The sequence below is a fragment of the Passer domesticus genome, chromosome 10 (assembly GCF_036417665.1).
Source record: "Passer domesticus isolate bPasDom1 chromosome 10, bPasDom1.hap1, whole genome shotgun sequence".
NCBI lineage: Eukaryota > Metazoa > Chordata > Aves > Passeriformes > Passeridae > Passer > Passer domesticus.
Genome location: NC_087483.1, coordinates 25,532,663 through 25,676,841, shown reverse-complemented (window position 1 = coordinate 25,676,841; position 144,179 = coordinate 25,532,663). Strand labels below are relative to the sequence as shown.

The 144,179-nt window shown below is 37.9% G+C and overlaps 2 protein-coding genes across 22 annotated transcripts in view; both read right to left on the bottom strand.

The window, feature by feature from the left end:
• Positions 1-44,968, bottom strand: part of GRB14 (growth factor receptor bound protein 14) — a 59,274-nt gene extending 14,306 nt beyond the window's left edge. For 3 of the 9 annotated variants that reach the window (XR_010369319.1, XM_064434673.1, XM_064434676.1), the window contains exons 1-5: positions 44,117-44,388; positions 42,356-42,488; positions 10,815-10,989; positions 6,291-6,412; positions 4,076-4,150 (exon numbers count right to left, since the gene is read on the bottom strand). Coding sequence is in view for 8 of the 9 variants with exons in the window: in XM_064434673.1 (XP_064290743.1) it covers positions 4,076-4,150; positions 6,291-6,412; positions 10,815-10,989; positions 42,356-42,488; positions 44,117-44,247 (636 nt within the window). In the remaining variant the exon portion in view is untranslated. Of the gene's footprint in view, positions 1-4,075; positions 4,151-6,290; positions 6,413-10,814; positions 10,990-11,710; positions 11,842-28,636; positions 28,889-42,355; positions 42,489-43,476; positions 43,696-44,116; positions 44,389-44,876 lie in introns of those variants that run through there. The other 6 variants (XM_064434675.1, XM_064434674.1, XM_064434678.1 and 3 more) reach the window with 6 other exon arrangements.
• Positions 44,969-61,139: 16,171 nt separating this feature from the next.
• On the bottom strand, positions 61,140-139,923 carry COBLL1 (cordon-bleu WH2 repeat protein like 1). Of its 13 annotated transcripts, none has more exons than XM_064434670.1 (14): positions 139,786-139,923; positions 96,749-96,928; positions 91,843-92,044; positions 90,736-90,964; positions 89,053-89,091; positions 88,073-88,167; positions 87,710-87,949; positions 79,162-79,306; positions 78,130-78,198; positions 72,707-72,965; positions 70,136-70,221; positions 67,175-68,793; positions 66,367-66,549; positions 61,140-63,682 (listed from the first exon to the last, which is right to left on the bottom strand). In XM_064434670.1, exons 2-14 carry the CDS (start codon positions 96,838-96,840, stop codon positions 63,596-63,598), a joined length of 3,345 nt encoding a protein of 1,114 aa, XP_064290740.1. In that variant the 5' UTR covers positions 96,841-96,928; positions 139,786-139,923; the 3' UTR covers positions 61,140-63,595. The 13 variants fall into 13 exon arrangements, with proteins under 13 accessions (XP_064290740.1, XP_064290732.1, XP_064290729.1 ...); XM_064434662.1 differs by lacking the exon at positions 139,786-139,923 and adding an exon at positions 139,421-139,568 and having other exon boundaries at positions 67,175-68,766; XM_064434659.1 differs by lacking the exon at positions 139,786-139,923 and adding an exon at positions 139,421-139,567.
• Between the last annotated feature and the right edge of the window lie 4,256 nt (positions 139,924-144,179).

Here is a 144,179-nt window from a genome sequence, read left to right as displayed (position 1 = left end):
AAATTCTGTCAAGGCTTACATAGAGGTATGGCACAAAGGGTTTTCTGGTCGATATCTGCAGTTTTCATTGCTGAATTTTCCTCCTACACACTTCTATTTCCAGAAAATCTTATTTGAGGAGTGAAACAACAGATTACAAGAGATGGACTGGCCAGTACTGGACTCCAGCAGAATGAAAAAGTGACCGTTATTTTGGAAGCACACCAAGTTCTCTGGCCACTAAATAATACAGTCCAACCAAGATATACAAGGTTTATTTGACTGTTATTGTTTTCCTGCCTTGCAGTGAGATGCTGCAGCCCAACCTGAGCTGGTGTGAATGCAGTAACACAAGCAGGGCTCCACTGGCCAGGGCAGCGCCCAGCCCACCACCAGCACTGCATTATGAGCAGCTTCACTGCTATTCACCTGAAAGCTCAATTGCATTAAGCTCAGGTGCATCTAGCTGCACGTGCTGCTGGCACACAGCTGTGTGCAAATGCAGTTAAAGCTATTTTAGCCACACCGAAGCAGACGGGTAGGTCTTGATACATGTTCTGGCTGTTCATCTTCCCTTTTGCCATGTACTAACAGGTTCACTGGTGGGAAATATGCAGGCTGAACTGAAAAAGTATAAAATCCATAAACAAAGTCAAATTAAAGCCTTAAGAAAATCTAAACAAGCCAATGTATGCAAAAACAAAAGAGCATCTTTTTAGGCTTTAATGTCTCTGCTGAAACTAAAAGGAGTGGTTGGCTTCCTGCCTGCACAAGTGTCTTCCCCAGGATTTCTGCCATAAGAGCTTCAAACCAGAAATGCTGTCATGAAAAACACTTCTCTTACTCAGCAGACCAAAGTGGAAGAGCAATACAATGCTAAGCTTCAACAGTCAGTGTTGTACCCATGCTATCAATTAAAATAAAGTAGCAGTAATGCTAGGAAAAAGGCAATCTTAAATCCATCTTTTCCTTTCTAAGGAAAGACAGCTGAGGACTATGTGAGAAAATAGAACATGAACAAGCTGTAGTCAAAACCATTAACTGTCAGAAGGATGAGCAGTAAAAATATTTCAGAGTGAGAACTGAATGTCTGTAATAAATGCCAAAAATGAATTATAGTAGGAAAGAAAATTTCCTTGGGTTGCTTTTTGTTTCAACTTGTTTTTTTGGGTTTTTTTTTTTTGCTGCTCTTTGTTTTGTTGGGTTTTTTTTAATGGAGGTACATACAAGTTTGTTAAAGGAAGGAATGGATCCCTGTTTATGCAGATAAAAATAAGAAAAATCCTTAGTACTGGAAGAAGAAGGGAGAGCTAAATGATAGTACACTGCAGACAGGGACTACTGGTCTGGTCACACAATATGCAGAAATAAACTTGCACCCTCTTCCCCACACAGTGAAATATACACCCTGATAAGTGGAGTGGTGTCAAATGCCACCATGTCCTTCAGACACTGATACAGACAGCACTAAGGAGTTGAAACATATGCAGTGTTTCAGGGAGTTAAAGAAGCCATCATTACACTAGACTTTGTGAACCATGTTGAATTTGATGACTGATTTCTTCAAAGATGTGATGACAGCTAGCCATGATCTAGACCAATACTACTGGAAATGAGCTGGATTTTTACCCTGAACCTGCTGAAAAATTTCAGAAGCACCAAGTAATTCCAGTGAAGAATTAATTCAGAATCTCACTATTGTCCCCTATAGACTTCAGTCCACCTGAAAAGTTTAGACTGGGAGGCCAACAAAACCTAGAGTGGAAGACAGAGTAAGGCAGTGGGGAGATTAAAACAACACTCAGGAGATTGGCAAGAGACTGAAATGCAATGCAGGCAGTCATATGAGAAACTGGTGAGGGAAAGAGGGACTTGCTATGGCAGGGAGATTAAAGAAATGAAAGCCTGGCTCTTAATAATGATCTTAAAATTGTCATACTATGTTCATTTTTGACATATTTTAAAACATCCAATTTGCAAAAATAGCCTAAAGCAAGTTCCAAATGACCCAGACTGCCTACCACTACACATGCACATGCAGCATTGTGTCTCAGAGCTGCTGGACCCTGATCAGTACAGTGACACACCTCCTCTGTAGGCTAATTCATGGCAGCAATTAAACCTCTCTCTCTGCTATACATTGACACTCAGTATATCCCACACAGTACGTTTACTTAACACATGCTAAATGGATAGGAGACTCATGAACATCTCTTTTGGTTTTGTGGCTCTGTTCTACCACAATGAATTTTTTGAATCTGCTCTGATTCAAAATCATCAGCCAAAATACTCAGTCTTCCACTGTCAATGAGAGTTAAGAAAAACAGACCTTGAAAACATTTTACTTGCTTACAGCTCAATCCACAAAAGGATGTCAAAGTATCAGAAGTGATTTTTTAATCACTTGTAAGCATTGAATTGTCAAACTAATGTCTCTTTTGATACTTAACCAAGCACATCACAAATAATAATGCAGCCCATTAACTTGTCTTAATGAAAGTTTCCACGGAGATAGTGACTCACTGTAAACAATTTACCCAACAGTTTCTGCTGAAATGTGCACAATGGCTGCACAATCCACCAAGGTATTCTCTACTTTGTGCCTATTAAGTTTCATTTGATGAAATACAATTAAGCATACAATACAACACAAAATAGCAACAGAGGAGAGTTTACAGCATGTTTTTCAAGCTACCAAAATGGCAAGTAACTAGATATGTACTTAGCATGATTCTTAATCTTACCTAGCACCTTTGAACATATTCTAAATCTCACAATATGGGCTTAAAGAAATTCTGCACAAGAATATATGGCAAACAGTTCTCTTATAAAAGTCTTCATTATTTTTTGAACTACTAAATTACATTTGTAAAATTTAACATAAATATAAATATTTATATATATATAAATATTAAAAGTTCTATCAACATAAAAATATAAAGTTCTATTAACATAGGGAACAGAATTTTCTAAATTAAATGTTTATGCTAGACTGCAAAATCTGTATTATGTAGGTGGCAAAAGGGAAACAATTTTCATTAGATTTGCAGCACTTCTGAAATCACAAAAATTTTATTCAGGTTTGTAAAAATTACTTACAGAATCTAGTGTGTGTCAAATCTAATTCACACAATTTTTTACTATATTTGGGATAATCTTAACATCTTGATTAAAATACACTTTTATAAGGATATAATTATTTAATATGAAAGAGTGCTTTGAGAATTAGTTACTTAAAATGGTTTTCATTTACTGGTGGATGCTAAGGTAGACCTTATCATATAGAATTTTTTTCAACTGTAATTTCTGTGTTTCTTTTGTTTCTGCCCTAAATATCCTGTGTTATGTTGCCTTTCCAATCATTCTTTATCCCCAAAACTCATGCACAGGGTTGCTGTCTTAAGACCAGTGGAAGTTCTTCTTCTATTATTTAATTTTTCTAATGACAAGCAAACAAGAGTGATGTGTATGCTTCCACCTTTATTACTCATTTTTCCCCTCTTTGAAAGTAAGACGATGATCCCTGATACGGTCATTTTGTATCTTCATTTCATTATTCCCACTGTAAATCAGAATCTTGTATCTGCTTAAAAGCTGACTAACACTGAGTGACCTACCATAATTTTTTCTGAAGGCTACAGTAGCCTTCAAGCTAACAAATCATACTAGTCAGTCTAAATTTTCTACTTGTTAAGTTTAACCATTTAACTCTTTTTTATATCCATTTGTGTCACACCACCAGTATTTTGGTATCCTACCATAGCCTGCTGCTAAGTTTGTTCAGCACTCCTCCACCTATTTAAGGGAAAAGGGTCTTTCACCTGAAATACCCAGTAAAGGTATTTAATGTTTTCACTGTATTTCCTTTGTTTTGGTGCTTCTTCACTCTTAAAGGATGTCCAAGTGTGGACATATAATACCTGCTAGGAAGGGTCACATTGTTTCTTATCTCTTGAGGAAAAAAGTTATTAACCATGTCTTGAGTTATTCAAAACCTAGCAACAGATCCAACAGCAATAAGGAAATATGCTCACACAGCACAGATAATGGGAAATTATGAGCTGTGCTGGTTCATATTCATTCAAGGATTACATACCTGTAATATCCCAGAGTGGCTTAGAGCTGCATTGGTCTCACTTGGAAAGGATATCATATGATCTGGAAAAAAGCTCTGTAACAACAAGAACTTGTATCAAAGTTCTGTAGAAATAGTAGAATACAAAACTTTCTCATTTGTATGTGCAATTTAAGCTCTCAGTGCAGTGCAAGACACTGAAGATTCCCTGATCCAATAATTTAAGCTTACCTTAATATCATCCCAAAATTTGGCACATGCTATATATTATTTGCTGAAAAACACAGAATTTTGAGAAAACATCAATAGTCTCTGGAGCAGGGTTTCAGACACCAGTGCAAATCACATTGCAATATTTGGCCCTTAGTGTTGTTTTTCTAGCAGTAATTTCTATTGCTGTTGACACACAAGATTTGCCTGGGGAGTCAATATGCTACAAAGTAAGGAGGCTATATACCAACATGCTGAAAAGTGTACTGTTTTCTATTGTTTTCATTATATAAAAACCCAGTAAAATATTTTGGAATATCTTCCACTAACACAGAAAGGTTGTCTCAGGGTTTTTTTTAATCTCCTATTATTATACAAATTAACAAAAAAATCTGACTACATAAACATGACGGGGTTAAAAGTCTACAACTAAAATGCCAGTTTCATTATCAAGGAAAGCTCAAGGGATAATTTATGGGACAGACCTACAGCTGGGGTGTTCAATACAGTCATGCAGATATGAACCAGACAAGGGTTAACCATCACAAATAATGTTTCCTCAAGGCCTGGAAAAACTTGAAGTTAATATTCCCTTGGCCACCCAACATCCAGCAATTTCCATTTTTAATGAAATTGAACTTCTGGTAGGGTTAATTCATATTAACTCATTATGATAAAGCATTCTTGCTACAGCTAGGACCAGAACACCCAGGAGAACTCTGCTTAGCTATAGCTGCTGAAGCTGGTGTAGCTGCAGGTCCGCCACGCTCCACAGCCGGCTCCACTCACTGGTTATACACAAACTTAATTTTTGGAGGCAACAGACAGAAACTGATGCATACAAAGTCCCCCCTGAATATGAGGAAGAACTGCTTTACTATGTGGGTGATCACATACTGGAACAGATTGCCAAGAAAGGTTGTGGAATCTCTCTCACTGGAGATATTCAAGAACCCTCTGGATGCAATCCTGTGCCATGTGCTCTGGGATGACACTGCTTGAGCAGGGAGGTTGACCCATTCTGTGATTCTGTGAAAGCCTCTACACTAACTGCAGACCATCTCAAGCTGAAAAATTTTTCACTGATGTAGTGATATCTCTACATGTGGGACAAATCTATCATGATTTGGCCAGAGACACACAGGTCAATCAAACAAAAAAATTCCCAAAACTCTTATATTTCTTGTTATCTTTATATTTACCTTTTTATCTTTTTCATAGATAGATAATATGAGTTCCCTTTCACTTTTTATCTTTTAAGCCCTCATGCAGTTCTGCTATTTCTCCCTTTTATGTCTGAAAGAAGCTGGTTTTATAAGAGACAGCATTAGGAGTTGTCCAAATATACCATGGAGCAACCAGATGGTAAGTTCCTTCCGCAGAGCCAGGACTGCTTCCATGGCCTTTGCCATCAGCCAAGGTCTGAATCAGCAGCATTAACCTTTGGCAACATCCCTGAGTTACAAGATATCTCTGCTCTCTTTCCACTCCTTATGTATGCTAACTTTGGCTTCACTTTCACTTACCCCTAATAGGTTATGGCTGCTCATGGCCTTTTGTGTCAGTTGTCATTTAGCTACAGCTGGGAGAAGCTGCAATTTGGCAGTGCTGGGCCAGAACATTCAATTTTCACTTCACAATAAAATCATCTTTCCTACAGGTGCCCCTCCTCACACTGCTTCATTTTATATTATGTTGTCACTTGATGAAAAGTTCACTGAGTTGCAAAAATTTAATTTTGTTTTATGTCCGTGGCAAATTTCAATATAATTAAACCCAATTGCTGCTCCCAGCACCCCCAAACATAAAAAATGAACATGGATGTTTTACAATTGTAAGAAAGGGACCAGCCAATGATCACATGCACTAAAATACATTGCTGTATTTCACATATTCCCTCCTGATTATTCCTTTTGACTCCTGTTACACTAAAAAATTTCAACACTGACTATCTGTGTGCACCAAAAAAGACTGTTTTTTAGAAACAGTAACTGCACCACTTCACAGATATAATGTTAGGACTTACCAGTGGATTTTTAAAAAACTCATACTTTGCATAATTTTTTCTAAAATACAGTTTGGTTTCCTCTTCCATTACCCAATTTGACTGAACTTCCATCACTAATTCATGGTCTTCTATAGCTCTTCCTATAAGAAAACAAATAAATAAAAAATTAAAGAAAATGCAAAAGCAAAAATAAAGCTCATGACTATCAGAAGACAAAGAACTCTCATGATCTACAGATAAAGCAGAGCAAAGTTAAACTTCCATTTAATTTAACTCGCTCTTCATTGAATTTAACCGATTCTTCAGTCCAAAAAGACAGATTAAGGATGCTATATGAAAATCTCATTTTGTAACCAGATTAAATGAAGCAAATAAAACCATAAAGAAATTCAGAAAACAAAAAATACCCAAAAACAGTGAAAGGAAAGTAAGCATTTTGAAATCTTGTACAGGTTGTTCTATTCCAAAACACATTCTTCAGATGCAAGGGCAAAGAACTGAAGCTCTGAGTTAAAACCAGCATTTTTTTCCTTCAGTTTTATAGAGAGAAAGTGCTCCTCTGAGATGACATTTAAAACTCTTAAATGCTTGGCATTGTGACATTTAAGAAAACACCATTTCCTCAAGACTTACTTCTTGGTAGAAAAATATGACATTGTTCATCACCCCAAAGGATGGGTAAAGGTGCTGATATTTCTTTATTTTTAAGGTGTCACAGAAAAAAAGTATTTTATAACTGAGTAAACTTACTTTTTTGAAGGAACTGAAACACTGAGTGCCCTCCAAAAAAACAGCTCTGTAATCAAACCCTAAACGGTGACATGAAAAAGCTGCCTTTTAGTTTAGGTAGATCATTTTTGTCTTCCAACTAGACTGGAGACTTTCTACCTCCCTTTCTATCATCTCTTTATTACTGCTATCTCTAACATGAGGAGCACCTGCTACAGTCCACAACAGCCTCCTTAACTATGGAAAGTATTCAATGCACATGAAGCATTTAATATTGGAGTACATGATAGAACACATTTCAAAAAAACCTCTTCTCCAGCCACCCAGCGGGGAAAAAATTTCAACTAAATAAAAGACATTGCTCAGCATTATTGCGGAGCAATAAAGGTAGTGCTTTATAAGCCTTCCCAGCCTTCACAGACTACGTGAAAGAATGCAGAGTGAAATCAAAATGTGTCTGAAAGATACTGATGTGCCTGGCCAAGGCATTGCCCTCTCCTCAAAAGAGAAGCCCTGGAATGTGTGTTCAGCTGCAGAAGCAAACAGAAAACTGTTTACAGCCAGCAGAAAAATTTCTCAGTATACAAGGAAGAATTTCTGGATGAAGATAGTACTCGCCTTACAAATGAGAGCAGTTATGGATAACTGTTCTGTTTTCAGAGCCTGCCCTGCTCAGGGGAATTGCAGTGGCAGTATGGGACTCCCAGCACCAAGGTACTCAGTGGTAGGGATGGCATGGCATCATCCAAAGTTAGGCACACTTCAGCTGCTTTCAATGATCTTAGACATTGTGAAAACCATTCAAGTTAAAACAACACACACCAGTTAAAGACGCAGTTCTGAAATATATTGATTTATAGAGCTGCAAGAATTGCTGAACTTTGGATATTTGAAATAGAACCCTTGCCATGCAAAACTTGGGAAGTGGGGAGGAAAGCTGAGCTTCCTGGCTGCCGAGGCAGAAGCAGTGAGGACACAACCATCCTTAGTGCTCAACAATAGAGCTCTGCACCCAAGGGCATATATGTTTGTGAAAACTGAAATGCAGAGACCGTGGGTTTATGCTTTGCTTTAGGTGGGAGTTTTGTTGGGATTTTTTCCTTTTTAAACCTTCTCAGCAGATACCTCCACACAGCAATGAAGGCACAATCCAGCGATGTAATTAATGTCTGTCTTGATTAAAAGTAGAACACTGTGCTCAGCTCACTAAGATTCATGCAATTACATCTAATTCAGGACTATTCAGACAGCTGTTAGATTTTAAAGAAAATGTTCACTAATTGGTGGATGAATTATTAATCCATGTAATCCTGGAGTTTACATAGACACACACATTTGCTTACAGCACTTCTTTCAATACCAATTCATCTAACTTATAAGATAAAAAGACTTTCCAAATTTACATGAATAAAACATACAACAGTAACAAACAGAAAACAATCCCAAACTAACTCATCGTTTGGAAAGTATTTGTTCAAACTACTCTTCCAGTTCTTAAGAATATACTTAAAGCAAATCAAGATGAATATGTTAACTCTTTCTAACAAAACCCCATCTAAACCAGCATTGTTAAAATAACTCCATTATCATTCAGTACTCTAAAAATACATAGGGGATATCTCAAATTGTTCCTTTCCTTGGCCAATTATGTTGAATTGCCAACCTCATCATCTAGGAAATTATTTTACTTTTAAAATTAAGTATTCACCTTTTTCTAGAACTACACTGCAAGCAGCTGGAGCTGCTTGTAAGACTGCATGGTGAATGAAGGTCTTCATCAACTTTGAGAATATCAGAATATTAGGAAAATCGATTTCACTAATTATCTGATATTGAAATCTTCCAGGAAATCCTCCAGATTGAAGAAAACTCCTTGTCAAAAACTGTACTGTGCAAATACAGAAAGCTGGAGACACAGTGCCACTATTGTTCTGGCATGGTTGCTCAAAGGCATCTTCTTCAATAGTTACTACACTACTTGAACACCAGCTACACTGCAAAATACAGAAAACACTTCTGCTGTTTATATAGTAATGTTTTCTAAAGCCATTTTGCTACCTCTTCTTCTATACCAGTCATTTTCAACCTCAACCCAGATTTAACTCTGACCTTCCGCTGAGCTGGAAGCATTTTACAGCTGATACATTCAGTGCAAAAGGTTACAAATATCTTTGAAATTTCACAAAGCAAGAAAATAAATTTGAAAAATGTTTGTGTCTGCCTTCATAGGATAAAGGACTATAAAAGGGCGGAAATAGTTTTAGCTTTTGTAGTTCATCCTTAAAATACAGCTGATAAACATAATTGAGTCAGAGATGCACAGTCAAGTTTATTTTCAATAAAGGCACAGGGCTGGATCCCCTAGATACATCCAGAGGAAGAAAGGGACTCTAACAAGAGCTTTTAGCCATATTTCAATATCTGGGAGGGAGGGATTGGCCAGGGAGAATGTTTGTGGGGGTGTTTGGTTTTTGTTCATGGTGTTTACATTTTTTTTTTTAAATCAACAGCACTGGAGTTACCAGGTACCAGTACAGTCTCTTTTGAGAATTAAGAACTCCATGGAGTTTTCTATGTATTTTAGAATGCAGGAAGGCGTCCAGAACATCCTCTTTTTCCAGCCACACTTTGCACGAGCAGATGGAACTGCCCTTGAAGTTGCAGAAGTACTACCTTTTTTAGCTCTAGTACAGTGCCAAAGTTCAAGAATAACATGAAAATTTTGAGTGATGTGAAATTATAACCATATTTCTTTGGCATTTGTCTTCTAGTACATTTTTTCTAACATAATTTCTTATCAAAAGCATACACAGCACAGTACTGAAACACTGTGCTGTAAAAGCAAGTATGATTGTCTAGCTTGAGATTCAGTTAATATTACATTCCAGCAGTGGGCTTCTAAATCCTCTCTTGCTAAGGAAAATCTTTCCTGTATTCTGCATTTTTTACATCTCTGCAAACATCCCCTTTCTCCCTACAATTAATATGGCCTTATGTTTTTTATAGTGCAAAAGTACACCTATACACTACAAAAAGGAACACAGATCAGACGTTATATTTTGAAACCACAGATTACACATTTTGAACTGTACAATAGAAAAAGAGAAGTTTTACTACACTAGAGGAACACTGACAATGTGAAAGACTTTCAGAACACCTTGTTACCAGCAACTTAAAATACTACACATGGCATTGCTTCAATACAGTTCACTGGTCCTACATGGAAGTTTGGAAGAATGGTTTTGTTTTCCTTTTAAAGTAGCACTGTCCCAGAGTTCACCATAAATCTAGCCAAACTGAATGTAGTGAAGGAAAATACTGACAGCCCACTCTGATATTATTTCTGAAAATTGAGTCCTATAGTAAAGATAAAATAGCACTGTGTAACCTCTTTCAGTCCCTTATGTCAGATATTTCACTCAGGTGTGCTAGGAACAAACAGGATTTTATTTCCAGTGAAAATAACCCAAGTCTTTCTAGAGATAAGCAGCAAACACAACCCATAAGAGAGAAAGAACTGCTAGATAAAAACATGGTAGAGCAAGGAAGAATTTGCAGTGAGAACTTTAACTGTTATGTCTTCCAAACTGTTCTTACAGATGCAGATGAAGCAGTGTGAAGCAAATGTACCATGAAAAAAATCTAGTTTATACCTATGCTTTCAAAAATAATCAGAAGCAACAACCCTAAAAATTCAGAAGAAACTTCCCATCATTTTGCTTCCAAGCCTTTCTATTAGAATTGTACTTCCATGTGAAAATGAAAACCAAACACCTTATTTAACATCATATCATTATACATGATTAGTCTTACCTAAACCTGTGTGGGTAAGTTGTTCAAAGAGAGTCCAGCTGTGGTCATCAACATAGTGGTTCTTCAATATCAAGAGCTGACACACATCCCTGGCTGTTATATCACTTGGTACTTCCAAAGCTCTGCTAGTATCATCTTCACTATACACTTTGATTACCTGCAATAAATAAAAACTCTAAAATATCCATAACTTTAATCTTTGCTTCAGTTACTCCATATATGTTGCTCTCTCAGCTTCATGACTGAGACAAGAACCCACACACACATAGTGCAACATGAAAAATAGCCATTCCTCTCTAGCACAATGGCATAATTAGGAACAGAGCAGCCAAGAAAATCATATTTCACTACTAAATTTGGCCACTGGATATCCCTTGCCACAGGAGACTGGCCAGATTGGTACATTAGCTTCAAAAAAAACATTAATGGACAGATAAATAAATGCAGCAAAACTGTACATTCTTAAGTAAGCTGAAAAAGAAACCACACAGCATAAACAGTGAAACTCAAGAATTCTATGACTGCAGAACTGTAGAAAGATTTGATAAAGGAGTTAGTTCAGAGAATGGCAATCAGACTCAAGATGCTCACAGTTCTGTAGACAATAAAACAGGAGATGTTATATACTGGCTTCAAATTTTGACAAGTAAGAACTGGAATTCTTGCACACACATCCTCAGTTTAAAGGGTGCCCAAGATGCTTTTAACTGATAAAATACTCCCCTCAGTTTATTGAATTTATCCATATTCATGAGAAAGCAAGACAAAACTCTCCTGAAATTTATGCACAAAACCTAAATACCATTGTAAATCCCTCATTAAACAGCAAGATACAAGTTCTCACTTTAAAGACAAACAAGCCTGTTACTGTCAGTCATTCTTAACAGCTGCCTTACCGAATACACGCTCATTTCAAGCATCTAATAAACAAGCAGCAATGTATTGTGCTCCAGCTTGTAAAGGCAGCTCCTCCTCTGGTTTGTGCTGAAGTTGGTAGGAAAGTGAGCAGGAAACTCCAACTGTATCTCCTGCCACCTGCATCTTCCCACCAAGAGAAAAAATCCAAAAATAATTAAAAAAAAAAAAACAGGTTCTTTCACTCATGTTTTCCAAACGTCAGATCAAGGAAAAAGGACTCCATTTGTAAACCACACTGAGATTTTTAAAGCATACTGATGGCCTTACTCCTCCACAAAAAGCTATTTTTTCAGTGGAACTAAACAGATACAGAAGTTTGGTTCCAAACTTTGGCCCTGCACATCAAATGAGTACGAAGCCTATAATAATTTGCTTTAATATTGCACCTAATCAGTGTTGGCAGGTCAAGAGTTGCACACAATACTCAGCCACCCTTGCCACAATACCAATCCTCAGAATATAGCAAACATTAAATTCATGCTCCTAAAGTGCTGAAAAACCTCTCCCTACTCATGAATCAAGGACCTCAAAGCTGAGACTTTCAAGGGAAATAGGAGCCCTTAAGAGAAAGAAGTTCCAATGTTTCCAAAGGCCTAAGCTGCATCCCAGTATTTCCACTTAATCCAAAAGGGAGAAAGACCACATTGCTACTGAATTTAATACTGCCAAAGCAGGCATGGGGGATGGCTGTGGTTGGTTTTGTAAGATGTCTATGCTTTGGCAGTGTTCCCACTGTTAAGCAAGAGAAACCAGCAGCAATGCAGCCTGCTTGCAGCAGAGACTGGCTCCACACACACCAAGTCCTACTCCAGTCACACAGAAATTATGTTCGGCCATTCACAATAAACCAGCATGAATTATTTAAATTCCTGCAATATTTACAATGATTCAAAGATGAAATCAAAAGATGTGTCTGGCATGGTGCACTGTGAACGGGATGGAGGGCTGTAGGGGTGACTAGAGGAAACAGTGTCCCATCACCTTAATAGAGGTCCTACTCTGGGCAGCACTGAAGGTCACAGACAGCTTCATTAGTCTGTCCAGCAAGTCTATGTCAGGCTGAACCTAAAGGATTTTACAGGCTGAAATGCCAGAAAGGAGAGAGACAGTAGAGAAGGTGAAAGCAAAGGTAAGAATTGAGGTAACTTTCCAAGCACTGACAATTGTTCTAAGTCCCTTCCAGCTGGAATATTCTATTCTGTTTCCTAATATTCTCGCATAAAGCCAGGGTGGGAATCCATGTGAGCATGCTGGCTAGGGACTCTGTGGCACAGAGCAGCAACTGCAGTTTTCCCCAGGCACTCATCAAGTTCAGTGATATGCTTATTTTACAGCAAGAGCACGTACAGCCCATGCTGAGGCTCTTGACGGATATTTTAACAGAAATTCTTTTTAAAAGGGTTAAGAGTCGCAGTGCAGATGACTTCACTCTTATTGCTAGAGAAACGGAAAAAGAGTTTTTAAAATGCTGGAGACAGCAACACAAGGCATGATAATGAGCTGCCTGTGGCCATTCAGCTCAGGGAGTGGGAAGCCTTGGAGGTGGCCTTGGACTACTGGAGCTCAGCTAAAGCAAAACAAAGCAACACAACAAAAAAAAAAAACCCAATGAGAAAAAAACCCAGTTTATATTCTCTGTGAGTATTCTCACTCAGTTTTCTCAGTATAGGGAAATAAATCCTGCTCAAGTCTAGGAGAACACACCACCCCAGCTCACAGCTATGATGGGGTACCTTATCAAACACAAATGCTGTGACCTTTTTCTCTTCCTTGCAAGGGATTCAGATGCAGCAGGAGACAAGAGTCACCTAATAAGACTCTCATCAACTTCTGTCACACATTTTGCTTAACGAATTGGTGTAAATCTCATCACTTAGAGTGATCTTTGAGGGTTTTTTTAATTAGAAGTTGCTCAGTATGTACTTGGTGCTGTGTTTGAAGCAAAATCTCCTGTAAGATTGCTGGGAATGTACTTACTCCAAGGGGAGTAGATCAGATGAAAAAGGATAAATTCAAAATCCCGTTTTTCCTTGGAAATATGTTGCGATACTTCTCTTCCTAGAAGTACAGGATGCTTTGAGAATTAGAGGGTGGCAGAGCTATGCTAAAGATGCAACTAGGCTGACTTCCTATAGAAATGAGTAAGCTTGAATGATCACTTCACTTTTATTAGCGGCTCTCACCGTGTATTTGACTGGCCAGTCATCTCCACTTTCTTCCATTTTCTTTTCCCCTGAAAAATCTGTCTGAGAAGTAGCACACAAGAAAAGAGCTGCTAATGGAGAACAAGCTCTCATTACAGTTTTCATTATCCTACACTCTCAAACTTTGCTCCAAAGCAAGCTGTTTCACTTCCCTTGACTATACCTATTAGTAGGCAGAAAAACTTGTCTCAGCAGCACTGAAATCTTCTTTCCGGTCTAGTTTATAAATACAAGGAGATGTTAGTTCTTCCCAAGGCCAGAAAAAGAAACACCTCAATAGCTTCTATTTAAGTCACTGGAAGTAAGAAATAAGCAGCTCCAAGATTTTCCTATAAGAGGAAAACACCAAGCTCAGCATGACAAGCATTAATCATTTTCATTGCTTATGGGAGCAGGCAAGGAGTTACAGCATTCCTACATGTTCTCTTTCAGATTTAAAAATACTAAAAATCAGCCAAGATCCCAGAATTATGTGCAATGCATCTTTATCCCTCCAAAAATTATTTTTTAAGAAATGTTGCTTCAAAATTAAATATATTATTTTTCATATTTCACTAATCAAATGAACTCAGAATGTAAAATAAATGTTGAAAAATACAATCAAATATTTAACAAAGAAAAATAGAAAGAATACCCTAGTTTTTACACTAAAAAGTCACCAGAAGAAGCAAAAAACCAGCAATTGTATAAAATAATAAGTAAAAGAGCACATAAGGTAAGCAGTGTGGGAGGAGGGAGGAGCAAGAGAAGCAAAGCTGGACTCTACTCCCCCGAGTCTTCTTCCCCACTCAACCGTCATCTCCACTACAATAATTAAATAATGTGTTCATAGACTTTTAAGAGAGGGTGTCCAAGTCTGATTCTTCAGAATCTTCATGCCATCTGTTTCGGAAGTTCCAATCTGCAGAAACAGCACAAACATATGCCCTGCACTGAGGAATTTAAAATTTCAAACCAAAGTCCTAACGTGTGAAAAAAAGCCAGGTAGAACCCACAGAAAAAGAACCACTAGCACACAGATTCCATATTTAGGTGCCTACACCAATATGACCTGACATTTATATGATTCTTAATGCTTCTGTATAGCCACTGACACAGGGGGTAGTCAGCACCTTAAAAAAAAAAAAAAAAAAAAAAAAAGAACAGGCCACTTTTATTTATAAAGATAAAAGCCCCTAACTTCAGCTTATGATTTCTAGAATTATTTTCCCCTTCCCCCCAAATAAAACACTGCACATTTTTGTAATTACATTATAATTTCTGTCACACTTTTGTTAAATGCAGAATTATTGTATGCAAAACCAGGCTTTAAAAAATCTTACACTCCAGGGTGTCATACTTCTAAAATGCTGGCCTGATACTCTGCTAACCCCTCTCTATAGTTTAAAAATCAGGCTATTTGCCTGCAGCATTTGTTCTCCAAATCCCAACCCTTCTGCCTGCTAGACAAATTTTTTTCCTTATTCATACTGGCAAAGGGTAGAGGAATTTGGAGTGTATTTTAACTACAATGGAGGTGCTTGGAAGCTTCTAGCATTTTGAACTGGTTTATGACTTCTACCAACAGTCTGTCTTGGTTTAGTAAGAGTCAGCAAAATTCTGCATTCATAAAAATATTTAAGAGGTTAAGTCACAACTGTTGTTAGAAACAAATAGCATGTTAGTAAAGTTTACTGTCTTCTTTATCAGCTGTGAATGCAAGACTTTCCATTTAAATGTCCCAGTCTACAGTTAAAATGTCAGCTTCCAGTATTTCCTCCAAAGGGAAGATTTCCAGGCCAAAAAGATTCCTGCAGTTTCCATAAATCTACATCTGTCATTAAAACAAGGTGCATGCAATGTCTAATTGTACATGTCTTCTCATTTGGAACACAGCATAGCTGCAAGAGGCAGAAGGAACACAGCTCCTATATTCTGTCTTGCAATGAAACCGAAGTGCAAAGAAGGAAGAGCAAATTCTAGGAAAATTGGTCTACCTCTCCTTCCACAACCTAGAAACACCTCATACTTTTTCCATAATCTAACCTTTTTTAAAATGAGATGTCAAAGAGCAAAAATAATGTTAATTTCCAGCCTTTATTCCAATGTAAGATGACAGACAGGGTCCGTTTCTCTAACAATTAATACATTTCTTGCCTCAAAACCTAAAAAAATTTTTAGACCTAAATATTCTTCTAGAAAGTATTAAAAAACTTGTTAAATTTCATGTTAAAAGTATGCATATTTTATCAATTAAAACAATTGCTACTTATTTTCTGTAATCAGCTTCTGTGGCACTATGGCAACTGTCCATATAATGCAGCTCACAGAGCCACTCCCCTCCTTCAGACTCCTGGTACAAACTCCATGCCCTACCTAATCCAACCACCCATGACCATTCCAGGAATTATAAAACTACATGAAATACAGAAACTGAATAGCAATGCAAAGAAGTAATAAACCATACTTTATATTACCCACAGGCAAAAAGGTCCAATTCTTACTTTCAAAAGACATACTTGCCACCTGACTTTGGGCAAGTCAGCATTACCCCCTCATTTTTGCTATTAACAATATGGGGAAGAGGAAGTGAAATCTGTTTCTGTACAGCAAGGTAAAAGACTGAACTCATTAAGATTGGTAAAGCACTTATATCTCCTCACTTGACTACTGCTTTAGATGGGTAAATATGTTGTATTACAAAAAGGGAGGTTAAATTATGCAGATCTCCAAATTGTAATAGGCTATGTGTAAAAATATACCAGCGAAGTTCTTTCAAACAAAGGTTATGACAATCACATCATGATACTGGAAAAAATGGCAGAATGAGGACAATATGACATGCAATCATGGCAAAGACAACGTCAGTAAAACTGAAGAGAAACAGAGTTTGAAAGACACAACAGGGAAGCTAAATACGAATATCATTACTTAATCCTGAATTTGATACACTCAATTTTACAATATTGGTCAACAGAAACGAAATGTAGTGATAGATAGTAATAAAATAGTTACAGAAGATTTCATTTCCATGCATAAAACTGAACAATAAGGCAAAGTCTAGAAAAAGCCACTGCCATGTGCTGGACAATTAACTCATAGTACAACTACTTTTAGAGCAGAAAGTGAGATTTTTGTAAACTATATGATAATTAGATGACACTTGACCCAAAAAATTACAATAGTTAAAGAACTACATAGCAACAGCAACACTGTGAAGTTCAACATCCTGTAAGTAGGACTGGCAGTAATAAATAGGTTAAAAGTGAAAGATTTATCACCATCAACAGCCATTACCACAAAGGACCAAATCAGGAGCAAGAAATCAAAGGGATCTACAGAAGTAAAACCCACAATAAACTCCTGAAAAATAATGCACATTATTTATAAGGAAAGGGAGGGGTGGATCAAATAATTTATTTAAATGGAGAGTCTCAAGTTAATCTACCTTACCAAAAATCTTTTTGAAACTATGGCGATTCCAACCAGTGAAAGGTATTTCAAATCAACTGTTAAGATGTGTGTAAATAACTGCAAAGTTGTGAGGAAATGTAAATATTATCAGCAAAAAATTCAAATAATACTCTTCCATAGAACATCAGAAATGAAAGAAAATTAGCAGACTTGCCAAATGATTAAGCTGTCGAAGGAGCACTTATACAAGACAAACACACCTCAGAGAAGCTACATCATTTATCTGCATTAATTATTCACAAAGGATATGGAACACGTTCCCAGATCTAGTCTTCATAGGTGAAATAAAATAGTCTGTCTAAAATGGAACTAAACTGGACATAAAAAGGAAAATAGTTAACAGGAGATTATACAGTCTAGCATTTAAATGGCAAACCTCAGCCTATCCTAGCACCAGTGGAAATGTAGGCTTAGGCTTCACCTATCACTTCATCTGCTGTGCACTGATTATAAAGTTCTGCTCAGACCTGAAAAAGTGGAAAAGCCCAAGGGCTACTGCAGCAGATTAACTCTGGGCATTGCTTTGCAAATTCGTGAGTCACCAGTGCCTATCACCAGGCAGCTAAGAAAGAATCTACTAACATAACCTAAATCTGTCTCTTCCCCAAGAAAACCTACTCTTAAATTTATGAAAACTTTTTTCCATCTTGTTCATAGCAATTCCTAGAGTGATTTAGAGTAATCATCATAATTCTGAAAAATCTCAGTGGGGTAACGCAGTTTATACTGTCTGGTATCAGTAACTTTTCCCAGGTCCTTCAAAAGAAGAGCTATCATGAAAATTAAACAGTTATGAAGAAAGAGACTACAGAATAAAGATAAACTTGGAATACACAGATCATTTTTAGAATAGCTGTCTATAGTCAAGTAATTTCAGGCTCTTACTCATATTAACCCTCTAAATCAGAATGGAAGCACCATGTCTTACTAGCCACAATATAAATAAGTCTTAGTTATTTTTCATTAAAATACTATTAATGCTAACTTTACACATTAACACCTGACACAAGGCTATTTGCAAAACTTCTTGGTGCAGGGAAAGGTAAATGGCTCCCTATTCCTGTCCTCTTAAGACTATCACTTAAAGGCAGCTAGTCCAACATAGGTCCCTTCTCAACTCCAGTGCACAGCATGCATGGCTTTTCAATTCATCTAAACCCAACCCATCCCTACGTGGATGATCAGGAAGGCAAGAGAGTTTTACACCTTCCTAGCCACTAAAAATAAATTAATAAATGGTTAAATTTCTGTGAAACTTGGGTAAAATTATTATACAAGGGAAAGTAATTTGAAAACTCAGCTGAGACCATGATGTAATCCAACCACTGAGTAAATGTACACAGGCTATTCTCCCTTAAGCCAAGCATCACCACTTCTTGGTGATGGAATCACAATGCTCCTTCACAGAGTTCGGTTCATACAGTCCTCCTAACACAGCTCAATTGTTTAGGCTCACGTGAACTTTTCTTCATGAAAAGTTAATTTAGTGTACCTGATCAGCTTATTAGTAAATTTATGGTATTACTATCTTCAGTCCTTTGTTTCCACACTGCCTGCAAAGTGCTAGCTTTAAATAGTTTTTATATATTTAATAGTAATATTCAGGTTTACATTTTACTACATACAAAAGCAATATTTAGAATACACTTACCACAGACAGATGGAAAACATCCAATTAGACTAACTGGACTTAAAAACAGGGATGGAACAATCATACTGGAGGATTCAAAGAATCTGACTTAAGAAGGCACTTTAATATTTCATTTTTTTAAAAAAAAAGTTTGTCAAACAGAAAATGAACAGAAAACAAGTCATGTCTGAAGACAGAGAAGAAAGAAATTTAAATACGAAGCCACTAAAATATACTTCTGTTTTTTGTATTCTGTGTACAACGAAGATGAGGGCAAAATGTTATCAGCCTCATGTTTGTATAGCTTGTCCCTATTTATGTCAAGGCACTAACATTATTTAAATGAGGCTTTCTGTATTTAATAGTGCAGTTTGTCCAACATATCCTTCGCTTGTCAGAGATAAATAGAATGCTGTGTTCCAGCACAAGAGAAAGCAAATCTGTTACTGCCGCGTTCTGGCTGCAGTCTATGTTTCTGAAGAGATACCAGCTATAAAAAGAAGTACCTATTGTTTCTACCAGGTTTTTCACACCATGTTGCTGGTTTCTCAGTAGAGCAGATCTCTTGCAAAGCTGAGAAAGACCAAGTCTCTGAATAACACTGTTAAGAGACCAATTAGCTTCCTATTTCCTTTGCAGCGGTCCTGAAATAGATTTTTTTAAATAAGAAAAAAAAAAAAAAAAAAAGGAGAACAGATTTTTTTCTTAAAACTCTCACTTTGGCCATTTTAAACAGAAGCTCCGGCTTGAACTGTAGCACAGCTTAAAAGAGATTAATGCCTTTATCATCAGCTATATCAGCTGTGTATTCCCCTGAAGGTCACTAGAGGAGAAAATCATGTAGACTCCAGGACAAAGCAAAGTTTAGATTTTTAGCTAAAGATACAGTTTGGAAAATGTCTCTGTATTTCTGAAATTGGTACAAGGAATGTCCAGAGCAAATATGACAGAGGCCATATAAGGCATCCTACTGTAATAAATGGTTGTTTTACAATGTTGAAATACTTTGCCATTTGGTGCATTTTATATGACAAAAAAACTTGCTTTGCTGGGTCAGACCAGTACTGTCATCTCTGGGTATCTGTTTCTAGTCATCAGTGGAATGTAAGAGCAAGGTTTAACTGTTGTAGGATAGGTATTCTTACAAAAAAAAAAATACTTCTCAGCAGTTCTGAACATTATTTTTATTCACATAGCATTGTTCCCTCTGGCCAAAGCATAAAATCCAAACAAAGAGTAAATCCTGCAGTAAATGTAGTAAGTCTACTCAAACCACATAAACATTCAACTATACACTTCTGTGTTATTACAGATTTGTCAGCGGGTTTTGTCAGCAAATCTAAACCCCTAAAGGAACAGAAAAAAAAAAAAAAAAAGAGGGGCATCTGGGCATGGAAACCAGCCCCTGTAACTGCTGGCAAAAGTGTAATAGTCACCACATGCAGTCGACTAAAACAAGGGAAGCAAGTGAAAAGGAAGATAGTAAGTGGGTGATGTAGTTAAAAGGGGGTAATAATTTCCGAAATTTAGTCTGTTTTGATAATGTTTACCTCTAATCATTTGTTCTAAAATGAAAATGGGATATGTAGACTGAGCAGTCTTCAGTCACACGGGAAAACAGAAGCCAGCAGCACATTTCCCATCTCCACGCTTGTTGTGATACCCTACATTCAGAGGTCTGCTGGGTTGTCTGGCTGCTGCTTTGCTTGCCCACACACAAGCCATGATCATACTACCATAAATACATGCATTTTATTTCTGTTATGATCATCCTACAAGTTTTGTCAAACAAGATACTCAAAAAGGCAGTGACAGACACCAATCCAACAAGTTACAATCAACAGGACCAAGGGAAAAATGACAACATTGAGGACTTGCATATGCAGCTGATGGGTATGATGAGCTATTGAAGCCTGGCTTTCGGGCCAGTACAAGACAAGCTGAGGGCTCCAATTGCTATTCAGTCTAGATATCATTTAATTGCTAACCTCTTGGAGAATAGGATTGACCTAGCTCAGAAAAGTAGTCCAAGTGGCCTAAAAAAAAAAGCACAACACTATGTTAGGGCAAAGGTTGTCAATAGAAATGATAAAATAGGCAACAAAAGTTTTGAAAAGACTGTGAAGAAATCAGAATGCACTAAAGAATAGTGGGGGTGAAAAAAGAGGATTTTAGTAGAAAATAAAAGAAAAACATTAGGTGTGTAAACTGAACACCTCCTCCCAGGTCTCAGTCCTTCACATGAACTTTAGTGGTGCCAAACAAAAAGGTATCGGCAAAAACACCAAATGCAAGAAATTGCAACTGCAGGGATGTGCAAAGCATGGGAAAGAAAGGAATCAAAGATGTCTCCCTAAGTCATCATTTTTGATGCCCAAGCATGAGTTTTGGTGAAGATATTGGTCAGCAGTCCAAGACAGCCATTTGGATCGGCCAGAAAAAGGAGGTGAAATATGAGAACTGTGATGAAATATGACATACATGCCAAGAGCCTAACAACTCTGGGTGACGAAGGTGGATGTGTATTCTCGGAAAGTGTAACTTCAAGTCCGACTCGCCTTGCTTTGTACTGTTCCCAAGGCACCCATTACAAACTGTACTGCAGCAGAGTAAATCTGTTCTTATATAACTACTTTAAACTGTGAAAAACTGGTTGCCTTGAAATAATGTAAACATAAATAAAGAGTGGAAAGCAACTGAGTATGGACAACCTCAAAACAGAAATTTTAGGAAGTCACTACCAATTTAAGAGACTTAGACAGACTGGAACTGGGCTAAACTTTCCAGTGTTACCACAGAATTGTATCGGTTGAGGCATTTTGATCTGTGGTGGGTTGACAATGTCTAGACACCTGGTGCCCACCAAAGCCACTCAGCTGGACAGAGGAGAGGAAAATATAACAAAAAGCTTGCAGGTCAAGATAAGGATGGGGAGAGATCACTCACCAATTACCATCACAGGCAAAACAGACTCAACTTGGGGAAACCAGTTTTATTATCAACCAAACCACAAAAAGCCAATGACAAATAAAACTAAATCTTATAACATATTTCCCTACCCCTCCGGACTTCCCAAGTTCAATTTCACTCTTAATTTTCTCTACCTCCTCCCTGCTGGTGGTGCAGCAGGACAAGGAACACAGACTGCAGTCAGTATATCACAAATTGTATCTGCTGGTCCTGCCTCCTCAGCGGGAGGACTCCTCACACTCTGCACTTGCTCCAGCATGGGCTCTTCTCACAGATCCTGCCAGAGCCTGTGCATTGTGGGCTTTCCACTCACCTGCTGTGGCTTGGGGGCCTCCAAGGGTCTGCAGGTGGGTCTCCACACCCCCATGGCCCCACATGGGGACAGCTGGCACCACCAGCTGTGAGGGAGTCTCTGCTCCAGCGCCTGGAGCACCTCCTTCCTCTCCTCCACTGACCATGGTGTCTGCAGGGCTTTTCCTCTCACATGTTCTCTCTCCTCTGCTGCAGTTGCACAACAACCTTTTTTGCATTTTGCATACATGATCCCAGAGGCACTACCACTGTTGATGATGGGGTCAGCCCAGGAGCCAGGTAGCATCGGACACAGAGGGAACTTTCCAGAAGCTTCTCGCAAAAGCCACCCATGTAAAGCTCCCTTCCCCCCGTTACCAAAACCTTGCCATGCAAACCAAATACATGATCAAACAGTCATAACTTCTTTAGGTCCTTAAGACACGTTGGCAGTTTTGTTGGGCTGGTCTTGCCTCTGTTCCTGACCATAGGAAGAAAAACAAGGAGTGAGGAAGAATGAATGGGGCATGGGAAGTACCTATAGCAACTGCATGAAAATGAGGAAGAAAGCACGTCTAAATATGAATAATTCCTTGGTTCAATGTGATGAGTTTTCTTTGCATTCAGTGATGTAGCTTCAGTTTACCAAAAGTAAAGAAAATTTTCTTATTTTTCAGGCACTTGCTTCTGCATGTTGAAAGTAACATGTAACAGACATATAAGGAAAGGGCAATTTGATCTTTTGCATAAGACTCACACCAATACCTTGTGTGCCGTTTGTTGAGTTTCTCCCTTCACATACAGCAATGCAGCATAATCAGTATGGGTTTACTTTAGCAAACATAGCTATTCAGCAGTAGCTCTTGATACACTTCAAGGCCAGATAACACAGTCTGAAGGTCAAGTTCTGACTTCTTGAAGCCTAATTTATTCAAGAGGAGACTAAAGTACTAGAGCTAGAAAATGGCCAAGCACTTTCTTCAATTGATGAAAAACTGGGTTTTTTTCCAAAGGATTTCTGCCCACAGAAGAGGATTATGATCAGAGTAGGGCACTAAACACTGCCAATTTCCTTGGTTACTGTATGAAGAATGTTAGATGTTCAAAGAAAGCAAGAAGAAACTGAAAAAAAACCATATCAAAGATCTGTTCAAGAACTGAAGACAGAGAGGAGACAAAGTGCAACGTTAATTGTACCACTAAACCTTGTCAAACTATACAAAGGACAAGTAATGGCCAAGTGCATTAAACTGCTGAGATTTTAAAAGATTTTTAAAAAGCTCAGTGCACTTAATGCTCACCCTCTCATAGGCACATACACATAGACATCTCTATCTACCCTTCACGGCAACTATGCACCATAGTGCTTTGCATTTTAAATTTCAAGACCACTGATGGTTTTGTATACAAAACACTCTAGAAAATCTGATTGCTTGTAGAGACCGGAATCCCAAAGGATAGAAAAAAACTCCCTTTCCCTGCCTGCACCTGAACCACAGGGACTGCTAAAGTTAGTCCCATTTTGATTTCATTTATACATGTGGGATCATTTTTGTACAAAATAAAAACAGAAGGAAGCTTTACTGGCATTATGCTAGTCAAAGCAGGAACTATATAACTGGTCAACCAATATATGATGACTACACCAGAATCTACTATTAGGCGCCAGCTTGAGTATAAGGAGTACATATTCAGTGCAAAAATTGGTCTAAAATTCTGTTCAAGAGGAGTTTCAGATCTAGATTTGGCCTACATCATAAAAAAGGGGATGAGTGCTGCAATACCCTCCCTGGAGGAGGATCTGTCAGTAGCTCCCTCCGAAACAGTTCCTAGCCACAGTTCTCCCGCAATGACAGAAAATGCTGGCCTGCCACCCTCCTTCTTCCCTATTATCCATCACTGAACCACTAGCCTCTCCTCATCTTCTGTCACAAGCAGGGACTTAGTATCTGCAAATACTGTACAACAGAAGACTGAATTTCAGGCAGTTCATGAATCCTTTCAGAGCTAACATGAAAGTTGCATGCTCCCTCAAACAAGGATCTGAGGTAGATACTTGCAAAGCAAGTTTCACATAAAGTTTATGTATTAGAGGAAAGCAGGAATTCCAGATGTTCCCAAACAAACTGCAGCTATCCTAACATGTTAGATTCACAAAGGTGGCAAGACCTTTCTGTAAGCCTACACGCTAGCTTGGCTTCTAGCAAGCTTAAACATAAACTTCTTTCAAAAAACACACTACCACTCTTCTGAATGCAGTTTGGGTCTCTTCCCATTCCCATATATATTCCTCCTTCTCAACCTTCCTTAACTCTTTTACTGGCTCAAAACCTTTATTCAATTCGTAACAAACTGCAGATAAAGAAGTAGCCTATGTCTAAGACATAATTCTGTACTGAATTTCCAGTCACACCCATCCTAATGATTTACCTGTGATTATCCCCCTTACCTTCTCTCAGAATTCTCAATAATTCATTAAAGAAAATATTCCATTTTAAATAAAGACTAAATTCAAAAATTTCACCTCAACTACCACAGATTTTCTGATCACTGCTCCTTAAACCTTTAAAAACCTTTAAAGGCCAATCAAGTCCATCTCCCATTCCCTCCATCTCTAAGAAACCTCTCAGTTGCCTTCAGAACTTTGCAGGATGCTGACCTTATATTACTGTATTATAGAAACATTTTATTACTACATTGTAGAATCAAAGAATCCTAGAAAGGCTTGGGTTGGAAGGGACTTTAAACATCATCTAGTTCCAGTCCTCCTGCCATGGGAACCTTCCACTAGACCAGATTGCTCAAAGCTCCAATCCAACCTGGTCTTGGATTATATTATTTATTATTGTATTTCTTTTATTTCTATTACTGTATGAAAGACAAAAAGGGCACTGGCATTGTTTTTGTATTTGTAAATTACTATTTTTCAAACTGTCCTTATGAAGAGATGTTTCATACATGAATGCTTGGTCTGTATCCAGTAATTTTATAAAAGGTATCCATTTAATGACACCATTATCATGTCACTTAAAGTGGCGTTATGTAAAATTCCTGGATTAGCACACTGGCCTTTCATCTCAGGGGTCCAAATGCAAAACTGAAAAATTACTTTCGTGCTCTTAGCCTTGCAGACAGACATTACAAATTCTCAGTACAATTTGGCTTAAGTGACCATTTTTCCTTGGGGGAGGGATAAGTGTTGATTAAAGCAGCATGTGATTTTGGGCCAGAAAAATAGATGGAAGAAAGATGCAAGAGCATCTTGAAATTTTCACGCCCAGTCTTAGATCTGAGCAATGTAAAATCACATCTTCTGTCATATTTCTTCCAGTTAAAAGACACTATACAATCTCTTCAAGAATTGCTGGAAATTATTCAGCTGCAATATGTATTGACTATGTACACAATGCTTTTGAACATCATCTGACCTAGCGTGTTATGAAGTTCACAGCTGTCGTGGAAAAAAACCTACAAGTCTCTGTTTACACACCTTGCATACAACATCAAGTGCCTAAGTCTTCTGCTTACCATGTAAGAAATCTAATAGACTTGTGTTTATATTGAAAAAATCTTTGATCTTGAATGCATTATAACCTTTCAAATCTAATTTTTAAAGTACCTTTAGAGGAGTATGAAGTTATTCATACAAAAGATAAAAACATTTACTCTGAGTTGGATTAAGTATATGTCTAGTCTATACATACTATATCAGTCTGGGTGTGATAGCCTTCAATATACATAATTCCCCATGTTCATTAAGCATGTAATTTTCCCATCTGTGTTACAAGACCCCTTGGAGCCTAAACAAGACTTGGTAGCTTTAGTTAAAAATATATTACTTAAGAATAAAACACATCAACTGTGGTAAGTACTTCACATCAGACTTTAACACAGAAAGTACAAAATAACTTCGGACTAAGTATATTAGACATTTTGAATGAAAATGAGAAAACCGAAGTGCTTAAGAAGTTGGCAGAACAGATTAGCACATTGACAATGCAAAATTTTACCTTTTGTGAGATGGAAAAAGAAAGACTTGCAATTTTTTCAGTATTGTGATTCAACTAGACTTCTTATACAATTATCTATTCCAGGAATTTAAGAAATAATTCTTTGTAATGACTGATACGCTAAAAGAGTATTTAATGAGCTAATACTTAAGTTTCACTTGACTAGGCAGTGTTAATGTAAAAATCCTACTTTTCCAGGTCCTTCAAGTGCAACAAAAAGTAGAAATTGCACCACTTTAAGTCAAAGGTTCTAATGCCCACGAGAAACACAAACAAATTTACACATACACATGTGTCAGTCACCCCTTACCAGCATGGCTCTTTCCTGCCTACCTTCCTGCCTTCCTTTCCTCCAGCATTCCAATTCTAGAAATTAAGGCATTGCTGCAGAAATAACAAAGCCCCTTCTGTAGAGGGAAAACATACTTTCAGAAGGAATTCTACATGCCTAGATACAACCATCACAAGCCTTAACAAGCCTATTAAATTTGGCACACAGTGAGACCTCAGTGAGGACACATGCCTTCAAGAATTTTTTGAAATAGCATGCAACCCAATAGCTACCTACCTAAGGCAACACCTTATGCTGCTTCCTCCTACTGCTTCCATTAATTTTATTTTGGGTTTACAAAGTGCATAGATAAAGAGAAGTAAAGCCAATAACTGTTGGCAGCTAATTTGATAACAGCATGAAAAAAAAAAGAGAGAGAATGTGCAGAAAATTATCTTACTGTGAATTTGTCAAATAACTCTTGTTATTTTCTCAGAGAATTATTATCTTTCAACATAAAAAAAATAAAAATCAATCCACTGAAATATACACTACAGTTAAAACTGAGTTTCCCAGCCTTCTGAATGCTAGATTGAGTGAAGTTACACCTCTCCCCTCCCACACAGCACCAAGTACTGCTGTGTGCATACCACAGGAGTCTAACACAACTACACACTGCAAGAACAAAGACCTTCCTCTCCTAACATACAATTAACAAAACCCAGACAAAAATAAAATAACTATGACAACTCAAGATCTGAGCTCTGAAGGGGTTCTAGAGAGTGGAAGAGGGGACTGGGAGGTAACCACAAGATTGAGAGGATAAGAGCTGAGAAGTGAAGGCACAATTTTTAAAGGGTTATGTTTGAGAAGTGTAACAGAGATAATGCAAATTGTTAGACGACACCGTGTTAACACTGTGCACATGTTGCACGTATCCAAATGTTGAAGTTTTTATACCAGAAAAATAGTATATTATCATGCTAGTTAAAACAGCAGCATAATCTAATCTGTACCAATCAATCCCAATTATGTTCACAGGCTGCCCTTCCAATTCAAACAATGAGATAAGATAAATTAACACCATATATATCACAAATCAATAAAAGTTATGTGTTTATATACTTCTTTAGACCCACAGGACTAATACCATAAATATATGCTGCATTCCACATAAACTGCTCATAAGAACCATTTAATACTGTAGCAATATTTCAGTGAACTTTCATTTTTCACAATGCCGATACATTAAAAAGCCACTGAGTAACAGAAGAGTCTATTAACAATGAGTTAAGCACATTATGCAGCAATGAGGTTTTGAAAAATATCTACACATTTACAAAATAAATCGAACTAATTAATAACTTACAGCTTGTTTGAAATAACTTCTCATAAGTTAACATATCTGGCTCAGCAGAGAGTCATATTTCTGTACTTCATTTCCGTGTGTATTTTTAACTTCACAGATAGCCCCAGCGCATTGAGTTACACCAGGCAATCCTAGTGCACACAGATGTAATCATTTTGCACTGCTTACACTTTTAATTGAGGCAACAAAAAAAGGCAAGCTACAGTGGCTATGGAAAAACACTGTACAGTGTCACCCTGGCTCCCAAAATACATCATGGGCCATCCACTATCAAGGCATTAGCCAGAACTGGTCAGGAAAAAGCACATTGTGTTTAAGGCTGATGCAAAACCTGTGGAAGCAGACTCCAGTAATTCTTTGTTAGGAACAGTATTGTAGCCTTCAAAAGAGGCATATTTTAAAGCAAACATGACACTTTAAAAACATTAATCTGTAAGAAAAATAATTTCCTGCACAAAGTACAAAATTATAGTTACAGAGAAAAGAGCATGACTAAAAAAAATCCCATTATGGACACATATATATTTATGAAAAAACATATTTCACATTAAAAACAATCAAAAATTTCTACATTTATCAGAAAAGAAACATTATTGCTACACTATAGAAATTTAAGAAAAGGTGAAAAAATAAATACAGCCACGTTTAAACATTGTTATCAACCCATACTAATGTCAGAATTAAAAGACTGATTTAAATGCCATACCCTTTTCTGCAGAGTTATTGGCATAACTGCAGGCAATGTTACTCTTCTGGAAGACAAATTCATGTCTGCTTTTCACAGAACTTGCCAACCTTCATCCAGGTGAATAACACAAAGCAGAACAAAGTAGTTAGCAATATTTCTTGAAACCTAATTCCTCATAACCTAAATATTGGAGAGTCAGCACAAAGACTAAGGCTCTAGTAAATGTCATTCCATTTATGTGAATTCAGTCCTACTCAAAGCCAATGACAGAACACACTGGGGTAGGACAAAATAGAAATCAACCAACCAAAGAGCTTGAAAACTTGTGTTCTGTCCTTGGAAATGCCCACACTATCTCTGGCTATAAAAATAAGCAGAACAACATGCATTTCTATCAGTCAGAGCTTTGTCTTTACTGTCAGAACAAAACCAAATCATTAAAGACTGCATTCTAACACCTCACACTGAGTGGTTACAGTCTTGGGGCTTTTTCTCTGGCTTTTTCCAGGGGAACAAAATATTCTTCAGTGCTTCTGATCTTTGAGTTTCAGAGAAGTAACTGAGCATAAGAATAGATTTAATAAATCCATGGAGTTTAATTATATGATTTTTAACTACCTTTATTCAAAGCAGAAGCAAAACATCTCTTTTACTTTAAGTAATGCAATTACTACCTTTCCAATGCAACCAAGGCCTGAAAAAGTGACACATAAAATGTTACAAGGAGTGACATTTAAGACATTTTATGAACCCAAGGTTTTGATCACTCCCATTCACATAATTATTTTATGTATCAAATATCTGCATTAAAAAAATCTGTTTTCATTAACGTGGTTTGACAAAGGAAATCTGTTTTTTTCTTTCCTTCTTTGTCAAAAAGGCAACATTTTGTATTGCTTAAATGATAAGGCAAGCTATAATTTTTTAAAGGTCTCATAATGCACTTAATAACAGATTTTTTTCCCTGCTTTTATGCAGCATGACTAAGCAATATTCCTGTTGTAAACCGAATTATTAAACAGATGTTAGAACTGTGATATTGAGTATTTCTTTTATAACTCTTGACCAAGCAGTTTTTATCAGAAACATTGCTTTTCACAGCTGAAGATTGCAGACAATTTAAAAGAATTATTTGTATTAACCATTCATAGCTTCTTGAAGAAGAACACATCAGATATGCAGGCTGCTTTATTTCATAGACAGTCACTGCAAGTATATTATTGATCATACACCTGATGTATAGGTCCTAAAAGTATTCAGGACTGACTTGGTAAATATTACAATAATCCATACTAAATTTCACTAGAACATATTTATAGGTTTGGGGTTTTTTCCCCCCAGTGGAAATAAGCACACTCTGTATTAATCCCAAAGTATCTAGAAAAGAATCTCATCTCCAAGACATAAGAAACTGTACAATGACAAAGTTAAAAATAAACAATTTTATTGCATGGGATTTTCTGATTTAAGAGTTTTCCAGGTGGCAAATACATAACAAGTCTCTGGCACCACTGAGACACTTCATAAAACATTAATTCAAAGCATCTCTTTTCATGTTAAATCACCTTTCTCAAATCCTAAAATCAGTAGTACTGAAGTAAGTTCTGTTGATGAACAAGAGGAGCAAACATCATAAATACAAAAAATACAGTTCCCTCCTAAAACTAAAACCTGCATTGCACTGGCATTTTACCAGCAGCTCTCAAATAGTAATAAAATACTGCCAAGGAACAGGAAGTAAAGATAAATATTTTCCTAAAATTTCAAAACCTGTTGTCCTTGATTGAGACACACAGGATGGAAAAAAACTGATAAGAAATTGATGCCAAGTCACAAAGAGAATTTCTTTAGAGACAGACATTTGATCCTCGTTGTTAGCGTTAAAACAAGAGCTCCTACTAAAACTATAAACCAATTAAAATACAGTATTATTATTAAACAACCCATTTTCTTGCCTCGTAATAAAGGTTCACTTTTAACTTTTACTCCTTTTATATTCAGTTTATAGCAGCAACAAATCCATAGCAACTAATCTTTTAGGTTTAAGGTACTTATTTCATTTTATTTTTCTCCAACTCCAGTCCAAAATCTTTATGATTGTTTTGATAAAATAAAAAAGTACTTCTGAGATGAAGTTTAAAGCATTAATTACGTAACATTTGGAATTAACATCCTTTTCTACTAGAGATAGATATGATAAATGTCAAGTGTTTGCAATTAGGTTTTTACCTTTCAGGCACACAGTTTTTATTTCCTGTGGGAGCATGTTTTCAAAATTCTATAATATAGCTCCAAAATTTTGCTGTAAGAGCCAGGAAAAGAACTTGTGGTACCAGAGCCCGATCCCACAGGCATTTTACTCAAGGAATATTAGACATGCACATAATTGCAGCACCAGGACAAAAAACTCCCTCTACTCTTTTTCCCTCGGATCTTATGAAAAACTGTTTGGGTAGTAGCAACTGTAGAACTTGCAGCATTGCATTAGTGACTTCACTGGGAAAGAAACAAAAATAGCCCAAGCCATTTTTCCTTACCCCTGGGTACTGAAGGTCCTTGGCTCTTGAAAGCATGTGCAGCTTTTTGCTCTATGAATAAAATTGACCCATTTGTCTGCAAGGTGAAGCAAAGGCTCATCTTCTTCAGTGAAATTATCTGTATTGTATCTTTTCCAACCAGATGAACAGACCAGACCCATTCAGAAAGTAACCGAGTGTGGCATTTGACTTGGTAATAAAAATCCAATATTCAAATAATGATTAGGTTTCAAAAAATATTGCAGTAATTTATGTATCCTAGTGAAAGTAAACATGGTTGCATCCAAGAGTACTAAAAATAACATTAAGAAATATTTTTTTTTTTAATTTCACAAACACATATTTAAGAAAATAAATGGAATAAAACACAACTTCTAAGTGCAAGCCTTGCAGAATCACTTCACCATGTAAAAGTCAAGAGGAGTTCTATTGATAAATGTGAGATACAGAAAGGCTTTGAAAGCCAAATATGCCTCCTGGGAAACATATATGACCACTTTATTTTTTTTCCTATAGATAAAAGATTTTACTTGTCCATGGCAGGTCTGCAAGGAATTTTGCTGGTGCTGGTAGACAGGAAGGAAATCAGATCCAGCTCACTTGCTGAAATGGCTATGTTTATGCAGCTTTTCACTCCTATTTTTGTCACTAAGCTACCAGATACAGTTGTGAAAACATTGTGCAGATACTTTTTAGATACTTCAAAATATAAACCACTTCTACTTCTTGCCACTTAAGAAAGCGTGACTAAATGGAGTGGGCAAGAATTGAAATGCCCTTAGTAAATCAGTAACTCCAATAAGGGTTTTGTAACAACATATGGAATAGAGATATCCTGCTAGAAGAGGAAGGTCAGTGATGTCCTTAAGGCACTGAATATGGAGTCACAAGAGCTGATCTATTCCTAGCTCGGCCAGATATAATGCAGGAATGTGAGCATTTATAGGTAGCAAGAGCAAATCAGACTCAGCTTTTGCTTCAGTAGATCAAAAAGAAAAATCCAGATAATATAAATCCAGTAAGGTTTATAAAAATTTTGGTGCTATTTTTTGTACTTGTCTTTGAGCTCAGGCAGTAGTTTATTACAGAAGACCAAGGCAAAACAGGTAAGTTATTCATGGTGCCATTTGCCCTTCCTTGTGAGAGCTCCTGTCTGCCTGGCACAGTCACTTTGTCTCTTTAGCAGAAGAGCCCTTTAATATGTGACCATAGAAACACACACTGGGTGTTTTTTGCACAGGTGCATTTACATACTCTTTACAAATAACTCCTTACTTTAAAACCACGCCAAAAAGAGAGGTTTCAAAGTGACTGAGGCGCTGTTTTTCTACTCATATAGTCCCTTACACAAAAAAAAACCCGAATAGGTCTTAGCCTTCCCACAGAGCATACAGTACACCCTTTTGGAGGGTGAATAAGGACTGGTGCAGATGCAGTTGCACTAAAACAGACTGTATTACCTGTAAAGCAACACAGACATTACAATGTACCCAGGAAATTCACAAAGTCAGAGCCACAAGAAACATAGCGAAGCTTTCCATCCTTGCCAATTTTCCTCACAAAATGGGGGGGGATCTTAAAGCATTGTTACACATGCTACTTGCAAAGCTTTTCAGCTGCCTATTTTTGTGATCAATAGGTTCAAGCCTGATAGAAAAGCACACTGATGAAGCTCTGTCAGCTGAGTTAAGAAACCCTTGTGTTGTATGGGCTTCCCTCTCACTACACAGCACTGAATTCTAGCAATTATGAGAATAAATTCTTACAAACTTCCAGCCTGTTTCTCAACAGATGATACCATTTCTGTGTCATTATCAAGAGCTTGCAGCTGTTCATAAACACCAAGTCTTAATGTAATCAGTAACAGGAGTTATCATAACATAACTAATATAAAAAGGCTATTTATAGCCCAAGAATGCAGTAATTGAAAAATCCCATTCTGATCACAGGACAATCTCATGTATATTGATTTCCTGTGGATATAATATCAAACAAAGCTAAAAGACAAACCTACCAGTATGCAGTACAAGCATATCAGAAACAGGCAGGAACACCTCATCAGTATCCTAACTAGAAGCACAGGCACTCAACTAAGATAATCGATATATATTCTCTCTTGAGACTTCAGTATTAAATATCATGTACACTACTGGGCTAAAATATTAGTTGATTAGCTGCAAATGAATGTTCTGTGACTTGAAACAGGAGAAAAGCAACTCCACATTGTTACTAGAGCAGAGGTCTAATTTTTTTTCCCTCTTAATTTCTCCTCCCACAACTGCCCTTCTTGAAAGATTTTTGCTGGCCTGATTAGCTTTTTTTTTTAAATATTCCCATCTGAGGTGACTCCCATCAGGACTATAACATGAGAGGCATGCTTAAAAACCCCAGCTTGAAATTCTCCCTTTCTGCTCAATCCCAAATAAAAAGCAGTCATGAAACTGTGAATGCCTTTAGAAGTAGCAGCTTTCAATATGCTGAAGACAAAGACAGAGAACATGGGCATTGGTCAACTGTTATCTCCCACTTATCACTGCCAAATTTCAGCACTAGCTAGAGAAACATGTGCCACCTTCTTCGTAGGAACAAGTAACTGCTAGAAAAGTTTGAAAACTCTGAGCCCTGAAATCCCCAGCTGGAAGCTGTATCAGTTACTGCCTCTGCACACACACAAAAAGAGATCAGCATGAATTGTCCATAAGAAGATGCCCTTCCACTGCCTGGCCATTGGTGTTCCTGCTATACAAGCAGCAGTAGACAGCTATTATCCTAAAAACACTCATCTGACTGATCTGCAGATGTTAAGACACAGATATAAGTTGTCCTATACTACACAGTATGGTAAGAAGGATGAGAGATCTCAGGGTTATTGACAATTTCTATACATTTTCTTATGCAAGGGAATCTGAAAGCAGAGAGTGAAGCATGATAACAGCAGGCACAATATCAAAAAAGTGAGGAGCTATTTTCCTGCCGTAACAGTGACATCTCCAATTCATCTAGTTTTCATTACAACTCTAGCTTGATCTCTTAATTACACCTGTCACAGACTAAAGATTACCACAGCAAAGAGTTAAAAAGGGCATGAAGCAAAAATCATGGGGGAACAACCATACTGTATCAACAGCTCTGGAATTATCATGTGAAAGAACAAGTAAGTCCTCAGTTATCTACTGTAAATAGATACAAGAAAATAGGAATGCATAAAGAGTATTAAATTATTTCATCAATCACAAATATTCAATACTATTCTACATGGAAGATCAAGTCAATTCCACCTAGTGAAAACTGACCGGGTTCAACAGTGGTGTTTATATGGAGGCATGGGGGTTTTTTAATATAAAACCTAAATTATACTTATTGTGTCAACATTTATGCACAGAAGTAGGATGGGAATATGCCTCTGCTTGTTTCTATAGTTCTCAAGCTCTTATTTGAAAAGATAATAACTCTCAGAACATCAGAAATGCAGTAATCCGAGGATATGCTAAAAACTGCACCAAAACTCCTAAGAAAAACTGATCTGAATTTGAGCTCCATTCTTCAGTTAATGCCCCAACACTAGAATAACAAAGTTTCATGATAATAAAATCATGAAAATTCAATCATCTTACACACTTTTTAGTAGTGTAAAATAAATGGTAAAGTACCTTGTATTTGCTTCTTCTGTTGCACACCTTTTCATTCAAAAGGGGTTGTAAACCTTCATTAAGAATCATCTAAGTTGTCAACTTTACTAAAGCTGTAGAATTTAAGTTATTTAACTATTAATCATTGACTACCCTAGTCTCATTCAATGCAACTATAAACTGTTTATGATATAAAAATAGCAGTAGCTGATATGACACAGGTGTTTAAAATACCTGGCAATGACACAACAAAAGCAGACCAGAAAAGAAAAGAAGTTTTATAAGACCAGAAAAGAGCATTGAGGAAAAACAAAATGGAGAGAAAAAAATATCCCACAAAAATACTGAAGGCTTCATCTAATTTTATGAATATTACTAAACACTATTCTGATTAATCTAGACTGTGTGTCCCAGGAAGTCAGAGGGGAACGTGTATCTGTTCTGATCAAAGGCAGTTCACACAATGGTCCGCAGAAGGAAGATGCCAATAGTGTTCTGCTGCTACAGCACTGACCTCTTGCATGCCCTCCTTAACACAGCATCACTTCCTGACAAGGCCATCACTGAGAAGAAACCTCAAAAAAGGTCTGTCAATAACAATTTCTTTAATCATGGATCTGTCTACGGAAGGTATGGAGAGCCTACAAAATGACCCAAACTTTCCAGCTCTCCAGTCTAACACTAAATAAAAGCACCCATCCCTGGGAGCAATTATAAATAAAAACTGTGTTAGTATCAATCACATCTCATTTCCTCCTGAAAATTATGAGGATTCAAGCTCCATTCATGAGAGTTCAATCTTTTAATGTCAAATTCAATAAAGCTGAATTATCAAAAGTGACTCAGCAGCATGAGAGAGTTCCCTGCAGTTTCACCTGGCTTTAACTGACAAGTCTCTTGTATATTCAAAGAAGTTGATAATGTTTGTATCATCATCTGCTCTAGACACAGAGATATCAGAGAGCCAAAATACCACACAGTCAATGCAGAATTGAAGAGAAAAATATTAAAGGTTCACTTCTTGGAAAAATTAAGGTTTCCAAATTTACAGAGGTTTTTCTAGACAAGTTATTAGATCTACTGCAACATCACAGAGGTTTCTTGTTCAAAATAGAACTTCCCAAATAGCACAGAAGAAGCAGTTTCTTGTGCTGAGAAAACTGGCCTAAAAGAAAAGAAAAGCAACTTTAGGTTTGACTTTTAGGCTGATGAATCCAAAACAATCAATATCCAAAGGATTGTTAAAACCATTCCAATCTGACAAACACTAGCAAAATGTCTACCAAAATCTTTGACAGTAGTGATGATTTCTTTATTTTATACAAGTAAAAACTGTAAAACTTAAAGCCTAACACCTTCCTGATGTTACAAATTAAGCAAAAAGCTTGCAGAGGCAGTATCTTAGTAACCACAAAAGTTAAGAGTGTCCTTGTTTTTTTGCCTATTAGAATGGGGGGGGAAATGCTATTTTTGTGAAGTTAGAATGTTTACATCATAATGTTTTCAGTCTTTGTTTGAGTTGTTTTTGGACAGTAACAAAGTGAAAGGAAACACTGATGTAAAGTTTGACATTTGACAAAGCAACTAATTTCAATGTAAAGAAGATAAAGTAAAATACAAAAAGAAACAAACAGGTGATTATTCTGAAGTTTCCCCAGGCTGATATATCAGACAGCTCGTAACAGGGCACCTCCAGTATAAACCAGGCAATATTCCTGATTGCTAAAACAAAAAACTGTTCAACCTTTTCTCCTGACTTTTACCTATGTAGACAAGTGACTTTCTCTCACAGTTAAGATGACTGGTCAAAGTACAAAGGTACCTGCATTAAAATAGCAAGTTTTAATAGGGCTCTAAATAATTCCAATCTACTGTAACATCAATAAATATTTCCTTGGTGGGCAGGTACAACCATATAAATGAAGAACAGAGCACAGGAACTGGAGCGGAACACCAAAAGAAACATCACAAAAAGGAATCCAAGTGAATCCTTTTTGCAATCCTTATATTAGAGACTTCATTGAGCTCTTTAAGTTGGTTCTGTACAAAATGTTTTTACTGTTTATCTGTAAACTGGTTGGAAGGACTTCTTCCTTTCCCTTCTGACTTTAAAATCCTAAGTCTTGTATGTGTAATTTAAGGGAAAGCCATGGGGAAAACTGATACATGTTTAGAGGCTGTAAAGAAGAAAAGATTTGAGAAATTATAAAGGAGGACATGTGCAATTGTCTCCAGCTTGGAAGGAACTCTGGTAAGAAATACACAGACTGGAGTTACAGAGTAAATTCAAGTAATGCCTCTTTCGGTTGGAAAAGATGTTGCAACCCTCGGAAATTGATTAGAAATTTATGAACCATTGCATTTCAAAATAACCCCCTTTTTGTTTTCGCACTGTTTGAAAGTCAAGAGTAAACAGATATTTCAGACAAAAAAATCTGTCATGAAAACACTTAAGTACCAAAGACTTAGCCCTGTATGTCTGCTAGTAGAATTTTATGCAGTTTTGGAGAATGAAGCTTCAAGCAGATACATTAGAAGACCCTGAATTATAGCTGTAAAAAAAAAAATGGTGCTCCAATTATAACAGTCAATGCTCAATATCATTCATTAACTTAGAACGGTACACATTTAAAATAAAAAATCTGCTTTTAAACATAAAGTTCCTGTTAGCTCTTCTTTGTCAAAGAGCTTTACATGAAAATCTTTATGAATACAAAAAGCAAAGTCAATTCCACTATAATCACATGTATTTGAGGTCTCCATACAACTGATTTCCTGGAAAGAACATTGTGGGAGTATATTTGGATTCTACAGGATAAAAATATCTACTTGTTTAGAACATCAAGAAAGACAAAAGAGGCAAGGTAAAATTTCAGATTTTCTTCACCTTGAGATTTACTTGAGTTTTATTTTTGCACTCCTAATTTAATTTAAAGAAACAAGGCACTAATTACCTTGAACTACTTTTGTCATGAAACACTTTTTGGCTTATCCTTGAGCAGGGCAAGAACTGACACTGCAGTGAAAATATTCAGGTTTTGTTTTCAGAAAGCAAAAAAAATTAAGCTTCCATAAAGCTACAGTAACCTCTTCTTAGTTCATTTGACCAAAGACAACAAGAACAGAATAAGATTTCTTGCAATTCATACTTTTTCCTACTAATATTTATTTTGATCATAATTAAAGACAGAAGTGCAGTGTTTTATATTTTCACCTCCTTGTAATTTCTTACAAAACACAAGCTCTGAGGCACAATTAAATTTTCTGTGTGAGGGCATGAAATCCACCTAAAAGCAGCAGATGCTTGATTCCTCAGAGGAAGGCAACATTTCCCACCATCCACCAAACTGACCATACTGTGGTGGACGTGAGGGGAAAGATGTTTTTTTGGCCTATTCAGATAAAAGTCTTTCACTCCAAAACATGAAATTCAGTTTATCTGAACACATTTCACAGAATCAGAGAATCACCCAGTTTGGAAGATACCTTTACAGTTATCCAGACCAACATCAACCCAAAGCACCACCACTGTAACCCCTAAACCATCACCCAGCACCAGATGCAGATGCCTCTAAAACAGGGATGGTGACTCCACTACCCCACCGAGCAACCTACTCTGATGGCTGACCGCCCTAACAGTAAAAAAATGTTTCAATTATCTAACGTGAATTTGTCCTGCCTCAGCTTAAGAACACTTCCATGTGCTCTGTCACTGCAGGCACCGTAGAAGAGACCAGCCCCCACCTCACTCCAGTCTCTTTCCAGGGAGCTATAGAGAGCAGGGAGAGGTCTCTCCTGAGACTCCTTACGGCTAACCAAAGCCAGCTCCCTCAGCCACTCCTCACAAGACACATTCTCTCGTTCGTTCATGAGCCTTGTTACCCTTCACTGGACACTCTCCAGGTCCTTTTTCCAAGTGAGGAGCCCAGAAATGGACAGAGCACTCAAAGTGTGCCTTCACCACTCCCTGGCCCTGCAAGAACTACTATTCCTGACACAGACCAGGATGCTCTTGACCATCCTGGCCATCTGGGCACACACCGGCTCGTGGTCAGCTGCTGTCAACCAGCACCCCAAGGACCTTTTCTGCTGGGCCACTTTCCAGCCACTCTGCCCCCAGCCTGTAGCACTGCATGAGGTTGTTGTATCTCGAATGCAGACCAGCAGTTGGCCATGTTGAACCTCGTGCCCCTGGTCTGCCCCATTGATCCAGCCTCCCCAGGTCCCTCCACAGGGACTTTCTGCCCTCCAGCAGATCAAAATCTAACCCATCTTTCCATGGTCTTTGAATTTGGTAATGGTAGGCTCAATGCCCTCATTCAGATCATCAGTGAAGATAAGACTACAACACTCCTCTCTGGGGGACACCTCTAGTGACCAGACACCCTCTGGATGCAGCAGCACATTCACCATCACCTGGCCATGCAGACAGTTCTCAACCCACAGAGGAGTGCACTTGTCCAAGCTGTGGGCTGCCAGCTTTTCTGCATTTTTTTGGTGAAAGGGTTGTTAAGCACTGGAACAGGCTGCCCAGGGAGGCAGCAGAGTCACCACCCCTGGCAGTGTTCAAGACACTAATGGACATGGCACTTAGTGCTATGGTGAATCAAACATGGTGGTGGTTCAGTCAAAGGTTGGACCCAACAATCCTGGAAGTCTTTTCCAAACTTAACGATTCTGTGATTCAAAGATAGAACACAAAATTCTTCCAAACTGCAAGGGGGGAAAAGAGATGGAAAGCTGTGTTGGTGAGGCAAACCAAATAATGTTCAGAGACATAGACATACCACTTCCCAAGCACAGAGGCAAATCACTATTCTGCTACGTGGCTTTTATCAATTTGCTTTTATAAACTTATTTTCAGTGAGTCAACCCCACAAACATGCTGTTCAAGCAGCATGTTCAACGTTTTGAGAGGCTTATGATAAAAGATCATTAGAAGACAGTAAGAATTTCAGCTTAGAAAAACAAGAATTCAAAATAACGTTAATAATCTATTTCAAAGTAGGAAGATTTCAGATGTCACAGGTGCTACGAATAAAAGAGCAGATATTCATGACAACTTCTTTCTTCTACAGAAGCAGAAAATCTTTTTTGGAGAGAAAAACAAGACAGAAGAGGCATCTTTTCTTTTTTTTTTTTTTTCTTTTAGAAACACCCATTTTGATAATAGTTACCTACAAGACATAAGTAGAAATTCACTCTGCAATTTTCCTGCCTATGCTTGAAATTAAACGCACAGAAGAAAAAGAAACTAAATCAAAAGCAAGCAATCTAAAAGAAGAGTCACTGAAAACATATGTAGAGAGGAGAAAGAATTCTGGCATCTGTCAACGCTATGCACAAAAAAAAAATTCCTAAGACTAGCTGACTTCTCTTAAAAATTAGTGAACTATCAAACTGTAACAGTAATATTCACAAATTTTTTGTTTACAGATATGTATTTGCACACAGAGCTGCTACAAAGTTGACAAAATAAGGACAGGGGGTGGAAACATTTCCAAGCAGAGTTCCACAGCCACCTGTGGGAAGCCAAAGTCACAGCCAGTTCACTTCTCTTTGCACAACTGCTTAGCATTCCTCTCTTTTTAAACCTGAGTAATTTTTAACCTATTAGAAGACTTCAAAGTGAATTTCAAAGATAAAAGTTTAATTTGACAATTGTCATTTGGCCTTAACTTTAATAATTTTAGATGAAGAATGCAACAACAGTCATACTGAGTCTAAAAATGGTCTGCTTGGCCTAGTATAATTTCTCCTTATAATTTATCTTGTTTATGGCCATAAACAGACACCTAGGTGACAGAAATCACAGTTTTGTTAAAATGCCTCCACAAAAGTAACAGAATATTTCTCTCCATTTTTCTGGTAGCTGAAAAACAGGTCAGGCCCTCCAACAGACACCAGCATTATGTTAGCTCACTTCTGTCAGGAAACCAGTTGTTCTTGTTCCTGCTTTTACCAGAAGGAGCACTACATTCTTAAATGAAAATCCAGGAGAAATGGAAGGACTGTGAGCAGGAATCATCACAAGAAGTACAAATGAACCTTTAGAAAGAAGAAGTCAAGTCAGTGAAGATATGAACTTCACCTTCTGGAAGACTGAAGCTAACACAGCTGGTTTAACCAATCAAGCCTGTCAGTAATGTTAAATAAGACTGGCCACAAAAGCAGTTGACCTTTGTGTGTTAAATCATGCTTCCCAGTTTCAAGTCCAAAGATTACCACAATGACTGCGATTTAGGCCTGCAACATGACTAATTTAAACTATCTTTTTAAAAATGTGACTTTTAGTCCTTTTATTCTGAAAGATAATATTACAAATTCAGTGTTTTTCCTGCCTCTGCAGAGACAGTCAATGCTTCCACCTTGCCCAAGAAGACTAGAACAGTTTTATCCCACTGCATTAGCAACATTCAGATGCACACTGGCCATAATGCATCAGATTAGTATTGCTACTGTAGGACAAGTACCAAAAGCAATAAAAGTAGTCCAGAAAGACACCACAGCTTATAGAGAGACACCATAGTGGACATGCAGAATAGGACAAGATCGAATTAGGGCAGTTTCCTAGACACATACATGTTTTTCACTGGAGAAGTGAGGAGAAGGCTCCTCCTTAGGGTGCTAGCCACAACTTGGCTACCAAAGTTCTCTGGCAGGTGCACAGAAACAGCTGTGGCAGGTTAGCTTCAGAAAAGTAAATACAGCTACAAGAAACTTCAGCTTCCAGGCACATTCTTCATGCAAATCTAAAAACGGAATAACCAGCAGCAGGTTAAGGTCTTACACCTCCAATGTCACCCTTTAAAATGTTAAAACAGGGATGATGCAGACCACCAAAACAGCAAGTGTGAAGGAGGGAGTAATTTTAATGCCACAGATGTTCCTTGTCAGAACTCCTCCTAGTCTCAAGAAGAGAAGAGAGCATGAGACAGGTAAGCTTTCAAAGAGTGAAACTGATCTTCAACACCAGTAACTAACCTCCACTAACTGGAAACTCTGTCTGAACAATACTGCCAGGTCTTTCTGCCCACCCTGGCTTACAGTTTAAGGTCTTAATGGAAATACAGTAACATCAGCCATACACAGATAAACACACATGCATATGACATATAGCCAGGTACACAGCATCTGCTCCTTCCCCATCCATTTAGGTTTTTCCCGTTATCTTGGCAAAATGAGAACTTCAGAAAAGCTGCTCAGTGACTGCTAAAACCCTCTGTTCTGTAACACTGATGACAGTAATTGGAGGTGGGGAGGAAGGGAAAAAAGAAATTAACTTCTCATTTAAGGACATAAAGTACTGCCTGCCTGCCCCTGGTTCCACTTAAATTGAAAAATCTGCAGAGCCACACACACACTCTGTGAGAGAACAGTCATGTCTTAAGTCACAGATTTCAAAACCTCATTTTCTACAATCATTGATGACCTACAGAAAAAAATTCACCAAATTACAGAAATATGAACACCTCTATTTTAATAAAATAATTTAATAGGTAACTGAGCTTTTCCTCAAGCTTTCATTTAACCAATTTAGAAACTGTCAAACAATAATTTATAAATCTTACCTGCTTTTTTCTTGAAGTTGCCTTGGGCAACAGACTGGCTGACAAAACTGATGCAAACGGCGAGCAACACAGCTCAGGAAAAGGATTTGGAATCGATGGGTTCTCCAAAATACTGTCACCTTTCTTTTTTCTCCTATTTCAACAGAATACATAATATCAAGGAATAATTTCAACAGCTGCTGTTAAAATTGCAATATCCAACCAGAATACATGAACTACTAAGGCACTAATACCACGATGCTTCCTGGGTGCAGCAATTAGCTTTCTTTTTTGGAGTTATTTTATTTAATCAGTAGGCTGAATATATTAACATACAGTGCCTAACACTACTTGAAAGCAATCCAAGTATTCAGCTCTGAATATAAAGTTGTTTGAATATGCGTAAGTCTTTGCAGAGTAAGAGCAGAGATATATTTATATTGGCTTCTAAGGACATTAGTAAATATTTTGTTGTCCCTGTGTTTATGCCATTCCCTATGTACACATATTACAACAGTAGATGCATGTAACTTCTCAGCAAAACTTTCCAAGTATATCACAACAGTATTTTAAACAAATGGAAACTTTTTTCTAACCAGAATAGAATCAAAGTGACTGACAAGAGAAAATAGTGCAAAGCAATCCATTCATTTCTGTTTTCAGTTAGTTTTCTATTGGCATCTCTGCAGCTCCATCATAAAATAAATGTCTCAGTTGTTGCTGTCTGCTGAAACAGGATTATGTCACAAGTATCACCAGCCAGCATTTGCAGGAGTAGGGAAGGTAATCACTACTGTACTTGCCTAAGAGCCCAGTTATGCACAGGTTTAAAGTATCACATTAATAATGTGGTTGTTTAGACTGCTGTGTACATTACAGTGCATGGTTTTCTCACATAAAATATTTAAGAGCACTTTGTCTACTTGATTTCATCTGAAAACCTGCACCCAAAGCACCTGATGTATTTGCATCTGCCAACATATTACAAGAGTTTTCTACATGTGTGAGTTAATGCCCCCAAGCCTCATATTTTACTTTATTGCCTTCTTTATTATCATTCCAGATTTCAAATTGTAATTAGTACCAAGTGGGGAAAACCATCAGAATAAGGTTACAATACAGAATGAAGATACTTCACTTACAGAAAATCCTCGCCAAAGTGGTGAGGATTCATCTAAAGTGATATTTTGCTTTAGGAGGAGCAAAAATTCCTGTAATGCAGTATTTTAAGATTTTGTAAACTTCAGTCTACCGAAACTCATCAGTTGCTTCACGAAAAACCCAGCTCATAGCTTCCTTTACTAAGAATAGAGACCAATGCCTTCAAGAACAGCCTGAGAGGTAACAAACGGGGTGCACACGGCTGACAGCGGAATGCTCCCGCTGAAGCAGTTTTATCTCACCAACACTCTGAGAAAGACACTGCAGGGACAAAGTAGCTGCTGGCTCAGCCTGACAAGGCAGGCTCGGCACTGCCGACTCCTTTCACCTCAGGCTGAGAAACCTCAAAAATAAAAAGGGGGGTGGGGGGTGGGACACGCACGCATCCGCAGCGGCGGAAAGTGTCTGCAGGGCCGGGAAACAACTTTTGAGCTCCAGGGAAGCGCGGGCCGGTCCAGAGCCAGGCCGCCCCCTCCTGCGCTTCGCCCCCTCCCCAGGCCGCCGCACCCCGGCCCCGCCGGCCCCGCGTCCCGCCCGCAGGGCGCTGCCCGCCCCCCGACGGCAGCGGGCGGCCCTCGAGGCAGCGGCAGGGCGGCGGCGCCCGCCGGGCTCCGGCCTTACCTGTCGGGGGGCGAGGGCGGCGGGTCCCCCCCGGGGGGCCGGGGGGGCGGGCGGGGGGAGCCGCGGGGGCCGCCGCCAGCGGGCTCCGCCGCCCGCCCTGCGCCGGGCGCACCGGGCAGCGGGGCGGCCATCGGCGGCGGCGACGTCCTGGCGGGGCGGCACGGCGGCGAGCGGCCCCGGCGCTGCCGGGCGGAGGCTGCTCTCGCTCCCGCTGCGGAGGAGGGGGAGGCGACGGGGAGCGGGGGGAAGCGCCGCCCGGGCGGCACCGAGCGCCTTCCCCGGCACACGTGCGAGGGCGGCGGCGGCGGCGGGGGCGGGCGGCCGCCGGCTCCGCGCTGCGACGGGCAGGCAGCGCGGGGCGGGCGGGGGCCGAGCGGTGCCCTTCGGCTGCTCCGCCAGGCCGGGCGGCGGAGCGGGGCGGGCCCGGCAGGTGCGCGGGCCCGGGACCCGAGGCCGGGCGTGACCCGGTGGGGCCGAGGGCGGTGGGGCTCCGCTGAGCGGGCCCGGCCCCGGGCGCTGCTCGCTCTGCGCCTCCGCCTGAGGCGGGCACGGCGGGCAGCACGGCCCCCGGCATGGCCCGTGACCTCCTGCCCCGCGCCGGGCAGCGGGCTCCAGCCGCGCACCGCCGGACGGGCCTGACACGCGACTCAGCGCCTGGCAAATCATTGACTAAACTGACACATCCCTCTGTGCATCGGGAATTTGTGGACATGCCTTGGAGAAATAGGGAATGACCGAGGCCGGGGGACAGACCCGTCACCTTGTGGCAGAACAGCGGCTCTTGAGGAGGCTGGGGCCAGCAGGAGGAGGGCCCAGCACCCCCGTCCTGCCACAGCCCGGAGCACGGTGCATTGTGGAGAGGTTTTCCCTCGTGTCCAGGGCTGCTCCACAGCAGCCTGATCCTGCTCCGCTTGATGTACACAAATCCCTCTGTGGCAGTTCCATGGCCGTCCTTATCAGCATTCGTCCGATTTCAAAATAAGCAATACCCCTTGCTGTATGAAGAACAGTTTGATGGCACCAAGCAGAGTGGGCAGTACTGTTTAGGTTAGTCAATTCCATGGTCAAAAACTGAAAGCCCCTGGTGAAGACAGCACCATATAGAAACCCTCTGACTGTCCTTGGCATGGTCAGGGGCAGCAACTGAGATGTGAGACTGGTAAAAATGTAGAATGTTTTGAGGCAAATCCTTTGCTGTTTTCCTGAATCTGCTGGAAAAAATCATCACACGCAAGCCAAGATTTCAATTCTGGAGAAAGATTTTTGTGTCATAGAAGCAATACTCGCAGTTTTCATTTTGGCTGAGTCACAGATGATTTTGCAGGACATTCATTTTCAATGAAATGAAGGATTTCTTGTCCTCTGAACAGCTCATTCTGTTACACTTACAGCAGAAGTCAAAGTCTGAGTTGATTAACAGTTCTTATAGACAAAGTCTGGCAAATATATCAGGAATTTTGTAGTGTCAGATAATTGACTGAATTTGCTCATTTCTTGTGAGAAGCTATCCTTTTATTAAACTGCAGAGACCAGGCCACTGTGGGTTTTTGCCTAGTTGATTCACAGGCATAACTGACATATTAAACCTCATTGTCTTCAGAAGAATAGAAGGCAGGAGAAATGGTATAGGTGTTCTAGGTAGAAAACTGAGACTGGAAAGAGATAAAAACCTGCAAGTGTCAATTGTATGCTGATATTCATCAGCATTTAAAAAGTTCAGCAAGAAAAAGAAAATACATTTTGACTTTTCACCTATTCTGTGCAATGTGTTACAGAGCTGCAACCTGACATACATGGCGTGTTTTTGTGTCTTTGGCTTAGTCATGTAATTGTTTTAAAATGCCAGGCAAATAAAAATCACAATTAGAATGAATAACAGCAAATAAATTAAATACTTTATTTTTCAAAATATCTTTGGTGGTAATCCAATTAGTCATGGCAGCAGCAATGGCACTTCTAGAAAAAAATCCATAAAAATGTCATGTTCACTTGCATGTTGTAAGAAACAAATTTACTTAAATTGTTTTTTTATATATCTCATAGTCTGTCCTGATGCTTGCTGCTGCCAGTGCTTTCTCTGGGAATAGCATTGCATGAGGGGAGTGCAGTCAGTGGAATACTGAGGCACAGAAGGACCTAGGTGATTGTTCCAGTGTAGGCACTGGAAATGTTGTATGCATGAAAATGTGAAACTAAAGGTTCTCCTGCCTTACTGTCTCTCTTTGCAAACAACTGCAAGAATAAAAATGGTTTCCTGAGCTTGGCTAAAGATATCTGAGAGCATTTGACCTAGAATCTGTTCAAGTGTAACCTTTTTTAACTCCTTCTTTGAACAAGTACAAACCCAGTAATCTCTGAACAGTTAGTAGAGCTGATATTAAAAGACCGGCACATTTCAGCTAAGACCCAACACCAAACCATTTGTTGAGCTGTGTGACTTGGTTTCCTTTTCATCATAAATACACTTAAGCTGTCTAGTGTGTTTATTTGATAATTGCTATGCTTGTGCAGCACAGTTGTTCTTGTTAGATTTACCATTTCCCAATGTCCTGGGTTAGCTATTTGATGCTTGTATCCCCAGTTGTCTGTTCTGTTTATGTTGGATAATAAGTTTTGCACCTTTAAGGCTGGTTCTGAGAGCAAAGGGGAGAGAAGACTAAACTAAATTTCTGTGTATTCTTCAATACTCAACTCAGTAGGCTTATTCCCTGTCTTAATTTTTACGTTTCTTAGTCATAATCACATCCAGGTGTTTATCAAGTAAAATTAAAATATATACTGAGAAAAATTGCAATGGATTCAAGCTATTCAGTATGCACCCCACTTCCAGAAAATCAAGCTCTCCAGTTCTCAAAAGCCTGTATGCTATTTAGAATCACAACACTTGATTAATGTGACAAAATTATGCCTTTAATTAGAGTAAACTCAATTATTACTGACAAAGTGGAGGTTCAAAAAATCCAAACTACCTCTTATTATCTTCAAAAACTGTAGAGGATTTTTGTGGTTTTTTTTTTTTTTTTTGTCCCCTTCCACACATCCTCCCTTGCTTTTTATCAAAATACTCGCAATATATGTATAATACTGCATATTATACAATATGCATGTAAAGGTTCACTGCCCTAAGAGAACTAATAGCCTACCTTTACACCATCATTTGTTGTAGCTGCAGTAGTAGAGAAAGGAATTATTTCTATTCAAGTACTAGACTGAAGCCACAGAAATAGCTACTTTTTCCAGTGCAAGGCTACAACCAGGCATGTCTTGTCTCCCCAAACATTTTCTCAAAAAGCCCTCCAAAATAAATTGCATCAGCAGTAATGCTGAGGATCACCCCAAGAATACAGAAGATCACCCTAAGAAAAAGTAATTTGTTCTGTAAAAAAGGCATGTGCCAATTTATGTGTATTTATTATCTCAATGGACTTAAAATGTGTTGAACAAATGAACCTCATACAATGAGCTGTGCATTCTTTCCCCTTCTTGAGCATTTCAAAAGCCCATTTATAACTTTGAAAATGGGCTCAAGTACTTCGTGAGAGCCAAATTTATCCAGTGACCACAAGTGGAGGTACCAGTAGCTAACTTCCTGGCAGCAGTGCATAAGTCTTTGAAAAGTATCTGTGCTTGAATGTTTTGTGAGGAGTCTTCCCTATTACTAGAGTGTGAACTGAATTTTAAGTTTACAGTTATTGTTAAAATGTGTGTCTTCTATTGCAGGTAAGGAAAAGGTTCCAAGGGATTAAATCAGTACCACCAGTCTCAGTCATTTCCCCAAGCTGCTTTTCAACCTAATCTGAAACTCGGTGTACAGCTACACAAACCACAGCACAGTAAAAATCCAGTGTTTCCCCTCACTACATTCCTTTTTTCTTCATTTACTATCAAGAAGCAGATTTGCACTTCTTTTCTGTTGTTTGGTTTTGGAGGTTCAATTGAAAAACATGAATACTTTAGCATACTTTTGTAACAAACTTGAGTAGAGAGATGGATTTTATAGCCAGCTTTGACAACAGTGTTTGCTATTTCAATAGCAAGTTCTGTGATTCCCTGTGGTAGCTATGTCAGAACATCCCCTGATAGAATTTTGCCTTGAACTCTAACACAAGATTGGAATGAAATCCTGTGCAGGTTTTTTTATAATAAGAATGATACCTTTCAAATCTATCAAATTAAATCAAATCAAGAGCTTGTGATTTCTGAAATGTTGTTGTAGCCAAGAGCAGATAATGAGGTTCAGCGGAAGGTTGACTGAGTGGCATGTAGGGCTTGTGAGCTGCGGGTCAGACATGTGACATGTGGCTTCTGCTCCCTCGCACTAGGGCTGCATGAAATCAGTCACACAGAACGTCTGTAATAAACAATGCATTAGGTGATGCAATCTGCACTGGCCAACCTTGAACTGAGGCCTAAAGTTCCTTGCTAGAGAGAACTGTAATAGCGCAGGGTGAGTGTTGCCTACGTGGGGGTTACAGTGGCTACATCTGCATCTAATGGTAGTCGGAGGCGGTGCGCTCACTTCCAGAAATAACTGCAGCAGTATATTATGTGGTTCATTTGTCCATAACTACCCCCAGAACCACTACAGCTACTACACTAGATGTAATCTTCTGGAAGGGAACTGACAAGTGGATGACTTTAAACATCACATAAATTATTAACCATTTAGATAAATTAAACAGGCGATGTTTCACAACAGCAGAGTACTGCTGATACTTTTTACAGCCCTATTTTTGGAATTCCACCTTACACACAAAATGTAATTTCTGACCTCACATGCTTTCAGAATACTGCACAAAAACATGTAATTATTATGGAAGGAAGGTGGCAGGCGAATGTGCTATCTGGTATTCCATGTGTTTATCCAGCACATAGAAGTTTTGTTTCCGTAATGTGAGTTGTTGGGAAATCAGATTCAAGATCCTTTAACACTAGTCATTTTGTGTAGTGGGAAACAAAATACAAGCATTAAAAAAACAAAAAACAAACAACAAAAAACCCCAACCCCCCAAACAAACCCAACCCAAGCCAACCACAAAAAAAGTTAAAAACAAGAAATGTAGAGCTAAAATGACTTTTTATAAACAGCCACGCCACTCATAAGTCCCATCTATTTCTGAGCTGCTGCCAAGGACACTGAAACAGTAGAACCAAACAAAGCACAGTAAGAGTCTCCAGATATATGCTAAAAGGAAGTGTAAATTTCTTTTGGACTTAAAGAAACAACATACCTGGTCAGACTCAAGGCATGCAGCACTCCACTTTTGTTATTAGGGTACAAGGCTGATGTATGCAATTGAAAGACAAAATTAATTCTGGTTTTGGAAGAATTGATATAAAGAGATTTGTTTGCCTAAATGCAAATATTTCATACCAATTTAGATCCCTATTCTACCATGTCCTAAGATGGCACAGATTTCCTGTTCAGCCTATGTCACACAGGTCTGTCCTGTGGGGATGTTTTAGATATCATTGGGTATTAAATGTCACCAGTTACTTGTATTTAGGTGCCTAAACTTCACTCATATTATTTCTTTTCTGCTTCTGTAATATGCAGCTTGCAAAAAACTAGTCGTGGCTTTAAGAAACAAAGTCTAGGAGCATCAGGCATACTGCAGTGTGAAACTGGATTTTGAAAGCTTTCATCAGATCCAAGGAGATTTTCTCTAATTCTGGGAACAGTAAGAAATTTGAAATGTGTTCATATGCATATCTGCATACATGTGAGGGAAGGAGGAATTTTTCTCTTCCAAAATCACTGGAATAACCTAGCCCAGATTTGCACCCCCAAATTTGCACCAGCCCTGGTTGAGCAAAGCAATTTCCAAATCAATCTACCTGTGCATGTGCAATTTAGAATGCCTTGAAAATGGGCTCTGAAACGGAAAGCTCTGCTGAACCCTGATGATGGAGTCATTGTGTTTCTGCCAAATGACAGAAACCAAACAAATGCTCATCAGTCCAGCTGGAATTCTGGAGATAGTGCCACTGTATGATAATATACCTGCCACCATTTTAATACATCACCTGGTAGTACACTTAGCACTCTTTGGAATGAATTAATCACATAGAGAAGGTCATTTTCTCTGTCTCAAGAGTTATTCCAAGAAATCTATATTCAGGAATTGAGATATTCAACAAACCTTTGAAAAACCAACCTACCGTTCATATTTTAAAAGCATTGTGCTGACTGCTTGAAGTTATTATATTAAAAGGTTATTAATGCAAATCTCTGTAATTCAGGAACCCTATCTAACAATGCCAATCTCAGCACTTATTACGGACCTAATTATCACAACATCAGTGCACCTAATGTTTTAATGTATTTATTCCCTTCATACGGATGAGTAAGTGTTTGCATCTTTATGTGCCTGAACAGGTTTAAAAATTAACCCTAAGAGGGTATTCAGAGTACCTGACTTTAGACAACTATACCGTGTCAGATTGGCCATCACAAAGGGGTGAAACAGAAAACTCCAAATGTCAACCAAAAAACACAGGGGGAATAGCACTGACAAGCATCCCAGAAAAACTTTTTGTTTCCTCTGGATACATAGAAAACCTTAGGAGAACTGTCTTCTTACTTAAACATCTCTGTTTGCTGTTGAAAATTAGATAGTGCAATTAATTTGCTAAGTGATTTTCTCAAAATCTAATGGAATTTGTGGCTCAGTAAGAAATGCAAACTCTGAGTCCAAAATTAGTACTCTAACAATCAGGCTGTCCTTCTTTGTATAATGAAGGATTCTTGTTTCTAAAAATAAAAAAGGTAAAATGCATTAATACTTAGCCACTTCAAACAATAAATCAGCTTTAAATCTGGTCCAAAAGGCATTTTTCCTTTGAGCTGGATAAAAAAGTACCTTTTCCTTTGATTTTATGTTTATTGAAGCTGTGCTCTGGAATTGTTAAGTACCTACTAGAATTTAAATTTTCTTTTTTTCTAATAGTCATAATTTTACCATGACAAGTAGAACAACTTCATAACACTAAATGTAAGCAACTATCTATTTTACTTCTGTGTATTTATGAAGGAGATACTCCACAGTATATGAAAAACAACATAGAAGATAATTCTAGACAATTATGTTACACATAGTGACCTTACAAATTCTGTTTAAGAGTCAAAAAGTCTTGCAGAATTTCTCTTGGGGTAGGGGGGCAAGGGGAAAATGAGAAAAATGCTGGCTACTGAACAAGTTAATAAATAATTTTCACCTGACTTCAAAGAAATTTAACATTTGGTGTATCTGAAGTATTTGGAAAGAATGAGTACAAACTGAGATCATATCTAAAATTAAGAAAATTATTATATCCACTCAGCCCTTTCAAATTCAACCTTCAGTGTTCTCCTCCTCGTCCATAAATTTATCCCAACCCATTATATTTGTCTCAGAATTATAATATGAGAAAGCAGATTTTTTTTTCTTTTTTTTACACTACTTGAACTTACTTTATAAGACAGTGAAGTTTTTGGACTTCAATCCCACTTGAGCTTTCATCCTATCCATCAGGAAGAACTGCTGGACTAATACATCCCCTTTCTATAACGTCTGGGTCTTTATACATCCACTCTAAACTTGGCATACTTTCTTATGACTAGATTTCTGTGCTACTGGATCACTCAAGATGACATACCCATCCCACAGATGGACTAAGCACACAGGCACAGTTCTGTCAAATTTGCCACAGCACATGACAAAGAATCTGTAGTAGCTTTATGGTTCTTGTGTTCTCATTATGGGCTGTGGGAGGACAGACAGTAACTAATCTGGCAAAAAGCCTACTGGTAAAAGTTCAAACCATTCAAAGTCTCTTAAAGAATTGGAACTGACAAAGTGAGTTTGAGGATTCTTCTTCCTGTGGTAGCTCTTCAAGGCCTCAAGCCCATTCTAGCATTTTGTCAAGCCCTGGCCACGGAGCAAACACTACCTATTAATCATATTAAAGCCAAGAGGTACCCCTGAGAATGATACATGAAACTTACTGACTGATACAATGGACTTTGTGCAAGTCCCTTAACCAAATTCCAGTTAACATTCCCAGCCTGCATGGTTTTATTTGGAGAAGGTACTTTGCAGTGTAGCTGGAGGTAGCCATTGAATGTTGCATTCGATCCAAATGTAATTGCAGTTCAGCAATGGGTGAAGGCAGTTAATTCTTGCATGGGCTGAATTTTGCCTAATTGCAACTTAGATTCAGGCAAAAGCTGTTTGAATTTCCATGGGGAGTAAGAAAGCTATATTTTAATATCTTTTATTATCACAGTCCCTTCAGAACATTTCTCCTTTTGTTTATTTGGAGAGAAAAATCTACCGTTAAGTGATTTGTTAAAATATTAAAACCCCAGTTTGGCTGGCTCTCAAGCAAGAACGTAGGCTTCTATTATAACATATTGGGAGCTTTTAAACCAAAGCAATTCATAATAAATTTATTCAAATTGACACATTTCTGGTTATAATGTCTTCATTATTTCTTCAGAGTTATGAAACATGAATTATATCACTGTAACCACAACACTAGTCAAGAAAATGTAATTTTCTGTGAAGTCTGTTTGAACAGTCATCATGTAGCTCAAGGCATACATTCAATTGGTTTTTTTTACTGTTCCTTATATTGGTGTTATTCCAAAGGCTACAGTAATATTATAACCTCATTGCATCTAATTCTAAAAAATATTCTTACTTGGCAGGTTTTAAAAATACACAGCAACATAAAAAATTAAAAATAATTACATAATTAAAATCTATTAGGCATACATTGAAAATTGCATTTCAGATTATTTGGTATATTTCAAACACTTTCTCTTTAAGCAGTACATGCATTTTATCATCATAGCCAGCAAGCTAGCATATATTTTATTCAATTCAAATTAAAACTGAATTAAATTAGCATGGCATAGAATTCCTGAATCATGAGATCAACATAAATCAAAAAAGAACTTTTTAAAGGTTCTTTATAAAAATAAAAAGGTTCTCCATAAGAATCTTTTCTGCCTTATACTTCATTTATTAAATTCCTTTAACAATAATGAAGTGTATTATAATTTAAAAAAAAACCTCCAAAACCACAACAACAAACAACCCCACCTCTGAGAGCTTCTTTTACAGTTTCTTAGGATGGAATTTTTTTTCTCTCACGTTGCTGTCAGAAATGAAAGCCCCGAGCTGCAATCATTAAAGGTCTACATTTGCATTTTTCAGCAATCCAGAGAAATGAGAGCAGGTATTGTTAGCATCATTATCATTATAAAGTTCTTTGTCTATGGATATTCTAACAAAGTTGCTGGTCAGCTGTTTGTCAGATGCCTTGCCAGTGATCAGATAATCTTATAGCAGATTAAAAAGAACAGCAAATTAAAATTATAGCTTTGTGAACTCATAGCTGTTAAATCCTCTATAAACTCAAGTAACTGGATGTGGTGCCTAGTGCTAAAAGCCAAAACAGAAAAAACTGCTGAAGCTAAAAATAAATTAATGGATTTGTTTGCAAATAGCTGGTAGGATCTTGTCTCCTAACACAGTCCTCTTTCCCTCTAGTCCTCTTTGTTAAGACAGCTGTGGGACAACCTCACAGAACTAAAACTCCCCTAAGCCAAGACCTGTCCAGCTTACTGTATTTGGAACAGAGATTTAAGGATGAATATTAAAGTCAAAATGACCCTTGATAAGACCTTGCTGGCCTGAGCTACCAGTAAGAAGGATTGAGAACAGTGTGCAACTACTCCCTTCTGGAGCAGTGGGAGACAGTGTCTTCTCTGCCACAAGTCAGACCAGTTTAGATGGCTCTTTGAATAACTGAGCTGAGTAAAAGAGGCAAACTCAAAACCTTTATTCTATGAATGAATCTTTACGGACCTGCTATGGAACCTGTCCAAAACCAGCTCAAGCAGACACCCCCAGAAACAGTGTGTCAGTGTGTTATCTGCTAAAAAGTATCAGGAAAAGTGGAAGCCAAGGAGTTTACTGTTCCTAGGGAGGTTTGAGGTATGCATATTTTATTTCCATTTTCTCTTACAAAGCACTTTATTTGTATTATTTTTGGCTATGATCAGATCTATGTGTATCTCTAGTTTCCATGAGGAGTCAGTCTGGAAAAGCAGAGTCCAGCACAGCATCCTTTGGTAAGTCTGGACCCTGTTTAAATACTTTTGCTGTAGTGATTACTGTGGAAGATTTCAGTGGAGGGCTGCCACTGGCAGCTTTTTCCAGCCTTCACCCCAGGGCCAACCAACAGCCCGTGTTCAGAGTGCTACCACGTGGAGCAGCAGTGAGGCAGCAGGTCCTCAGACCTGTGTGATGCTTTGGAGGTGAGGCAAAGCTATATTCCTCTGCCCAGGCAATCAACTCCATGTCTGCTTCCTGGTCCTGCACAAGGTGGGAGAACAGCTGAAAGACAGTGTCTGGTGTAGTTCCCTCACCACCTTTTTGTCTACCTCTGGCAGATGATGCCATGGTCAAATTCTCTTGGTACACCTTGCTGCAAGGGAGTCATGGATGTGCCAGAAGGGCCTCCCAAACATGAGAGGTGTGTGGTGTTAGTCAGGCATTGTGGAGAACTCTTCTGAGTCTGCTGCATAGATTTGGGCAAGATACTCTGACCTGAAAAATCTTCTGAACTACTTGGCAGCACTGAAATAGGACAGGTGAAGTACTGCCATTGTTTCCAGAGCTCAGGGAATGAATGCATTTCCACTGTCCAGTGGCTGCATAAGGGAACAGAAACAATTTAACAGCTACTGAAATTTGTTTCCATACTAGGATTCCACTTTTCAGGAAGTAATAGTGAGAATATATCAAACTGTTGACCCTTTGCAAGTGGGCTTCAACATAAATTAATTGTTGTGTTAAAAAAATGAATTTTATATTTACTCTGCAATTTGGCCCTGAAATGGAGGCTCAATTAGAGTTTCAATGATTTACTAAAGATGTTTTAAACATAATGTCCAAACAATGCTACATAAATTAAACATGATGTAATTGAGTGTAACACTAAGTGGCTCATCACTGTTGATTCATGTGGAAATCACTGAAATTCTACCGATCATTATGCATTCATTCAGTATTAATGTAGATACCATATGTGCTTCCATGGGGATTCTAGTGTTACTCAGCATTCATTAAGTTTTAATGTACCATTAAAAAGGCATCAAAAGACCCATCTAAAAACACTGCCACAAAGGTAGTTCATTTAAAGACAGTTAAAGCAGCATGTTTCACTTAAACATTGCAATTCAAAGTAAGGTAACAATGAATCAGCAGAAACAGTTCAGGAAAAAATAGCGTTTGATTGCAATCCAGGCAAGAGTGTTTGAACTAAAGGCAATACATTCACCCTGTTCCAGATTTCTGGACAGCTGCTTGTATTTGTAGACAAAAGTCCTTAACATGCAAGTACATGGTCTTTAAGTTTAAATTAATGACTATATATCACATCCCTAAGGTTTTATGTTTTTTTGTTCACTGGCCAGAGAACTGAAAAATCACCTGTAAATCAGGTGATCACATCTGTGAATAAACAGGATTCACAAGATTCTATTTAGCTCAATGTTTAGTGCTTTAGAAGCATGACATACAACCTTTTCTCAAACTTTGATCTTGTACAGAATAGGTATAACCTGTAGGTGACTTGCAATAGCAAAAGGAGACAGATTAAAAAAAATAAATGTGTCTAAGAAAAAAAAATCCTCTTCCCAAGATACTGAGGGAAATAAAGCACAGGCATGCTCAGACCTACCTATTTGCTTTGGCAAACCTTGCTGATATATAATTAATAAAATGACAAAAGCATACAAGCCTCAAATGCCTGTGGCATAACTCCTGATGTTATGTAAGGATATGAGTGGCACAGAGAGCATGAACGGGGATTGATAAGTTAATATCTCTCTCAGGAAAAGCACTGGAGAGGATTCAGTTAGACTAGCAAGTAGAAGTTCACAACAAACAAAAAATTGTTTTTCAGACAGTGTATCATTAAGCTGAAGAGCTCCACATCACACAGGAATGTGTCACTGTTCAAAATTTATCGGAGTTGAAAAAATAAGTTGCCAAGCTCTTCAACAAGACTATTTAAGACTATTAAATACATTAAAATCATCTTCACTTTGGCATACTCAGAGCTAAAAATTGTTGAAGGTTTAGCATACTTGGGGGTAAGTATTACTTTGTGTATTTTATGATCTTATGTTTTTCCCTAAGAATATACTTTTGATCATTGTCAAAAGCCAGATAGCCAACTAAATAAACCTTCAGTTTGACCCAGCATAACTATTCTTCCTTTATGCTCTGAAGTTAGAGCTGCCTATTGCATGAAGGTACAATGATTAATCACTTGCATTCATGTAGCAACTTTTGTGTTGAAACATGGTTATGTCAACCTAATCAGTTTTCCCTTTTTTTTTTTAACTAAAGCAACCCCATTCCTTTAATCTCTCTTCACATGGCTTTCCAAGGGTCTTGTTTTGTTCTCTCACCCAAACTCTCTTCCACTGTTAGGTAAACAATTCAAAGAGTCAGAATTCAATCTGAAATTTTGCTGCTTTTAGCATCTTTATTTTTCACTTGGAGATTTGTTTGATTCCTTCTTCTGTTGCTTGTCCCACTGATGATCAGGCAACTCACGTTTCACATCACCTCTAAATTATGTTTTTAAAGTAATGTAATAGTTACACAAGACACACCTATTTCCTTTTCCTGACAAAATGGTCTTGCAGACTCTTCCTTACACCTTTTCAGCCTTTTATCTTGAGTTGGCAGGAAAGGCTATGTGTTTTATGTCTATTGAACTTCCAAGCACACCTGACTGTCTAAATTTTTTATTTTTTTTTACTTCAGAAATTTTCTTTTAAAGAACACAACAGCAGACAGAGTTTGAATAAAGACAAAAAAGTCACTATTTACAGGTAGAGTCTTGCAGCCCATGTCCCCCAGACCTCCCTCTCTCATGCTTCCTTTTCCTGAGGAGCCAAGCCCTAGGTGAACTTGATATATAGATCTTGTGCCTGTGTCTCATGGTAGCTTCTGTTAAAGCTCTTAACACAGATCACAGTGGAGCTCATGTAGAGGTCACACAGATGTGTAAGAGATGGTCAAAACATGCTTAAAAAGCTGGGGCCACCAGCAGCTCAGCTGCCTTCTGACCATTCAAGAACCACCCTGGCACTGCTGCTGCTCTTGAGAAGGGTTAACAGCATGCCAATCCTTGGCCGTGAGGCACCCACCTGTGCAGCTGCCTGGGTGCCCAGCTTGCTCCCAGTCCTCTGCAATTTAAAAAGGAACTTTTCTGCAATCCACTTCTTCAACCTCTGCTTCACCTCCTTGTTTCACTTAGGTGCTGAAGTTTAGAATTGCAGCAGCTTGGCGTTCATAGTGTAGGGATTTCCTTTTTGGTACATGCACTTTGAAACTGCAGGTGGTCAAATACACTTCAGTTAGCAGAATGCAAGTGTTTAATTAGCTTTTAGCAATTGAAGCAATGGAATAGTGTCTGCTGATCACACCGATCATGCTGTTTAACCAAAGGTGACCAATTTCAGCTCCCGCATTCCATCTCCCCATTTAGTTCAAGTATTTAATTTAGAAAACTGCAATCAGCTTAACTACTTAAAATAATCTATTGTATTATTGATAAATCAGAGCTATATAAAGTCTTAAGCAAATGTGAAACAAATTCATTTTTTCTTGCTTTTCCACTTCAGATTAAGTGTGACTATAGCCTGTTAGATTTGCAGTCTTTCTTGCTCAGGATCACATAGGGGGAAAAAAGGAAAAAGATATTAAACAGGCAGACAGACACATATAGCTGAGGGAAAATTGTGAAATTCTGGGTCCAGCTATAGTTTATTAAATATTTTTAAACTAGAAATATTTTAACCATTAGTAAGTTCTGTAGTGGTTAATGTACACCAGCACTAGCACACTGAGTACACTAGTACTTGCAAACAGACACTGTTGGACAGATTTTTTCTAACAGCTGTTAGAGATTCTGTGGACTTAACTCTCCCTCTGCCCTGGGCTGATTGTATGCTTCAATTCCTTTACTCTCTTTGGATGTTCACCACCACATACACAAATCTCATCTTTAATATTTGAATTCTTTAAACTATTCTTTCACTTGTGACCATTTCCTTGGATGTCCGGTATTTTAGCGTGTTCTTGTTGCTCTGGCTGGGATGACATCAAACGTAACAGGCAAAGCAAAATCTGCCCTGCTTAGTACTGAGAACAACTGATAAAATAGATAAAGAGGCCAAAGAAAGTTTATTCCATCAGGTCTGGTAGACTAGGAATTTCTGAGTATTGCATTCTAGTACTGTCTTAACAAGCACAGCTTAAATATCATGCTTGTTATTTGTATCAAAAGTGACCCATCTCTCAGTAAAATGTGTACCAGTTGCTCTGAGAGTATTGAAATGACTAAGAGTAAACTTAAGAATAAGCTTTCCACCCTACCCCTCAAACTCCTGTTATAAGCTTTCCTTGGGAATGCCCAGACACTCACGGAAATTAATGTTTTAGAAATCACCAAGCAGATTTGTTGAAACAGAAGACAGTTGTTCTTCACCCAGAACAGCTGCTATCAACAAAACAGCCACTAAAAATACACTCATTGTACAATCCCAAAGTGCTAACAAGGAAACATCACTGGTGTTTGTTTATAATGACACTGCTATGTTATGGGCACGAGACTGTTATCAAAGTTTGGGAAGTTCACAGAGGAATTAGCTACTTACATTCCAATTAAACTCTTTGAGATTCTTTTTGGCACTAGAATTCTATTTCAGCTGGGAATGACACAGCCCTAATTATTTCCAGGTCGATACATGCACAATCACTGAAATAATACAAATACTACTACTACTAAGTTGGAAATTCCTAAAATTATTCATTTTCTTTTTGGATACATTTATTTTTCCTTTTCCCAATGCTAAGAGATTTTCTTCCATCACTATATTAGCAAATGTGGAACATGCTGTTCAAGAAAAGCACCCAGATAAAAAAAAAACAAAATTCCTTTTATCTCTACCTCATCCCTTCTCCTTCCCCCTCCCATTATTTTTTTTTCTCTTAACTGTCTTGAATAATTTAGGAATAATTTAGTCCATTAACAGTTTTGGCAATCTTTTCATGGTGATGGGGGGATGTGAAAAGAGAAGTGTTCATCTCCTATTTCACTTAAACACTAGCTGTTGTACTGTTAGTGAATGTGAGGTTTAATACAGCTAAAAATGAGAAAACTATACATCTCTTCCAAATAGGCTGCTTGAAAACATAAACCCACCAAAAAAGTAAATTGCTTATGTTAGTAAGTAGGAACAGATGACAAAAAGTAATGCAATTTTATGTACAATACATCGCAATAGACTCTTGATGAAGAATTTCTGTGTTAGTTGCCATACCAAATAGCTCTTTCAAGGAAGATAAAACAGAATTAAGTATTTAAGTTTTTAACAAGCATAGTTTTCCATACTTGGAAATTTCATGTCATCTTAACAAGGACAAAGCTCTCACAAAGCTACCTAATCAGAAATTTCAAAGAAAAAACATCCATCCTAGCTGTGATTTTTCAATTGGTTTGTATAAAATAATCCCTCATACAAAGCAAGCTTTTCAATTAGAAGCTGTGAAACATTTCCATTGATATTGCTACAGCTTTGCTTTATCACCAAAATAGACTTCATAAGCAATCTATCTACAAGTGATATTTCAGCTATGCCATCAGCAGCCAAGCAGTAACAGAACACCACAGCTCCAGAACCTCAGACCATTCACAGCATCCACAAACACTTTTGGGCCCATGATTGTTGCAGTTCCAGTCCAAATACACCGTTTTGACTTCAGCCTCACAGTCAGTTAACCCAGACAGAAAAATTAAAACATGTTCCCTTTTGCAAGAAGCTCTATTTGGCTCCCAAGCCACCTGCTTAGCCACTTACATTTAGTCTTTTATCTTGCTGTAGTTGTCCAACACCTCATCGGATGCAGTCTGGCCAAGCATTCAAGTACACCCTACTGCTCAACAGCACTTTTTCCTTGTTTCTATTTAAGAGAAGTACTGCAAACCTTTTGGCAACATAAAATGAGATTCTAAGTAGCTCCAACTGAAAATGTTTGCTTTGGCCAGTAACAGCTATCTGAAATAAACAAAGTTTAAAGTATTAGGTGCTGTCATGTGTGATTCCATGCTTCTTGTCCATATCCACATAATTTGCATGTCTTCCTTGGAGACTGTCATGTTGTATGTTACAATTACAAGTAGCTGGAAAAACCCAGGCACTGATTACATAATATACATCCCACAATGGAGACACTGAGTGGTCCAATATCTTGTAGCTGGCAAAGTATGACGCTCTTACCTTGGCCTTTAGTCACAAGAACATTTCCAAAAATTATCTGGTGATGCTGTCCCAGCAAAACTGCTCCCTTCTCCAGGTACATCTGTTTTACAGGTACATCTTAATTTTATTCTTCCGTAGAATAAATTTAAAAATATATCTTCTATAATAGCTAAGAAGATAATTTTTACTACCTAACTCTGCTTTGCTAGCCCTCCTTAACTTGAAAGCCCTGGAGTCTGAACCGTGCACTGTGCAATGTGGATACCTGCTGCTTCTTCAAAGAACTGGTACCAGTAGGTTATAATGCACCTTCCCTGGGACCTGCTGCTCTGTCTGGACAATTACACTGACATTTCATTTACTTCAGTATCCTGACTTTCATTCCCAAACATTTGCATCTGCCATGCAAAAGCAAGGGGATTATAAGAGGTATGGTGTAACTAGTTGCCTCCTGTTGGAAAACATGTTATATATGTTGTCCAAACTATAAGTATTCTTACTTTAAAAATAGTAAAAAATATTAAGTAAAAAAAAAAAAAAGGGCTCAAAAAATTGTCTGTTTACCCTCCATGTAACGTATTCACAACAAAAATTAAATGCTGCCTAGCTTGGGCTTGCAGTTACTAGAAACACCTTTTTCTTGAACAGAAATGTTTTTATGGTTGAATAATGAATAAACACATCAAGTTCATCAACAAGAGTTTCTCTCTAGTAGACTTTAATAAAAGAGTGTAAGAAAAAAAAGCATCTGTAGAAATACAATAGCAAGATTTAAAAATGTCTTACATATACGTGTTGGAAGAAGAGGGAAAGAGAAAGTTTAGCCAAAGAAACTTGCCAGCTAGTAACAAGTCTCATTGAAGAGTTTCACAGTACTATAGCATGTGTAGACATTTCAGTTAGTTATCAAGCAAGTTCAGTTACACAAAGAAGAAACCCTAAAATTCAAGCAAGGTGGTTTTAATCTCTGTTACACAAGATGATATTTGCCTTCAGGAGTTCACATGAAAAGGCAGTTTATTTTTAATATATGGGACTAAGAAACATACAGTAGTACAGTTTTGTTGTCAAAACTAAAGAAAAGAACAAAGTATAATTATTTGAACTTTCCTCAAAACAAGAAATTGGACCATGTTGATTTGTTTGAAAAAGTGAAACATCATATATATTTTTATTAGCACAGATGGAGATTAAATTATTTTATTAAATAACTTTGGTCACCTTGGCAGAGAATACCAACATTTGAAAAAAACCCCATGACTCCCACACACCCAAAGTACAAGGAAAAGACTCTTTTCTTTGCAACCCCTTCTCTGGCAGTTTCAGATCAGCATGGTGTATAGGAATGCCTAAAACACAGACTTCAAATATCACAATGAACACAGACTAGAATCCAGAGAGCAAGTTACAATTTTCAAGTCTGTCCCTCAAGACACAGTGAAATCTAGAATGTAAGCCCCAGTTAGAAACTAGAAAAGCCCCTATGTCTTTTATCTCACTTATTTTCAAGTGAAAGTTGAAACTTTCTTTTGTAGTCAAACCCTGAAACAGGTCTTTTGAACTACCACGTGAGCTTCCACCACCCTTGGAATGAACTCTTGATTGGAGGCAAGAACAAATAGGACATGGAAGTGGTAACACACATTGACAAGGGACCAAGACACAGAAGAGAAAACAGGAGTGAAAAGCAATGAAAAAAAATGTTCTTCAGATGTCTTTATGAATTTCTTTTTACTAAAATATTCCTTAAAGGGTTTCAGCATTAAGTTAACACCATAACTTGTAATTGATAATTGACTCTGGACTAGGAAAGTAATTAGACCTCTTTGAGATTATTGCACAAAAACCTGGCAGCAAACAATTTTAAAATGCACACACAGATCAGTTACTGAAACTGAGTTACATAATGTTTCTAAAGTACAATATATATATATATATAGTTAGAGAACAGAAACTAAATACAATTGCTTAATTTTAAATCAAGTCCAGCACAAAAATATTTTAATATGGCAAATACCCCAGGACTTGCTGCATGCATCCATAATGTAGCTATTTCATCATGAGTGTGATCATATTTCCACCCCTCCCCCAAAATGTATAATCTTGACAAGAAACTCAAAATAGATAAAATACAACGTCGAACATTTTCTTTTAATAGATTCCTATTTTTGTATTTAATGCTGAATCCATAAATATGATATCTGACATAAGCATGATTTATGTGTTTTTGTGCTGTTTTAAGATTGAAATATATTAACAAGTCCAAAGTTCATTTTTTAGTTATACCTTTAGTAAAAAAAATATTCTATTTCATTAAGTATCAAAACTGGAATTTGTTTTCATTAGTAAGTGACTATATGTTGACGGTTACTTAAAGACATAATTAGTTCACGAAAATTATTGCTTATCTAAGTTCTAGGTGAATACTATATACAGATATTTAAAGACTAGTTGAGAAACATCATGTCATGCTACTGTTAAGAAAAGATTTTGAGTAGTACAAAAGTTTCCAATAATTTATGTCCTGATTTTTTTGTGTGTGTGCTACCAGGAAATACAATTACAGGAAAGTAAAAAAAAAATAATCCAAATACATATCCCAATTACTGTCTGCTAAAGGAAGAAAAACAGCTATTTTTTTAGACAGAAACAAAGTATTGCATTGAATTAAGATTTCTACTAATTACAATTTTAATTTAATAAAGTAATATGGAGGCAGCATGTGGTATATTTAAGTTCATACAATCTGTTAAAGTAATACAATTCAAAATTAATTATTTATCTAAACCTTTTAGGTCTCTTCCAATCTGTAATTTCAGCATAGTGCTACATCTTGTTTAGTCTTGAAGGCTAAAATCAAGAATCTTCAATTCTCATTCTATCATAAGCAAAGCTCACCTACACCTTATCTTAAAACTTTTTAGCAGCATAGTCAGCTTTATAAAGATAAAAAGGCAAAATATTACTATAATTTACATATTCTAATAATCTTTTCAAGGCATCAAAAGATCCAGCTTGAAATTGTTATTACTGTTGACAAAAATATATTAACATATACTTGCATTTACACTTTCAAAAATTTATAGTTAGTATTAAGTTGGCCTATGAAGCAGTAGTAAAGTGCAAAGTATTTGGTATAATATCTAGGGATTAGCCTTAGCTTCTGTGGAATACAAAGGATTAAGCCTGGCTCTTCCATTGACGGCTATGGTGTTTGATGGAGGACCAACCTGGAGGCATGGTGGGGGGAAAAAAAAGAAAGAAAAAAAATTAGAGAAATGTTAACCTAAATTTGCAGATTTTTATCACTGTAATATGTTACACAATGTTACTTCATTTAGTGTTTTTCTCATTGCAATGGAAGACTTCCTATATGATTTCTTAACTAAGCATATATTCCACAGAAGAGGAAACAGAAGACATTTCTTAGAAACTTATTTTATCCTGACTAAAAATTTCATGTATAATTATTCAAAAGACACATAATTTTTAGTCCTTCTCCACACCTGGGGGGAAAGAAGTACTTGAAAAACATCACTAAACCAAAAATTTATTACATATTGAACAGACCTGATTTCTTACTATATCTTCTAACACTTTATACTATATTAATGTTTCTTTTATCAGAAGCAAACCATAACTTTTAGCATAGATAGCCAAAGCCTGATTTTTAATGGAACTGCATAACCCAACAGCTCCAATTGGAGTTAATGGGAGCTGTAGATACTCCACAGCCATGAGAACCACATACCACAGCACACAGTTTACTAAACACAATGAAAACATTCTCAAAACAAAAATCAGTAAAAAGAAACCTCACTTGACCCATTTTAGTTTAGTAACTACTGAGGGCCCTATTGAACAGGAAAGACCAGCAACACAAAAGGCCACAGATCTCAGCGCTGCATACTCACTACACAGTAAGTAAAACAGAGGGAGAAAAAAATTAAAGATCTTGGCAAGTCGTGCCAGGATTTTATTTTTTAAATTATTCTCAGAGCTGCAAGAAGAGAGATTATGGTAAGAGGCAAAAAGAGAAGCAAGTACCTGACAGACATCTCTCATTGCTCAAATGGATCAGATTATTACTCCTTTTGGTGACTGCAATACTGGACGCTATGAGGTGTATGCATTCTAGAAATCCTCTCAATTCTCAATAGCACTTTTGGGTGCAAATACCTTATTGATACAAAATGCTTCATTTCTCTGTCCCACTACTGCCAGTTCTCCGTGTTAAACATAAAATGAGACCATGTTTTTATTAAATTTGCTGTAGGCCAAAAAAATCTCTTTCTGCTGTCAGACATACCTGTACCACAGCATATGCACTCTGAGAGTGAAAAGAACAGCATGTACAATTTTATGCTTGGCAAAATTTCAGTGAGTTCTTCACTGCATTTTGTTTGTGTTCCAGGGGTTTTTTTAAGCCTGGTTCAGATCTCTCTGCTGCAAACTGCTCTTCTTTATGGTTACAGCTTCTTCATTATTATAATTTCTTCTTAAAATTCCTTTCATCACCCCAGTCTCAACATGCAGTTTACTGACAAAGCACATCTCCCATCCACAAAAGAGAAAGGGAGAACCAATTTCAGTCATTATCTCTCTCCCCTTCCCCATGCCATTCTTACAGTACCTAGACTGATAAAGACTATATGGGTCAATTCTACACTAAGAACATTTCTATTAAAATGAATGAATAACTAAATGAAGTGTCATATTACTCAGAATGTAATTATGCACTAGAAGAAAAAAAAAAATCCTAAAAATATAAGCAAATAAAACCCAAACAGTATTTCTGGTAGAACAGATTTTACCTCTAATGGATTTTGAACAATACAGCATTTTCTTCATCTTATCCTGTTCTTAATATGATTACTGACATGTAGTTAGAAGCAATTCTACAATGTATTATATTCCATTTTTACTGACTAGTGATCAAACCCTACTTGAGCATGCTTGCAACTTTCCCAGGAAAGGAGATTTACAAGCCTCAGAGAGGATGTTGCACTCCTACACTGAAACAAAAACCTATGAAATGGAACATTCCACTGTCTGACCATTCACTGCAAGATTTTGACCCGAGGAAATCAAAGACTTCCATAAAACAAACAAACAAATAAAAATGTCCCATGTATCCACTTACCACACATGATTAGGTTCTTTCAAGTGGAAAAAAGGGAAGAAAAAAAACCTACTGAATTTCTTTGACCTTCTGCAATGAAAAATTATTCCTCAAAACAGAATGCAAAATACTATGTGAGGTCAAGAAAACTTTGTGAGACTATGATTTTCTGGTTGCAAACTTACAACAGTACAGATTTTAAAAATGTAGACTGTTTTACCCAATGATAGATACGTATGATAATTTCAGGAGAGAAAGCTTTTAACCAGAGCAGGTAGGGGAAGATGGTCCTTCCAGGACTGTTTGACAAAAGATTGAGAAATATTTTAGTTATGATGCCTAACAGACTAAGGACCTGATAAAGTGTAATAAATAGGAAAATTGTCTTCAGAACTGTGTTATCTGCCTGCAAAATGTTGTAGCCACTTCAAGTCTAGAACAAAGCTGCTCAGCAGTTTCTAAAGCCATACCATTTCAAACCATGTAAACACAAGCAAGTCAGATTTTATGGACAAGATACTTTATGATAACCTAGAGATTTCCATTTCATTTCAGGAAGATTTTGATTACGTTTGTACTGTATGAAAATACAGACATTTGGAGCTCTGTGGGTGCATTCACCAGTTTACTACGCAAAACTGACCCTCTTCCCCAACTCCCTTCCCATTGTTAAGAGACCTCCTGGCAGCAGTTTGTGCCAAAACTAACTGCTTTTAGAATCAGGCATTAGTATGGTAATTTTGAAGGAAGTACCATGAGTTCTTTGTTTTGGATGCAGTGATGAAAACTCACCCTTTTCAATTTGGCAGCAGCTTCTCCAGAGCGGATTGCAGCCAGCAGGCTCTGGTGGATCTGTTCGGGGTCAGCACGCGGCAGCGTCATCGCGGTTTGTCTCTTGGTGACAGGGCGTGGGTGGCCAGGGGAAGCACCTGACTGCGCCTGACTCTTCTGCTCACTATGCACATGGCTGTCTTTCTATAAAGGGAGGAAGTGGAAGGAAAAGAAGCCAAACAGTTTTCATCTGAATTAGTTATAAATGGAAATCTGAAACAACCTGGCACAAGGTTGCATAGCAAACTGCTGCCATTCTAGTGTTTGCTTGGTTCAAGATTTCTGACATCAGCCACACTTCCAGCACAGCACATAGTTTCTCTCTCAAGTAATTATGCTAGCAAAATTTTATAGCTCCATTCAAGTGTGCTTGTGGCATGACCACGTGAAGCCAAATGGATCATACCACTCAGAATTAATTTAGGAAAACTATAAAGAACAAATTGTAAACACTCCAAACGTAAAAATAAGTATTACAGTGGATATATGACTATTTAATTTACAGTTCTTTAAAGTAGGGGATGCTAATTACGGCAGGAAATAATTATTTGCAATCATCTGAATGATGTTGCTTTCATTTTTAACATTCCCTGTATTCCTGCACCTCATTGTAAAGCTGTGCTGCTGGTGGACACCAGGTGGACAGGGTGTTTTGCCTGCACAAATACAGCACTTTCTGGCCAGGCAGTGGTTCAGAAACAAGCCTTTACATCAGGTGCACTTGATGGCACTGGATCCACAGTCAATTAGTATTAGAAGTAAAATTTACCTTATCCATTAGACTATTTTGTGACCCCGCTGTTATGGTCTGTAAGGAAGGACTTTTTACTTCAGGCATGGAGGTAGCTGAGGAGAATCCAGCTGCCGAAGGGACAGAGGAGAGTTCCACTGGAAGTTCCTCTCTCGGTGCCTGGCTAGTGATTGTACGCGTCTTATTGAATGACTGCGACCTTTTGACAGCAGAGGAGACAGCAAGAGCAAAAGGGGATGGTCTTGAACTGGAGTATGGCTTTGGAACTGCAAAAGTTCTGAGAGTTTTTAGATTCAGTGGTGCTGAGGGAGGAGGACAGGAGGGAACATTTAAAGGCTTATTGCTTTTAACAGGAGAAGTGGAAGATTCAATGATTTTTCCATCATCAGCTTTTTCTTGATCTGCAGGAGGAGAGGGAATACTTGTTTTTTGTAAAGCCAAAGAAGTCAAATCAGGTGATGAGATTTTTTTACCCATCTCTGTGTTCTTAACTTCATTTTGAATTGAATTAGGAGCACAAACTGTGCTTCTGGCAGCTGCAGATGTCACATAGTGACCTGACGCTCTTCGTTGCATCTGCAGATAAAAAGAACTAGGCTTCATTGTAGGACTTAATGGACTTAATGCATTTGACTTGTCCTGAGTCTCAGAAGAAGAATTTGTATTATCCAAGTTCAGCATCAGTGGGACAGGCTGCCTGAAAGACTCTTTTTCCATCAGGTTGCTCTCAGTAGTAATCTCAGCTCCAGAGGTCATAGTATGTTCAGAAATGCTGTTCACTCTCTGCAGCAGACCATTTGCTGCTGCAGATTCATTCTGTGACCCAACCTGTAAAGGACCCACACTTTTTGACAAATGAGGAATTTCAGTTTGCACTATGAATTCTTTGGGGTCTCCCAAAGTAGACAATTCTTGATCCTTATGGTCTGATAGAACTTCTGATTCCCAGCTCTTCATCATTTCTAAGAATTTTGGAGGCACTATCTTATAAGTAGTCATCCCAATTTTTGGTATGTAATCCCTTGTAATTTCATTAGCAGGTTTGGGTTTAGGTTTGGCGTCCTGTCTATAAAAAGGCTGACCTTTTACAGGAGAGTCATCTAGAGTTTCAGCAGCTGTTTCTGGTGAAGCAAAATCACTGCCATTTATACAGATGTGACTCTGGTCTTTTATTGGAATTACTTTTTTATGAGTTATTTCTTGTGTCTCAAGATTTTGTTCTGTTGAAGTATCTTGACTGTCTTGATGCCTTCCATGCATCACTTGAGCAAGGGAGTTGTTCCTATCTCTGTTGTGTTGAGGAATCAGTTCTCTAAATGTGGATGATTCAACACCCTGAGGAACAGTAATTTCCTTCTGCGCTGTCCTTCCCAAATTGCTATCCAAAGTCTGGATTCCAACATCCTGAGTTTTTACTGTGTCCAAGTCAGTTGCATTTGTTTTGCAACCTTGCTTTTCTGAAATCAGTTGAGGATAATTCCTATGACTTACAGAGATGTCATTTTTACATGCCTGGCAGTTTGATAGTCTGTCAACTTCAAGCTTGTTATTCTCTTGAAAATCTACTGTTTTAATTTCAGCTGTCTGAAGTTCTTTCCCTTCTTCTGTTGCTGGAAGGAGGTTTGTATCACTGTGATCTTTAAGTTAAAGAAAGACTTCAAAATTAATACAAATGCCAAAAAGATTCAAGCTTCCTTATTACATGATGAAGCCCTACATCCAGTGTATTTAGTAACAATTACTAGCTTCTCACTGATGCCAATATTTTCCATAACCCTTTTAAATAAATGTATATATTTGACTAATATTGTCAAATAATTGTATTCTAACTCAAGTATTCTTCCTTAATAAACAGGTTACAGATGCCATGCATAGACTTAATAGAAAAAACTATTCCACAACAATTTTAAAAGTCCTAATGAATTCCAGTTCATTTTATAGGCATCAGTAACTCAAGAGCTCAAGGACTACTCAATATCAAGTTAGATGCAGTTTTTATTTAGTTCTACATATTTGTGGCTTCTGTTCTTAAGTTTTAATGTTACAAATCTTGTCAACTGCACCTTATGTATTTGTACAAGAAAACAACTGAAAAACATATGGACAAGAGCAATTTGCCAAACCTATTTTTCCTATGCTTTAGTTGGTCTGATAATTCAATTTTCTACCCCAGGACTAAACATGTGATCATCTCCCAAACACATGAATATTTTAGTCAAATTGTTTTAAACACAATATTGGTAAAAATGAAATTTTTCAGGAATAGTCATATACAGTGGTATTTTATGTAGGGGAAAAAGCCGCATTTCACGTATGCTATAAAATGGTAGTGCAAATTTATATCACATATAAACAGGACTTGTATTGTTATGATTTATTAACAGAGGTGTACTGAGTATAAAAGACAATAGAAGGCCTAATATATAAATCTGAAAATCAGTGTCACAAAAGAGCAAAATAAATCAGTCATGCCACAAAAACCACAGAGAAATTTATGACCCATTAGATGCACAGGATGTCGTCATTTCGTTTCAGATCAGTGTGTCACTTTATTTTATTTGTGCTTAAAAATATTTGCATTTTCATGCAGAAAACGCACCCTAATTTCCTAAGCAAAGAACAACTGATGACTTCTTCTTCCCCGGTGGGAATGTGGCAGCCATGTCACCCCACGTGGCAGGATTGCCTGTGTGTCCAGCCTTCCCCCTCCTCAGCACTGTCCCACCCACACCATCCTATAACAGCACGATGCAGCTTTGACTACTGCTAAAACAAAAATATATTAAAAACAAACCCCAAAAAACCCAAAAGCTGCAGCCAATACTTGCCACCTCATCTCAAAGAAAATACAACAGAGCTAGAGCAAGTGTAAAGAAAATAATCTGATGATAACAGCCAAGAGTTGACTATATAGCCATTTCTTCAAAGGAATAGAAAAGTTCAAGCTTCAAGTATTAACAACAAGTAGGAACTACTCACCATCAGTTTTATTTTGATCTGAAATTTTAAGCTTCCTGTCTGTTTGAAATCCAGCATCCTCGCTGCTTATCTTAGTCTGTAGTCCTCTGCAAAGTACAACAGTACATTAAATATGCTGGTATCATTCATTTCAGTAAACACAAGGAATGATGCAAGAGAACTGGCAATATTCTCTAAACACAGATGGACAAAACAGAACTGCTCTGCCAAACACTGGAATACTCAACAGAATCGACTTAAAAAAAAAAAAACAAAAGAGGAAATGCTGCCATGATATTTTACCAAAATGACATGCAGCTCCACTTGCTTCTGTGTAAGCAGATGATCAGTCTTCCCTTCTCTTCTCCCCCTCCTTTTGTTTACATGCGCAGCTTGAAGAACCCACTTTCCAACAGCAACTCCACTCCAGTGAAACCACAATGGTTCTTCACTCATATAAAGTGTTCTGACATCCCCCAATCTGAAATGTGTCCCTGGCTTTGTCCCCACCACACTGCACGAGACACTGACTGTGTATGCACACATGAACTGAGCAATACAGACTTCTCAAAGTAGTCCCTTTCAAGAAATACCTTGAGAACAGCAAAGAAAGACACACACAACATGTTACCTGCATTGTAAATATCTTAGAAACACATCCAATATCTATTTCCCTCATTTTGTGGGGGACAAGAGAACTGCAAAAGTGCTGAATAAAAACCTTATTTTTTGGGTTGGCAGGGACATATTAAGTCCTTGGCTTCTAAAGGTAAATGAAAAAGGCAAAAATACTTAAAAATTCCTTAATAAAAAGTTATTAAAATCTCAAACTTCATTCAAGGTATTTTTATAATATGCCGTTAGAAATACTGGCATTATGAAGATTCCAAATTATTTGCCACACCAAATGCATTAGTTGTCAGAACCAGTGCTTTGAGCAGACACATCTGCTTTGAATGGTTTAAAATTATACATTTCTCAATAACCATCGATGCTTGTGTTGTCTGTACAGTTCCAAACACACTGTAAGTGTCCCATAAACTGCTGAACAGGAGCATATGCTCTCAAAATTATTGCTGGAAGAAAGTTAAAGCTTAGTCCTGCACTCTGTACTCTTGCTTAGCTCCATTACTTTTAACAAGGCTGAGTGACTGAGCTAAAACTATTAACAGGCTGTACTAGATTTTTAATAGGAATATTTTAAAAAATCAAATCAAAAATCACCAAACCCAAAAGCCACAAAACACCACGGAGTATCAATACAGAAATTACTGGTTTCAACTGGAATATTTTGCATGTATCCCAGGCTGGATTAAAAAGAAACACTTCTCAAAGTAACTAGATCTTATACAAAAGACCAGAATTATCTAAAGTTTTCCAAAAATATAATGTCAGAGAAACCCCACTTCTCATTTTGGAATCCCCAAGATATTTCAGGAAGCAGCTGCCAAACTCTAAAGCCAGCGTGCAGTACCTTCCACCTGATCATCACCAGGATTATAAGACATGAAAGGTTACTACCAATTCATAGGGAGGAAGGGAAAGAAAAATCCCCTGGATAATTAGGCAAACTGGCCCAATAACACAGGCCTGACAAATTGCAAATTCAAGACAATTTATTAGCTGCATAAAGAGGAGAAACACCCAAGCAACTGGGACAATTTTCACCAGGACAGAGTATCAAAGATTTTTGCAAAGACACATGTGGCCTTGGACGGACAAAAACATCCCTTCAAATACAAGTTAAACCTCTCTTTACTACCTTGAAAGTTCTTGGCTACTAGGGCAGTCACACGTTTTGGCTTCAGTACAATAATCGAAATAGTTCTTTCAATTTAATTTGGGAACAGTAGCCAGCTTAGTTGCCCCAGGGAACAGAGAAATAGTGAATTGCATTAACACAATGGGACTTCTCTGGACAATCAACATTTATTTCAAGCAGGCACTAACTCATGTTGGAAACCTGCTGAGTCAGGTAGTTTAACAAACATGCTGAAGGGCAAAGGTACAGCATCACCAGAAGGGAAAAAGAGCAGTTAAGGAAACTAATGTGTTTATTCTTTAAAAAAGCTGAATTAACTTGTTTTCCTGAGAGCAAATGGATTGAGACAGGTCAAGACCACATATAAGGAAAAGAAAAAATAAAAATTAAAGCCAAAACAAATATGCAAGCAATAAGAATCATGCCCAAAAGAACAGAAATGGCTGATGTATCCATTTCCCCCTATCCGCAAGAAAGAATTTGTACATTTTTATTTAACTAATCAATCCAAATTTTTTGCAGCATTCTGCTCTAGTAAATACACTGGGCATTTTGGAACTGGGTTCAGCTTTTCTGGGCTCCAGCTGTTTGAGTGGTAAGGAAAGGAAAGATTAAACAGAACTGCAGAACACTTCATTGTTATTTTTGTTGAAAAGCTGCATGAATTACTGTGAACAGAAGAGTGCTACAATGAGAGCTAAGCATATTACAGCTCATTCCTCTCTCACAATTCTCTATTCTGTGCTTCACAATGAAACAGCACTCTGCATTTTATTTGCCTCCCCCATTGTCCCCCCAATGCTCCTTTCTTTGTCACAAAACGTACTTACTTGCCATCTGTGCTCATATTTTCTTGTTTTTCTTCCTTAAAGCTTTGCAAGTTGTCTGTGGGAACACTGCCAGGAGCAGGAGCTGATGAAGCAGGATCATTTTTGTCATTTTCCAGTGATACCTCAGCAGAGCTGAAGGCTGCAGTAACCTCTCCTGTCCCAGGAGAGGTATTGGTACTTCCACTGTCCTCTCCCTGTTGCACACCTATCTCCTCCCTTTCATCAATTTCTTCCAGGTTGTATTCTGAGCTCTTTACATCTACAATCACAAAAGAAAGGAAAAGAAAGTAAAAATATCTCCAAACCAACAAAACCCAAACCAACCCACAGCTCTCGATGCAGGTTGTAGATTAAAAGGGACTGTTCAAGGAAGTCTAAAAATAGTTTGAAGAAGGAAAACAATTTTTTTTTTCATAATTCAGGTAAATTTTAAAAATAATTTAAATTTTAAGAGATCTATTCAGACTTCACAGAATTCTCTCATATTTAACCCAAGTATTGAATTAAGACTGTTACATATATTTTTATTTATCTCATAACCCCAAATTTCATGGAGGTGGACAGTTGCTTTTACCCAGACTTCTTGTACTTCCACTAGCTCTCCAGTGAGTTTTAAACTACACAGTTCCTGTATATCAGAGTAGGAATGTTCAAGAACTAGAGTAACTGAAATACCAATTTTGCCCAGGGTTTGAACAAGTTTCACCAGCACTATGAAAAATTTCCCATAAGCACCCTAAGCATATTAAAAGTGTCTTGTGCAGTGCTTCATGTTACAGTACAAAAATAAAGTTCATTAAAAAGTGCTAATCCATAAAAATACTGATATTTGCAGCCAGAGAACAGTTAAAACTAAAAGGTTGAGTTGCTGGATTAGAACACAGATAAATCAGTGTATTTGAATTAATAAATACACCTGACCAGTATACTCCCATCAGCTTTGGGTGCCCTGACACCTGTTAGGGACAAGCCTTGCACTTGGACAATTGGGTTTCAGTCTAAGCAGTATCAGTAAATTTGCAAGTGTAAACCAAAGGCAACAAATCAAACAAAAAGGAATACTGGAAAGTCACAGATCCCAGAGTACAAAAAAAGAAAAAAGTTAAGATTGACAAAAATGTTAGACTGACTTTTTTTAGCAGCTGGTATCCTACAATGCTTCCAGTACCTCTAGAGAAGTACAATGTTATAGAAAAGTATGGAGAGAACGTATGTATTGGAGAAAGGCTCAGTGCAGAATAGAAACTTTGGTGTTTACAATAGGGTCATTAGTTAAGAGTTAAGCAATACCAAAGGTACTCATTCAGAGTTACAGAGAAACTACAAAAGCCAAATATCTTACTGTTTAATTCTTAGTTTTATATTGCAATCTTGTAATAGTGTTTGGTAGTTACACATTAAGCAATATGATCAACACATGCCATAGTGCTGAATCCAGAGGCAATTCAGATCCCCAAGGAAAGAAAGGCAAGACTGCAAAGTGGTGCAGGTGAGCTCCTTCCATGTGGTTTCAGCACAGGCACATACAAATATGTCACATTGGTATTACAGGGACTCCTACAGGTTTACTAGTTATAAGGGCCTTCTCTTCCTGTCATCATCCACCAAACCCTTCTCCACCTAGGGAACGCTCATACTCAGCAGCCTCATACTTTGGGGGAACATTTTAGTGATGGCAGCATCATTTCATGTGTGACAAGTTATATCTGTCAAAATGATAAACAAAACATAACAAATGTGAGCAAACATTGAACTGGCTAAGATTATCCCACAGCCCGTAACTGGCCCTCTAGAACATTGCCTCCTTTACTGGTGAGACCTATTATACCATGGGCCTGAGCCATCACCAACAACAGGAACAAAGACTGAGATTTTCAGTCTAAATACTCTATGGAAACCTGAATTAGACAACAAAGAATAGCCAGGACTTCTGACAAGAGAAATGGAATTCTGGAGCTGCTATGGCTTTATGCCCAGGAACTGCTGGCATTTCTCTGCTGCTTTTCCTCTGGAGAGGAGTGTAACAAAGGCTGAGTTGTATCTATACTCCTGGGATGGAAACTTAGCTTGGGTTGGTAGGAGACATTCCTGACATTCCTGCTATGTGAAAGTCTGTTCTTTGCTGTGCTAGAAACACTTCCAAGCATTGGGGTCGACTAACCTGACCTACAAATGGATAATACCAAACAAAAACAGCCCTCACACTTCTTAAAAAATGTTCTACCTCATCTGTCAGCATAAGACCAGCCCTGCTTGCTAGTGGATTTTCATCTGTTACTGGGTCTCATTCCAGACCTGGGCCATCACTGCTGCAGCAGAATAAAACATGAATACATTTGAACACAAACAACATTTAACAATCATCCTTCACTTATGCCATGCAGGTAACTCCCTAGGGGAGCACTTCAGATTCCAATTTGTTTCCAAACCCTCAGTCCATAGCTTTTACATGTAACATGGAAGAACTTAGAGCAATACTGGCTATATACTGTTGCCTTACTGCTTATACACCTTATCCATAGATCCACATGTAATATAAATTGCATAGTTTATTCTCTTAGAACATTAATCACTGGGTTTTAAGTAGCCCTAAACCAATATAGCTACAGTGCATCACTGTGAAGATAGATCTATAGATAAGTACACACACACATACATACACACACACACACCCCCCTGATGACTGACATACCAACTGCAAGTCTCCTTTGAGCAGCAGGAATACCCCATGCCCAGCAGAGAACAGGCTGGTGCTACTCTGTGAGCTCGCCTGCTCATAAGCACCAGAGCTGGAAAGTCTGACTACATCATGCAAATCTGCTCTTGACTCTACAGCCCCTAACAAGGTGCTTAAGAAATACTGTAACCAATAGGATTATATCAAGGGATTTGTTTGATGGAAAGTTTTCTAAAAATCTCTGATTTCAAAATTTGTTTTGAATACCGTTTTACTGTCTTCACTAGAAAAATAAAGACTAAGCATTGATTAAACTTTGGGAAAGTGAATAAAAATCATAACTGATAAAGAGAATTGTTTATAATCCCAAATGTTCACATAACTTCTCTGTCAATGCTTATTCTAGTAGACGTGTGTCTTTAAATGACTTTTGTCAAGGTACACACTTTTTACACCATGGGAAAACTGTTATTTCACAGGAGAAATGTTGCCTATTCCATACTATATAGCTCCACATAACATATATGTGTCTAAGTAGTGCATAGCTAAGAGACACCAAATTGAACATTTGCAGTGGTTCATTTTAGGCAAAAGGTAACACTGAATTTGCAGCTTAGTGTTTTTGCTTATTTGCTGACGTAACACCGCCTAACAGAACCACTCTGGAATGCCAGTCACAGCCAAATAAAAACTCACAATGCTTCCCAGATGCCTGACAATCAAAAGCAGTATTAATGCAAATAGAAGGAACTCCTGGGTTCTGGTAAAGTTAAAATTATGTCCAGTTTTGCAATTTAAGTGATAATGAACTATTTTATCCATTTAAAACAATACCCAAACACGGATAATTTTCAGACTAGGAACAGGACAGGTGCACTGCATCTGATTTTGCTGCCTGTTAATATTGGTTCTCACAGCATGAGGGGCTTTGCTAAAAGGACCCTTTATACACAGGGCTCATGACAGTTTCAGAGATGCCACCAGAGAGCAGCAGTATCCCATGAGAAAAAAAAGAGGCAATGAAGCTGTGCTATGTGACTTATATGTACAATTAAAAAAACCCCTGCACTGCATTAAGTCATCAGCAAAGGACACAGCATGAAGAGACAAGGAAAACTAGAGACTGAACATTGTCACTAACTGCAAAGGTAAACCCAAGAGTTCAACATAGACTGCCCTAAAGCCCAGTAAAGATAATTACCTTTTTCTATTTCTTTCCATTACAGTTTAAATTAAAATATTTAATTACAGACCTCAAATGCCTCAAGCAGAAGTTTCTAAATCTATGGAAAAATAAACAAGTAATTTCTTTGAAGTTCAGGGTTGTTTATCTACACAGCACTTGGACATTACAGTGATGGGAAAGGTAAAAATTCTAGCACAGGTCAACAATCTTAAGATAGAAACAAGTATAAGAAAACAAAAAATACTTGATTTAAAATCACAGTATGATAAACTTGCTCATCTTAGACCCATTGCATGTAGTAGATGGACAGTTTAAAAAAAAAATTTGGTACTAATAAACAAACCACTAACTCAGAAATTAATTATTCTCTTTCATCTGCTGCAACAGCTAAGACAAGGAAAGGTTACAACTTCGTGAGATCTTCAACCCCAGACTCCACACTACAGGTTCATACTCCCATTTAGTATGTTACATATTGTTTCTACTTAACGTATTTTCCAATAATTTACATAAATTGCCCTAAACGCAAACCAAGCCCAGTTTACTGATTACTTATTTTTTTGTTTTTCTCCCTTTGCCAGGGGAAAAATATTTGCCTAGCAGACGACTTTCAGCTCTTGTGGTACATTTTAGTTTTACCACTCCAAACAACTTGACTGGCATCAAGAATAAAACAGCTGGAAAGCTACTTAAAAATTCCTGTCAACTAGCACAGAAACTGAGTGCTTAGCCTCATATAATGACAGTGGCACTCCACAGCCTTAGCATTTATATACTTCATTCTCATTAAATGCATTGAAGAGTTATTTTTTCAGACTGCACTGGCACTGATTTATTCTAAAAGCTTTTTCAAATTTTAGAAGACTTCTAGTTATTGTATACTGTAACTGAACCCCACAGTCTGGTGCTTACAAACAACAGTATTTCACAGTACAAACTGCATAAATTTAAAAAAGCATTATGTTCAGTAGCTAAATAATTGTATTTTAAACAGCTATACTTTCATAAATTACATTTTTCCCATAACACCCAACAAATAATTTAATGTATAAACAACTATTTATGCATTCAGTTTAGATTTACAACTTATGTTTTCAAAGGCTGTTCAGATGCCAACCAAAAGCCAGGCACAGATTTGCTCCTGCCCCTATGTTATGCAGGTCAAGGGCAGCACAAGGCAGAGTTCTAAAAACAACACTGGGCTTTAGCTTTTGAAAAGCTTGTTATGAGGTACAAAAAAAAAAAAAATCACAGAAATTCTAGATAGTTCTTCTCTGTAACTTATAAGGAAGGAGAGAAATCAGGGATAATGTTTATTTTATTAAATTTACAGCACAGATAGCAATATAACATATATTGTATTTGTTTGTGTAGACAACAAAGGTAACATTTTTATTTTAGAAAGCTGCATTTTTACTTCAAAGGAAAACTTGATTGATTTTGAAGCACTAAAATCAGTTATATATTATGACACATCTATAGTATAGTAATTTATTGCTATGAATTATCACAACTTGCTATGAAGTAAATTTTATTAGTACTTTTGGAGAAACAACCAACCTGTTTCAGGCTGCATTTCAGTGGTTCTTCCTTCCACTTTAGTGGAGGCTGATTCTGTTGACTCTGTTACTGCAAAAAGTGAAGCAACAACCTTTACCACCTCTCGCTTTCAGCACCAGCAAAAGTTCTAGATAAAATGTTAGATTATGGTCATACAGACTAGTGATTTCTTCAAGAAATTCCTCTGAAACAGCCAGTGCTCATTGTCACATTTTCCAGATATTTTAATCTCAGCTCTCAGGTATTTTTGAACCAGAAAAACGAATTTCTCATCAAACAAAAGAATTATAAAAAACAAGTGGACTTTCTCTAAGATTCTTCTAGTCAGTCCATTTGCTATTATACTCTCTCTGATCCAGAGAAGCAAATCTTTTCTCTCCATCTGAAGCACTCCACCTCAGTAACATAAACACAATTCTATACTTAACCTAACTGTAATTAATTTGGTATTGTCTGGGGTTTTTTTTTCTGATCTGCATGCTCTAAATACCCCTCTTTCTTACACTTGTGGGAAAATAACAGAAGATTGATGAGAATGATTGTAAATGCACTCAAGTGACTTGCAGTAGGGGCACAAAACCCCACATATAGGATATAATTGCTTTTTAATCTTGTGTGTTTGACAAGATGAACACCTGTGTTCAGATAACACAGGCCTGCGATTAGATTTACAAGGCACCATGTGAGACATGCTGGAGATTCCTGCCCCGCTGTGGGTGAGATCAAAGCCCTGTGGTTCATACACCTGTGTGAATCCTGACACAGAGGAAGGGAGCAGGTTTGGCAGTGGTCTGGCACGGACCGAGCTCTGCGGTGCCGGTGTTCCCACTTGGGTTCCCACCTGGGCACCTCTGCCTGGGCGTTGCTTCGAGGCTTCCCAAGTTGGTGAGGTAGCATAAATAAAGGCATTCTTTGCATCTGCAGCTTTGTGGTCGCTCACTTGAGGTTCTGATCTCATAAGGTGGCGTTACCTTCATGTTTAGCCAGCTACACTTTCTGCTGCCTTCCAATTAAAGAGCATAAAAAGATTACCAGGCTCATTACTGCTTTCACTTTGATCTTCTGGTGCTCTGGAGGGTGGTGAGGGCGCCTTGCGCTTCATCCTGCGTAGCGAGGAGTTCACGGAAGCGGTGTCGCTGAGCGGCAGGGAACCTTTCCGCACGAATCCCACAGGGGCCTGCCAAGGGAGACAGGGCAGCAGGATTATTAGCAATCAGTGAAAAACAGTGAAACAGCTCCAGTAATTGTTCTCCAAAAGTATTTATAATGTTCATTTGGGAAAGAGAGAACATATTACCAAATGTATTGTGTTTTTCATCTTAATTCCTCCAAGGAGTTGTTTTAAAAAAAAAGATTTTCTGGAATAATTGAATATATTCACAGATGTGCAACACAGAGCAATAAAAGAAAATCAGTTGTTACATAGAGTCTAAAGGAGAATTTGAATTTTTTTATGCCCAAAGGCTATTCTACAAACCTAAAATAAATCTTTTCTAAAATCATTGTGGAAAGAAGTTTCAACTACATCCTACCACTCCATAGCACAGTGTTTCCTTCTCCATTCTTTCAACAGCAGTCCTAATTGGCCTGTATACATAATTAGTATGAACTTCTTTCCCTCCTTGAAATACCCAAACTTTCATAAAAATTTTTAGAATGCCTGATTTCAAAACTTGTCAAGTACAACTGTCTTAGAATATTTAACAAAGTTAAATTTAGTAAGTTGTAAAAAAAAAAGTTACAGTACCTACTATTGTTACAGCATAGTAATGTCCTCATTATTGTAGCAAAAGTTAAAAAAAATCTTAATTCACAAACAAAGTAATTTAAAAAGGGACAAATAATACCTGCTGAAGACCTCATATTTTTATGATATAGCAGTCCAATTGCATTTTAAGCTGTTTTTAGAAACACATTCTCTGTCTCAGAAAGACAGTGGTTGTGAATTTGCCTGCCTTTCTTAACTACAGTTTGCCTTATGCTGAAGAAAATTATGTCCACATCTATCAGAAAGACAGTGTTCAGGATCCCCGCAATAAAGGAATGCATGTTGGAACTGGACACAGCTGCCTGTTTCTGTAGTAATTCTGATTCCTATCACTTGTCTGCTCAACAGCATAATAAAATCCTGCAGTGACATTCATTTCTGTCTAGAAGGATCCACACAGCAGTTGGGTGTGGGGTCATCTCCAGAGAACTTCTCTGTGCTTCAATTAACCAGCCCGCTTCACAAAGCACAATAACAAGGAACAGAGAAGGCATAAAGACACCCACATATTCTTGTTTCACTGACAATCCTTTCAAAAACATTAGACAATAGAATTGTTGACCGAGTCAATTTCCATGGAAAAAGATGCTTATCATTTAGAAAGCTACCACTGAAGAAATATCTAAAGATTCCACAGTAAGTGGGATATTAAAGACCAAAAGCAACAGCATTTCATTGTATACAATCAAATCTATAAAGAAAATGACAACAGAAAAGACAGTGTCACAAGGTGCCATCTGTAAGGCAGCGTTTGGTGGCTCCCAGGAGATTGCAGGGTACAATACCTGAATGGATGAACAGGGCTGTGAATGAAAAGCTATCCTCTGAGCCACCCTGGGCACCCTCAGTCATCTGCTTGGTCCCACCCTGGTATCAGGTACAACAGAGTCACAGATAATGCACTATAAGGAGGACCACTCCCCAGAAATGTACACTCAGTTCTACCCACCAGCCTAATGCCAAAGCAAGCAACTCAAACCTTTTACAGCAGAGCAAGAGTCAGGGTTTAAGGGAGAAAACAAGAGGCACAGGTGAAATGTTCTTTTAAGAACACCAGAGTATAGGAACACAGCACTCCTAATTAAAAATACTTGCAAGCTTGAGTAGTTTTTAACAAGTCAGTTTCTAGATTAAAATGTCACACAACAAAAAACACTTTACACTTTTTAATTTCTTATTCACAGTTCCAAAATAGTTCTTAAAAAGTAAAAATAATTAATAGTATTCAGCCTTTGAATTTATTCAGGAGGGGATATCAAATACAATATTATTTCCCCAAATGAGGGGTTTTTTGTGGCTGAAGTATTTCCTCCTCAGAGTTGGGCAGTTGTGTTTGTCTGCTCTCTGGCAGCTGTGCTCAGGCTGCAGCCCCTCTGCTCTGCACAAAGCCACATTTCCCTGTTCCAGGGTCTGCACCTCTTGTGCTCCACACGGGCTCCCTCTGGCACCGAGCTCTGCGCACGCTCGCTCGGCTGAGCAGATGTCACCAGAGTTCCCTTCTGCACACAACAAGTGTGTGTGGGGGGGGGAAATGTTCTCAGCATAAGAGCGCAAATGCTACTAGAAGATTTTTATAAGCCTTTCTACTGCCCTTTGCATCCAAAGAAACAAACAATTTGCAAAGAGAGATTTCAAGAAAGTACTAAATGTTCCAGTTAAGGTTCAAGTGTTGAACAGATTTTCTCAGGAATTATTCAACATATGAATATTAAGAGCTTTCAAATACTAACAAAGGCTGTAATGTGAAAATAGTACTTTAAACAGATGGAAAAAAAATTAAAATTATGTTATTAAGACATATCTGACAAAGCTTTGGAATATACATCTGGGTGTTCATGTGTCATACCAACTGCCTATCATAACCGATGCTTTATCAGTTACATTTAAATTAAAATTCTTGTTAGGAACACTAAAGTAATTAACTGTGTTTATGCAGAAACACCAGTGAACTCTGTCATAACTTCTATAACATATGCAGCAGTTCTACTTTTAAGACCATACACCCTCTTCATCCTGCAACAAGCAAGGGTGGATATGAAAACTTTTTAGTCTCAAATTTGGCACCAAATCCTACTCAAAGCAAACACTAGTGGATGCCAGTGCTTCCCAAGTTCTAGCTTCTGTAAGCAGTGGCAGACGTAGTGCCTTGCCCTTCTTTTCATTTCGAAAAAAGGAAATAAAGGTAATCTAGGCACGGTAATTTTGAAGCTGCAATGGAAGCAAAAAACCAAAAAGCATTTGGGAATGAATACAGGGGTATTGGGTATTTCAGTGTGCTGGAAAGCCCACCTCATACCAAGGGTCACTAGACAGAGATTTTCATATCACCACATCCTACCTCTTTTGCTCTACACACATGTTTAACAGACAAATAGAGGTGACTGTGTCATGTAGGGATAGCAAAGCACATTGCTACTCATATTTCTAATATTTCTTTCTTCCCTTTGTATATGCAGGCATATGTCCAAGGAGTAACAGCAAGAAATATGTATTTGCTCATGCATTCAATTTCTATTACATGGCTTAAGCTTCCCAAAATACTTAAACTTATCCTAAGTACTACAAAGGAAGTAATATACCTCTGATCCATTGGAAAGAAAAGACATACAGAATATACTTGAAGAAACTCAGCTGGTGATATTCTGTCCAAACAACCAATATGACTATTTTCTCCTAGCATTTATCTTACTAGTAGAGAAGCAAATACAATGAAGGAGTAAAGTTATGTGTTTGATATACTGAAAAGTGGATGCATGCAACATTCATCACCAATTCTGAAACATTTCAGAGTAATATCAGATTATCTTAATGCAAACTTCAGGTAGTCCTGAGCCCTCTCTAGCCTGACTCTACCCAAAACTTCCCTGCTGTCCATAGTGCTCAATGCATCACTGCCCCACTTCTCCTTTAAAGAGCTGACCATCAAGCAGGCAAGCAAGCCTCTGGTGTAATTTCTTCAGCATGGAACTCACCCCTCACAGAAACCCTAACTAAGCTGTCCTGTGACAATGGCTAAACAAATCTTTTCAGAAGTACTTTATGCTTTTAGGTACTTCCCACCCTTTCCCTATTCTCCCATCTTCTTCTTCCCTTTCTTTTTTAAGAAGTAGCCTGGAGATTTAGATTTCTTTGGGAGCCTAGGGTTGTGTAAGTAACAGCAACTTGTACTTCTAGAGTTGAGAAGTTCTATGCATTATTTAAAACTGAAGTTTTATCTAAAAATCTTCACTTGTTCCTACCCAAGCATAGTTTACACAAGCTCCCAACAATAACTGTAAATAGGACAAAGAGAGAAACATTAATGGGATAAAATGCAGATGTATCAGTCTAGCTTTTATAAATAAAGCAGTAGGCAGAAAATCAGCCATGTCATTTTGGGAAAAATCAAACACTTTTCTTTTAAAGAAGTGTTATTACTAGAAAATTGCAACCACTTTTATGAAAACTGTGAAGATACACACACTAAATTATACAACAACACTTTGCAAAAACACTTGAGAGTCCTCTCTACTTGCAAGTGTATTTAAACTTGCTAGTTCTAAACATACTTCTGACAGAAGTCATCTTAACCAGAACTAGAACTGACAAATAAGTGAGAGATTTCAATATTAGAGACTAACATGCTCACTTCCCACTTGATTGAAATAAAAATTTTGTGGACAAACATTAACCATTTAAGCTTACTAGGCATCTTCCAAATCTCATGTAGAAAAATAAGCAAATCATGCTATGTAATAACTTGTAAAAGGTACCCTGGCATCCACTGTAATATTTACTCCTCTAAAAATAGGACCATGTCCCTAAAAACTAATTCTAATCACCTTGAAATGGAGGCAGAAAAAATTCCAAACATCGTATCAGAATATTAACAATTCACACAAAGAGAAAGCAGTTTCTTTAATGGAAAATTACTGGAGAAGCTGTAGGAGGTAAATATTAAAACCCTTTTTCATACTGTGAGAAACTGGACTACAATATGTTGAGAATTTGAAGAAAGACAACAGTGATAACTCTGTTCCCTTAAAGTTGGCTCATTTCACTGTCTGATATTACTACTTTGACACATTTCTCTCAAACCTAGAGAGTTCATCCAGGCAAAACTGACATTTCACTGTGTCTTCCTTGTGGATGTGGATGTTACAAAAGAGGTTTGTAACATGGGTCCTAATGAGACCCATGCAGATGGACATCCTGGTCAATAGAAGAAATAAAGTATGTATCCAGTCTGCCAAGTAAACTGAACGGCAGGCTACAGAACTTAGGTATTGTTAAAAGCTATGATTTGCAACTAAATGCACCCTGTAAGGCAACAAGAGATAAAAAGTAACCCTTAAAAAAAAACTGTACCTTCACTTTTGTAAATTAACTTCATTGGACACTGAAGTTGCAGTGAAATTCCCAGACATGCTAAATATCCCAGCTAAACACACCAATCATTCTGGTGAGCAACCTGAGAGAGACTAAGTCCTACCAGCAGGACACACATTTTCAACAGCAGAAAATATGACAGACCAAATTCTTATATTGTTTACAATTAAATACTTGCAATCTAGTGTGACCATTGTACTGGCTTCATTTACTGAGAGCTGACCTGGATTAAGTGAGACCTCTTGAGATAATTTGGTCCAACCTTCTGTTGAAAACAAGTTCTTACACTTTTTAATTGGTTATTGCTACAGCCTGTCAAGGAATCTCTTAAACATTTCCAGCAAAGAAGTGACCTATTCCAACAGTCAGTTCTCATGGTGGTAAGTTTTGCTCTTTAGTCTGAATGGAATTTCCTCTGGAGAAGCTAATGCCCATTGATTCTCAGCCTGCCACATGCACCCTTGTGAAGAATATACTACAGATTTCCCTGTAGCACCATCCAGATATCAGAAGAATGTGATTAAATACTATCTGAGCCTTCTTTCCATTAAAATTTATCTTCTCCAAATCTTTAAACATCATAGTGGCCTGTTTCCAGTCTCTGTCTTGAACTGCAGGAAACAAATCTGGACACAAAGTGCAGCTGTAGCATAAAATTAGAGTACACTGGATTCAAGGTGGATGACATGCCCAGACCCCAATCTCTACTGGTGCCTGTACTGGTGCTTTCTGGTGCTACTGAAGCCATACTTCACTTCAGATAGAGAATTTCATATGCATCTTTTTAAAATCTCATTCAGCCTGTCACTGCCTCCCTGAGTGGGGGCCGGAGTACCTGCCTCTCTGCCCATTTTGGGGCCAACTTCAAGTTTGTTGAAGGTGGATACAGTTCCATGAAGTAGATTGTTTATGAAGATATTTAGCAGTATTGGCCATATTACCAATTTCTTGGGAACTCCACATTACAACCAGTCTGGCTTGGAGCCATTACATCCACTGTTTGAACTGCAGCCACTTTTTGTCGTATCTTGTGTTTCATCTGTCCAGTTTGTCTGTCTCAATTTTTCAACAAAAAATTTGAGGTAGACTGTGGTGAACACCTTGCTAAATAAAAGGTAGATGACCTCATCCTTTATCCTCAGATTTCTGCTTGCCACTAATTTACAAATTTCTTGCTCAAGACATCTTCTGCCACTTGTATCACCAGACTTGCTTTTGCATTCCTAAGAGAACCTCTGCATGTCAAAGAAGTACCTATGTATTTCTTTCTGGGAATTGTTCTGCCCCATTTTGTTGTTGAACTTGAGTTCTTTCAGTAGCACATTTAAATAAGACTGTTTAAAAACACTTAAATGTTGTTTTTATGTCTATTCCTATTCCCACTTAGGAGAATGGACTACTCTTGTACTGCAGGAAGGCTGTCTCTGAAAATGTCTCAGTAGCCTTCCAAGCAGCAACTTTATTCTCCAAGGAAGTCTCCTACGGGATCCTTATCAGGAGTTCCCTGATGAAGTGGAGCAATATGTACTATGCCAAATACATTCATTAGACGATAGGAAGGTAGATAGCATAAGATAAAATATTTTACTTGATTTAGTAAAATTCAAAGGAAAGAGTAAATATTTGTCCGCATTTAAGCCACAGCACTACATTTTCTGATAAATCACTGTGCAATCAAATCCAAATGAGACAGAAGTCACCTTAAAAAAAGCATGCCAAGGCCTCCAAGTGTCAAGTGAGTTGCACAAAGTAGTACACAATAGAAAATATACACAAAAATATAACTTCATCTGGATGTCCTCTCTTTGTAAGTTATTCAACTTCACTCAGATCACTTTAGATCACTACGAAATGTCAGTACAAAATAATAAATCTAAGCAATTGTTTGAGTGACAGCCAAGCAGTCACACATTACTTTTAGACATAATAGGATATTAATCATTTAAAGCATGTTAAGATTGATAAACTATTTTTTAAGAAATTGAACTTAATTAAAAGAGAAACATGGTGAAGTAAAAAAAAAAAATTTCTTACTCTTTACTAAAATTCAGAAAGAAACCTTTCTCTTCTTCAAATGATAAAGCTTTTCAGCAGGACACAATACACAAAAGCAGAACTTCTGTTAAACAGTGCTCTCTTGTGGTTCTGTGCATCAGTGAAAGACTAAATCACTGTATAAAGGTAGTCACAGTCTGAAATTTCTTGTTGCCAATTCTAACCCAAAATTAATCTCTCAGACCTGGATTTCATTTAGTTCTGCATTTAATTTTTCTAGCATGTCAATAACCTCATATCCAAAGACCACCTTTAGATATTGTATTCAAATCAAAGTAGAAAAAAAATTTTAAAATATAGGTAACAAAAATTTTAACCTTTATATTTTATTGGAATTCATAACTGACAATATGTACAATATCAGGATAGCACTTAATGCATCAATTCTCACAAATTGGCAGAATTTCTGCATGTCATGGGATATATATATAGGTTACTCAAACATGTAGCCCAGATCTTATTGCTTAAATAAAATACAGCCAATTTTTAAAATAAAAATCTTTAACTTGCTGGGAACAATGTTTAGACTGCTCTCCATGTCCACTTTTTTCTACAATATACTGTGAAGAACAAACTACTCATTATCTCAAGTAACTAAAACATGCAAAATTAACAGGAATAATTAACCCAAATTACTAGTTATAATAAAGTGAGACCACCTTCTCATATTTAAATATATAAGGTATTCATCTAAAAAGAACAAAAAGGTGGTTACAAGACCAATTTATATAAGAAGTTGGTTTTACCTTTTCAAAATACAGCAGCTACTTTTGGTTATAAAGTTGTAAAATAATGCATAATTCAATTTCTATCGTTATTTTCTAGCTAAAATTTTTTTAAGCAATTACTTAATTTTTATTTTCCATTTATTTCAAGCCTCATTCTTGTATTTGCAGGGTTCCCAGACAAAGAGAGGAATGATGAATCTGACTCCATGTTCTTAGAAGGCTAATTTATTATTTTATGATCTATAATATATTAAAGAATACTAAACTAATCTATACTAAAGAATAAGAATACAGAAAGAATACAGACAGAAGGCTAAAAGATATTAAAAAAAAACAACCTCATAACTCTCTCCAGAGCCTCAACATGGCTGGCCAAAATTGGCCAATAAGTCAAAACCAATTCACATGAAACCAATGAAACAATCACCTGTTGGTAAAAAATGTCCAGACCACATTCCAAAGCAGCAAAACATAGGAGAAGCAAATTAAATAATATTGTTTTTCTTTTTCTCTGAGGCTTCTCAGCTTCCCAGGAGAGAAATCCTGGTGAAGGGATTTTTCCAGAAAATACGACGGTGACACCTCATCATATATTAACAACAGGATTATCAGGGTTATTATGTCTGTACTTTTTAACAGAAGTGAAGCAAATGTAACTGACCTGTTCATTCCTATTAAAGCTGTTGGATTTCACAATATTAGCCGCAGGTCTGCCTTGGGCTCGCGCGAGCTCCTGGGGAGCGCTCTGGGAGCTGGGCATGGGTGGCAGAGGAGCTCTCCGTTTCTTCGGCATTTCCGCTGGCAGAGTGCTTGAGTCGTACTGCTTGCTGACAGTGTTAGACCTCGTGATGAATGTTGGCCTTGGCTTGCTCATCAATGGAGTTGCTGGGGCACTGGCAGCCTTGAGGTGTGGGAAATAAAAAGAAACCCAGTTGCATATATTTTCTGGAAAATAATCAACAGTATTCATTGCTCAATCTGCATATGTTTCTAGAAGTTTTCTTTATGCAAAGCTACACCTTACTTGTTCTCTTTTCTTCTTGTTTCGTTGAAAAAAGCTGAAAAATCCTTTGTTTTCTTTCTCCTTCAGAACGTCTATGTTTTCAGATTGGTAGGAGCCTAAAATAGAAAACAATAGTTCCAGACATTATTTCATGAAGAGATTATTTCTCCTGCATTCTTACTATTTCACCATGTCATAAACCTCCTGCAATGATACACAAAACACATCATAAATCACCTATATTAATAATTTTTCTAGGTGTGGCAAAATAAAGAGTTTGCCTAGCATCCATGTTCTTCCTCTCCTTCTCAGCGGGCAGGGCAGAGGAGTTTCAGCTGCTCTTAATAGCAGCACATAATCCTGCCCACCCCACTTGTCATATGCTATGGTTCATATCACAAAGGTAATAAAAGAGAAATCAGACTTTTCATCTCTCCATTCCTACTGGCTTAAATTTATGGCAAGGTGTGAAGTGGGACAAGCCAGGCCCCAGCCTGCACAAGGTGTAACTATGGAGAAAGATCACGCAAACACTCAATCAGTGCACACATAACTGCAGAGCAGTCATAGTAACAACAGTCAAATCTATTCTCGTTATGTTGCAGAATTTATCCTCCTTAAATTGTTTTATTTATGCAGAGGATTTGTAAATCTCATGACTGACTTTTTAAAAATTTTACTAGAATGAATATTCTTAAAGAAATCCTATTGAATGCACATGTAATGAGCAACAGAAATCAGCAAGTCTAGTGAAGTATCAATATAAACATGACCCTAAATTGCATAAATTGATCTAAAGGTTAAAACTAGACAAAAATACTTGCTATATAGCTGTGTATATCCAATTCTGCAAATCCAAATTCTGTAAATCCATATTTGCGATATGCATTTAAGATAGGAAAGAGATATTACTCATGTCACAGTTAAGCAGATGTTGTAATAGGAGCAGGTGCTAATAATAATAAGTGCTAAGTTTCACTGCCTATTTCAATAAATCATACCTTGAAAAGATGGTAAATTTAAATCAACTGGTGATGTGGCTACAGAAAGACAAAAAGAAAGACAGAAAATGTGAATCTGAATCAAGGCTGTAGTAACAACATACAAACACAGAAGGCCAAGCTGGATCTTCAACATTAGTGAAAAATTAACTGGGTACTTTCCAGAAGTAAAAGGATGTGCATCTTTACCACCTAATACTTAAATCATTCCAGAACTTGAGCCTGAAGACATGCAACACAGACTGCAACTGTGTACATAAGCAGGGAGTCTTCACTTATACTTCGCAAGCAAAGAGAAAAATCAGCATGTAGAGTAGTTTGCTCCGGTTTGGATGGTTAGGCAGTCCAAACTTGGAAAACAAAGAGGAATGTAAATTAAAATATAATATTATAAAATTTGAACTTAAATTCTATTAAGTAAAAGATATACCTCACCATTTACTTTCATAAAGATAATGGAAAATTCAGAGCTTTGAACCTGCCTGCTAAATTGAAATGCTGAACTACTTCATATTAAGAGAACTGAAGAACTTCCAGCAGGGCACTGCTGTGTACAAAGCATATATGCCCTGGTATGCCCACCTAAGGATTTTTGGCTCCTGCTAAAACACACATCATATCATGCAAAAAGCAGCTTTTCCAGTCTGTAGATGAAAGCAGTAAATAATCAGACAGAACACAAGTCATGCACTTGGGAGCACACGTAGTCAAAGTAACACGTTTAGGCAACTTAAAATATGTTGGTTTCCAGTGTGGAAGAGAAAGATATTTCATTTTTGTTTTCTCTATGGAAAAATGAAATACTGTCCAAATTTGTCATTCTGACCTTTAGCAAGTAAATTGAGAAGACTCTTGAAACTGTAACCACCAAATAATAAGGTATTAGGAATATTTAGGTAGAAAGAGGGGCGAAGACAAACAAAACCCCAACAAGCCCTAAAATTTTTGAGCAGAAATAAAATCAAGCGAATAAAACAGTGGTCAGTATCAGGAGTGAGTCAATTAATATTATTGCTTTCCACACTGAGGTAAAATTTCATGTGAGAAATGTCTGAAATGGAACAAACCACACTGTACAAAATTTTTAATTACAGTACAGTAAACCTGTCACCTGTTCAGATGAAGTTAAAATCTGGCCTAGGAATAGCTGTACAAAATATTAGAAAGTTAGTAGATTGTGTTCCTGGTGGCCAAGAATTAAAAAGACAATTATTATTCCTTCACAATCTATAAAATTAGCAAGCAGCACTCAAAAATAGACATAAAGACCATGCAAATACTCTAAGGCTTTTAAGGTTTTTAATTATTTTAAAGAAGACTAATTTTCTCTAACATCTGTTTTCAGGTCATCATGATGTTGTGTAGGAGCTAAGAGAAGCAAGGTGTTGTTGGTTTTTGGGGAAAGTATGAGGGAAGGAAAAGAAGGCTTTATGTTTAAGTGAGGATTTGTACTCAACTAACTCTGCTGGTAGTGAACACTTGGTTAGAAAATAAAACTTTTATACAGTACTTCTGAAAACAAACGTCCAGGTACACAGGAGTCAGTTTCAATTGTGTGGAAGACCAATGAAATATATATTAAATTTCTAGAAAATATTTTCAGAAGTAAAATACCCTACAACATGTATACAATTATTAAGTAATTATCTTTCATATAACAGCAATTTACAAAAGTTATCTTACCTTGACTGACATCCATGGCATATAGTTCTCTTAGTCCAAGGTCATTAAGAGATTTTGTCATATCAAGGGGTTCTTGAGACTGGTAACTCTTCAGTAGTAGAGTATGTGAAGGATCAAACTCACACTTGCTGCAGATAACTGATAGGAGCTCTTGAAGGGGTGAATGTGGACTAACTCTTACTACTGTTTTCTGTGTCTTCTTGTAGTTTATCACTACCCTTACTGTTTGCTAAAGAGAAGAAAATTCCAATAAATACAGGCACAAATTCTGAAAGAAATAGCATTTTTACAACAGCCTCACAATAATCACCAGAATTCCACTTACGGCCACCTTGACCAGTGCTGCGGGTTCAGAAACATTACATAAGAAACTAAGAACTATTTTTCTATTCCCTCCCATGCAAGAAAAGGACATGTGAAGCAGCTCTCTCCCTCAGCAGTGCTATTTGCCTGTGCAGCAGGGTACATGCCTGGAGGGTTACACTGGGCAGCTGCAGAATCAGGTGATGCACCACAAGCAAGTGCTCGTGAACACAGGTGTAGGAGGAAAGCAGAAGGGCAGCAGAAGAGCTCTCCTGGCCCTCTAAGTGCTTTAGATCCATTAAAAGTCAGTATTCTTCTACACAGCACAACAACAAAGGTGGAAGAAAAAGATTTAGGCAACACCCAGAAATTAGTTCAGTACTTAAACCTCCTGCCCTCTTCAGGGTACATAAAAAAAGCCAAGAGAGAACAGTATGTATTGAAGGAAAATGAACATATAATCAGAAAAGTACATATATCACAGCATAACAGATGGTACAAGATGTTGATTTTCAGTTTGTTCAAGGCTGTCCTCAGCCACACTTCATCTCAGAATTTTTCAAAAGGCCAATGAAGCATGGGACTTCAAATAATATTGTAACATTTCCTTCTTTCAGCAGCAAAGATGTTTGCTGCAACAAACTGAGATTTATTTTACCTAAGAGAAGCTTATCAAAAAGAGACTAAAGCATTTCAAGGTGAGGATGAAAGAAAACAGGAAACACTGAAAGAAGAGGATGAGCTACCAGTTCAATTTGTTGAATACAGCAGTAATTCTACCTTCTCAATAATTTTAGTTCTCACCTCTGGTATAACTGGAGCAGGTTTCTTCTTATCCATTTGTTTCGCCTTTACAATCACTTTTTCTACTTCAAGCATTCCCACTGGTGTGTTGGGTTTGAATTTAATCTGGCTGTTTTCTGCTGATACCAACTCTATGGTATAACTTGATGGATTTAAATGATACTGTGCACAGAGAAAGATCAGCAAGTCCATCATGGGCTTCCTGAAAAAGACAAATGGAACTGTCACAACAGATGACAATTAAGCAGGCTATAACAAGATGTGCTGCTTAAACAAACATTTCATTCAAGTAGTCCTTTCCCTTCCAAGACTAAATAATTACTGCTAGACACCAACTCTAAATATCTTTGAGCTTTAAAAAACACAATTTTAAAAAAAAAGCCAACCCCCACCAGAAAATCCACTAAAAAGAAAATGAAAACCAGTTTGCACAAAAATATGCCAAGTACTTGAACAGAGTGGGAACTTCTTGTTGTGCGAAGCTTTATCTGAGGTCACAAGGGACATGTGGATTAGTTACCTCATTTGACATTTAGTGGGAACTTCTAACAGTGGAGATAAATACTCTGTTATTCATTAAGAACAGTTCTTTTGCAAAGCTTGGCATTTTTATACCCATTTTGAGCTACAGGGAACTTTATTTTCAGAAATTCTGTGCATTAGTCACTTGGAAGGTGCAGGAGAAATTAACTTCGAGAAAGTCACATTTTAAGCAGTTTGTGTATTAGGGATTCCAGAATTATCTAGGTGCTTAATACCAACGGCGAGAAATAAGACAAATGACAATATAGTAGACAAATGCCATTTCCTGAGAAGCTTCTTGTGATATAAGATGTCCTCCCCACAATGAAGAATGGCCAACAGAATTTGTCAGATGTAGTCAGTACCTGTATGTCCTTGTTCCCTCAGTGCTTAATGAAGAACATGCAGAACAGGGTATTAAGATAGGCTGAGTATTTTCAGCTGCTACTGAAATACATTTAATAAAGTTGTACTATAAACAGAATATATGATAGATGTTTAAACAGACCAAAAGTAAAGAGAATGTCCTAACTTTGCATGTTACGGAACTGAATTAGGTTATAGCACTATCAGATCATTCCTCAATAATTTTTTTTTAGTTGGGTAAGGACAATTGCATTGTAACACCCTCTGCATCTTTCAGTTACAACTATGAACAAGGAAATCCATCACCTGCTCTGTCTCACAAGGATATTATGAAAATAAATGTCTGAAGCAATCAAATGGTATGTTTAAAAAATGCTGAAGTGTCTCTGAGAAAATTAATACAGGGTTAGGCTGGTATGGCTTTATCAGAAATCTTAAATTCTAGATGTAATCTCATAACAGAGGCAAGTATTCTGGTAGCATAGCCAGATGTGGAAATAGCTTTGACAAATAACCATCAGATGAAGCAGAATTCTAGATAACAAAGATCATTAATATATTCATTAAGCAGCAAGTTAAAGCAGACTTTTCACATGATACAGTTCTGTAAAAATAATTAAGAATGACTCAGTGTTAGAAGTTATTGTGAACACTGAATATTTCCCCTTGGATTTACCCTAGAATATCATTCCTGTTTCCCTTCATCTTAAAGGACAAATGTCCCATAAGCAAACTGTCTTCTGATTTCTAGCAGCAGGGCTGGACTCTCTGGTGCATATGCTGCACTTCCAGAAGATGACAACTGAAAGCTAACGGATATTTCCTTTCTAGAGAAAAGCTTCTGCCTGTTTAAGTGGCAGGAGAACACTTGCCTCAGGAGACAAAAGCAGGAGGAACAATAAAACAAAGAAACGATACAGAAATGGTACTCCAATGTGTGAAAAAGCAGTTATCACATGGTCTGAAGAAGTATAGGAGAATGCAATATATTCCCATGCTTTCATCTAGATGATATATAACAGCCTGAGGAATACCATGAGAAATGCAGAATAATAACTGCTCCTCCCTTTTCACATTGCTACACCAGAAAGTTTATTTCAATGCATCTCCCGTATATAGCACAACCTGCTTCAGTTACAAGACAGAAGGAGGGAATACTTTATTTCTTGTACTTCTAATCCCTAATTAAACAAGTGCATCCATCCCACCACAAGAAGAAAAGGGCTGGCAGAGCAGGGCAGGGCCAGGGAGGAGGGAGCCAGAGGAGGCTGCAGACACTACTTCTGTAGTGACCTTTCTGCTTACCAGTGTATCCAATAAGTTACCTGTTACCTTTGTTCTGGTGAATTTTTATACACTAACTGGCTTTAAAAGCTGAACTTCAGTTATTAGAAAGGAATAAGAATATCAAAGATGACCAGAGCAAGAACTGACAATCAAGGATCCCAGAAAACCATGCTACCGAAATGCACCACACTAGAGTCACAGTAAGTGACTGATAAGTGAGAATGATAAGTGAGAAACAGCTGCTAACAAACAAGAGATACATGCAAATGAGTATAGGATTCAGTGCATATTTGCTTTCCAATGGTACTTTCAGAAACAACCTGCTGGACTGGAGAATGACAGACTTTTAAGTCCCCCCCCCCACTCCATTGGAGGCAAGATATCTTCAAAACAACTTTAGAAAGATATTCCTTCAGGAATTAAAAAAAAAAAAAAACACGCAACGAACTTTTCTTTGGAGGACTTTTTCATGTCCTCCAAAGCTTGTAAAACTCTTTTTCCCTAAAGCCTTCAAGGATTATAGGTGGAAGAATACATGTACCACAGTACATTTAACAGCTTCCATAATTCATGTTCAGCAAAGCACCAAGATGAGGCCATCAGCTACCTCAGAGTACATAGTCTGCTTGTCCTCCTTTATCTAACGTCAGTAAAATATTCATTTGCAACTTAACTTCATCAAATTACTCTAGGTTTTCTGGAAATCTCAGAGCACAAACGTATTTACATATTCCACCTTCTACATAATCAGATTTTTGTTTCACAAACACCTTGCTTTGTGCTACATAGCTCTTGCTACCCACTAGGCCAAAGCAGGGAACAAACCAACCCAACCCAATTTGATAAAGAAAAGTTTCTTCTAGTAGACTATGGAATTTGAGCACACAGCTGTTAAAACTCATAATTTTGCTTTTTCTACTGTGAGATTTAAAAGGTGTTCTCTCCTCAGGACCTTCAGAGCTACTCACCTCCAATTATAAATAACAAAAGAAGCAAAGTAACAATTTTTCTGTTTATGTAATTTCTAGAGGGATCATGCCTATTTGATCACGATAAATGACTATAAAGACAGAGCAAAGCTAGAACAAGAGATAGTTTGACATATACTTCACAGTGGACTGCAGGTCCTGCACATCTCCCCTCATTCTTAGATGAGCCTAGCAGTGCTAATACTGTTTCTTATTTGCAAGACAGTCACTTATGAAATCAATCACTTACAGTATCTTGATTGAAAAATCCTGTAACTGTGGGATAATGAAACTGATTGGGAAATGAGCGCAGTTCCTGATTAGCCTGTAAGGCCTGTCTTGAACACTGAGTAATTATACACAATGTAATCTGACCAAGTGAAAATAGATGCAACATTCCTTTCTGGCATTTTGTTCTGAGCAAAGCATGAGAGAACGCCCATGGTACTCATCAGTGTGGACAAAGGAAGCAAAAAGAAAAGAAGCTCCTGACAGTGTACACATGGAGCCTCATGTCTAAGAATAAGTCAGCCTGCTTGGTTTCAGCAGGAGAGACATGGGCTACACACTAACACAAGACAATATACAAATAGGTTTCTTATTTCAGCTTAGGATAGCAACAAACTGGCATCCATATTGCTGTGATCCATACACAGCCTTGCACAGGACTCTTCTTAGTAGACTCTACCTTAGTAGATTTTAGGTCCCAGGATTTATGATTTCAGCTCACCAGTAAATGTGCAGGTCCTTCTGAACAAAAGGTGACTTGAGAGTTACATGCACAATCTATCCCACCAATTAACAGTGTAAAATACACATTCAAACTAAAATCAGCTTAAGGAAAACATAATTAATAAAAGAAATCCAAAGCTGTATAATTATTTTTGAAGCATTTCAGATTTTTTCTGGAGTGATTACATGTTTTTTGGTGACTGCTAGTGGTCTACAGGTAGCAGTGCTGAGCAAGTGCTGAATACATAACTTTGTACCCAACTAGGATGAACAAACTCATCTTTAAAAAGCAAAACTTATGTGGAAAAATTCACTGAATCATACAAACTGATATTTTTTAGAGATTTTTAGTGACTAGAAAAAACAACAGGTATGGCCACACATACTGACAGCTACCATACAGAATTTATGAATCTTAAAAAAGAATCTTAAAATTTCTGAGTCTTGTGAAATGGTAGGTAAATGTACAAAGTAGATGTTTCCATATATACCCAAAATATCATACTAGAATCACAGAATCATTTAGGTTGAAAGAGGCCTTCAGGATCATCAAGTTATTAACCCAGCACTGCCAAGTCCACCACTAAACCACGTCCTTAAGTACCACATCTACGCACCTTTTTACACTTCCCTAGGCTGCCCGTTCCAATGCTTCCTCTTTCCACAAAGAAATTTTTCCTAATATCCAATCTAAAGCTCCCCTTAGGCCATTTCCTCTTATCCTATCACTTGTTACTTAGGAGAAGAGACGAACCCTACCTGGTTATACCCTCCTTTTAGGTAGCTGCAGAGAGCAGTAAGGTCCCTCCTGAGCCTTTTCTCCAGGCTACACAGCCCCAGATCCCTCAGGAACCCCAACCCTCCTAAGACTTGTGATCTTGACACTGCACTTGGCTGCTCTTCTTTGGACACACTTTATGTTCAGGCTTACACAAGTCACACGTCTACCAAATGATGATAACCTGGATGAAGGTTGGAGCAAACTTGACCAAATAATAACATTAAACAAGATATCATTCTGTGTAACATACCTCCCATTCACTGTAGTGTACTTGATCACATCTCCTGGCAGGACCACTGATAATTGAATGTCTTTATCGATTACATTCTCCTTCTGTTCCATGATGAGGTTGGTTGGCTCTGTGTTATCAAATGGAGAAACAGCAATGGATTTTGTTTCAGATGGAGGAGGTGGTGCCTTAGATTTTCTTCTGAAAAACAGATAAAAATTAAAAATCAAGTATGCATTTATACATATGATTCCAAACCGACAAGCTAACAAGCCCCAAAACAGAAACAAACAACACTTTGTATTTAGAAAATAATAAAGGGATCAGAGAATATCTTAAATATACTATCAGTGGTGACAGAAGACAAAACAGGCTAAGGTATCCATCACAAAAAAAAAAAAAAAAGCACCCAATAAACATCAAGCCGAAAAGAATTCTTTAATGCACCATGAAAGAATATTTTAGTTGGTTGTTTTTTCCTCCCTTGGGTTATGCAAAGACCCTATTTGTACATTCTCCAAAGAGATTTACTGGATTAGTATAAACAGAAATATTGTACTATGCAGTATGAAGCCAATTGTAATACCAGTGTGCTTAATACAGGGTAGATACTGGAGCAAACAGTGACATTTTTCCTCCTCAAATTTTTCTTTTGGTTATTAAAATTATTCAAAGAAATCCCACCAGTTCTACATTATTTAACTTCTATACAGTAATAAAATAACAGTATAACCAATTCTACTGTGCGTTGTAATATTTCCTGACATTTCACTCACAATATGCTTTCACATATTCCCCTCACCTATGCTGATCTATTTTAATTTTCTCTATACCCTTTGCCATTCAGTTACCAGACAGTTTACTTTTGAATACAAGGACTGATCACTAAATAAGCTGCACTTATTTCACTAAAAAAAGTTCTAAAACAGCATAAAGTCCTCCCTCTTTCTTAATATATGTATGTTACAGCAAATTCTGAATGCAGGACTCTCATGTCCTAAAACATCTAGTCCAATATCTCCCTTTATTTAAATAACTCTCCACAATTAACCAATATATTCAGAAGGAAAATATACTATTAATTAAGAATTTTACCATTAGAAACAAAACCAAGACACAGTCAAGACACAATACCTCATGACAGATTTTGAATTTCTTCTAAATGTTCTTGAATGGAGACACATTACCAGGAAATGAAAATATATTTCAACATGTTACACGAAGGTTCCAAAAATTTACTTGTCATTTAGATGGAGCTGTACCAATGTTTGTCTACTTTAAACCTAAGGAAATAAATTAACCCCTACCATTGTCCTACAGAATTAAAACAAAAAAAACCTAATGTACAACTAGAAACACACACTTTTCTTGAGAAAACAAAGTTTAAAGTCACTCACAGTGAAAAGCAAACAAGGTCCAGAGCAGCATTGCAAAAAACAACTGTAACAAGGCTTCACATGACTGATCTGTTGCTGAAAGTGCTTAGAGTTTTGAACTTCAGAACTCTGTGCTGAATAATTAACTATTCACAGCCCCTCAGAGCTAATCGAGAGTACTCACAGGCCTCCAAAAACACAGAATGAGGATCCACGTTCACAATTCATACCTCCTCTCCCAATGATTTAAATTTGTTTGGTGGGCTCTCTATGCAATTCATGATGTGCAACATGAGCTGAAAATTTGACTTTGGTTTCTACAGCAGCTTGTCTGGGCTGTTTCAGGGTTACATGAACATTGCAAAATGTATAAATCAAACTTCTCTGTATTCCTCCCCAGCTTCTTTGGGGGTTTTCTTGCAAGATTTTTACCTTTCATGTAACTGCCAAATATAAATTATTACCAAGTATGGAGCATCAATACAACTATTAGAAATAAATAAAATCCCAAAAACATAAAAACTTACACCATGACATTAATACCAAAAGGCCCAATAGGAACTAGTACTGCTTGTCCTCCTTTCTTTACTCTTTCTTACATCTTTAACTTCAAATGACTGTTAAAAGGTATTTATCACAGAATCTACTCTTTGAAGAAGTGTCACAGAAAGACTTGTTTTCAAATGCTAGGGTACTCTATTTTCAATTAAGTAGACAAATGCAATTTTATCACTGGAACTCTATTATCACCAGAGTACTTAATGACACACAGCAATAAATGTGGCTTATTCATACAGTGTCTAACCAAAACTGACTAAAATACTTTAATCAAAACATGTGTGCAACAGTTGAAGTTCCACATATTCAAAAAGGACACACACGCACAGGGTCAGGCAGTCTTAACAATGTCACTGAAGCCTCACGTTCCCCACTGCAGAGCCACATACCCCACCCATTCCTAGAAAATCTGAATCTGCTTTATGGTTAGTTATGCTTACCTGTCCCACCCCACACAAAGGAAGAAAAATCCCAAGTGTACTTTCTCAGAAGTCATGCCAAGTTTTTGGCAACCTCTTATTAAACAACAGGGATCCCAATGCTTTCATTTTCTGTTCCCAGATGCCATGGTTTTGTTTCTTCAGTTCTCAATAATTTTCTCATCTATCCATCTCAGCCCAAAATATTTGCAATAGGTCTCACTGCTTTTTCATTATTTCATCTTGTGTTTCTACCTTATCAGGGGAGCAGCTACCTAATAGTCAGGCTGGGCTGCACTCCCAGCCCCAGAACTGGTGCTGGACAGCAAGAATGATTCAGGTGACCATAATTAAATAAGCATGTGATGGTGGAAATATACTTGTATAGGTAGGTTTTACATACAAACCCTCCTCTCCCTACTCTGCAATTCAAGAAGCCAATGATTTTCTCACCAAGGCATCCTCCAGACATCATTTTATGCCAACACCAAAACTAACTCCAAGTCTATACCACCAATTCAAATACTTCTCCATCATAAAGAACAAACAAAAGCCTGGTTCTCTCTTGCTTCTTAACCTATACCAAGTACTCAGCAAACTAGGAGAGCTGCTGATTTGTAATGATTTTGCTGAAAAGACAGAGAAAGATGTCAATCTAGCTTCTCCTGAAAACAAAATCTGTTATTTTTAGCAAGACAAAATACAATCATAACAAAGACAGTAATTCCCCATCATACACAAACAACATTTCAGAGGCCAGGAAAAAAGGTGCTCAGTAAGTGGTCTTACACCACCTTTCATGTTCAGACAGCTTCCAGCCAAGCTGATCTAATTTTCAAAATAAACATCAGAAGGAACCAAAAACATGCTTTTCATTTTCATGGCTACTGTAGAATTACAGGAAAGCTGCAGGATGAATCAAACTGCAGCTTACTTAGCTATGAATTGGTTAATACAGAGGGAATTAAAAGAGGAATTTTAACCAAATGAGTTCACAACTCAATAACAATAAGAACTCTGGAAACTGTGTTGCAGTATCCTACACGATGTGGGTTCTCACTCATTGCTTGTCCCCGTGGGTCTCAGTCCCATCAACTGGCTAACCTACACACTCCAAGCTCAGCTCTCTGGAAGAGATGTGCTCCCCACTATTTATCACCAGATAAACAATTACACCAACATATTAGCTCTACATAAATTTTCTGTTTAAACTGCTGCTTCAGCCAAAGCAAAAAAAAATAACTACATGTTTCTTCTCTGATTCTTCCTAGCCCTGGACAAGGCTGTCAGAGGGACACCCGCAATGCTCTCTCAAGGACTCACAAACACAAGATGGTGCAGTCTAGGCAGAGTTTCTATCCCCCTTGTAACCAGAGCACCTGGAGCCCACAGCTTATGCCAGGGCATTCAGCTTTTTCTTATCTTGTAGAGATTATACTGTTTCTCAGAGAACTGATTCATATCTCTCAGAAATTTAAGTTTCTGAAGTCCCACCTGCAATTTCTGCCAGTCTGTGTGAGAATACAATTCCTGTATTAAAGAATTCTTCAGCCAAATGCAACTAGAAGACTATCATTTTTAAGAAAAACAGCGCATCTTTAAATCAAATCCAAGATCATAAGGTTAACATTGTATGTGCTTCAGATCCCCCTTCAACAGAAGAAAATGTCATTGCTGTATCTCAACAACTTTCCTGCTTGCAAAGAAAAAAATCGTCAGTGATCTGGATGCATGGAAGCCTTTTCAAAATAAATGTCTGACACAGTAAATAAATAACACATCTATTTATTTGATTTTCAAAAAAATCCTGTTAGGAAGTTAGAAGAAGTATATTTTCAACTATCAGTAACTAGAAAAAGGCACATAAAATAATGAGAAATACTTGAACTTACAGTGACCTGGGTATTCCAGTTATCATCAGCATTTCCTTTCAATAAGAACCTCTTTCCCAAAAAAAGGAAAAAAAGAGAGGAAATCTATCTGCTGGATTAGTGTGCAATCAAAGGCTACAGCATCAATATTACTGTTTACAGCACTTAACTTCCTATTTGGTACACAGTTACATGAGAGTATACAAAGAGAGCTTGATAGCACACTCACTGAAATTATTTTGAATCTAACCTCCAATATCAGAACCTTTTCTCGAATTTTCTACAGCCTTCACCTAGGACAGGAGTGGTGATAAGGATCTCACCTGCAATTCAGTTATCTCTGAGGTACCGAAACAGTTCATTAAACATAGTGCATTAAAAACCTTCTAAGCACAACAGATACACTCCAGTTGGTTAATTTGACTTAGGGCACTATGAAGAATATTGGTTTATTAAAATATCAACTACTTTGGGGTTTTTTTATCAAACTTTACAAAATTAGATTTGCCAAAATTACAAGCAGCACTTTGTTTTATTTTCACTCAGAGTCAGAAAAGGATTTAACTCTACTAAGATCATATCATGAGAGGAAAAAGTCCACTGTAACAAAGCTTCTTCTAGAGCTTTTCTTGTCTTCAACCTCTCATCCCATGCAATTATCATAATTCTCTCCTGACTATTGCAACAATGCTGTTTCACTGCCATGTCATAGAAGCAGACAGCCAAAACCCCACACATAATCTTCTCAAACAAGGAACAGTTGAACAAGACTTCAGGCCTATATTAAAAACATTGATTTGGGATTTTTTTAACAATGATACATCAATTTTGGCCAAGAGGTATACAAAATATTTAGGCTCCTATTTTCACCTATAAGCATCCCCAGCCCAATACTTATCTGTAACGGCTACAGAACAGATTTGTCTTCTAGACTGAGTTTATTCTGTTCCCTCTTTGTGGATAATGGTTTCACAGCATCACCTCTGCAAGTCTTCAAGATCAAACACTACCTGCTAGGAAAAAGCTTGGAGACAACTGCAGCATTACTATCTGATCTGCTCCTCATAGTCCAGCACATGACTGAAATTGCCAAGACAGGTCACTCAAAAAATCACTCCTAGATATTTCAGGCATAAATATAGATGAAAAATACTTTAAAAAATACATTACACTCATCTTCACTAAATTATTATCAGGCATACAGGTTTCTATACAAAATTTGGGGTGCCACTAAGTGCTTCAAAAAAGGTTACCTTTAAGTTAGACATATGGTAGTATTCTAAAATTTTTCCTTAACATTAAGCAGTCCAAATATTTGCTGTGCCAGCCCCAGAGCATCTATATAACATGACTATCAGCCTTGATACTGGGCTTTCATCTAACATCAATATCACTGTTTGAGATACAATCTCTCTCTTTATTTCTACTATAAAAGCACCAGTTAGATGTTAAGATCAAGGTATGGATCAATGTGAGTCAAACAATGTCCATTCTTAGGTTATCCCTTCAAGCCAGGCTTATGATACATGTAGAATGATACAAAGGAAAAATATTTGCTGTATCTGCTCCAGAGAGAAATATGATCTTTCAGATTCTCAACTCATCAGTTTAGTTATTTGGGGAAGAACGTGAGGTCATACTGTACAAATACTGAGTCTAGCAAGTCGCTCAATAGCTACCAAAAAAACCCCTAAGTTCAGAAACACACTTTAATTTCAATTTCCATTGAAACAGTTACATTAACAGTTTGTAAATCTTTTGTGATACCAGGTTATTTACAGAGCACTTCCCTATACTAATTCCCAAGACTGAAAGGATACCAATATAGTAAATAATACTGGTATTTTAAAGTAATAGAGAAAAATAATATGGCATAAAACAAGGCATTGGGTATGCAGCTCTGCCAATTCAATAATTCATAGTGCAACTGATATATCAACTGACATGGCAGTAGTAACGCTATGGGTGATAATATTATTAATTAAGTGATCCTTGAAGATAATCTCTATGGATTTACTCAGTGAGGTTCCAGCAAACAAATCATCTGCACATGTTCTCTTACTCATGCCTTTATTCTGACAAAAAGAAAGCAAAATATAATGTATTTCCTCTCTTTCAATAAATAAAGTGGATCAAGAAAAGGAGGTATCCCTGGAATCAGGACATGTTTTCAAAGATCTTGCAAAAGAAAAAGTTTCCCTAGTCAGTGGGATGTGTGGATTTACCCCCTAGCTAGCCTCATTGCTCTCAAGATCTTTTTTTAAAGTCTTATCCTAGAGAGAAATAAATCACAGGACTGGGACAGTAACCATGACAGTAAGGTGAAAGCTTAATGGAATCTCTGGATGTCTGTTCACACTAAAAGGAAGAAAGCAGCAAATGAATCCTTCAGTTCCCTCCAGACCATTTGGAACAGACACTTGCCCCCTCTGATTATCTGTCCCCATGGCAGTGACAGTCTTGAAAACAGAAGCAACTGTATTTGAGCCCTAATTCATTAAATGTTTTCTATCATTATAAGGAAAAAGAGGCAATTCTGAGACAACATAAACACAAATCTGTATTATGGGCATGTTTTTAATTGTGCCTCTCTTAGCATTAAAGGGGCACTAGCTGTGATATAAACATATAATTTAATTAAAGTACAAATATTAAACTTTTCTAGAAAAAAATATTAATTTATTGCCCCTTCAAAGCCAAATCACAATTAATACTACAATGATCTATTCAAGCTCACTTAAAACTTATGAAAGACCCAGCTCCTGAGAACAGAAAGCTGCTGACAGTGTTGTCTTGTACCATCCAACAAAACACAGTTAGCTCCCCTCTAGGCATAAGAATCACTTTGCTCTTCGGAAGAGAGCCAAAAGCTCAGAATCCTTGCAGGCAGGAGAGGATAAAAGAAAAAGAAAAAATACCTTCTCCTCTGAATTAGCACAAAGTTTATTATTATTATTATTGAGGGATTATAGAAATGTGTTCTGATACAAAAGTTTTTTTTACAACACATTCTGTTGTGTCAAGAGAAGTACTTATTTTACTCCTGGGGGAAAAAAATGAAAACAAAACTAACAAATAAAATGAAGTGGAAAATTAGTTCCAATGACATTACTTCTAAAGAGGCTGAGAACTTGGACTTGTGAAGTAAATAGGGCTAACGCAAAATACAAATACAAACCTGGCACGTATATGTGTGACACACCTCTACAGAAAGCAGACACTTGTATCTATTTTTGCAACCTTTTCTCAAAGTAAAAAATGCAAAAAAGTAACCTAGATTTGCTACCAATAGAAAGAACAAAAAATCTGAATGGCATTCAAAACTATAAAAACCTTGTATGGCTCAGTTAGCCTGTATTATATTTACAGTTATGAAAACAGCCTGACAGAAAGAAGGAGAGCAGGGAAGAAAAAGCAGTAAATCTGTAACAGTAATTGAGTAATATATAACTGCCTGAATAAACAGGAAAAGAAAACAAAGAGCAGCTTGATCTGAAAGGGAGAGCTTAACCTTTGATACACTAATAAATCTAACAAATACTTAAAACTCAAGCAAACGTATGCTACCTCCACTAAAAATAAACCTTCAAATCTTTATCAAGAACTGCTAAAAAGGTTGCTCATACAGCTGTTTTTCTTCCATGCTAGTAAGAAAGCTCAGCTGAGGGCTTTCAAATAAAACAAAACCTGAATCTGTGCTTCTGGTCATTACTCCCAGTCATGAAAGCAGGTAAAATGCCACTGTCTTTTCAAAGCCTGCAGATGAAGCACCTAGCTCTGCTCATGGCTTTTTCAGCTGCTAGTCTGAACATCAATAGAAGTAAGAATTGTCAATTATCTGAGCTTTGCTGCTGCTGCTTTTTCTCCTGTTCAAAACAATGTTTTTGAAGTAACACTGGAGGCAGGGGCTGGATAGATCTAGAGGCTGGGAAAGGTAAGGAAGAGAAAAGCAGAGCTGCCCAGTTTCACAGCAGCCAGGAAAGAGGCTAATACAGACCCTTCCCTTTTCCCTCAGACATACATGCCTCAAATACAGGTACGTGGGGGTAGATGTAGGTGGGTAACAGATGAAGTGCTGCAGGACAGCACCTAAGAAGCTCTACACTAACAGGGAAGACAAAATCCAACCCCTCTCCTTTTACCTGCTGTAGAAGGCTGGGTTCAACTACAACAGTAGCACTTCCCAGCTGAAAACTCAGATACAGGAAGAATAATTGAGAAAGCATAGCAATGCAACTTTAGAAAGCACTGCAATTTATTTTGATTTTTCCTGCAAGTGTTTTGAATAGAACAAGCTTTCTCCCTTTCAGAAAGTTCTTCATTCACCAGAAACTTTCTCTTAGCAGTTATATCCTTTATCCACCTAGATTAAGTGTTACCAAACTTAAAATATTTTGTACATTCACATAACCCAAAAATAGGAGAATTTATTAAATTAAGAACAGAAATGATGCTAAGTATTGGAAGGGAATGGGATGCAGGAAGTGTTTCCTATCCTGAGCAAGATTAAATAGAAATACCTCTGTGTGTATATGTATATGCATTTATACACAGATGCTATGAGACACATGGTGAATATATATAGAGAGTTCCTACACAGACAACCAGGTCAGCAAATAAGGCACCATTGCTCATTACAGGAAAGAAAGAGAAAAAAAGAGTTAAGTGGAGGCTGAGAAATTGTACTAAACCAAGCATTTTCTTCACTAGATTTCAAGAGAAGCATCTTGGCAGCTAGTATCCAGAAAAGTTTGATGCAATGAAGAGGTTTCTCCCAATATATGAGGACTGTAGCTACAGTTCCCCAAACAGAAACACCGAGCATCTTGGGCTAACACTTCTTGCAAAACTAAGAAATGCTTTGCCACCAGATTCTCCTGCTCATCCTTTACAGCTGCCTTCTCAACATTCACTCTCTTGCCTGCATCTTCCTCAGAAAGCAAAGTGGAAAAACCTTTTACCTTCAGGAACAGGGTCACATTTACTATCTCCTCAAATGCCACTGCTGGAGCCCCAGTCTCATCTCAGGCACTCCGTGAGGGGCAATGAGCGGTACAAAGCAGAGCCACAAGTCCCATCCCAGCTCTCTGCACAGCATAAACCCGACCAGCAGCATTCACAGCCACCTTTGCAGCCACTGACAGCAGGAGCTCCCTCCCCTTTGTCCTACTTTAACTTTACCTCCCTCATTGGTTGGCAGCTCAGGGCCCCAGATGAATGCTCCTATTTTGTCTCCAAACTCATCCCCATCTACACACAAGAGCTGTCATTATCCTCTTTCTCTGCTTATATCTGCACTCTCAAAATCCTCTGCATCCACTTCTCACTAGATTCTTGCACAGGCAAGAAGAAAGGAAGAAAGATATTTCTTTGAAGAAAGCTGGCTCCCTGCATGATGGTAACACCAAAGCTATTTTGGGTACCCACTTCCATTAGAAAGCCTCTGCACTTTCTGTAAAAATGTACAGGCCTTCAGCATTTAAATATAAAGTAAGGGAAAATTATTATTTATATAATAATGATTATAATCATCATCAGTGTGCTCTGAGGAATGTAAAGAAACTTTCCCAATGAATGCTTTGCTCTAACTACTATCATTCACTTCTATATTCACCCCTGCATCCTTTCCAACTTTCTCTACCACAGCCAGATTACAGCCAATATACCTCACCACTGGTTTTAAGGTGCTAACAGACGACACAGTGCCAGCAGAATACTGACTCCTACAAGAAGTTCAACTGAACAGTGGTTCTTAAATTCTGTCTTTGTTGCTGTGAGCAAAGTCCATCTTGGCATTGTGCAGTTATTTAGGAATTTAGTCTATTTAGGTACTACAACATATTTTAATGCCTTCCATGAAAAATGAAACCAGTATACAACATACACGAAACACCCAGAATACACAGCAAGGACTCTACCATATTAAACACTACAAGAATCAACTTTTACAAAGTATTACAAGAAACCAGTGGGGCTTTTTTCCCCAACAAAATTTTAGATCAAAATCTGATGCAAATCAAAGAAATCAGAAAAGCCTTACAGTCTGCATGAAATAACAGCATTCCTCACTTAAAATAATCTCAAAAATCTCATCTGAATTTCTAAGCACCAAATATCAATTTAAAATAAAATAGGCAACAGCTTCTATATCCAGAAATTTACCACTGAAATTTCAGCAGTCTGTTCTCATGGATAAACATCTTTACACACCCTCATCTTTTAGCCAGGGATGGAATTTAAAAAACCTTTTATAGAATTATTACATACTTTGTCTGAAAAATGACAACAGACATTAATTATTCTTCCTCTGTAGAGGCCTATATTTAAGTTCTGACAATTTATGTACTGCCCTACACCTGAATTCTATGTTTCCTCCAAGAGCAAGGACTTACATGCTACTGAGGATATATAATTATTGGTAAATTTTTTTTCCTCACAGCAGGTGTTAGGACAACACAACACAAATATTACTTTTAAGCCATTCTGCTCAGCCTCTAAACAAGGAGAAGGAAAAAATAATAGCTAAAATTGATTACACGACTTTTCTGCTTACCTCCCAGATAGCACAGCTGCTGCTTCTCCATTAATATCAGGTGAGTTTCCTTCAATAGCATACGGAGGTAGAAGGGAGGGTGTGTGTGTGTGCATGGCAAGCTCACTGTTGCTCCCTTCCGCTACTGCTGACATCAGTAAGCCTACCTATTTATAATCCCACCACCTGACCAAACAGCCTACCGAGTACAGCTAGAGATTTGTACAGCTGTAATCCCAACATATCTACTTCAGCCAATTCAAAAGAGAGTATTAAGTAGCTTTGTTATGTCTTCTGTGGCTTTATACCATAAAAAGAATCCAATCCTGTTTTCCGCACCCTTTTATTCACACAAAAGTTTAATGGGAATTTTTAGAATTAGGACTAGTCCTTCCATCCATGCTATTTAGCCTTCCCCATTTCTCTGCCTGTGAGATATCCAACTAAACACCTCAGGTGAGCATATTCTAGGGATTAATGGAATATTTAGACAACAGAGACAAATACCCAAATACATCCAGTTAATTTCATTATCAGTACTACCTACAAAATTACTGAAATTTAAGACTTTAACAAATCAATTTTACAAGCCAAGTACAATATTTATGGTATCACAAAATCAAAAACAACTCAGAAGCATTTAAAGTAGGATAATTTACAGAAGCTTGACCTCATTGTCAATTAAAACCAGAAGCTGCTTAAAAGCAGCTTAAAAGCAATTCTTGATTCAGTTACCTCTTCCCAAAGTCAGCCCTACTGCATTCAGCCATGGGAGGGCTGCTTGCAGCCGAGTCTGCCCAAGGACGGGGAAGGAATGCAGTCAACAAACTCTTAGGGCAAGTGCTGTCATCACTGGCAACGTCCTCCAGGTTTCTATCATTGGTACATGTTGCTTCCAGATCTGTATCAGGCCACAGTGTGTTTCGAAGTGGCTTGAGTAGTGCTTCAGTGAGAGGAAAACACCTGTGTGAGTGCCTGTGTGCTGAGTAAACAACATTACTGACAGTTCCTTACCTAACCTTTCCTACCCGAGAAGTTCTACCACCAGCATTCATCCCACATTAATGCCAGACAAAACAGAAATCTAAGTCAGCTTTGCCTAAACGTGTGTAAGGCTGAATGAAACAATTAGCTGAATCAGTTGTGTTCCAAGTCAAATGCACTCTGCAACCAAACTTCAATAGTTAACAATAAAAGAATAAAAATCCTGTTGCTTGATTGATAAACTGGAGGGGGCAATAATGCAGATGCAGCCAGGCTTCCAGGACAAGACTGCCTGCAGGAAAGGTTTGGTGCACACAGGGTTATCAGTGTTGGCTAAAACACCAACATATTTCCTGTGACTGCTATATCCCACACAGGACACAGTATTTGAGATACTCACTTGGAAGCTTTAATTATTATCTGGGTCTAAAAGCGACAGCTAGAAATATACAATGAATACTCACAGTAATAAACCCTCTGGTTTTGTTTTTTTTTTAGTCCCTCTGTTATCTTGCGGTTATTTTACATGCAGTTTATCTAGTTAGCAATATCCTCCTTATAGCTTTCTTAGATTAAGCAGTAAATTTATCACTGCTGAAAAATCATGGGGCTTTCATTCAGGGAGTGACAAAGAGAATTTAATACCACAGACCACAAGTAAGTGCCCAACATCTCAGATAACCTGAAAGGACAGAAAGGTTTCCCATTTCTACAAGTATGTACATGGCCATTTTCCCTTCACCTGACAGAGACTACTTTTACTGTTTCCCCAGTATCACTCAGCATAATTACTTGCTTTTTGAGGTTTTGTTTTTGTGTTTTAAGTTTCCAGAACACTTGTAGAAGGGAAATGGCAATATTAAAAGATGAGGAAGGAGGAGAACTTACATTTAGGAAAAAAAAGAAAACTACCATATAAAGGAATGGAATTTAAAAGTTTTGTTTAGAATTTGGTTTAGAATTTTAAAGTGCTTCTCATTTTTTTCATAAAGCATCTTCTTAAATTACAAATTCTGGCATTGCTGTGTAAAAACAGTTCCTAAACAAACATCAACTGAATAGTATCAGCAATGAATGTATGCACTATAAACTGCAATTTATTTTATAATTTCTCATGTGTACATTTAAAAGAAGCAAAAGAATTCTATTTTGCTAAATAGAATGACAGTATAGGGCTAAATACAAAACACTTCCCAGAGAGGTCCCTGTACAGGTCACATTTAAAAACAGATCTTTCATGCTTTTAATCCATAGAATTGTTTCCAAGACCAAAAAGTTAAAACTTGTATGTACTAGTGTGGAAAAGAAACCAAAACTTTCCCAGTACTTATTCTGAGATCTTTAATAATTTCAGATTCATCTATGATTACCCAGAGTATTTAGTACCTTTGCAATGGGGATAAAAAAAACACCCCAAACCACAACTCCAGAAGCCCAATGCCCTGTTACAACTCAATGAATGTGTATCAATAATCTGTGTATGCAAAAGCTTCCCAGAATAATCTGGTTTTAAAAATCCCCAATAGAGACATATCTGTGAAGCTGGGAACACTTTGAACCTACTGTCTCTATTGTTATAACAAAAGACCGTTTTTTAAAACTATCTGATATTTCATCTAACACTAAAATAATAATGATTATTTTTTTAAATAATATCCATGAGAAACTGAAGTCTGAAAGCAGCAAGAATAGCAGGAAACACAGATTACCAGGGTAAGAATGGCATTCTTCCAGATTAAATTCTTGCTTTATTAAATACTCTGTTTCTTCAGTTGCTTTGTACCTACTGAGCTGACATCTCAACTGTGATGGACCAACACAGTAAAGTCTCCAGGGAAAGGCAAATAGAATTGGAAAAGAGAGCATAGACAAGAGGCTTTCAAATGGCTTGGAAACCGACCAAGAACTTCTTTTTCTTATGCAAGTCATACATCAGTGAGGAAAGCTGATTTTAGATTGTATCATCACTCAACAATAAGTGGGACTTAATTATTTTACCATTAGTTAACATTTGGTTTAAGGATTTCATGCATCACCATTAGAGAATTCTGCTGCATGTTCTCCTTTCACTTACTTGGAACAGTTAGAACATGACAAATTGGTGCAAGGACAAAAAGTAAATGTAAGAACACAATGACATGGTCTCAGCTCTCATGTCCCTTAAGCCATATCTCACCTTTGACCATCTCTCTTGATTCTCTCTGAACCTTCTGTTTACTACATCCCTGTGGATATGGCAGAGACCAGAACCATGCACTGTATTGTCACCAGAGACTTATACACTGGTGAAATCCTGGCTTCCCTTTTGTTCTCTGTTCCTTTGCTAATGTGCATGGCAAACTGATTTGTAGTAATCTATCAAAAATGAATTTAATCTCATTTTATTATCCATTTAGTTTTGAAATCTTTTCTGCAAGTCCTCAGTCATATCTCCTCTTATCACAATGTATAATAACTTTTTACTGTCATCAAAATGTGACCTTGCTATTCAGCTGCTTTCTTAGATTATTAACATATTGATCGAGGAGTTCCAGCACAAATCCCTATGGAACTCCGAGGTAGCATGGCCTCACCTTCACAGCAGAACACTTCCCATCTCGCTGTTCTTATTGGGGCAAATTACATAGCCACGCAAGATTTACTGTCTTATGCCATGTTTGTTTAGTTTCCTAAAGAGCTTTGGGGTACAGACCAGGAGAAGTTTTTTAAATGACAAGCACGACTGTGCCAGTGGGCTTTTCCTCATACATTTGGTCAGCACAGCTCCTATATTGTTTTCTCTTTCCACAGCCTTAAGACATTTACATTGTATATATACTGCTACATCAAAGAGTTCCTCATTTCATTCTAACTGCGCTTGTTGCATGAGTCCGCAGAGAAACAGATTTTTATTGTTAAATTCAGCCACTAAATTTAGTTTGTCCCAAATAAGGTAAGAGCCCTCAACAAAGCTGTCCTAGCTGCTGTGCAAATCCAGAACAAAAAACAGAGTGCCTACTGAGAAAACATCTGTGGACCAAAGGACAAGCCTGTATTTTGGGCTGCCTGTTGACAGTATGACTTTGATAAATTGGTGCCTGACCTTTTCACTTCTCTACTTCTATTACAACCTTTTACCCTCATTTTAACATTATAGATCCAACTAACACAAAAGGTAATATGCAAACACTAGCACATTTTTTGACTTTACTGAGTCATTATTTCATCACAGCTGCAAAGGATCTGCCTCACTATTCCAAAATTGTTACAGTATTCTCTTCTGTGACAACTCTCTGTCCCACCCCTCTAAGAGCAAGTTCTGTAACTTTTTCCATGGGACCACCACCTTCTCCTCACCTACAGCTCCACTTGCTTTACACCATTACACCTACAAACTTCTGACAATCAAGAATCCATAATATTTCTTGGTAAGTGCAGGGTAATACATGACAACTTCCCTCATTGTTAAGGTCAAAGAGAATGAGAAATCAAGAGACTTGGGATAGCTTGTGACAATTAAGCTCTACAGAGGAACACAAGGGTTAAGGTAAAAGTTTCAAACTCCCCAGCCTCTGATAAGCAAAATGCTTCAATTCATGCTTACTAGGTCAGAGAATAAGAGCATACTAAGAGATGTTATCCAGAGTTTTGTTCACTTAAAACCAAAAAGAACTGCATATTGCAAGACAATCCTCAACTTCTGAGTTTTGGTGATTCAGACATACTTGAGAGAACATGACATTAAAATCAAGAGGTCATTAACCACCCAGAAATTATCATTTTGGGAAGTCAGCATCTCCTCCCCCCAGGTACACACGTTACAGAAATGTCTCAGTGAACCAAATACATCGCTTAAGGAGTAAATGACACGTTACTACATGTTTGCTAGGTAGTACTGACATGGGATTAATGGCAGAACAAAAGATAAGAAATAAGAGACAACCAGGGTTGTAAACTGGGGGATTTTTTTCCAATATTTTTCATGTCAATTTGATATAGCTAGGTAACAGATGGTATATTATGTTTTTCCTGCCTTAACACAATTTAAAAACAAGTTACAGATGGCTATAATGAAATCCTCATTAACACACTTATATTTTCAGAGTTCAGTATAGCAATAATGAAACTTTCAGGTCTGGAATTTCCTGTTGCTTAATTAGTGGTTAGGTTAATAGCCTGAGGAAGTGCACAACCCAAAAAGTTTCCTTATTTTTTAATCATATAATTACTATATTCATATTTCTGGGAAAGCTCTCAAGATAGATTTAATATCACAGTAAAGCCACCTTTATAGCTCTCCCTCGTTTCGTGAAAAAACTGTATTATTTTATTTAGCAGAGCACGTGGGCAGGAAAGCCATGAACAGGCTTAATTCAGCTGCCTCTGGGAAGTTTCAACTTGTTTTTATTTTGAAGATACCAACTTAGAGAATTCTGCCAATACACATTACACCAAACATCCTCTACAGAAAAGCTAGGATCAACAGCTATGGATCTATTGCTACAATGTTATCACAAGATCATTGATTAGTGCTTTAATAATTACTTTTTTTTTTAAATCCCAGTTTATAATCATCTACCAAAGCTTGAAATATGACATACTGTTAACAGCATACTGCAATATCCCTAAATCTCTGATGTAGAAAGAGGAAAAATAGAACAACCATGAATCTTGCACTCGGGTTACTTCCATAAGTTAAGCTACTGCCAGCTGTCAGTTGTGTTATTCAACAGTATGGTTAAAATAGCAGTGAAAGATGTGGAATTCAGCACTGAAGCCCCTCTGGCTGTCAGTAACCACATACAGGTTACTAACTGGTACCACCGTGCCCGCACTGCTGTGCTCTGTCCTGCACAATGCAAGGCAAAGGCTGCAGCCAAAGCCATGCCCTGGCCCAGCCGTGCCTTGGCCGGGCGGTGCAGCCACACCTCCCAGTAACCCACACCCACACACGGTGCTGCACAACAAGGAGCATGGTGCCTTGGCACAACTGAGTCCCAAAATATTATTGAGTGCTGCTGATGATTTTTTTTTTTTCCTTTTTAACTGCCATCACCAAAAAACTAAATTGAGACATTGTCACACCCTTGTTACCAAGCACAAATGGAAACAACCATGCAGCTCTTTGAAGTGCTAGAGCTTCAAAAGAGGATAGCCACTGCCAAAACATCATGAAAGCAACATAATGTGGAAAATCTGACTTGCAACTGAAGTTACATAGTTAAAAAGAGACAGTATTCAAATATTTAGAAGTTGTAATGCTGGAAATATCTTTTAAGCCCAGCAAACTCACTTATGACAAAGAATAGCAGGGAAAGAGAATTTGGATTCTCTAAGAAACACATAATCATCATTATTATTATCATTATTATAATTATTATTATTAGTCTGTAAGATTTTGTAGCCCTCCAATTTCTTCAAAACCTATTTTGATATTAAGGAGAATTGAAGCACTATTATCTTAACCAGTAGAAGTAGGAGCCAAGTAGTGCAAAGACTTTCTAGAACACTAAATGTCACTACTGGCTTCAACAGTCAAGTACACCCAGAAACGAACTGAATAAACCCAGAGTGTTTTTAGAGGTCTGAGCACTACAGCTCCAAACAGAGTTACTTAAATCACTACCAGAGGCCTAGAAAGCCAATAAAATATCTAACAGATAAAATAAAGCTCCAGCAATGATTTTCTCCTGGAAAAATCCCATATTTTAATTCAGAAACTTTCAGATCCAGTTTCACACAGAAGTTTCCATAATCATATCCATTCCTTGACAGAACAGTCTGTACTGTGACAGATCTTTCTACAGCAGTAAGAAAATTAGATGTAGCTTTAGTAAGAAGTTAAACAAGTTTCTTGTTCTGAATATTTACACAGAGTATAACATGGTTTTTATAAACCTGTAACTCTGGTCAAGCTCAGTAACACTCGCTCACCTCCTTCCAAAAGAAAATGTTAAAAATAATTGCAGTGTTTCAATCCTAAACAGCAGTTTGTGAAGCAAGGACACCTTGTGTTTCCTTCACCCAGCACTCTCTCACTTCATTCTTCAGAATAGTGCATCTGGTGCAACAGTTCTCTTAATGTTTTGAATTTCTGTACTTATCAGATGGCAAAAAGGAAAAAAATTAAAAATTGAATATTATATTACAGTTACAAACTTTGTCATGCAAGTTTCAGGTACTTCTTCAAAGTGAAGTAAACACAAGACAATGGTAAAATTATAGATAATTGTACTGCAAGGATAAATACTAAAATCTGTATAGAAAGTCCTCCCCTTTTTAATAATGACATCAAACAACTCATATAAGAGTTTTGTTTTACAGAAACTGAAACTCACTTAAAAGAGGGTCTTCATTCCAGAGGGGCAAGAAGTTGTCTGGGGAGCAAAAGTCCATGGCTATAAAGATGGCACGTGGGAAGGAACACGCCTCAGGTTCCCTGCTACCCTTAAGACAGGAATGAGGAAGAACAATAGAGTGTTCTTTCTTACCTAACACACACACACACATAACCTTCTTAATTCAGATAAGCATCTCTGTTTGGAATCAGTATCACAGACTGGGAGTGTATCACACCAGCTTCTGGAAGGGGCAGCTAATCATGTTTGGGGAATTCTCTCTATCATTCTGTAGAAGAAAGCTAAAATCAATAAAGCCAAAAAAATAAAAGATAAGGAAATATGCCTTCCAAAATACAGACTTTATTCTAGATAAAGCAGAGATTACATGGTACCATTACAAAACAGTTTAAAATAACTCAAAAGAAGGCCAAATGTAACAGGTCAGTATGATTAAAATGTTCTTCGTCACAAAAAAAAAAAAAAAATTAAAGGCTCATTCTCTGCTTCAAACCCTAATTTTAGATTAATATTCAGAAGTGCAAGTGCATTCAGCCTCTATTACATGTGGTTTTGACCCAGCACAGAGTACACCCATCCAAGCCATGAGCAGCCACAGATTCTCCAGGGGAATGCTATGGGAAATGGTATCAGAAGCTTTACTAAGGCCCAGGCAAGCAACATCCGCTAGACCTTGTCATAGGAGCACAATAAGTTGGTCGAGCAGAACCTACCTTTACCAAAACCATGCTGGTTGGGACAGATCCCCTGGTTGTCCTGCACATGCCACATGATATCACTCCAGATAATCTGCTCCATAACCTTCCCTCATTTCATGGGGCACTCAGTTCATCACACAGTGCTATACTGCCTGTGCAGTATGCTCTGTGTAATGACATAGAAACGCTTAACAAAATTTTTTTATACTAATAAATTCCAAGTTCTTAAAAAGCTCTTCACGTAATTGGACCATGCCCTCGATTTTCTACCTACCCAGAAAAGACTAAAAGAGCAGGTGACACAAATATTCAAACATTTCTATTTGTGTGGACTACAAACACTGAAATTCTACCAAACTTAAAAAAAAAAAAGAGAGAGAAAGAGAAAGGAATATATTTACTCAGTAGCAGTAATAGGCCTCTTATACCATAGCAAATTCACCAATGTTTCTAGGAGTCTTGTCTTAATGTGCTGCTAGAAAAGCATTACATTATTATGGTTACAGCCACAGAACATTCAGTCTGCTTTATCTGCATTATCTAGTTTTAAGCCTAGGAATACAATATACCAAGTTTTTATGACTCAGTGTTTCACTGTAGCCCTGTAAACATTGCAAGCCTCCAGCAGAAAGGCAAACAGTTACAGTGAGTGACTATTTCTGGCAGTATTTTTTTTCCTATAAAACATCAAACAGTCCAAGTTAGAGACAGCATATCCTAGAACTCAAGGAACAGAATGTATCAATTTTTTTTTCCCTTGGGTTTTTTGCTGTTTTCCTTTCCCCTTGTTGGCTGTGTGTACAATCCAAAATGTATCTTTTCGAAAAGGTTCCTAGAGCCAGAAAGTTTCTGAGGTGAGCTCTTGTGACTATTTTTGAAATTTTATTTTAAAGAAAGACATAAACAAACCTATCAAAAAGATATGGCAGAGCTTACAGCCCAGTCGTGAATTTCACTTTCTCAACAGCAAGCAGCAATTTTCTTTCCTAGTAAAAAGCCACTAGAAACACTAACAGGCTTTTATTTAAATGCTGAATACTAATGAGAATTTGATACAAGTATACAAGTTTTGAAATACATTTTGCTAAGATACAGTTACAGTTCTTTTGTGATCTATGGTATTGAAGGAAACATTGTGCCAGGCAAAATCCTACTACAGGAAGGACTCAAGTCAGGACCTGTGATACAAAAAGAACTTACGTTTATGCGTACATTTCCATGGTCTGTCTTCTGTTTTAAGGAGTAATCAGAATTTTCCATGACTTATACCTGAGTCATTTTAAAAACAAAACCCAAAATCTAAAGTACAATTAACTTGTTCCTTCCATTGCAATTTAGAGCAGCCTGTAGGATTTCTGCAATAACTAACTTAAATCACAGACACTTAAGTTTACAAACTACCACTACTTCAGAAGCCTGATGTGCAGCAGAAAGACCAAACAAGCTTCCTAAATAAAGACAAGTAATCAGAAACTTCTCTGTCCCGGTTACCCACATCCACTTCTACCTCTGGTCGTTCCTATGTGGGAATCTAGACTTACCAAAATTTGTATTTAACTGCAAGTTAAATTATAGCACTCAAAACCGTTTGACAAAAATTAAGTACAGTTTTTAACTGTTTCTTTGTAAACTTTTTGTCTGTCATTTTGCTTAGATACACACTGCATTTATAATAAAAATAATAAATAAAAAAAAAGCACAAGCCTGCTTGACAAAGAGTGGAATCATCCTGACAACACTGGAAGGAGGAAACTGCATTTTTATCCCTCACTATTTAGGATTTTCCAACAAAAGTTTCTAACAAACAGTACAACTACAAGTATCGACTGTAGCATCACATACTTCCAGTGCTGCTTTTGAGATTCTGCAAGAACTCAGATACCATGTACATACAGCTCTACTTACAATTTACACACAAAATATATTAATTTGGAAAAAGAAGAATCCGCTTTCCAAAAAAGACCAAGTATAACTCTTGTAATTAGGAAACAAATGTAAATGTAACACCTGCTTATCAGAAAAGCCCAGACACATTAAGTATATCGCTTGAAACTTACCACGCTCTCACATTTTCATTTCTGTTACTGGAAAATACAAAGTGAGGACGCTGAAGCCCAGAGGTGTCTCAGTAATGCCTGCTGAGGCTTTGCTAGCCCGGACTTGATTTGTCCCTTAGTCACTCGCCCTGCCTCCGCACCGTGTGAGTGGCTCTGGGGCAGGCAGCGAAACCCAGCAGCGCCATCGGCCCAACCACAGAGCACGCGTGGGAAGTGTCCTTCCTTAAAATAAACACTCCTGCAGCAAGAAAATACTGAAAGTGTGGTCAAAGTACTACAATAAAACCTCTTATAACACTGAGAGCACTGACCCAAATACATATCCAAGCGCTAGGGAGTGACAGGAGAGCCTTTGGGGTATGGGGGAGAGGCAGTGGGCAGTGGCCATATGCCCAGGGAATGCTGCTGAGGCCCTGCTGAGCAGCGAAGTTACTGCTCCCACCTGGGCAGAAGGGCTGTTCTGCTGTTCCGTGACAGAATAATAGTAAGACAATACAGACAGGTAAAACCCTGCCTTTGATTCAGAGATGTTACTAAAACTAAGCTGGCTGTGAAGAAGGAAAGCTTTTCCTCGTCATGATATGCCAAGCAGGTGCAGTGCTGAAAAGTTACTTTTTATCTACTTGCTTGTGAAATATCTTCCACATTATATTACTTCCTATGTATAAAACCAGTCTTAAACATTCAAGTACTTATCCCACCAAGATTTGAGCACCTCTGTAAAATGGTGCAAGGCAAAGCACTATTACTTCAAAGCATACGCTGCTTTTAAAAAGAAAATCTCTCTGACATCCTTCAATTTGAGTCAACAAAAATGTAGACGTCTTGAATACAAAATAAAATCAACTACTTCCATAAGCAGTGTTGTGTCTACCTAGACAATCTAATTTTAAAGTTAAACCATCTGCCTAGAAAACTGACTACCTGGAAATAAAATATTTGCATATGTAACATTGCTGGAACTGAATGAGACCAATTATCATAGTCCTTCAAGTTACTGCTGTGAAGTGACACATTTGCTTTCCAGCTCCAATGTGATCTTTCCTTTTCAATGACCAAACCAGGCATTGCTTAGTGATTTGATCCAGGAGGTGAATGAACCGGTATTTCTCAGAAATTCCCTTTCTGGTTCTTAATCTAAGCAGGTTTCAGCAAGGACAAATAATGTTAAAGATAGGCAAAAAAAAAAAAAAAGTGCTGTACTATCCTGGTTAGACCAGGTCTGCAGCTAGGAGCACAGACATTTTCTAAATTCACAAGTAACTTTTCCGCTGGGGATGAGGCAACAGAAACCAGTTGCTTTAATAGAAGCCATAAGAAAGAAAGCCACAGGGTGGCACTGCAAGTAGACTGTATTTTGAAATTACTTGGCTGTTTATTCTTTTCCAGACAAATCAGAGCATATCTAATCCCATCTCTATAAAACAGGAGTGGTTCCGTAGTTGTTCTCCAAACGTTCTATTTTCCAGCAACAAATACCCCTAGAATATAAATCACATCATAAAAAGGCACCTTCTTCAGAAATGACAGGGTATTTTATAAATTAATAAAATGGTATTTAAAAGTATTAACACAAGAATGTTATTGTAAAGACGGGCTAGGAATGGATATCTATTTTGGGTTTGTCAGGTCATTCTAAAACAATTCAAGAAAAAAATCTTTCCAAAGCATGTGCATTTTCATACAAAAGCTAAAGAATTTTTTTCATACCATGACTTTTTATGAAGGTTGAGATGGCAAAATCTCAAACAGATCTCTCTCTGAAAGGAAGAACAGTATTAACTTTAAAAAAGTATATGAAAAAGTCTTCACACAGCATTCAGTATTATCATATGCTTTTAAAACACTTTCCTTCTCATACATAAAAGAATCATACTTCATCCAAACTAGATGACTTAGTACAGTACTATTTCAAAGCTAAACTTAGAAATCTATTTAATCTGCTTTGTTGGCTTCTTCTCTCCCAAATTTCAAATCCCTGCCATTTGAGTTAAAGCAGAAACATTTGTAAAAAGTGCTGTTACTGTTCATTTAGCGAACTAACCAATTTTCAAAGGAGAGTTGGAGGTCATCCAGGATCACAAGTTACTTTCTACTTTCTAAAACAAAAAGTCCCTTCAAGGTATAAATTTGATATTTCAGTAGATTCTGAACTAACAGACACTATATGACTATGCACAACCATGTCAATTGCTGAAGTCTAGATCAATATAAGTTTTCAGTTGGAAAGTACAATCAGTAACAAACAAAAATAACAAAGTTGTATTTTTGTTCAGTTGCACCATAATATAAATTAGAACATCAATTCATCTGCTATGATTTTTCTTATTCCAAAGGACAAGAATTCTCAAAAAATAGAAAGTTTTAATTTTTTCTCCTCAGACAGAAGTTCAAGAGTGGACTGGCAATTATTCCAACTGCCAAGACATTCTTTCTGCTAGGAGATTGCTCCCTGTATTTTTAAAGCTATTTGTATATGGAGATTATTTTGCTATTAGATAGCATAACATAAATATATGGGCAAAGAAATACGCCAATATAGCTGTGACTTTAACATTAGGATAAGGCAGATCATTATGTAATAGAACTGATTGCCAAAGCTATATAAATTTGATTTGAGCACATATTTGCCTGTTTTGTGGACTCATACTAAAGCACTCTGCATGCTATTAAAGGGTTTCTGCCTGACAAAGACTAAATTGAAAAGTTAGTGACCTGGAAAAAAGAAATTTATTTTGGCATCAAAATATCAGTGCCTGCTGTCAATATTGCTTGAAAATCATGTATTTAATACAAAAGTAATTAAGACACCTCCCTCTCAAAAAAAAACCCCCAAAACGAATCTAAAAACACCAAAAAACCAAAACAAACCACAAGCCAACCACAAAACTCAAAGCATAATTCTTACTACTATCAAGATTTGTCTGTTATTATTTCCTCTGCTTGGAATGGGAGAGCAAGGGCTTCTGTTGAATTGTTGGTGTGTAGACACTGAGTAACTACTTCCAACACTTCATACAATAACTTCCCAGTTCATCAGTTCAGCATCAACTATGATACTGTCTACATATAACACTGCAAGGTCGTGTGCTGAATGCAACCAATGCAAGTGAACTTCATCAATTCTAAATAAAGGAACTATTTAAGCAAAAAATAGACAAACTGGATGAAATCTAATATGCTTCCAATAAACTACTCTGTGCCCCTCTATTGACACTTATGCCATTATTAACAGACAGCTAAACAAAAGTGGATAAATTTGGGAAGTAGGTCCATTGTTCATCAAGGCAATATCCTTAAAAGTATGAACTTTGAGGAAGCTGTGACTTAGAAGACATATGGAAGTAACCAGTATGTCTTTGCTTTGAATTATGTTTTCTTCTGCTTTTTAATTTCCTTATTTAAGGCAAATTAGTGCTCATAGTTAATTTGTACATATTTTTCACAGCTTTGGAATAATGTTTCTGGACAGCAGAACCTAGCCAACGCATTAAGCTTTCCTAGTTGGACATTAGCAACTGGAACAGCACTTGGTCTCTGATATGCCATTACAGAACTTTCAGATCTAGATAAGACATATACAGGCCCACCAAGGGGGAAAAAAAAACCAAACAACAAAACAAACAAATAGCCAAATTTTGACTCATAAAATCAAATGCCAAAGAAAGGATTCTACCAATCCTAGTCCTGTCTCACCCAATGTGGAACAAAAAACTAAACAAATATAATCCATGTTTTCACATCTTGAGTATCTCAGAATTTCAAAGGTTATTTATTTATGCAGATGACTAAATACTCCCCTTCATTTTTCAACTATCCTTGAACAGAAGTATTTGTTCAAGAACATAAAGAACTGAAATAAATTGGTTTTTAGCTCTTGTCACTGCAATGCAAAACATTTATTTCCAGTTCTTAAAAACTGCAGTATCACACAATTTAACACTCTTCCTGAATCAATATTTAGTCCAAATTTCTGCACAACCCACAAGAATTTAGACAGAAGAAATTTTAAAAAGTCAAACAAAATCCTACACACAACTATTCGTAGCCAACACTGCAAGGCACATTCTTACATTCCCATGGAAAGTTAACAGGATGAGGAGCATGGCTTCATGTTCCCTTGAGGCCAGGCACAACTGAACTACTGGACAAAGAACAAGTTCTGGTCCCCATCACTTGCACATTCACATAGATCATGGGAACTCATGTTCTCTGGGTCACTTGGCTACACAGCTGTGTGTGTGTCATTTGTTTTTAGAACACAAATATTTTCTTTTAAATGAACAACCAAGTACTACATGATTTTTTAGAAAAACCCATAAGAGACAAAAATATCTGTCTGTATGGCATGCTTTACAGCATAAGCTAACCACACACGCAAAGCCAATTTTGTAGTGTTCAGTGAAACCACCTTATGATTCTGCCAAATTAAAAACTTAAAGACAGCTGACCTTTATCATCATAATCCTCCCAGGAGGAGTCCAAAACCTATGATGCAGAAGCCCCATCACACTTTGACAATCCTATCCCTGTTCCAGTTTCTACCCCAAAGTCATGACCACTTCTTTAACAATTTCAGTAGGACTGAGGAGTGATGGTGGATGGAAAATTGATGCAATCATGATACTGCCCCTACCATAATACATAAGTGGCTTTGTGTTCAAGGTTCTGGGACAGCCACAAAAGACATTTTTTGGACAAAGCTGGTTTAGTATTGATTCAGACACATTGATAGGGAGCAGTAAAATAGGATACAGCTTTGTCACTTAATTTATGTATAGAGCCTCAAACATAGCATGGCCTGTTGCTAAGAGAGAATTCACCTGTCAGATTAGGAGTTACAGTAGGTAAAGACAGAGGAAACTGAGTGATTCTCAGGCTGGTCCACCCACCTCTCACCATGTTCTCGATCTAAGGATCCAGCCATTGGATCCCTCTGCTAATCATGATGCAAATCACCAGACCACACCTTCTAAATACTCACCAGCAGCCTGTCTGAATCTCTTTGCTAAAAAAACAAAACAAAACCAAAAAAAAAACCTAACCTGGCTAAAAAATGGATGTTCTTCAAACATTTCAAACCTGTGCACTATTTCTGTGCCTAAGGTTGCATGGTTTCTCAAGTTCAGCATCATTTATATTCTCAACATTCCATTTTCTGCATATTTGCCAATGTGAAACAGGTTGAATGGGGGATACCTCTGCCATGGTAACATTGCAGGCTGTGTGAAACATTTTTTCAACTGCAAATATGACCCAACAGCCTTTAAAAATATTCTATGCCATTAGCTTTCTGGTGTCAAAGATGGCTAATACGGATACCAGGTGACTGTCAAAAGCAAAGAATAGTTACAATGACAAAAACTTCTGAGAAAATTGCAAGAAAAATCCTACAGCTAGGCCAGGTTGTAATTTCTCTCTTTCTACCACTACATGACTGCATAACTTTATCACCACTGATGTTAAGTGATGAAGCGAAGTGACTGGGTGAAGGAAACAACAGACAAATAGAATAATTTAGCTTAGAGAAGACCCTTAAAATCATGAAGTCCAATCGTAAACCTAAAACTGCCAGGTTCTTATCTTCTCCACTGGAGAGATGAAACTTCCTTTTCAGGTTGTCCACTCCTGCTCATATTATTTTAACTTTTTTTTTAAATAATAAAAAGATGAAGTTCAATCATCCCTTCCACTGTGGCAAAAGTATACACCAGCTTAGTTGCCAAGGCATTCAGTTGCAGGCCTTGGTACCCCACCTCTTTTTATCATTTAAAATCTCATTATTTTACTGCCAAATTCAAATCTGAAACTCCCACTTAGGGAAGCTCAAGGGATGTAAATCATCTGCTTCCTTTCTTGGCATCCTGTGTCTCCAAACATGACACTGTTATGTTCAAATCAGACTAAATTAGGAAGCCTAGACATTTAAAGTGACATTAAGCACAAAACATTGGGGTCAAGCCTTGCAAATCTTTGATATGACAGCTTTATCTCTCATCAGTCTTGCTTATTTCCAACAGAATTATAATAACATAATACAATTTAAATAAACCAACAAAGGAGAACCCTCACTGTTATTTCACTGAATTTTCTGTATATCATTAAGCTTAAAAGCATGAATGATCTCTTATACTTACTATTATTCCATTATTGCACTAACTGCAGCAGGAGTCCTTACATCCACTGACCAAATTAGAAGAGAACTCGGGGTGTATCAGCTGGGACTATGAAACGTTACAGTGCAATGCAACTATTCTGTTTACAATCAGTTAGTCAAAACAGCTCAGATCAGTAAGAATTGATTCAGGCCAGGTTAGAGTATTCTCCAGAAACTACTGACATTTTCTGAAGACGAAGCCAATGTTTAACAATAGGAACCGGTGATATCCCTGACTCCTGTAGTTTAAAGCCTTAAGTGAAGCATCAGAGGTTCTGTGAAAAATATTCTCCTTATGGTTTTTTCAAATCTTTTTCTTTATTTTTACTACTGAGTAACTTAGCATGTAAAAAGAGAAGTTTGATCAGTGAAAGAACCAATCAGAATTTATCTGATTGGTTGTACTTAATTTCTTCTTGATTTAATTCCCAGGACAGCAGTTATTTTTCTGTTAATTGTAAGGTCAAAGAGGACCTCATGGAAGCAATAAGCAGCAGGAACTAAATAAACAGAAGACCGGATCTTTAATGCAAATGTGTTTCCTGGAGGAAAGGAGTAAATCAGTGCAGATAATGTAGTACAGAAGCAGGGAAAAAAATTAAAAAATAAAAATCCCATGTTCTGAAACAATCTGTTCAAAAGTTTTCCCCTGGATCATAACCAGCTCTTCAAAACCAGTGCCCTGCTGAGGAATTTACGTACTTGCCAAGGTTTAAGTTACTAATCAAAAGCAACAGCTATTTGATTTGTGGATGCAAATTCATAGCACTTGCTCAAAGTCAAAATAAACCAAACAAGCAAACAAATCACAATTATTTTAAGGTACAACACAAGTGCAGTGTGAGAGCTGCCTGTGTGAGTGTGTAACTGAGACAAGCAGACCAGAATACATCCCCCTTCATTACATGTTTCAAGAAAAAGAATACTGGCAGTACAATTAAGAGGCCTTCAGAGTACTGAACCAGTTCAAATAATGCTTAATGCTTTTCAAATCCATCAGTTACAAGGTCACACCAGGGTAATTCCACAGCATGTCTCCTGATAACAGTGCTTCTGGCCTGTTAAAGAACCACATATTTCTATGAACAAGTAGAACTTAGTTTATCTTTAATAACCAGAGAGCATGACTCTTTAGATATCATGTGCATTTCCCAAAATCACTGTTTAAGCCTAAAACATTATCCTTACGTAATAAACCGCTGCTACAGACACTAGCACACCTGATAACTGACAAATACATTTTCAAAAATTAGTTTCTGCCCCCAGAAAAGGCTCCCCTTCACAGAAGTTTTTTTATCTCTGTATATAATATACTATCCTCCCAAGTACACCCAACATAACTTGATCAGTACTACAGAAACTCCTTGCGTTTCAAAAAAAGACTTCACACCTTATTAATTTCTACAACTCCTTAGTAAAGAAATGAGACATATTTAAGATTTTGAGACTTCTGCCTCCCCTGTGAAAAAGCAGAAGTAGAATAGAGAGGCCTTACTTCTTCAAAAACACATAATTACTTGTTATTAGAATACAGTCAAATTCTAGTTTTAAATATAAAGTTATTTTATCAACATTATTAATTTAAAAAATACTGAAAAGTGGGTACCATAAGGAATCAGGAATTATGAAAATTAGGTATCGAGAGCCTGAACACAGCTGCCTACCGAGTTCCTGCAATATCATTCCCACACAGAACTTCAGTGAAATGTAGATAAGTGATGGTACATAATGGAATAGTCACTATGAGTATCAAATTTTATGAAAACTATGCATCTGAAAGATTAATTTATGTTTCAGTACAAAGCACAATTGATATTAAAACAATATTAAGTTTTGGCTGTGTCAATATTCTTTCAGGAGTGAATTATATCTACTCTCCCTTAGAGTACTGCACACGTGACTCACCATTGCTGCCTTTTCCCTTTCTTTCTGTGTTCCTCTGCTTCCTTCAGCAGCATGGTTTCCCATCTGATTCATGCTCAGGATTCTCACTGCAGGGAGGCTAACTCTGCACTTGAGTACAAATGCTAAGAGGATGACAACACTCTACTAATTAGTGTAAACTGTTTATGCCTAAGAAAAACTTAGTTGTATTTCCTAAATAACAATCTGGGCCATTCTAAAGTGCACTACAGATCTACCACAGGTTGGAATAGATGATCTTCAAAGGTTGCCTCCAAGCCAAATAATTCTATTATTTCCCTGAAGACAAAAATAAACTGGTACAAATCAAAAGCAGAAAAGTATTTTGGCATACCTTCTTCCTCAGGAGGGAAAGTATACATGCATATAGTGCTTAGAAGCATAAAAACTATTCATTTTAAAAACAAAGGCAACACCATTCTAGCTGGCATTAAGAAGCAGTAGAACAGTACAAACAGAGCAAAGAAGTCCTTTAAAAGAGAATATGAGAACAAACAAAAAATGGCTTAGGCTATCAAATAAAAATTTAAAGAGGCTACAAGTTAATGCAAAACAAAGCCCAGCAAGGACACTGGCACAGGGAAAAAGCCACCTGGCCATTTCCAGATGCCACGACTAACTGGACACAGCTTGAACCAACAGGGTTTAACAGGCGCCAGGGAAATATTTCACGTCCTCCTCAGTAAAATCACCTTTGACTTAAATATAGTGAAGGGGTTTTCTACTTGTTCTAAACAATCATAAAGAGGTAAAAATAACCCCATTCTGTTTGTCCTATTGAATAAGGGATTAAAATAACTGGCAAGGCTTTAAGTCATGAGCTTGAGGTGGATTCACTAGGTCACAATTGGAAAAGGAGAACTGCCAGTCCTTGATAAGCACAGCAATTACCATTCTTTTATATACAGAACCACTCAAAGGGAGTACAGCTTCCTTAAACAGCAATCACAGCATATCCTTTGATTTATACAGCAGTCCTGCAGCAATACAACCAACATCCTGTTTTCATCTTAAAGTACAGCTGGGCACTTTGTCTACAGACTTTATTTATCGGAGTCCCCATAACTGAGTGCCTTGTCATTATAAAAAACAGCACCCTTCAACTTAGCAGCATTTTATCTTCCTGGTTCTTTCCTTATGAAAATTCTTACATGGTATGCACCTGACCTATAGAGCAAATAGAGCTTTACTGCAAACTTCAATACAATGTGACTTAAGTTTATAAATGTTAACTAAATACAGTAACACACTTCTCCCACCCAAAAAGTCATGTAAAAAATGCACCCAAGAAATTTCAGACAAAAAGGGTTTTCTTACCTCATGGATTTCAAAAGAAAGGACAAAAATATCTAAGCTGCCAGATCTCCTAAAGCCTGTAAAACACACAAATTCCTGATATCTGAAACCACCTCTGTAAATTCATCCTGGATTTGGAAGTTATTCTTGAATACAACAGCAAATCTCTGTAAAATGCCTAAAAGAATGTATGTCTAAAACATTTGATCAGACATAGCATGGATTATTTAATAATTCTGTATCCTGTGTTATCACAACAGTCGGAATGCTGTCAGAAATGCAGTATTTTCCACATTCTTACCCATGACAGTAGCCAGCCAAATAGCATTTTGAATTATTTACATGCTCATACTCCGTAACCATGCAGTAACTGATGAACATGCCATTCACATGTTGTCACACTCTAGAAATAGACCGAGAGTGCTTAACTCCACCACTTTATTTGTGCAAAAGTTTTAGAAGAAACTGTTGCTTATTGAATATATTAAATCACTAAACACTTATAAAATGAGGAAACTTCTGCTAGCTATATCTATAAGACATCCACATTTTTTACCCATTTATCCTCAAGCAAGTGGTAAGCTGCGTATCGGCACAATCTCAGTGCAAACAAAGGGGCAATTACTAGTATCAATATAAGGCAAACTTCTTATTTAAAAGTTAATGGCCCTGATTCAAGAGCCATAGAGAACCTTGGATTGGTCTGGCCAGAAAACAGTCTGTGGTAGGGGCAAATAACAGGCAAAATTACTGCCAACACTGTGCAGCAGAAGAAGCCAAAGTGACAAGAATGTAGATGAGAATATCACCTTGACCAGAGTGTCTGCTCCTGTCCTTAGTGGTATGAGATAGGTCAGGACAAGCTGCAGACAGTTCATTTGCTAAAATCTCCAAAATTTGTCATTAATTCCCCACAATTAACTGCAGCATATCAGTGCTTCACTTGTTGTCATAAAACTGAAATTAACAAGTGGAAAACCAGAGCAGTCAATTTGGATAAAAAGTTCATGAGCAGCTATCTATTCAGATCATAGGAGCAGAACAAGACATAAATAAGGGAGACTAAAACTCAGCTGCAAATCTGTGAACTTTTCTGAAGTTCACCCTCACCCTGCTGAGTAAAACTGTCAATAACCCAAAGCCCATCGACCTCCCCCAAGTACACTTTCTCTCTACCAATAAGTATGGGTTGCGTTTTGAATGCCTCCCAAAAGAGGAAATTCATGAAAAGAACTCTGGCTTCATATCAGAGAAGAGACTGAAATTGTGGCTAATGGCCATCCCACCGTTCTTTTGACACACATAAAACGACAATGATCAGAATTTTAGATATTTTTATTACATGAATATAAAGTCACTAGCATAATGCTGGTAGCTTGAAGCAGAAAGGCTTTTTGGATGCAGAAATTCAAAGCTGACACTTCAAAAACATCACAAGCTACAATATGCTGCAAAAATACAAGCTACAGACAAAGAAACAAAAGCCTTGTCTAACATTAAAAACAGAAGAAGGTACTATCCCAGACTTCCATGATTTGATTATCAGCAACTTATCACAGGCTTCTTCTGACTGAAGCAGAGAACATGAAGTTGCAACAGAGTCTACCAGTTCAACAGCAGCAGCAAACCGACTCAGCTGAGAACAAGACACACAAACTTCCTTCTACCTGGAGAGTCCACAAGGGAGGGAGAGAGGTATGCAACTTCTGTCAATTATTCAAAATCCAAACAAAGAAACAAAAAAATGGGGGGAAGTGGAAGAAATAATTTCCACATCCAGTGTCAGATCTTTGAATCAGCCTTCCTCACAGACCAAGCCACTTCTTTCTTGCTGTCACTTCAATAGTTAAGTGAAAATATTTGTTAATCAAAGTCACTGGTAAGCACAATGGTACACAATAGTGGTACAGCTACGTCAGGTTGAGAATGTGACTCACATTTTCTGATGGATCTCATTTTATCATCAGAAGCCAAAAGTTTTTTAAGTTGAGGTAAATGACTGTTTACAATTCCAACCAATGCTATGCTGTGTTTAGCCATGCCCTTTTGTCTTTGATAAAGGATCACATGGTCTTTTACAGATAGATGGGAGATCTTTCGACCATGTTGAGCATTTATTCACATGATACCACAAACTGACTCAAGGAAACAGTCAGTGTATGACTGAGATGCAAAATATGATGTGACAGGATGTGGGAAAGGCCAATAAATGTAGATAGAGTTTTCCAGATATCATTAAGCTTTTAAAATTATTTTAAAATGAAAGTTAAAACATTATAAAGTACTTCTAAACTTGGAGCTTTTGTTCTCCAAGGGTCCAGAAGGACTTTTTGAATACTTAACCATTTTTCCCTCCTGAGAGTATGTTGTCAGCAAATTAATTGCACTCTTGTCAATGATCTAGGGTTAAATTTTGCAAGAGTGTTTCTACATTAAGTTACTAAAGCTCTTCCAAGTGGCCCTGACAAACATTTTTACAAAATAAACAACTCACTGGACACGTCATTTCCTACTGTCCATGTCCACCAACGAGAAGGAAGAGACAGCATCAGCCTGTCAGAGAATACACAGATTTCATTCAGGAAATGTGAAGCTGTTCTTGCCTAGTGGAGACAGAATGCAGGACAGCTGCCTCTTGGGCAGGCAGAGGGGCAGAGTGCTGACCAACACCACAGAGATCCTGCCACAAGAGCACTTAGTCAGGCTACCAAGTCCTTTCAAAGACTCATCTATGGGAGTAGTACAGTATAGGATGAAATCTCAGCATCTATGTTATGTGTCATTATTTCCAGTCTCAATTCTAACATAAAATCTTATTCTGGATTAAGTACTGGCGAGCAGTCTTTAAAAAAAAAAAAATTCCTGTAAACCTGTTAGCTGGCAGGCTTTACATATTATAACTACAAAACCCAGGAAATTTCTGGGGTAAGTAAAAGCAGAAAGAAAAACTAACAACAGGAGCCCATAAGCAGTATCTTAAACCACCAGAGAGAAGAAAAAAAAAAAGAACAAATTGATTTGTTTGAATATTTGTAAAACTATCATAATACCACATCCCTATTTTTTTTCTAAAATAAATTGTTTTATACTTTTAAGGCTTCTTCCAACATTTACAATTCATTGCATTTCTCTCCTTCTTTATTAACTTAAGATTTATGGATAAAGATGCATTACAGCAGTGTATTTTGGGAGGAAGACTGGAAAGTTTATAAGAATGTTTGGGCAGCAGAAATATAAGACCAGTCAAAGAAAGATGCTTAGAAATCAGACAGATTCCAACAGTTCAGACAGTGATGTCAGATCCTTATTACTTTTCCAAAATAAGCCTCTTCAGACTCTCTCTTACACCCCTATCGACAACCAGCTCTGAAGAAGTGCTTATAAAATACTTTGGTTTTTCCTGTCTTCTACATTTTCACCTTGCTTTTCTACAAAAGTGAACAAGCATTGCCAGGTGTATTGAGAATACCTCAATAATACCTAGGACAGGACAGGGGGCATTTTGTGCCCCGCACTGCATCAAAACAAATCACAAAAATTATCTAGATTCCAAAATTCTCTGATCCCTGCACATATCACTTGACAGAAAACCAGAGCCATCTCCCTACTCCAAAAAAACCCCAACCAACCATCAGGAAATAAGAGAGAAGCCTGAGGAAGCTGAAGGAGTAAAGACACATCTGACCCAGTTCCATCAGTTCATTTCTACAACAAATTCCTGATAATCTATCATGCAGATATCATAGTATACATATATATATCTAATTCTGAGAAAGGACAGCATGTAATACATGAATAAAATTACTGCTACTGGCCCAACAAAGTCATAGGTAAACTCTGACTTGCTTGAATAAAGAAAAAAAATCCGATTTCATGTCTGTAGTGATCACTGCCAGCCTTGAGACCTCAGCTTCAAGTCCTGCAATATCCAGGGCATTACTCAACCATAGATAAGTGAGCAGATGAGATCAGCAACTGCAAAGACAGCCAATGACCCCGCTTAAAAATGCCACATAAAAGGGCCTGGAAACCATTCTCTCCTTCAACAATGCAGTGAAAAATATCCTCAATGCCTATATAAGTATAAGGGAATAAGATGCACAGAGCTAGGTAAAACAGAATATATAAGTTTTAAACACGAAACCATATTTATAAAAAGAAGAATTTATAGTTTCAGAGTGAAGTTGGGGAAGAGGAATTACATACAGGCAGAATGGGATAGAGGTGGGGAAAAGAAAAAAACAAAAAAAAAACCATACAGAAAGACCAAGCTGCAAGGCAAGGCTTTTTCTAAAGTAAGATTTAAAAGAATGCACAAAGCCAGAATGCCAAAAAATCCACTCAGCTTGCTGGGTTCTTACCCCTTCAGGCAGAAATTAAGTACATCTTTTTTTAGTAGTAGCTGTAAAACTTACTTAAGATTGAGCAAAAAGGAACTTCCTCCAAGCAGTGAGTACTTTCAAAGGTGAATGAGGTAAATGTAGCTCAAGAAGGGTGCCAAGGATGGAATTAGTGAGGCTGATTTGTAATGTGGGTGGAAGGAGAGAATCAAAATTAAAGGCAGGGGAAGTAAGAGACCATGAATCAGAGACCAGGAGAGGATACAGAAAAGCTTAGGTCTGGAGACTTCAGAGGGTAAATGGAAAAAGCAATAACTCATCAGAAATGAAAGTCGGGAACCTGGGAACAACTTTCAACATATAATGATACCTGATTTATGAGGAATTAAATATCCCAAATTTTAATATTTTTTTAATTTAAAATTTTAAAAATCAAAGTTTGAATTGCTGGCATGGGTTGAATTTCCGATTTTACACAAATGCCTTAAAATTATCAGAAATTCCACCTAGTTGATTGTCATCAACTAACACATACCTTGTTTGTCTTACTAACTAAAGTAAAAAAACCCATCCATCCATGCAAATAATTTCCATGCTCTCAAAGCCAGAATGGTTACATTTTGAATTCTGCACAACATTATTTTTTAATGAAAAGGACAGAATGTTGACGTCCGTAGCTACTACGAAAGAAAGAAGTACTTCATCTTTACCTCAAAGAGTTACACACAGCAGACAAATTGTAAACATTTTTTCAACTTTGTTACTAATAAATATTTTGGCTCTTTTTTTTTTTTTTTTGTTTAGATCAGAGACAAAGCATTATTCCTCCCACATAAAAAGAGCTTTCAACATTGCTGTCACAACAACAGTTTAACAATGGCCAGCTCAGTAGATTATCCTGTACCTGCAATATTGTGCCCAGTTATTTTGTCAGTCCAGTTTGACAATACAGAAGGACTGAGCTAGGTTTTACAAAAGTCAAGAGCAATACAATGATACTTAAACAAATGGCAAACTAGTGAATGACGAAAAAATACAAACCAAACTTGGCACACCATATTCTTTCCTAATACCCTTCAAATTACTCTGATACCTACATATAAAAAGATTCTGGGCAAAAGTAACACTACTCTACTGATGGTCCCATTTCCTTGAACATTCTTATTTACCTCACTTAATCCAGCAAAGATCCCAGCACATCAAACAATGGGGGAAGGAAGGGACACATATGGACAAAAAACCCAAACAAAACAAACAAACAGTCATACCGAATGAAACAAAAAAAATGTAATTAGTTTTGTGAAAAAAAATAGAAGAAGCAGCTCCTCCAGACAACTTCGTCAATTGTAAGTCTGTATTATGGGCAGAGCTGAAAATGCTTATGCTCTTCCCACTGCACAACAAGTGCAGTTTAAAAGTCAAACCCCGTGTACAGAAAAGCTTCAGTCTTTGGAAGAAAACCCATCTGAAGGCCTGAAATTAAAGTAAAATACCAAAAGGGAAAACTAATTATCAACAGAAAACCAAGGCACATAAAAACAAAAAAGAACATTGTTAAATCAATACATCAATAACTCAGGAATATTAGATTGAAAATTGATTTGATTTTAAAGAAAAATAAACATATTTCTAATGCTCTTCTTTTGAGAGAGGATGGTGTTTTCCTTGTTGGAGGTATTTTGTCTCTTTCTGTTGGAGGAAAATTCAAGCTCACAACATTTGTTTAACATAGAGCAACAGTTTGCATTGTTTGGGAAGGAGAGGTTTGTTTGTCTATTATTAAATAATAAGATCAATGATATAATAAACAACAATAATAAATAATAAGATTCCAAACCAAACTCTATTTCCAGAAGAGAAATGAAAATCATATAAACAGGCAGAAAGTATTTTTAAAGCACAGCTAAGAAAGCTTCCAAGCTGTACTATTTCTTCAATGAGAACCTCAGTAGAGCTAAAGCTTGCAGCAAAACCAATGCTTTCTCACAGAAGAAAGCTTAAGCCCAGCTAAAAATATTCACATGCTCTATTTTCTTTAACTGAAAATAGTAATCCTCACAACCATAGACACGCAGCAGATCTGACATTAATACAAGTTCCCAAGGGAGATATTTCATAGACAGATTAGGGACTCATCCTTTAACCACCTATGGCACTCTGATCATTTACAAAAACCAAACAAATGCATATGCCCTTCTGAACTGGATAATCTCCTAGCAAACAAAAACAAATCCAGGAACTCTGAATTCTGTAAGAATTCCCATGGTGTTCCATTTCAGCATAAAAAATAATTTCTTAAGCCATGAAAAAAATGCAGTCATATCCATCAGTCTATCACATGAAGATTTTAAGTCAGAACATATCTACTGGAACTGCAGTTACTAAGTGTTTAAATTCACTTCATAAAGAGCTGCATTTTTAATTGTGGGATCTTACCTCAGGAGAGAATTCAGGTGAAGCATCAGGTTTTTAATTGGTTGCTACAGCTCAGAACAGCAGGGGTGGTTTTCCCCCTTCAGCCCTCCATTGTTGCAAGCTGCACAGTCAGTTTCCTCTTCATTGTGCTAATGCTGGGCACAGCCACAGAACTCTACGGGAATCTAGGAACCAACATCTCAGCTTCTTGTCATCCTCTAATGCCCTGAACATCAGCTCTTTTAGAGTGACACTCGCAGTGAAGAGCAACTTCCTCACACTGCAGACAGCTATGTGAACTCAAGTTAGAGTAGCAGGGCAGCTTCTGGGCTAGGGAGAGCCAGGTGAGAAGAGAAGAAAGCACACAATCAGATCTGGTTTAACTTGTAAGCAGCTATAAAGGAGAGCACCTGGCATTCCTTGTATCCACTGCATTAACACAGCAACTCATTACACAGACTTGTTAATTTCTAGAAAAAAAAATAATAAATATTTAGTTGAGCATGCTAACCTTGGTACAGCTCAAACGGCTGGCTGGATAATCTGGCATCTGCTGTTCCCCAGCAGTGGCAGCCTAGAACAGCAGTCAGGCTAGAAAATACAGCATGCTCAGAAATTTTTTTCCAAGCTACAGCAAAGATAGTCAGAAATGACACTACACTCTATGAAGGGAGACCTATTTAGGTGCTGCCAGATTACAGGAGAAACAACTTGTTTGTGACTTTAAAATATTCCTACTCAATTATTTTGTCTGTCAGATGACAGAAGTCCTGTAAAGAGGAAACTTTCAGTTTCCTCTGGAATCTAAGGTTTTGGTCCCGTACAATGGACTCTTTTCTTCTTCCACCCAACACACACAGGCTTACTCAAAACAAATAGTGATCTTCAGGTTTAGGAAAACACTGTGATCCCATTTAAAGTAGATGAAAAAAAAATCCAGTAGCTGCAGAAAGAACCTACCATAAGGTAACACCAAAACCCACCTTCCAGTCTCAAGCACTTTTTCCCCTCAAATGCTTTTGATATCTCACTATCTAGCTCTCACTTTTCTTTTTCACAGGATACCAATACACTTGGACCAAGCTTGGAAATAACTCTGCTAATCTCTATTTGTGTATTACCCTCCTACACATTTTTTCTCCCTAGTATCCGCATTCCACCCCCTAATGTTTTCTTGATCTCATTCCCACAGCAACACACTCCAACAGGGAACATTACCAGTAACTATTCCATATGCACCCAGCTATGACTTCAGACTTGACTAAGTTTGAGTAAACAGCTTTTAAATACAACATTCAGGTAATGGCATCAGCGTCATTCCACTATTTGAGATTGCCTTGCTTAAGGCAGATACATGGAGAAGAACAACATAATCACCTCAAGAAGAGTTATGTGCACATTTGGAACTCAGCTGGCAAACTGGCCCCTGGAATGATTAGCATTCAAGTGGCTCCTGATGGGCATCCACCCACAAAGGAGCCAACTCCCTGCTTCAAACATCCAGCAAGTTCTACAGTCACAAATTCTCAAAATTCTTTCTATTTTGTTATTGCTCATTTACTTGTTCCTCATCAGGGTCATGGAGGTGAGAAGAACATGTAAGTATTATCTTGAAGTCCCAAGTGTAAGAAATGAAGCACATCTAAAATAGACCCATTAGATAGACCCACATCTAAGACAGACCCAATTAGTAGCACAAGTACAAAAGTTCTTGTACCTAACGATAAACACGTGTGTACAATATACAGAGCAATGGAAATAGATAATTCATTGCAAGAGAAAAATGTAGTTTCACCCTTACGTAAATTTCACCAAACTGAACAAATTCAGACGCATACCAAAGTCCCGACACCCACTTTGGGGCTGTGGCTCAGGCATAGAATGCTTGGTTTGAAGCTATTGCTAAACTTGCTGTCCCTTCTCACACTCCACAACAAGAAGGACTTTCATTTATACTTGAACAAACCTGTGCTATGTTGTGAGCTGACTCAAACAAACGCTTGAAAGAGAAGGAAGAGAGCTTAAGTCAGTATTCCAAGCTTGACACCAGACATTTGCCAGAACTGCCACAGCTCATGTCTCCATATTGTGATTGAAATTATTTGATGAAAACTCAGTTACATGCAAGAGAAAAGGTAAATTTCTTGGGTTTTCTGAAAACACCTCTTACTACCTGAGACAGCCCTGGAAATCAAGTGAAAAAGACATTTCTCCTGTTCTCCTTAAATTTTTAACTACATCCACTACACCAAGCGACAGTGAATGGGAAGCTGAAGTCGCACAGGAAAAGTGGTTTTGGTACTAAGCTAATCAAAGCTGTTCAGCCCCGCCCCTTTCCCCACACAACCAGCTCTGTCTTCAGGCCCTGGAGAGCAGCTCCATCTCCTAAGCACGTTTGTGTTTCACACACAATGAGAATGACAAAAACAAAGGGGGTTTGCTTGTGTAAAGGAGGTCAGAAGCTGTTCTTTTGTATGCAAGCATATAGCTTTTAATATGATTTACAGGAACAAATAAAATAACATAAAATTCTTAGAAGCATTACAATTGAATTAAAGGTGGACCTCAACAGGAAGGCTAGTATTTCAAAGGATATGAATATACATTTACCAAAATTCATATCTGCTCCAATATTCTAATGGCATATTAAGCCATAATACAGTTCTTCATGGTCAAATTCTGTGTCAACTACTGACATCTACTTGTAATGAAGCAAAAAGTATTTACTCCAGGTTACGGGATTGCTGTCCAGAAACAGTAGGAAAATTGTGTTCAGAAGCTAGGATACCAACTACAGCCACTCCTTTTTTTTCATTTATAACTATTAAATCACACATTTTCCTGTAATTTCATAAAGCACATTCAGCTCTGTGATGAACAGGAGCAGACTTTGTCAACTGGCCTGGCAGGAGCTCTGTGCCACAAGCACTGCTCAGACTCAGGGTACGATGGATGAGCTACAAAACTCCCTAACTGTCCAGCCAAGTTTCTCCTGCCAGGAGAAACTATGTGTCATGGTAAGCCAGTTACTGGGCACACCTCCTATTCATCATAGTCCAAAATACTCCAGCCAGTTGCTGGGCACAGTCTCTATTCACCACATTATAAACCAAGAAAAAGAAAATCCAGCAGAGGCCATTTTTTAAAAAAATCTTTTCTTATTTACCTTGAATGTACAGAGAGAATAACATGGGCATGTTTCTCATCAAATTCAGACAAATATTTTTATCCACAACCGGTTTTAATAAACATTTTTTCAATAGGAAAGCATAATCCTGCATTTAAAAAAAAAAAAAAATGACAGGATCCTTTCCTAGAGCTTGTCCCCATGGATTTGATAACAAAATTCTCTATTAAAGAGCCACCAGTGATCAAGTGTTATAGGAGTTCCAAGCTTTAACTAACATCAGTGCTTGAAAATTTACAAAACACTACCTGCTCAGCAGTTAGCATAAACAAACTTTCTCAGCTGTTAAGAGTTACCAACAATTACTCCACAGAACTTCAAACAGTGATTTAAGAATACATTGGCTAGTGAACAGTTTTCAGCTGTGAATTAGCAACACTTTCAACCTGGCTAAACAAGTAAAGAAGAGATGTAATGCAGTATATTACATCATTTGGTAATACATTTAAAGAAAAATGCTATTTCAACTGAAATTCTTCCCAGATTGCACAAATTTTCCTATCATCACAGAGAAGGAACAGTAGCTGTGTAGTATTCAAAAATATTTCTGTGGACTACTTTCAGTAAAACAGGGAGTTGTCTTCTTTTCTGGTATATCCACATTTTTTTCCTCAAATCCAGCATTTCACGAGCAAATGAGACCATCTTACGGAAATAGTTAAGACTGTCAATAAAGAACTTTTGTAGCCAGAAAGGCCTGGCAATTTGATTTTCTAAGTACTAAATTATATGTGAACAGCTGATAAAAGGCCTGAAAATCTCTCTGCGGGGCTAATGCAATGAGCACTACTATTAGCCACATTCATCTCAAAACTGAGAAGTGGATGCTGGCAGATGCGTGAAGTCACATAAAGGGAACTCAGATGTCAAGCAGCAGTCAAAATTCACTATGTCCAACAGCTTTATAGCAGGCAACAGGCCTAGAGGAACTGTCAGAAGAGCCAAAGTTTTAACTGTATCTTTTTGTTTGTTTTTAGGTTCCTGCTCACAAGTAAAACTGAAGACTTTCAAGACATACTGTTTTTGCCACTCCCTAACCTGGAAAAGAAACCTATTATCCTACACTCAGTCCTTCCAACTATGCTTAAGTACTTAGAGTCTTCAAAATGCAGTAATTATCTATACTATAATTATACCTTTTACACTGATTAACAATATAAAGTCAATTTCTCAACGGCTACATATAAATGTGGAATGGTGACAAGGCCTTAAGTGAATAAACACCCTTTATGAGTCTTCCATATTCACTACAGCCATGACTTCAAACTGATTCGATTACTGCTGCAAATACTACAGTAAACTGCAGTCATCTGCACCTGTTTATCCTGTAGCCGCTCGGTCAGCAACCCAAGTAATCCATTTCTGCAAACAGTATGGAAGTTTCACAAAAACGTTCATGTTAAAAGATACACCCACCACGTATTTTGTCTATTCTATTTACAGATAACTTCAGCAGTCTTGCCAGTGTTTTGATTCACTCCAGTTCCTAGTGAAGTCACTGAGTAAACTAATTTTCTTCAAACGTACCTGACTAGTTAAGGAAAAATCCTCCTCCTCCTCCTGATCTATAACTGGGGTAGTTTTACTTAGAATTTTAAAAATATTTTCTTTAACGTTAGATTTTCTACTACAAGCAAAATAAAAACAGAGGGGCCTAACACGTAAAAAGAAACAAGCTAGCCCTTCTACTACTCCAAACAGATGCTGCTTGTTTATTTCCTTTTCCCCAGCGTCGGCAGTTCCCAGAGCACCGAGGAGGGCGCAGCCCTCCCAGACCGCCGCCACTCTCACCCAGAGAGCTGAAGTTGACTCCGCACACCCAAGGATGCTCCGACCGGCAAGTGCTGACCCGCAGTGATTTATCTGCCAGAGGCGCCGAGCACCCGGCGGGTCCCGCGCCGGCAGCGCTGCGGTCCGGCCGAGGCACCAGGACGGCAACGCCGGCGGGCGGGTCGCGGCTCGTCCCTGCGGGCACTGCCCGCGGCGCGGGGCCGGCGCTGCAGCCGCGGCTCGGTCGGGCACGGCCCAGGAGGGCGGCGCGGCCCCACGGGCTGGTCCCGCCGCCGCTGCCGGGAGAAGCGGCCGGGCCGCCGTCGGGGCAGCCGTTTAACGGTCGCGCGGCTCCATCTGCCCGCGGTCCCGCCCGGGGCTTCCGCCTCCCCCCGCCGCAGGAGCCCCGGGACGGGGCACAGGGAGCACGCCCGTCCCCGGCGCTGGGGAGCCGCCTCTCGCCGCTGGCTGCGTCCCAAGCAACGCACCTCAGAGCCGGGCGCGCACAGCCCGGCCTCCCCGACCCGAGCTGCCCCCTCGCTCTCACCTCACCTCACCCAGCCCCGCGCACGGCCCGGCTCCCGCCGGCTGTTCCTGCGGAGCCGGGGGCGGCCGCGCTCCCGCCCGCGCCGTGAGCTGTGCTTACCCGGAGGGTGGCGGGGCGGCCGCCGGCCGAGCGCGGCCGTCCACACCGTCCATACCGGCGGCCAAGGGAGCGCAGGGCGGGCGCAAGCCCGGGACCCGCCCGCAGAGCCGCGGCTCCCCGCCTCACCTGCTCGGGGCGGGCTGAGGAGGGCGGCCCCGCTCCGCAGCCCCGGGCACCGCCTCGCCCCCGAGCCCGGGCATTTCCCGCTGTTTACGGCGCGGACACTCGGCGCCTGCCCGCGGCGGCCGCCGCGGTCACGGCCTGCGCCAGGCTCCTGCGGATCGTGGAACCACACCTTGGGCGTAGGAGAGAAAAAACACAGAGGCAAAGGGAAAAAAAAAAAAAAATAGGCTAAACCGAACTTCGCGGCCAGAAACTTGAAATGCGGAACCTTCCTTGCTCCGGCACGCACGGAGACAGAGATTCCCTGTTCCCGTCCCAGCGCCTCCCTCCCTGCCGCCCGCCCCCACACACCCGCTGTCCCCACACACCCGCTGTCCCTCCAGCTGCGGCCGGAGCGGGGACTCCGCTCGGCCTCGGCCGCGGGCTGTCAGCGGCCAGCGGGGGCAGGGCCGCTCCTCTGGGCTGGAATTTTCCTCTCCCCGAGCGAAACGTCCCGGCGGCCGCCTCGGGCTCAGCCCTTTCCCATTCCAGCCACCAGGGCGCGAGGCGAAATCCCCACAGGTGGGGAGAGCCGGGCGCGCAGCGCGGGGCCGGGATGCGGTGGGACCCCGCGGTGGGGGATCAAACTGTTCTGCCCGGCCACCGAGGCTGGGCCGCGCTGTGCCCGCTGCCGGGACTCGGCTGAGCCCCGCGGTGCCACAGGTGACGAGCTCCCGCCATCAGGAGCGGTTTCAGGCCGATCCGAAGTTTGCTGGCTGAGCATGACGGCGCCTCAGCTTCTCTGCGCAGTGACTGAGCAGATCGGGTAGTAACGCGCTGCGTACCTGTGTCAGCACAGAGCGCCGTCCCTGCTGTGCTGTGGGACCATGGCATTGGCCAGTACATGCAACTCTCTATACAGGTAATATTTTGCCCAGTGTTTAACAAAAGTTGAAAAGTAGCCAGCGTCAAAGCATTATACCTTTCTTATTTTCTCTGTAGGAAAAAATAGAACGTTGCATTCAAGTATAAAAGTCCTTTTTCTGACTAGTTCTAAGATTATATATCTGGAAAAATTAATATAATTGACCATTTGATGTTAATGTTCTTCATAGCTAGTGTAATACTGTATGTAACATTGTAGAGATACTGTACTTTAATAACATTTTGCTTCTCCCTCATACGCCCTTTTCGTCTGCTGTGTGCTTCTTCAATAAAGATTTTTTCCAACTTTTCTGCTTTTTCACTGGAGACTAACCCTGAAGCCCCCTGTTTTGACAGACCCTAGAGGTTATTCACAGCCTGAATAACCACATGCCATTATCAGGCACACCTCATTAATCTGTGTATGTTTCTTAAACCAAAAAAATTAATCACTGGTGAGTCAGATGCATTTTCCATGGTCCAGTTTTCAGAGAGGCAGTGTTCAATGAAGATCCATTAAGACTCTCAGGAACAATTTCACTGAGGACCTTAAGTAAGTTTTGGACCTTTTTGTCTTTTGACACTCCACTTTCTATTCCCACACTCCTCAAATTGTTTGGCTACTTCCTAGGTTAGGAGAAGGTTGATAAATTATTTTATATGTAGACTGTTCCTGCAGTCAGGGCATGGTAACTTTCTACATTCACTTTGTAGCATTAGTTTAAGTACAAAAGAATTCTCTGCTTCCAACCAGCTACTTCTTGGGCAAAGCCATTATGTGACAGCACCTTCTAAATTAATGAAACTCCCATGCAAAGGTGTGAGATGATTTAACAGCATAATGATGTTTCAGCTGAAGACCCTGATTGTAGCTGATTGTGTGTTTCTCAGAATAATTACATGTGTTGGTGTCATGCTGCCATCCCTTCCAATAAACTTTGCATCACCACCAATAAATAAAGAGTGTTGTAACACTCCCTTTATTATCTCATTTGAAAACCAATATATGCTATAGTCTAATTGTTTTGGCAAGTATTAATGCCACAAAGATTGTAATCTATTGAATAGCTCATATGTGCTCATAATAGAAACTCAGCAATGCCAGGCAGAAAAGTGACATTAGGGAAATTACATTAAAAAAAATTATTAGTGGTGCAATTTCCAATAGAGCCTGGGGGATTATCTAAAAAAGCAGTTCACTGAATAATGCCAATCTCACTTTAAGAGGGGAGAGGTTATGCTTATTGCCTTACACTACCACATGTCTTACTCTTATCTCAGTTGTTAACTAAACACATCTGAAATTCTGATCACTAGAAACATTGTAGGCTCTAAACTTGAATGCCTGCAGGCCGTGTTCTGCAGTGACAGTTTTACAATAACTAGACTTAAAATAGTTGGGTTTTGAGGTAGTGGAGATACCATTTCTCTTCGGGGTCTCAGTTTTTTAGAGACAGATTCTGTCCCATGGCAATTTGTTTCTTTATCAATAGAAAATCAGTTCTGTGTTCGAGTTTCAAAAGATGTTGACAGAATCAAATGCTCTTTTTAATTTTTTCTATTTTTATAAAGTTTCCAGCTTTGTCCTGATCTCAAGACATTGTTCATACAAATCAATCATAACTCTCTTACACAATAAACAGAAGGCTGCATCAGAGAATACCAAGTTAACACACTATTCATTGTCTCTTCTACTGAATAGCCAAAGGGAAAAAAAAAAAAAAAAAAACACAACAAAACCTTTAAAGTTGCCCAGATTTTTCAAGCTGATCCATGAAGATATCATTGTAACAATCAATGAAGTGGTAGGTTATTAATTACACCATTGCAATAATGTCATCTTTTGTCCATGGTTTGAGGTAAAACAATCATTTATCTGGAGGGATTAATCCATGTGGCAAGCTGCCACCCGCCGCACTTGGTGAATGTACTCGGGTTATTGTATATTTAGTATAAATGTTTGCAGATTAATACCCAGTTCTGATTACTGTTAGCATAACCTTCAAATTTTGCGGGTAGTGAGAACTGCTAATTGCAACTGATATTTGAAGGAGAACTTCTGTCTTAGGTAGAGACATGAAGTTCCAGGTACATTACTAACTATGGGATTTTTATACAAGTTAAATTACTAAAAACAAAGCCTTGCCTGTTCTAAAAAGCCAGCAATATCCATGGCATTTTTTCATAACAGTCAGAAGTTGCCCTAGATGGCTTCAGTACTTCTGGTTGTTCTCTTCTGTTCAAGAGGTTGCCAGAAATGTGAATACAAATATTTTTGAGTGAAAGATGCTGTAGAAATGTAGTGGACAATATGATTTTCAGAGGTATGCCCATTATTGCATAAGGTGAAAGCTTTTTGAAGTGTTAAATAGACCACAGGAGCCTTACAATATTTTTTGCTATTGTAAAGGTCTGCTTCCAAGGTCTTTTAAAATTTCTTAATACATAACAGGTTATAGTGACATTTTGTGATTTAAGGACGTAACCTAAATGCACTCCTAATGTGGTTTTGTACATTGAAAACCATACTGTGTCACACTATAGTTGTTTTGAATATTATTGTGCAAAGTAGGTGTCAAATAGATTATGGAATTGAAAGGTGTTTTTCTTGTTAAATTACTTTTCTGATGCATAATTAAATGCATTAAAAAGCTGAGCTCTTTGTTCTATACGTTTTATCATGTATAGGAGACATTATAAAAATCAGGATTTTACTCTTATGCTATAAAAATCAAGCAAGGAAATATTATATAATTCTTCATTTTGTTTAAATGAAAGCTAAACCCATATGCAATTCTTTTTCCATGAAGTAGCCAATCAGCCTGTGTTGCATCCTGCTGAACAGCTGCTGTTTCTGTGTTTGCATTCCAGAATGCGGGATAGGTTTTGGGAGCGTGCACACACACGTACATAGCTACTGAAAGCGTTCCTCAGGCACAGGGACAGGGGTGGGAGCCCTGTGCACTTAACTGAGGAGCACTGTGCCCCGTACACAGCACTGCTGAGGACACACCTCCAGTCCTGTGTTCTGTTCTGAGCTCCAAGAAACACACTGAGGTGCTGGGGCGTATCCAGCTTTGGCCTGATTGGCAAAGTAGAAATAAGGCTACAAAAAACTACCCCATAAACTTTCAGATATAGAACTAAGTAATTTCTTTTGTATAAGGTTTTCCCAATAATCAATGTTATTGACATAATACTGCCCCAAATAGTTTTTGCTCCTAATATGTGCATTACAAGCGTTTATTTTCTTAGAGATACATTGTCCTTTTAGGTCATATTTAAGACCCACATAATGATACCATGATGTACTCTCATAACTACCACTGCATTTTCACTCTGATAGTATTTCTTTTTCACCTTTGGATTGTGAAAGCAAATGTTTGACTGCTTACACGTCATGATTTCTAACTTATTTTGTTGCTGAGCAGTATTTTTGGGGATGCATGAAGTAAAAATTAGTAAGGTATTCATGTGGATTAACATTGGAATTTAGTAATATTAGAAAGCTTCAGACGATGCTGAATAATGAGTGACATAACGTGTAGAATCACATATGCTGTGAAGTATCCTTGCAAAGTTAATTACCTTTTAAAAGTTTTGTGTAATTCTTCCAAGTCATGTTAGCCACAGTAGTTGCAATGAAAGATAGATGAGAATTAATTTAAATGTTAATCTTAGCTGGGGTTTAGAAGAAACTACAAGTTCATTAAATTACTCTCATGCACTAAATTTCCACATTTTGAATGCACATAGTGTGCAAAATCCTCAACACTGAAGTCTACAAAGCCTAAACAGTAAAAATATTTCTCAAGAAAATCACCTCTGGAAAGAAGTATCTGCTCAATTGATTAGTAAT

What these genes read in the sequence shown, in the direction of transcription:
- COBLL1 (XM_064434659.1), bottom strand. Translation starts at nt 139,494, where the DNA reads ATGCCCGGGCTCGGGGGCGAGGCGGTGCCCGGGGCTGCGGAGCGGGGC. An exon ending in GCTTTAATAGGAATGAACAG is followed by an intron (nt 79,307 to 87,709) that starts GTCAGTTACATT and finishes CTCCCTTGGCAG; the next exon opens with GCCCCTGTGGGATTCGTGCG. An exon ending in TGAAAGCAGTAATGAGCCTG is followed by an intron (nt 78,199 to 79,161) that starts GTAATCTTTTTA and finishes CACTTTTTGCAG; the next exon opens with TAACAGAGTCAACAGAATCA.